Source organism: Castanea sativa, chromosome 8, assembly GCF_040712315.1.
Source record: "Castanea sativa cultivar Marrone di Chiusa Pesio chromosome 8, ASM4071231v1".
NCBI classification, from domain to species: Eukaryota; Viridiplantae; Streptophyta; class Magnoliopsida; order Fagales; family Fagaceae; genus Castanea; species Castanea sativa.
The window spans coordinates 30,055,833-30,199,436 of NC_134020.1; the positions used below are offsets into that span (position 1 = coordinate 30,055,833).

Genomic DNA, 143,604 nt, shown 5'->3' on the forward strand with positions numbered 1-143,604 from the left:
ACAATCCTCTGGCCTAGCAGCACCTTTGTATTATCATTTTGAACAGAAAAGCCAAGGAAGTCCTAGCACACTGTCGGCCATTCGTTCTGCATGCTCCTTGTTATAGCCTCGCCATCAACAAGAACCTCAGCATCCTGCTGTGATGGTGACCTCACCATGTGGTGTGGAAGGTGTGAGTTTCGGGCCGCCATTGCTCCACTAAGGCCATTATCAGCCCACTATGGCTACGGTAGGTAAGGGACCCCAGATCTTGCACAAAATAGAACCATGGATTAATATAAGACATAATGTGTGTGTACATTCTATGAATTAAATGGGGTACCATAAGAAGGATACAATTCAAAACATAACAAATGGTTTTAGTGTTGTGTTTTACCTGCCCATTCCAAATAGCTTTTAACCGATGTTTGAGCTGCAGAGGCAACACCGAATCATCAATGGGTCCAGGGTGCGTAACCTCAATTTGTCCAACATTTGCAGCAGCCATACTACACAAGAATGATAAGCGGCTAGTTTGAGAAATGAACACACAATATGCTTATGGAACTAGGTATGAGTTAGAGCAACAAAAGCTGGTTTGTACAATGAGAATTCAATCAAAGATGAAAGAATGAAGAAAAAAAGCCAATAGGCTTCAGGTTTTGTGATAGAAAAAGCTCTAATAGAGTAGTAGACATCTGCTGTAAAATATAAAAAATAAAGAATTGGTTTTCTCATTCACAAGTGCGATCTTTTGCATTGTTTGTTGGGTTCTAGAGCAACAAGAACCTTGCTTGCTAGGAATCCGTGACATCCAAAAGTTACATTAAGAAAAAAAAAAATATATATATATATATATATATATATATATATATATATATTCACTTTACGCTTTGCTAAATTGATTCAAGCATGACCAAATTCATATAACTCAAAAGCATCATGATTGCTAAGACCATAATCTTCTTCATGCAAGTCCTCGCGAATGAAATTGTCATTCTTCACCGACCATTACGATATTATACTAACATGAAAGTCCCCAAAAACAAATCAGAATATAGAGTCTTGACAAACTAATACTCAATGAAGCATTTAAATCCTCTCATTATCAAATTCTAACCACATTAAAATGAAAACTCAAAAATTAAAAAGGTAGAATATAAAGCCACAACAAATTTGCACAAACTTAAACTCTAAGAAGCAATTCAACAAGCACCTTCTGTGCCGAAGAAAGGCAAAGCAAGAATTCTATGTTTTCTTATAATCTACACCAAAAAACACTACTAAATCTAAATGTTATAAATTTTAGATTTTGATGCATAATAATAACAAAAGATATCATAGCAACCAACAAGAAATGGATATAAGTAAATGGGCAATGCAAGTTCATGACCCGCTTCTCAAAATAAAACTTCTTTTTGTTTCTTGACAATTATCTAGGCAAACAAACCGAAAGCTAAGATTAAAGTTTAAAATTACCTGAAAGTTTCTATCGGTGGAACAAAATATTTATGTGAACTCAAACGTTATTCTATGATCGAACAAAAATAACACAGAACAAAGAGCTTTTTAGACTTAGAATTGCTTACTTTACCCAAATATTAATATAGAAGGCTGATATAGCTTATTTACTGGCATGTACCAAATTTAACCAAGTACAAATATACCTTGTAGGCAAACATCCCTCGCTGAATCCACAAACATGAAAAAGTATAAAATACAATGAGACCCAACTTTTAACATGCAAATGCACCAAATGCACCAAAAAGTCCAAAATACAAGCCTTAAGTTCCACAAATAGGTAGGATTAACATCTCTTTTTCTTTTAAGAGATAACACACTGGCAGCAATATCATTCTCAACACAATTAATAGAATTATCAATAGAACTCAAAAAATAAAGACCATCTTGAAAAATGCCGGAAGTTACAAATTTATTATTAAACTTAACAGCAAGTTTGGAAGTAAAAAGAAAAGAATATCCTGAATAACCAAGTTTTCAAACTTGATAGGCCAAAAATGTATTGACCCCTTGTGATGAATTAACCAATTAATTAGCCAAGTGAATTAATTAGGTTCAATTTCATGCAATGAGCATGGCAACACAAATAAATCACGAAATAACTAAATGCAGCAGAAATTAAATTTGACATGGTGATTTGTTTACGAATGGAGAAAACCTCCAAGGCAAAAACCCTACCGGGTGATTTTAAGGTTACCGCTCCCGAGAATCCACTATTATCAAAACAAGTGGTTACAAGTAAAGAAATCTCAGTACCTTATACCAACCTACAGTTGAACCCTTACCCCAATATCTAATTGGACTTGTTTTGTAGTGACAATCTCTCCTTGTATTGCATGGCTCCCAATACGTGACTAACTAAAAGATGCGCGGATCCTAGTACATGACTTGATCACCAACTTGAGAAGGAGGTTGGCTGCAAAGTTCTTTTGTTCTTCAACACATGAAGATCACGAAGTTGTTTGGTCACAAAACCCTACGATGTACAAACACAGCAATTTCTTAACTAGGGCAAACTAGGTTTCTAATCACACTTGATGAATTTTGCTCTTATGCAATTGTGTTCTTGGCTGTGCAACCTGATACGACCCTTAAAATAATCTTTATATATATTTAGGGTTGTGAGAAAAAAAGGCCCAAACACATAATCACGGATTTGATGAAAATCAGAATTGAAAATCTAAATTTCATAAACCTCGACAGATACTCTAGCTGTCAAGCCTTAGGCTGAAACAACTCTATTAAACCTCGATTGATGCTAGCTGTCGAGCTTTAATGAACAGCACTTCTTCACTTGTTTCTTGGACAAACTTGCATGGCTTTAACAATTGAACTTGAAACCTTGTTTCTTGAAGCATTAAACACATCCTAGGTCTACCTAATTACAAGTAAAGTGCGTTTTGTCAAAAGATTAGCCAATACATAAAATGTTGACATATGTTTCTAACATCCAATCACATATTTCCTAACAAAACTAAAACTAAATTTCTTTGCACTTCTGGCACATATAAGCAATCTTCTAAGACAAGAGTTCTACTAAAAGATAATTCTAAATAAAAAGTTCCAATGGAAGTGGCTGCAACAGTTGCACCAATCCCCATCTATAGGATCACCTCCCCTTCATTAAGCCTTCGGGACTCCTTGAACCCCTGCAACATATTGCAAATGTGTGAGATTGTACCAAAATCCACACACCAAGAATCAAATGGACCATCCAATAAATTTGTTTCAATAACGAGCAAATTAGGCATACCTTCTACAGGTTTGTCATTCTTTAGAGAAGCCAAATAATGGCGACAGTTTTTCTTTCAATGACCAGGCTTACCGCAATGGAAATAATTTCCTTTTGCTTTCTTTTTCTCAGTGTCCTTATTCACTTTGTCACCTTGAGCCTTATTGAATGACTGAGACCCTTTTCTCTTAAAGTTCTTACCCTTAGGCTTCAACTTAAGAGATGAATCAGATTTTTCAGCCAACATTATAGTAGGCTTTTCTTTCTTGTTGAGGTCCTCAGCTGCTTTCAACATATTGAGCAACTTTGACAATGTCACTACCATCTTATTCATGTTATAGTTCATGATAAATTGATTAAAAGAATCAAGTAAAGATGCTAGGATCGCATCAACTTGGGTCTCACTATCAATTTCTGCACCAAGCATATCTAGTTTATTGATGAAAGAAATTATCTTTAGGAAATGTTCCTGAACTAGAGTTCCTTCCACCATTTTGGTGGACATGAGATTTTTCATAGCAGTTTGCCGTGCACTTCTGCTTTGTTCTCCAAACATCTCTTTGAGGTGCAGCATCATATCTTGTGCTGTAACTAGGCCTTGGCATTGTTTTTGCAACACATTGGTCATAGAGGCCAATATGTAGCATTTAGCCATTTCATCAACCTCATGCCACTTATTAAATGTATCTCTTTGCTCCTCACTGGCATAAACTAAAGTAAGTTATGTTGCCTCAGTTTTAAGGACATGAGCTATTTTATCAGCAGTGAGGACAACTAAGTTCCTTTTCCAATCTACATAGTTTGGTCCAAACAATCGATTTTCATCTAGAATCTTAGCTAAGGGATTAAAATTGGTCATAATGAATCTGCAAAATAATATTTTCACATACATATATCCATCAGATTCAGGTTTTGAAATTATTAATGGTACCTCCCACAAGAACAAAATATCATAGATTCCCAGAACAGAATATAACAATTATATTCATAAATAGTTCAAAGTGGGCATCGGGAACCCTTACCTTGCATGCTCCAATAATTTCTTTTGAAATATACCTTGCACACCATATAAAGGCAAATAGATACTAGTCATCACAATTTCATCTCATGTTTCTAATTTTATTTAATTTATCTATGACTCATGATTTACTTTTGGCCTCCAAATCAAACATGTTTTACACTATTTTAGTGGTCATGTTTATTTGGTTAAGTGCAAACCCATTATCTGAGTGTGATATGTGTACTAGTATGATTATGTTGCTATTTTAGCCACACTCCCACCAGTCATACACACACCTATCTTCCCAAGAAGTAAATAAGAAGAACTACTAAACCAAAATCAAGTCTATCCTTTTGGCTTCAACAAAATTTTAATTTAATAGTACCTTTATTCTGTAAAATAATCCTAGTTAGCACTTTTTATATATATATATATATATTACTATTGGGACTATTTAAATATTATTCTTTATGTATCTTATACAACTCCCACTAATTGAGATTCAACACCTCAATTCGGCAATACTCAAGATTTTATCAACATAAAAAGGGAGTCAATGAACTAAAAACATATCAACATGGGTTACACAAATAATCACATATACATGAAACCATACTAGACAATCTATAAAGCAATATTAGCACTATGGCGCACAACTCAAGAGTAGATACAAGAGACATGCGACTTCAGCAACATATTTATCAAATATAATCAAGAACACCAAAGACGAATTGGAACCAAACAATTAACAATCAACATATCACATATATCAATCACGGCATAGATTTTTGTTGTTCTCCACTTCTCCGAATAAATAAAAACAATTGACATATCACATATATCAATCATGACATATAGCAAATAAATCTCAGCACACATACTGATATGAATAACAATTCAAAATCCATGATAAAGTATGGTTTGCTCTGATACCACTATTAGTTTTGCGGAAACAATATAAAACAAAATTTATATTTTCATTTAAAGATCGTTGTACCACACAACCATAGATTCTAAATATAACAAAATAGCGTATCTCTCTTAGCAACCCAAATGTGTTGCCTCCCAAGGTATTCAAGTCTCTCTCTGTTTCTTTTCTTTTTTTTGGTTTTCAGAAGACTGCATTATCACTCAGTAGTTCTGATGGCCAACAACTGATGTAATATTATAAAATCTTATTTTTATTTAAGACTTCTAAAAACCCAAGAGAGAGATTGGACGTGGGATCCTTAGGGATCCTAATCTTCAGCTGTAGGATTAATCAATAACTTTTTGAATGTTATTGACTTATCTTGAAACTCTTTCAAAATTATTCCTTAATTTTCTCAACCATATCAAGAAAATATTTGAACTTCTACAGATTGCAATAATGTCCATCAACACATTGCAATTGATTCCTGAAGATTAGAGAATTATAAATGAGGTCCCATTACTTACAATTTTATATCTATGTCCTTCCACCACACTATATTCCCACAAGCCATTAGGACTAGATTAATTTCACTGTCATGTCCCTAGCTTATGTAACCCTTAATTTCTTAATTTCTATTGGACTCCAAAATATCTTTGAAAAAACTCTTTAAATATATATATATATACACACACACACAATATTATATATATATATATATATGAAAAACATTTTTGAAAAATGTCACCGACCGGTTTTGTTTTGAGTCCAACTTCAATAGAAAAATCAACTGAATATACTATCTTCTTTAGAGACTGGTGGATTCATTGTTGAGCATTTATATATTTTACTCAATACACACATAATCCAACGTGTCTGTATATAGCCTTTAAAAATTGGCATTACCAGTCGACATTGTCAAAGTTATGTGCATAGTAAATAAATATACACAAACCTCTCATGTTTGAGAAAAATAGAAAATTCGTGATAGAACAACCTTTTAATTAATAGTGATCACTCCATAAGGTGTTCTTGATCGGATCCAATTCAGTCCATGTACCTATTACATTACACTCACTTGTCTACTTAAAGTCACTACCTCAATGATGGAATAAATCATCCTATCATATAGTAGGACAACAAGTGTAAGCTTCAGTGGTAATATTCAATTAATATTCACAGCTTAGAACAATTTAATAATCTATGAAAAATCATTACTCCCTGTCTTTGGTTTCTTAACCATTAAGATGATTTTTCTGAAGAGGTGACATCACATACCACATTTAAACAATGAAATATACCTATAAAAATTATGAATGTGAAAATAAAATTTTATTATCAAATAAAAAATGCATAGTATTGTTTTTGAGGGCACATAATTCTAACAATAGTCTAGGCCTGTTTGTTGTGATTTTGCTTCTTTGGTACTTTCTAGCACTGTTGAGAATCGTGTAGAAGCTACTTTTGTACTTGTGGCCACATTGTGGATCTATCAATTTAAGCTTGAAGACTCAATTGGGCCAAATTGGGAAGTCATGGTGTCTGTTTTTTTTTTTTCGCTTTATATTCAGCTAGTGGATGTATGGCCCATGAAAATCTTATATTGCATTAATATGTTTTAAGATTGGATCCTATCTCGTAAGTAGAATTGGATAATTCATCCCAAAAAAAGAAAAATTGAATGGGCTTATGGTGACAAATAATTTGTCTGTGATCTGATCTAGACATTAGCGGGGTTGATTGGTTTTCGAGAAAAATGGGATGATTTGTGATGAGAAGTGAAAATAAGAGAAAATAGGAGGGTGTGTATGTTTGGTTGGAGCCTTGGAGTGGGTGATTTTAGGGGGGAGAATTGTTTTCTCCCCAAGCCCACATTTTGTGAAGAAAATGGGGATGAAATTTGGCTTAAGATCAGAAATGGCACATCTACCCTCTCTCCCCTTTACATTAGTTTACCTTTTTTTTTTTTTCAAGCTTAAATGTTCAATTTTTTTTCTTTATAAACTTTTTTTTTATGTAATAAGGAATAAGAGAATATTTATACAAACATCATTTTCTATTCTCTTATTTTTCTTCTTAAACAAATAAAAAAGTTTTCCACTCTCCCAATTATTCACCCACAAACAAACGCATATGAGGAAAACTTTAAATGTTATCTATCCCCCAGTTTTCCATCCCCCAAACAAAGCCTTGATGATAAGGCATTCTCCCCTTCAATGACTTGGTTTCCTCTCACTTGGGTGTTTAGATTTATCTTTCTTTTCTTTTCTTTTCATTTTCCTTTCTTCATTTTTAATGCTCTGCCTAAGAAATGAGCGTTCTCAATGTCATGATGCTTTGTAGCATTTATTAGTTTTGTTTCCAATCGTTGAGTCAATCTATATCTATATATATCTAAAAGCTGAAGCATAGCATTTATTGTTGCTACGCTCTGGTTGAGCCACCTAAGCAGCCACGTCACTATCCTTTTTTGTTTCTAATTTTCCCTAAATATTTTTTAAAACATTTTCTTCTTTAATAAGGTGACTTAAAAATTTCATTATTTAAAAATTAAAATATCTTTTAACCATTATTTTTATTAAAAATGTCTTCTTCTTTTTTTCAATTTTCCTATAAGTGTTTTTAACATTTATTTTTTTAATGTTTATACTTCTCCAACCTTTCTCCCTCCCTTACCTTTTTCATATTTCCACTACTTCTCCAACATTTCTTCCCCCCTTACCTTTTCATCTCCCCACTACCCTCTACATTAATATCATTCTTCCTTTTCCTTTTCATCTTCCTTTGTTTTTGTCTCTTTTTATTCACATCCTCTTACTATAAATTCGTCACTATCTCTTCCATTCTATGCATAGTTTTCCCTCACAAAACAAAGGTTTTCTCTCTCTCTCTCTCTCTCAATTTGTTTTCATTTTTTTATTGCATTTATACTTAGGTTGATGAATTTTTGTGTAAATTAGAATTCTATTTTGGGTTGATGCAATTTAGTTTTGTGTTTTAAGTTGATATCTTTTCTATTCTCTTTTATTAAAAAATATTATCCTACCGCATTATACATATAGTATATAATAATATAATGTTATTATATTGCATAGAGTGACTTGGATATTTTGATATTTATTGTTATATTTTTATTTTTACTCTTTCTTTTTCCTTATTTTATTTTATTCAATATTTAAATTCAGTCACATCCTTCACACTTATGCAACACAAATAAAGAAAATAGCTAGACACACACTTGCCTTCCTCTACCATACATTAAGAGAATCAAAATATTTGTGTGATAAAGGGTCATATAATTTATAATTTAGATAGCACTCTTTGAATGTGTCTAGGCCTATAGATTGAGCAATTTGTAGTCTTTTAAGGCTATTGAGAATGGACTTTTTGAATCAAGACTAAAAATATATGGACTACTATATATCATTTAGATAAAAATCTTTATCATAGATATATTAATTTTTTTTGCCACAAATTTAAATCACGCAAACTTAATAATTTTATATTATGTGTTAGCATCGTTTCTACTTCTTCTTCTTCTTCTTGTCAAAAATATTATGTATCATCTTGAAAGCATTCCAATAATATTGATCTTATGTGAAAATTTACATAAAATATTGAGAAAAATTGTTTTGTATTACAGTCCACTAAAAATGTTTTTTAAGAATTTAAACCTTTCTATTTTTCATATCACTGACGTATTCTATAGTTACTACATGTTATAACTTAACTTTTAATATTCCTAAGTTGTTTTGGCAAAAAGAAAAAAAATTAAAAAAAGGTTGTCACAGAACAGGAGTTCATGTAAGGCCACCAAACTTGATAATTTGCAAATAATGGAACCATTTGCAACAATATTTGCATAGTTATATAGTTCCAGGTAAAGCAATCAAACAAACTTTTAGTCTTCAGAAAACACATATCTACCAGTGGTTAAACGTTCATCTTAAGTAGTTTTAACTTTTCATATAATTTTACTTCTACATTTACTATTTTAATTTAGATTTTTATAAAAAAAAACTTTCATTTAGATATTTATAAGTAAACAATGAAATAATAATTCATAAAAAAAAAATCATCTATACATATTTATCTCGTGTGGTCTACTATAATTTAGATGATTATAACTTAAAAATGAAGTCTATAATAAGGTAATTAAAATAATCATATTTCTACAATTCAAAAGGTTCCCATTTATTTTTTCAAAAAAAGGCCTTCTACATTTCCTTGGAATTTTTAAATTTTTTTTTTAACTTTGACATACCACTAACCTAACTACTTCATACGTTAAAAAAATTTAATGTTTATTATTACTTCCGTTAAGATATTATGGATGTCTTAATTGATTGAGACCAAACTAGATAAATGTCTTTCATATTTTCTTGAAAATTTAGAAGAAAAAAAAAAAACATTTGATATACCACTAAAGTAACTATATCTATAACTATTTAAGTCATTCATGATATCTATTTCTTATTGATATTGATAACTATAAAAACTACAACTAGCGAGGGAACATACAAAGTAATCAAGAAAGAATGATGGAGGAAAAAATAAAATGAAATCAATTGTCAATAGTAACCATTATTTGGAAAATAAAAAAGTGGCCAAGAGGAGTAAGAAATAAAATAAAAATGACTATATAGAGGACATTGAAAACTTTATAGTGCAATAAAATCAACCATTATTTTATTTTATTTTATTTTGAGAAAAAAAAAAACACACACACACACACAAGGGAGAGAGAAAGGAGTTCTAACACAAAGGCACACCACAACTCCACTCAAAAGCCATGGTATAAAATCAACCAGTACATTCACTTAATTAAATCAATAACCAACAATTAAATATAATAATACAAATTTTAATTGGAAAATTTTATAATCTCATTTTTTGACATTGTATTTAAACTTATACACACACACACATATATACCATGACTTAAGAAAATCTAATGAACAATTCTATCTCTTATTTAATGTCTATGTTATACAAATCATCAACCAATAAATATATGATAATGGTAAGAAACATTATAAACAAGATTATAAAACATATGATAAAAAATATGATAAAACTTTTTTTTTTCTAAGTTCTTTACAAAGTTTAGGGACTAAAATAATATTTTACCTAAATTTTATCGCGCGCAATGCGCGGGTTTGCGACTAGTTATATTTTAAAGTTCGGTGGTTGATACAGTATTCTAGGCAATCTCTTTACTGTTTTGCTGAAATCAGTTGCTGGAGCAATTTGAAAAGCCCATTTCTAGGAGCCTAGCCGCAAGATTGGATCAAATAAAATTGGGCCTAAGAGTTTGTTTCTCTTTTCACGTTGTAATGTAATAGTTTGGGCCGCCCAGTTAGTTGCTATGGGATAACTTTCTTTGGCAAAAGTTTCAGGTTCAACTTCCCAACAAGACTTTTGATCCAAGAGCAATGCTATATTCCTTCTCGACACATGGTAGTAGTACCAGTAGCACAAGTCAAAAGACCCCACACCTTGTAGTGATTTATTAACAATGATATTTAGATGTCAGGATACTATAAATTTTAGTATATAATAAACTTTAAAACTTGTAACTTATGTGTAAATAATTAAATAATAATAATTTAAATAATAAACATTCATTATTAGGTTTTTAAAATTATCAATTATATTCATTATCATAACAATTTATAAAAATTATATTGTAAAATTTTTAGTATCTTACTATTTTTTTTATTTCTTATGTCCTGTTTGGATGTTTAAAAAAAGAAAGGGAGTAGAGTAGAGGGAATGGGAGTAATTCAATTACCTTGTTTGGGAGTTTTTTAAGGAAGGAGGGGGAGGGGTTTGGAGGGGTTTGAAGGGGTTTCAACTACCTCCAACTCCCTCATTTTTAATTCCCCCAAATTGGAGAGATTTGGAGGGAGAGTAGAGCACATAAAATTATTGATAAAGTAAATTACCTAATTTACCCTTATTATATTTATAAAATTACAATGTTAAAAACAAGGGGAATGGCTAATTACTCCATTCCCCCTTACTAATTATAAAAACATCCAAACAAGGTGGAGGGTAATCATTTTCCTCTACTCTCCTCCCCACTACTCCCCTCCCCTCTACTCCCCTCTACTCTCCTCCTCTCTAAACTCCCAAACAGGCCATTAATGACTGAACTTTGTCCTAATAGTACAATATTTTTATTGTGCAAAGGTCCTATTTTCTCACATATAAATTTTAAAAAAAAAAAAAGAAAAAAAAAAGAGTCTTATCTTCTCTATGGCTCTAATTATTCTAGTAACAAATGATTTCTGTTTACACCTCAAATTATTTATCTTTGTAGTATATAACAGTAATAAAATTATTCATTCAGCTTCAAGTTGTTGATCTCTCCAAGTTTTCTATGTTTATTAAGATTTGAAAAATGGAATTAATTAAAAACAAACATGGGACAACAAATTCATCAGCCATAGAAAGTCATTGGCGATAAACTTAATGATGTTTGTAAGGGTAGGTTTTGGATCCTAAGCCCAAAAAGCAACAGGATTAGGGCCAAGAAAGCCCAACACAATGAATTTGGAGAGAGTGGGCTTATAGGCTGGGTTTCAATGGAAGGACCAACGTGCACAGTGGATTAAGGATAGTAGGAAAGTAAAAAAAATTAAGTTGTATACGAAGTAAGTCACTCCTCAGCAAAAATCCAAGAAGAGTAGTTCTTCAATATATTTCTTCAGACTCAATCATAATTTCTGGTCTGGGTTGCTGCAGTGTTTTCTCTGCAGATTTTTCGATCCCCCCTTCCTAGAGGGTCTCTTACATTATATAGCTCCCTTTAGATGATCTTAGCCCTCCATTTATTGATCGTCCAGCCCACTACTTGAGTGTTTGTCCCATCAGACACCTTCCTAAACCCCTTGTGAGTTACGGCAGCTAAGACAGCATTGTTCAGGGGTCTTCTCCACATAAATACAGTCAAGAGGTTTGGTGGAATGCATTAAATGTGGTGGCAGCCACCATTCATTCAGTCATGTCAGGGCTAACCCCTTCCCCAAAACTCTTTCTCTACAATATGACCTCCTCTGGTAACGTGCCATTGACGTGGCCTTACCGCCCAAGGGTGTGACCTCCTTAGCACAAAAATGGCCCCCTCGGCCATAGGCATAACACGTGGTGCAATTACCCTGTTTTAAATTCATGTATCCCACAATAGCCCCTCAAAACTCCAGTCTTCTTTCCTCTCATTCGAGGAGAAAAGTGGGGTTTTGACCCTGGATAATTAATTCCACACGTTTCTTTGACTTCCACATGTAAGAATGTCACTTCGCATGCCCCACAACCGTTCTGGCGCTTCGGAGTCCGCAACATCTCCTTAAATGCTCCAAGCGGTGCTTTGTTCCCCATGTTCTAGGTGAGATGGAGATCCTATAACTAGCGTTTCTCCTTGAATTTTGGGCGGGATAAATCTTGCCTAGTTCTGCCTCCTATATAAGGCGTTTGGGGGATTCATTTCTCTCATTTTCCCAATCTTCGAACTTTCAAGACTTCCTAAAATTTTCAAACTTTCGAGAAGCTTCTAGAGTGACCATTGTCCTTATTTTCATAAGTTTCTCATTCTTAGGCTATTTTCTCCTCAATCGGTCTCCTCGGCCTTGTACTTTTCACTTCTTCTTCACAAATATTTCCTTCACTTATCTTTAGTTTACTCTGATGGGTACATTTGCTCACTTAGTAGATTCTCCTCGGCCTTCTAGAGTGACCATTGTCCTTATTTTCATAAGTTTCTCATTCTTAGGCTATTTTCTCCTCAGCCAGTCTCATCGGCCTTCTACTTTTCACTTCTTCTTCACAAATATTTCCTTCACTTATCTTTAGTTTACTCTGATGGGTACATTTGCTCACTTAGTAGATTCTCCCGCTGGTATGGAAGGGTTTAGGGCTTTGTACCACATTCCCCAGGGCATTTCCTTGCTGTACTACCCTCCGGGTGGGTGGCTTACCCATAGAAGGGAAGGGGAGGTCGTCATTCCCATGATTGCCTTCATAGAAGGGGGGATGAGGCTACCCTTAGGGAAGGTGACTAAGGACAACTTGATAGCCCATAGGATCTGCCCTCACTAATGTGCGCCCAACCTATTTAGAGTCTTGGGTAGTGTATATGCTCTCAACAAGCAAATGGGGTTAAACCTCACCTGGCACAACATTCTTTAGATGTACGAGTACCATCAGCTCACAAACTCGGGTATTACCTCAAGTCTAGGTCATCTGTTGTGAGACTCTTCTCATGTCTCCCCAAATCCAACAACGGCATGAAAGATGACTTTCTGATTGTCTCGGGTGAATGGCATTACGATCTTCACTGCCCAGTCTGGGAGGGAGAGCAAGGTGGGGTACCCTAGGTTTAGGTCTTTTAACATAGGCACTAGTTCTGTAGTTTTGGTGCTTTCTCGTTTCTTTTAGTATTTTGTTTCTTTCTAATGGAGGGCTTCATTATCCTGACCGTGGCTTTTCTTCTTGGCTATTTTTGCAGATAAAAGATACGTAGCTCCCAACCTTAACTTCGTCAACGTCACGGACCTCAACAAGGTGTTGAGAGCCGAAGTGTTTGTGAGCGAAGACAGACAACTGAGAGTTGTCGACCTCATCCTCGACTTCAAACCCTTGTCGAACAATTTTCAAGACGTGGGCCACGCGATTAGAGCAGGCAACCCTCAGCTAGCTCGGATAGACGTCTCGGTGCCCGAATTTTTAGCTCGAGAAGATATTGTGCCGTTTGAGTTGCTCTCCCTGCAAAGCAGCAGTTTTGAGAGAAGAGACAGCTTCCTCGCAGTTGTCACTCGAGACAGAGATAGACCAATTTCATCTCAAGGAAGAGATAGAGGAGCAAGAACAACCTGTGATCCAAGTCTCAAACTCGGAGAACGAGCTTGACAGGTCTTCCAGCGTTTGTACCCTCAGGTTCGTATTTGCTTAGGTGGACGAAAATTCAGAGGTTTTTTAGAAAAAGAAAGGGCGCTGAGCAGGAAGAAAGGCTTGCGTGAGCTCTTTGCGGACAGGGCTGAGGGGTCGATGCCCAAGGACCCCTCGGGGTCTCAGCCTCCCCTTGCTCTCTCCCCTCTCCTCCTCCTCCTCCTATAATTAACTTGTTTGCTATCGCCAACCTGAAAAGGAAGAGGAAGGAGAAAGAATTGGCCAATAAGGGAGAGTTGGTCCCTCAAAAGGAGCCCAAGAAGCAGAAGACAACCAAGGGCAAGGGGAAGGCCTCCTCGGTCAAAAGCAAAGATGACCATATTGCGGCCGAGGTGCGCCCTTAGAACCTAGTGTGGAAGCCTCGGCTGGAGCTGGAGGGGGCAGCCATACCGTAGAGCTCCTCCATCAGGGAGTTCCAAAAAAGGCATGTCCACTATCTCGCCAAGGCCTTGGAGTAGCCCCTTCTGCTGCCTAAGGATACGGTTGCCTTGAGGAAAGTGAGGCAACCAGACCTCTTTTTATCCCTAAAGAGGGACCTGGCCTTGGTGAGTTTCTAGACATGCCTTACTGACACCAAGTTAGGTCGCCTTCTTCTTATATTAATAACATACTCGTCTGTTATTTTTGTGCAGGCCATCCAGGATTTCTTCATGACCAAGGAGTGGGTGAACGACGCCCGAAACGAGGCCAAAGCTGAGGCTAACCTTAGCACCAAGACCAATAAGGCCTTAGGCGCTATTGAGCAAAAGGTCAAGGACCTTACCGCGAAATTAATGGTGGAGGAAAGGGAGAGGAGGAGCGCAAAGGCTGGCCTCAAGAATGCTCAAGAGCAAGCTAAGGATCAACGTAAAAAGCTCCATTGCGCCGAGATTGAGCTAGCCACGGCTAGGCAGCAGGCCGCGGACCTGAAGGCAAAATTGGAGAAGGCCAAGGAGGTTGGCCGCGTGGCTAAGGAAGCTGCGGAGGCTTCGGAGCAGGCATCCTATAACCTTCGGGTGCAGGAGACCGAGGTCCGTCTAGCGGAAGAGTTGGCTGAGGTCTATAGGGATTACTACCAGGAGGTGTGGACAGAAGCACTCAACCTGGTAAGAGTCCCTGCTGCTTCGAAGTGGAGGAAAGCTAAGAATGTCTACTACCTTCCAGACATTCATGAAGTCCCAGTTGCACTCCCTCCTCCCGCTACCCTTGCACCAACCTTCTCTGAGCAGCCCCTATCACCCAAGCCTCTCTTCCTCCTCTCGAGGTCTCCAAAGGGCCTGGCCAAGCTGGAGACCAAGGCTAGGGGGTTGAGGTGGCTAAAAGTAAGGAGGTTTGGCAAGGTGGTTCTCGGCTAAAGGATAAGGGCAAGGGAAAAGAGGTCAAGCCCCTCCCAGAGGCCAAAGGTCCAGAGGCTGCTCTCAAGCTCAAGGATGCTGCTCCTAAGGCCAAAGATGCTGCTCTCAAGGCAAAGGAAACTAATCCCAAATCCAAGGAGGCTGATCCTAAGGCCACTGACCCACTTGTCTCCCAGCCGGGCAGCAAAGAAGACCCTCCTCCAGCCAAGGCGTAGTTTAGGATCTTTTTCTTTTACTCTTTTTCCCTTTCTTTTATTTTATTTTTTTTACATGTAATTTTCCTTGGTTATGGCAGTTTTTCGTGTTTAAGATGTATCTCCTTTCTTAATCAATGAAAAGACATGGACTTTTGTTCTATAGCAAGTGAACGTTTCTCTAGATTCCTCCCGGTCCGGCCCTGAACCTACCATGGCTAAACATTGATCTCACTAAAGCTCAAGCCCTCCCCACAAACGGTGCCAATCGTAAGGGCGGGTTTTGGATCCTAAGCCCAAAAAGTAACAGGACTAGGGCCTAGAAAGCCCAACACAATGAATTTGTAGAGAGTGGGCTTATAGGCTGGGTTTCAATGGAAGGACCAACACGCACAGTGGATTAATAATAGTATGAAAGTAAAGAAAATTAAGCTGTATACGAAGTAAGTCACTCCTCGGCAAAAATCCGAAGAGAGTAGTTCTTCAATATATTTCTTCAAACTCGGTCATAATTTTTGTTCAGGGTTACTACAGTGTTTTCTCTATGGATTTTCCGATCCCCTCTCCCCAGAGGGTCCCTTACATTATATAGCTCCCTTTAGATGATCTTGACCCTCCATTTGTTGATCATCCAGCCCACTACTTGAGTGTTTGTCCCATCAGACACCTTCCCAAACCCCTTGTAAGTTGTGGCAGCCAAGACAGCAATGTTCAAGGGTTTTCTCCACATAAATGCAACAAGGAGGTTTGGTGGGATGCATTAAATGTGACAGCAGTCACCATCCCTTTAGTCATGTTAGGGCTAACCCCTTCCCCGAAGCTCTTTCTCTACAGTATGACCTTCTCTGGTAACATGCCATTGACATGGTCTTACCGCCCGAGGGTGTGACCTCCTCGGCACGATAATGGCCCCCTCAGCCGTGGGCATTACACATGGTGCAATTACCCTTTTTTTTAATTCCTGTATCCTACAATGTTAGTTTTCTTCAATTCACGCTAGCTACTTCCTTTTTTCTTTTGTTTTTCTCAAAATGGTTTCATTCACAAGTTATAAGACTAGGTAAATTCTCCATTTATCTATTTCCAACCTTACGCATTAATCTTAGCAACAACAAAAATCCCTAGTATTTAAAATTTAAAACCCTAGTTTTTTTGGTTGAGGGGAAGGGGGGGGGGGGGAACCCTAGTGTTTCTTTTCCTCACCAAAAAGATGTCACATGTACAAAAATCATACCCCAGTCATCTAAAAATTAAGCTAGTCATCACCAAATTTTCCAAACCAAGTACAGAAATTACTATATGGCTTCCTATGCTTCATAATTCGCAACTCTTGGAGCCACAAGAGATGCTTCTTTTTTTTTTTTTTTTGTTAGTAAATGTTTTTGAGGAATGTAATAATTAGCGCAAAAGTCATCGGCCATAATAAATATTAATTGCTCAATTGTAATATTTTTTTTTAGTAATGATACAGATACAAACTATTTTACAATATTTTTCCAAAATGTTGATGTGACCAATCTCTTATTAGTTTTCATCTAGACTCACTATTAATATCATTTTTTTATTTACCAATAATCACTCACTACATTAGCAATTTGTAAATTTTTTTGTAAAATAGTTTGTATCTCTAGCATTATTCATTTTTTTTCATTGATATTTTTTTGTTGTAAACGTGTAATTGAAATAATGATATTTTTATATTCTAAAAGAAGATACTTTTATCTAGATATACTATTAATATATTGTTTTAAGTTTCTTGATAAACAATTGGTACAAGGTAAACAACTAACAATTCCTTCTCCTCCCCCCCAAAAAAAAAAAAATTCCTTCTCAAAAAAAGGTAACAACTAACAAATGACGCGTTAATTTTTATTTTTATTTTTTACCAATAGCTCGTTGAATTATTTGCTCTTGGTGATTCATGAACCCAAATCTCCATGTACAGACACACACAAGATCTTGTTTTGTCCGCTTTGCTTTCCTCTTTTTTTTTTCTTGCATATTTAGCAAAAATAGTTATCAACATAATATTTTCACAATAATTTTCTAATTAAATTTAAGTGATAAATTACTAATGGTAGATGTTATTCGCAAATTCATATGAAAACTATTAATAACTTGATACCTATACTTCATTATGAAATTATTGTATCTGTAGCACATTGCAGTTTTGCACATAGAAAAATATAATAAAAATTGAAAAAAAAAAAAGAAAAAAGAAGAGGATTTGTTAGCATTGATCAATATGCGAGACAGATGGGAAAATGTCGTTGACCAATTCCAAAAGCTAAAAAGGTTGAATAGATATTTCTTTTCATTTTTATTATGAACTCATTGTTTCGTAAGTTCAAAGTTCAAACGATTATCCAAATGTCTAATTTTTTATCAACAATTTTTTTTTAAAAGGATTAACTAAATCTCTTTAGAAAGGATTCTCTTAAAAGGATTTTTAAAAGGATTCTCTTTAAAAACGGTGCCCCTTCTTTTCATTTGAATAGTTACCGAAAAACTGTTTTCTATTTAAGAATTAAATAATAATAATTTTTGAAAGCTTTTTTGAAAATAAAAAATAAAACAAATTTGTAAAACTCAAAAATGTTATAAAAAGTTAAAATCCATTTTAAGAAAAATATTAAGAATATGTTATAAAAAAAATGCTTAAAAAAAACTGAGTATATACCAGATTTTTTTTTTTTTTTTTGATGAGACCAGATTTTCTTTTATTCAGCACAAATAAATAAATAAAAAGAAGTGGCTAGAAAGTAAAAACTGGACTTATTATAGTTCTTGGTTACTTCATAACTCAAAAATAAATTGTATCAAAATAACTCAAAAATAAATAAAATCACTTAAAAAAAAAAATAAAAAAAAACGCGGCACAATTGTTTTTCAACTTGGAAATTGATGTTACATTTGATCCAAACTGACCGACCCATGTGATTGCGACTAGACTATACTTGCAAATTTCAAACCCCTTTATTGCCACAATCATTCTCATCACCAAGTGCGTAATATGTTATTTTATTTTTACTTTTTTTTGGGGAGGTAGTGGAAACTGGAAAGTGTGAATTGAACAGTAGATTTTGTAAGAGTTTGACAAGTTTCAACGTTATAATAAGAAAAGTAAGAGAAACAGAGAGAAAGATTGAGAGAATTTCTGAGACAGAACAAGTGAGCACCAATAACTTTAATCAATAATAGAATTACTGTAACTAAAACCACAATATCCTCCACACTATGCAGCGATGAGAATGTAGCCCTCCAAAACCATACCAAGGATTTAAATGCATAACTTGTCTTATAAATAATCAACAATAATATAATAGAACAAAGCGTAATTAAATATCCACGAATAAATTTCAAACCATCAAAGTCTTTCCTATGAACTCCATAAAAACAAAAAGTATAACAATAAAGTCACCAAATACAATCTCAAAGAGTTCCACAAATGCCAAACTCACTATCCTAAGAAAAAAATATCAAAACGGTCCATCAACTAACATAGTTCCAAAAGAAGTCTTCAATCTATGGCTCTAATGATCTACCACCAAAATATATTCTATTGCTCTAATCTGAAAGGGTGGATAAAGGGGGGTGAGCTAGAAGCCCAATAAGAGACTACATAACATGATGATGTCTTTCAAAACAAACATTAGTATCATTGACAAAATATAGTCTTTACAAAACATTTACAAATAGTTTTAACAGTAATACAATATATTCTATAAAACTGTCAAGAATAAAACATTTAACTATAACGTTGTAATCATTAAATAAAATAATAACCACTTTAATTAGCAAAAATACACTAAATAGGTAGAAACAATTGTATTATAGTAATAACCACATTTTCCACTTATAAAGGTCAATAACAATAAAACAGTAGTTTGATATGGAAAACATTAAACATTAGTCAAACAAAGACATAAGCTGCTAAACACTCGGTGGTGATTTTCATAGGGAACAATAACACTAACCTCAAAGAGGCAACACTGGCTCCAAAGAGCAAACGATAACACTGCACCACACCACAAAAACACTACATCGGCCGAAGACCAACACTTAACCCTATGTTGGCAAAGGTTGCAAACTATCTAGCTGACCGTTTGAAAATATTCTTACTTTATTACAATATTATCAATACCAATCACATATCATATAACAAATACATTCTCAAAAATATAGTTTTGAGTCATTCTTAACTTATACAGTTTCAAAGCAATATACAAGAAATAATAAAATTCGAGTATGTGTATAAAACATTGTCAATGGTATAAGTTTTTGGAAACTTCACTTTTGCAATTATATATATATATATATATACCAAAAATATATAAATATACACGTCTTGAGAGACGTCATGTTCTGAAGTCCACTTACCTCTAGTTGCTAAACCAAGCTTCACTTCAATTGTCCAAAACGATGTCAACTAGAACCCAAATAAGGATTAAGTAACTCAATAAGGGCAGGCTTTTGAATAACCAAAAAGTCTTCTAATAAAACAATTCCTTAGCCATTATGAATATTTGACAATATAAAATTTAACATATCTTTCTAATATACATCATACCTATTTTAGATTTCATATAATTGCAATTTATTCCCCAAAACTAAAATTTGTTATACCTATATATAAGTACTCGTAGACCATCTGAACACCACCCTAGGACATCAACAAGTGCTTAAACTATATAGGATGTGATGCTACGCCACGTGCATATATGAGGATCTTGTTTCAAAATCAAATAGAATAATGCATGTCTAAAATACACTTCCTTGATAACTTCTATCAATTGTTATTATAATTCTAATATTTCTAATCAGCCTAGAGACGAAGGTTCCTTAATCAATATGTGTCCAACGATATAAATAAAGCTTGCATAGATAGATGTTTACCTCAAAACAACATGTTGGAGCATTTTAATATTAAATAATTAAAATGAATAAATGTGATAAAAATAAATGTAAAGATGTGGGAGTGAATGTGGAAGATGAGGAGTTAGTAAAAATGTTTAATCCCATATTGAAAAGGAGAGAGACTATTTTGTTCTTTTTAATTGTGGTGATTAATGGGCTAACATGAATTGTCTCAAATATTGGGCCAGATACGTGCACAAAGGGGAGGTGAAGGGTGGAGGTGTCAAATTTGGAAATGAATCAGCACCTTGGATCCTCCTACTTGACAGCCCATTCAGAGTAATTACTATATCCGTTGGTGAGTAAATGACCCGAATTAATATTCCATTTTTATTATGGAAAATAATGAGCCATTAACCCACTTAATGGACTATCCGTTTGGGCCTTTTCATTATTCAGAAAACTCCTTATCTCACCATTAATTGTGTAACTCCAGCCTATCAGAATAATATCCAGCAATTAATCTTGTAACACCTACTATATCAGAATAATGGACCTAATTAATCAGATTAATTTGGGTAGTAATTTCGTGAGGCCCATTGAGCCTATAAATAGACCCATTCAGACACAATCCCTATGACTGTAATATACACACAAAAAAAAATAGAGAGATTCTTGGCAAGGAAGGGTGTTATTTCTGGTGGAGCTTTGGGCTTGAACACTTTATGCAGAGGTTGTTCTAGCCATACGACACTTGTTGGGCTGTTGTATCCTGGGGGAGACAAGTCAAAGACGGTTTGCACCGGTTACAAAGTTTAGCCAACCAAGGGCTTGAATCTCCTTAAAGAGAGCGAGTGCCGCGCCTCAGTCCAAATAGTGTTATGTAATCTCTTTCTTTAAATTAATAAAAAAATCCAGAAGTATTATTCATTTTCTCTTCGTGTTATCTCCATTATTATTGTGTTTGCACCAACACAACAAATTTGCTGGCTGCCCCTAGTAGTGCCACGGTCTTCTATCCTTTCAATTTTGAGAAACCCTAATTCTCTACTCTTAATCTTTTATACGCTAACCACTGATTTTTTTTTCTTAGTTTCTCTCTCTGCCTTACATGCAAGAAGCCCTAACTTACTTTTCAGCTTTACATGTTAAAACTGTTTCCACTAGGGCCGAAATTAAAACCCACTTAAAACTCATATTAAGGTTGTTTCGATTGGCTAGGACTCTGAAGAATTCCAATAACACTTAAACTCCTATTCCAAATAGGTTTTAACCTCTTATCCTTTTCCTTAAACAATAAGGAGACTAAAAGTTAAATATAAATAATCCACAAAAAAAAAACCATTCACGTTGCCCCCCCTTTTTTTTTTGTAGAATATCAGCAATATCACTTCCAAAATAAATTAAATAATTCATCAACTCCACTCTAGCAACAATTAAATTAAATTTAAGTGAGACGGGTGTTACAGAGAACTCCACAGTATGCGTTGAGACTTGAGACCAAAGCTATGTAACTGACCGAAATAGACTTTGGCAAGAGTGGTTGAGTGGAAGCACAGTTTTATGTAGAGATAGTTTTACGTGTTTTTTAATGTTTAGTTGTATTAGATAAAAATGAATTAAATGAAAATTAAAAGAGGGTCAAGTTAGAACTTAAGACATGGACCAAAATGACACCGAGCAACTTGGTTAACAGATTTTAGTTCTTTGAAGTGCAAATAAAAATTGTCATGTGATTTTTTAAATTGTTTTGTTCCTTAAAATTGTCTTGAAAATTATGAAGTCTGTTAAATGTGAAATTGTTATGATTTGTGAAACTAATAAGATTCTATATGTGGATTAGTGTTTAGAATAAATGAGTTCATGTGAAAATATACTGTTGTGATTTTTTTTTTCCTTTTTTGAGAAAATTGTGGTGATCTATTTAACTAGCAATCATTCTAAAATGGCTTGGTTCGTTGTTCCCATTCAGATGGGTTGACTCATTTTACATAAACTTGTCTAATGCCTGTAATTAAATTAAATTTTTATTTAATATTAGTTTGAATTTTGAATTTAATTAAAATAAGTTTAAAAATTTTAATGTTATTGAGTATTGGTAAATTCTTCATTAAATCACTAAACTCCCTAACCCTCTTGCCAAAGATTTTTTTTTTTAAATGTGTATTTTCTAAATTTGGATATAACTTTGGTTGAAAACTTGAAATAAGAACGGTTGGATTATATGATGTTATCATGTTAATGTTTCAATGGATGTTATTGTGATATAGAATTTGTATGAAATTTATTTATTTATAATTATTGTTAGAGATATATTAGCTCATTAATATAGGTCCAAACCTAATTCTACTTTGTGTATAAACCAGGTCTCCTACTTGTACTAAAAGTCTATCAATCTAGGGTTAAGTCTATTATATATAACCATGTTATGGTTCATTGTAACACAAGTTTTATACTACACTCTTATATAATAAAGATGTAACATTCAAGGGTTTCCTCTGTGGACATAGAGGCTGAATCACGTAACCTTAGTGTTCTTGTGTTTCTATTTTATGCATCTCTCTTCCGCATTTATTCAAGCGTATTCAATATGGAATATTTCATAACTAATATTTAACATGGTACCAGAGCCACCTTTCTATGGCCATGGTTTTCTGTCTTTACAATATGTTTAAAAGCAATTTTTGGCTTCCTACAGTTGCCGTCAAAACTTTTCGATATAGTCAAGCCATTGTTAGAAGTCACATCAATACAGCAAGACCATTGTTTTCTTCAAACTACCGTCACAAAGCCAAACTTCATTAAAGGGATTTTCTCAACTTTATCAAATCTCAAGGTTTCATTAATCTTCCATCTTGAGTTTGAGAGGGGTGTTAGAGATATATTAGCTCATTAGTATAGGCCCAAGCCTAATTCTACTTTATGTGCAAGCCAAGTCACTTACTCATATTAGAAGTCTGTTAGTCTAGGAGTTTAGTCTATTATCTATACTTATGTTATGGTTTATTGTAACATAAGTTTTGTACTGCACTCTTATATAATTAAGATGTAACTCTTAAAGGTTTCCTCCGTGAACGTAGGTCGTAAAGTTAAACCACATAACTCTAGTGTTCTTGTGTTCCTATTTTATTATTTTCTCTTCCGCATCTATTCAAGCATATTCAACATAGAATATATCATAGCTAATATTTAACAATTATTATCATAATTTATATGTTGATAAAATATAAATTTGTTAATTATTTTGGGTCATATTTTTAAAACTAGTTGAAATGGATCATATTTTCATTTGTGTCACACCCAACCAACACAATATATATGTGTGTGTGTGTGGATGTGAACACAAAACATTTACCAAACAAAAATAGACATTACACATGCACGTTTAATAAATTGATCGCTTAGGATTGACCCAATAAATTAATATCCATACTGTGGGGTCATGGATTTTGGAATTTGGCCGAGAGCATGTGGATTTGGCCGAGAGCATGTGGTTTTGGTCGAGAAACATGGGTGGTCCGAGTCCGAGGAGTACTATCTCCTCGGATAAAGCCAAACGTAAATCTGGTATAGATCCTAATGATCAAGGATGACCTTCCAGGAAGTTCTAATGATAGCAATGAGCATTATGAACGTACAAGAGGGATAAGGACTCAAAAATATCTAAGGAAAAACTGCTATCACTGCATTAATGAGGAAGTAACCTCTGAATAGTATTATGGCAGCCTTACAGCCACCCCAGAAGACTTTTAGAGGGGGCTGATGGGACAACCATCAACTGTCCACATGTGGTCCACGTGTAGGGTAAGGATGAAGGGAGAGATGTAATGTAAATAAGGGTAGAGATCTCAGAGAATGGGGGATAAAAAAAGAAAGGAAAAGAGAAAGCACTAGAGGAATCTCAACAACTCCTATAACCATGGTCATCCAATATATGCTAGAACAAAGCTCCTCGAACTATGCCGAGAACCAACTTTCTCGTCAAACCGGGTTCAATTCTTGTTGGCTCATCATTCAAAACTATATTAACTGTTATCCAAGCACTAAAGCCTAGCTCTTTGACCCACTCTCTACAAGTTTATTGTACTGGGTTCACTGAGCCAAGATCCCTTACATTTTGGGCTTGGTCTGAAAATTGTGTCCCCACACATACCTCAACACAGTATGAACAAGACCTACCAACTTATTATCCTTTTATTTATAGTCAATTTGGAGGATAAATATGTGATTGAAAAGTTTTTTCCACTAAATAAATAGGGAGTTTTCTCAACGATTTTTGAACTTGAACTCACTTCACAAAAGGAATAAGATGTGCTAATTGACCTAATTAAGGCTATTATCATTAGGGGAAAAAAGTCATAAGAAACATAACTCAAGGGAAGTTTTTTATTTTATACTTTATAAATGATAAATTTATTCATCACAACGACATATACAAGATTAAAAATAACAAACACCAAAAACAACCCAATCGAAACAAGAACTACAAGTCTACGACCTTTTTATTTTTATTTTTAAATTTAATAAGTAGATCGTGAAGGAAAAAAAGAAAGAGATAAAGTACGAACCACATCGATTCAACCAATTGCCCCAATTGAAATAAACCAATTGACAAAACAACATCAACACAACAAACATTGACAAAAACACCATTAGCACAACAAAAATAAATAATTAAGGCTAAAAACAAGAAAACTGAAATTCTTTAAAGACAGTAAAGAGACTTGTATCAAAAATAGATTTTTTTATTTTTTGTTTTTTACATAAGATAAAATTCTACTCTAACCTAATCTAAGTGTATATGTGTATGAAGCTCCCTCCTGGAGACTTGAACCCCGGCCTTTGCCCCCACACTCCACAAGCACTTATACGGTGGTCAAGAATAGAATTTTGAACTGTCTTCTTTTTTTTTCTTTTTCTTTTTTTCTCTCTTTTAGTAACTCTGTTATTTATTATATGTGTATAAATTATCTACCTTCTAAACTTGATTAAGTCCATATAATATTCTGCTAACTCTTGAGCAACCAATAATAATCAAGAAAGGGCATCTTGATCTAGTGAAGTCGGCCATATCTATATATTATACAATTATAGGGAATAAAAAAAAAATGATATATTTTTATACATCCCGAAAGCCTCTCTTTATTTATTTATTTATTTATTTTTGGTTCAGAGAAAGTCAGTCAAACTCACTCCTTTGAGAGAGTCGGAAGTGCTACCAAGTACCAAGGCAAAAGACATTTACGTATATTATTGACCAAAAGAGTAAGTGGCAACAGCCAACAACATTTCTTAATTTCATTATTCTTCAGTACTCACAGGTTTTTTTAATCATAGTTCAAAGATAATTAGCTAAGTAGTAACAACTAACAATCACGAGTTAACGTTCGACGTTGTTGAACTAGAGATCCCAGTCAATTAGCTAATCATGTGCACAATATGGGAACGCAAGCTGTAGCCCAGGACTAGGAGACAACGTATTAATTTTATTTTATTTCTAGTCTTAGTTTATACTTATATTTTATGTACGATGATTGAGATATATGTTTATTCTCGAAAACGATTAAGTTTACTAATGGCCTGTTTGGGAGTTTAGAGAGGGAGGAGAGTAGAGGGGAGTAGAGGGGAGGGGAGTAGTGGGGAGGAGAGTAGAGGAGAATGATTACCCTCCACCTTGTTTGGATGTTTTTATAATTAGTAAGGGGGAAGGGAGTAATTAGTCCTTCCCCTTGTTTTTAACATTGTAATTTTATAAATATAATAAGGGTAAATTAGGTAATTTACTTTATAAATAATTTTATGTGCTCTACTCTCCCTCCAAATCTCTCCAATTTGGGGGAATTAAAAATGAGGGGATGGAGGTAGTTGAAACCCCTCCAAACCCCTCCAAATCCCTCCCCCTCCTTCCTTAAAAAACTCCCAAACAAGGTAATTGAATTACTCCCCTTCCCTCTACTCTACTCTCCCTCCTTTTTTAAACATCCAAACATGCCATAAAGGTGCTATTCAGCACTCCAAAATGTCTCTCTCTCTCTCTCTCTCTCTCTCTCGTTTTCCTTTTTCATGACATTTAGAACGAAGCCTATGAAATATAGATTTTAACTGTAACAAAAGGGTGAGTCAAAGAACAAATAAAATTGAGGGTGGAAGGGACAAAAAAAAAGGAAAACAAAAAACAAAGGATGCTTGAAAGGCAGCAACAGGTTAAAATTAATAAATGGCCGAATATTTGGATCACCCAACTTTTCATTCTAATAAGTCATAACTTAGAAATATGTTCCGCGTTTTATTAATTTAGACAGATATAATTTATGATAATATCCTCTCAAAACCAAAATAAAAATGAATTTGTACGGGAAAATGGTAGAGGTATGACAAATCAGAAACCTTTTCTGATTTTCAATTTCCATGAACTGTTAAGAGCTAATAATTATGAACAATGCTCTATTTAGCAAAAAACTTTATGAACGATGCTCAAACTCTAAGGCTAGTGACCCATACAACTAGCTGCATTTAAATATTGGATCAAGAAGGAAAAGAGAGATTTTTTTTTTTAAACTCAATAGTTAGGGGTAAAGGATTTGAACCTTTGAGCCTTGATGTCTCCAATGAGAACACCATAAAGTGTAAACCAGTTAACTTATAAGATACTCATCAAAAAGATATTTTCATGTATTCACTTATTTGGCAATAATATATAATATAGGTGTGTTCATAGGTTGGACTAGTTCAGTTTTGGACTCAACCCAAAATTGACCCACTCACATCTGGTGGTGGGCGAAGAGACTTGCCTTCAATTACCTAAACCAATGGGTCGAGTCAGTTTCAAGTGGACATTGGTTGGTTAAATTGGCGGTGAGGATCACCAAAATTTGCTAGAACTCGCATGAATTTGGGTAAAATTTAGCCAATTTTAGTTTAATTTGGCTAGATCCAATAAAATCTCACCCTATCTTGTTGAATCTAGTGGAAATCTCACTAGATCTAGCAAGATTTCACCGTATCTAGCGAGACTTAGTCAGAGTTTGCTTAGATAATCGGTCAGGTCAGTTTGTTCGAATTTAGGAGGAGAGAAATCAAAACTCAACCCGCTAGAATTAGGTTGTAGAGGCTCTAATCTGTCACCAACCACCACTTTGTCGAATTTGTTCGGTTTTTAGCACGAGTTCAGGTTGGTCCTTCGGGTGGGCCTAAGGCTATCCACAGGTCTGGTTTATGCCTTACCCAAAACCAACCCAGCAACTTCAAGTGGCAGGGTAGCTAACTTGTCGCCGAGCACCGAAAACCATGAGTCAAGTTTGTTTCGGTTCGGGTGGATGACAATCAGTTTTGGTTGAAATCGACAGAGCAACATTGCTCTCAACAGCAATGGAGATTTGGCCAAATCTCGACGTCTCTGGTCAAGATCTGGCTAAATCTCAACGGATCTGGTTGAGATTTGGCCAGATTTGGTCAAGATCTTGTTAGATCTACGTTTGAGAGAGAGGGGGAGGGCGATGAACGGCAAGATTTCGAAGGGGAGGTCAGTTGAGTCGATTAAAATTGATTTTTCATGCGAAGACCCGCCAACTGACCTACGAGTTTCGATTCCTGGAAGTGGAGATTCGTCGGCGGTGTCGAGTTGGATGGTTTTCAGTTAGGCCCAGACAGTTTGAGCGAGAAGTTGATTGGCAAGTGTGACTTGGACACACTTAGGTAGGTCGAGTGCTTGGTTGTCTTGGACACCTCTATTATAATATATGAGACGTACAAATTGCAAAATTGATGTATTGTAAAAGAGATTTTTTAAACCAATACTCTTAGGGCATCCATTAACATTTTCCTATAACTATAACAATATAATGCATGAAATAATTATTGGGCAAGAATTCGATCCAATGCTTCTTATATTAAATTTGTTGAGATGTGAACACATGGTAAATGTTTGACACATATCCGTACTTCAATGTAAATGGACCTAAGCCGATACAATAATTAATAAAGAGAATGGAATGGTAATTTTTAGACACGAATAGAAGGGTATTTGAGGAGAAGTGAGGAGTATTGGAAAAGAAAATAAGGGGGTGTTTGGGAGAGGAATTTAAGTTATATTGTTGGGTGTTTTTAATATACATGTGAGTAAAAAATAAATATGAAAAAATGTGTAACATTATTTAAAATGTATTAAAACTAATTTACCAAACACTGCCTAAGAAGTGCCAACTGAGGTGTTAGTGTTCGTTCATAGAGAATGATTCCTCAACTTGATTCTAGTAGTAGGGACATTATTGCGTTATAAAACTAATAATCAACCCCAAGAAATTGACAAGCTCCGCAATGACCACATGATCATGTCCAATCATATGTAATGGCAAAGTAGATATTATTAAACAAAGGATGGGATCATTAAGAAATCAGATAATAGATATACCTCTTTCTTTTCTTTCTTTTTATATTTTTGCTGAATGTCATATCAGATATACCTCGTAATCATGATGTTTGGGCTTAAACCCCTTTTTATTCACTCAATGCTACAAACATGGCCTTCCTTTTCCTAGTCCTTTAGGCTTTTCTCCCCATTCTTTCTTTTTCCTTTTGAGCTCAAAAGTAGCCACTTTTTTTTTTTTTTTTTTTTTTTTTGAGAATCAAAAGTAGCCACTTTGAATGTTGATGATGATCAAAGCTTTTACCTCAGGCGCGCGCGGCTTCAAAAAAAGCAGACTATCTTTTTCTTTTTGTATAGTCTTGGGATAAAAGTTAAAACGGAAGAGGATGACATGTCACGTATCAAGGGGATACAATGACCTTTCGTGAATATTTTTAAGATATCCAGTACTGATTCAGTGATTCTTTGTTAAAGCCTAAAAAGGATCCAAAATATTGTCTCATAATTATGTCTAACAGTAGTTTACAACTCATAATCTCTCATATATTGCTAACCATAATAAAATTCTAATTTATTATAATGATTAAAGAGTAATTGGTTTAAAAAAAATATTAATTAATCTTACAAAAAGTTGGTAAGGACCTGATTTGATATCTAAGCCTAAAGAGAAAATGATTTAGGTTTAAAGATCCCAATACAATAAATTTGTAAAGAGTAAGTTGGAAAACTAGGCTCTAATGAATAAGATAACAATTGTAGTGAGCCTAGACGAAAAGAAAACAAGAATAAAAATGTTTTGCTCAAAGTAAATCGTCATCGGCACAGTCTGAGAAGACTAGATCTTATATATTTATCTTTTGAATTTGGTTACAAATCCAGTTCCTGGTACTACAATGTTTCTCTCTCTCTTTTTAGATACCCCCTCTGTAAGGGGATTCCCTCTTCATTATATATCCCTTCTTTTCATTAGGGATGGCCATGGGTAGGGTATGGGTATACCCGATCCATACCCGACCCGAAAAACTTACCCATGGATACCCGAATATCAATATCCATTAATATCCATACCCGAATTTTACCCGAATTATTATCCATGGATATCCATACCCTACCCGAAACCCGAAACCCATTTATTTATTTTTTTTTAATAATAATATCCATACCCAAAACTTACCCGAATCTTACCCGAATCATTTTAACTTAAAAACTAACCAATAGCTTTATCTTAAAAAAGAAAAAACTAATCAATAAAAAATTGATACATCCAACAAATTGATTTCAAATCACAAACATATAATAGTAACTCCATATACTAGATATTTATTGAACCCATGACGGGTGTGCCTATTAAGTTACAGAAATCATTTCCAAATTCAATATGTAAAGACATCCATCATCAATGATAAAATAACTGGGAGAACCTAAAGGTATGAACTATACACATACCCACCACCATGTACCATATAATACTCTTTATCACCATCAATAGATATAATAATCTGGATTTTCCTTGAATTTTGCAACTAATATTGTGTTGGGAATACGGTGCTAGTTACTTTTTCTAGCAATGTTTTTTCGGGCTATCCTCTTAAGTCCGAACGATGAATATATTCATACAAGTTTATATTGACCAAGTAATGGTGGCAAGATGAAAATTAATAACTTAAACTGCCCTATCTTCCTCTAGATTTTAATCGATGCGGATACGGATACAAATAAGCAAGGACCGAATTCTTATTTGAGCTACACCTTCTTTATATTCATACGGAAATCACATTCTTCCAAAAATGCATTTGGCAAGAGATCAAAGGTGAACAGAACATCATTAATTAAAGACACAAAATTCAATAAATAAGCCAAATAGACAATGATCAACTACGCAAAGCTTCTAATCCTCAGGTCCTACATTATCACTTCTCAAAACTCAAAAGCTTGAATTGATTCAGTTTTCTTCTACATTTTCCCAGCAAACAAACAGAACCTAAGAAAAACAACAACAACAACAACAACAACATTTACGAACTAATAAAAATGCATCCTAAAAAAAATACAATCATAATACTAACAAACAAACAAAAAAAACTAGCAAAACACAAAATTAGATCTCATGAAAAAGAGAAAAAACACAAAAAACAAAAACAGAGAAGCAGATCGTTGGCTCAGAAACATGGCCGAGTCAGAACAGAGAGAGAGAGAGAGTGACAATCCCAACAAAACCCATTTCGAGAAATTAATTGGGCTTGTCTGAAATTATGATTTTGGAATCAGAAATGAAGATTTTGGTCGCCGATTTCAGCTCCACTCGCAGAGTCGCAGATCGCAGAGTCGCAGATCGTTGGCTCAGAAACATGGCCGAGTCAGAATAGAGAGAGAGAGAGAGTGACGGTGAGGAGAGAAACTGTGAGAAGTTGGGTCTGAGTGTGAGTGATTCAGTGAAACTGTGAAAGAGAGAGGTCTAGGGTTTTTTTTTTTTTTTTTAAATATGGGTCGGGTATGGATATTATCCATACCCTACCCGAATAATTCGGGTAATATCCATACCATACCCGGTTAAGCTTTACCCATCAATGACCGGGTATTACCCGGAACATTTGGATTGGGTAGGATTGGATATCCATTACCCAATGGGTATGGCCATCCCTACTTTTCATCATCTTCACCATCCACGTATAAGTCAAGCTGTTGACTTTGATCATTGTCCTATCAGCACCTTCTTGAAGTCTTTGGGAGTAGCTGTAAGGCTGCTTATCACTACTCAGGTATCACCTTCACATTAATGCCGTTAGAGGGTTAGCTACAGGACATTCAATGCGGTGGTAGCAGCTTTCCCTTAGATATTTTTTAGCTTCCCTCTGTCCTATGTTTCTCTAATATTTATCCTTATCAGTAGGACATTTCGAAGTGTTGCCCTTAAGGGCAGATCAATCCCTCTGATCTCTGACCTCTGTCTTGCTTAGCCGAAGATGCACTCTTCCTCAAACTATCTCCCCAAGCCTTTCCACCAAAAGTTTGTCCATGGCGCTCTAATTCGTACTTCTTCCCTGTTATCTCCTAGTCCTCAGATAAGGCCTACTACTCAATATACACTTATGGACCCTTTATCCCTACAAAGTTTATAAAAGAATCTCCATCAATACTCTCTATTTATATGTAATTGATTATCATCAATGCTTTATTTTAGTTAGCCCAATTTTTTTTCAAAATAATTTAACGAACAAATTTTTTTTAAAAACACATATTTAATTAACAAACTATCTCCATATTCTCTATTTCATTTAAATATCTATCTTTTATGTGTTCTGTATTTTTCTCATCCACTTATTATCTCTTTCCATCCCCATTTCTTTGCAAAAAAAAAAAATGATAGAATAACAATTTGAAGAACTATGTTTTTTCTTCAAATTTGTTAAGTAGTGTATAAAGTTTCCAAAATGGCTACCCTTAATTAATAGAGGATTTTTTTTTTTGAGAAAATTAATTTAAAGAGGTTGTTAGTGATTATACTGTGAAAAAATGTTTAGTAAAAAATTTATAAAGAATGGCTAAAAGAGGAAATGCATATATCTAGTTTAAATTTGGTTCAAAATGGCTTAAAATGTTGGGTTAAAGAAGGCCCGCTTTTGTCAAATGTATCATCAGTACACTAGAACAATATGATATACCCCATGTATAAATGCACTAGACGGAAATTTAACCCATTTAAGAGAGCGATTAGATCACAGGCATTGTTTATGGGGATTCATTATAAGTGCTTGTGGGATGTGAAGGACAAAGATTGGAGTTCAAGTCTCCCAAAAGAAATTTCATATATATATATGGTCTGTTTGGATTGAAGGAGAGGGATAGAGAGTAGAGTAGAGTACATTTAGTACAAAATTAGTTTATTTTTAGTCAATTCTACTCTACTCCTCTAGGCTAGAGTATTTAGAATTTATATCTTGTATAAAAAATAAAAAATAAAAAATTATGAGCAGTTAGCAATTATCACAAAAATCACGTCAGCCTTACGCCAATTATCAGTGAATCATAGAATGTAGCAGCAAATACTAGCTCAAAATGGGTAAATAGGAGAAGAAGATCGAATGAAAATGAGAGAAAACAGTACAAACAAGGTATTGATTACAATAGAAAATGATGCAAATTAATGACAATCACAAAATTCACAATTGAATTTCAACCTCATTGTATGTACTAATAATCTCAGCTCTCTAAGCTCTCAACCCCATCAAGCCTTCCACACCAGTCCACATATATAGTAGGCCCACCACTCGATCAAACTTTATTGGTGATCTCTAACAAGTCTTTCACAATATTAATATTGGGTGCAGCTGACGAAAATGCTGTAGACACAAATTTTTTATTGTCTTTAATGCTTAAGGTTGACAATCATGATATTTATTTTTTTATATTTTATAATTGCTGTTATCATAATTTATAATTAGAGTTTGTTTGGTTAACTTATTTTTTATCAATTTATTTTAATATTTAGCTTTTTTTGTTACTTTCATTTGTCTCATTTTACTTTTTGATACTATTTATGGGTTCCATTGTACTATTTCAACTAACATTTATCTTTATCTATGGTACTTTTAGTTAAAAAAATTCAGTTACAGCAAAATAAGCGGATCTCAAATAAACCCTTAGTGTGACATCGCTTTTATGTAGATTTATAATTGAGACCACTCTTGTACACTAAGCCTCCGTTTGGATACCGATTATAAATGAAAATTATTTTACTATTTAACTTATTTTTGCTATTATTTATGGATCCCACTGTACTTTTTGGTATTATTCATAGGTCTCACTGTACTATTTCAACTAACTTTTACCTTTATCTACAGTACTTTCAGCAATAAATTGTTAGTTTTAATAAAATAAACGGTATCCAAATAAATTCTAAAACAAATACACGACTTCAACAAGTATAAAATTTGTGTCTTCAAAAAAAACAAGTATGAAATTTGTTGTATAAAAAATTTGCTGACACTAGATTTTTTGTTTCACAATTTAACATGTACATGTAAATTTTTTTTTTTTTTGCTAAACAATGCGTACATGTAAGTTACTATAGAAAGTTGAAAACCATCTCATTTTTTTCAAACACACTCATCATTGTTTTACTTTTATTATATATCAATTATATATTATATTATATCAATAATTATAAAAAAATTACATAAAAAATAATTTAAAAAAAATTATATGATGAATTATTATATACCAATCATAATTCATAATATATTTATATCAATACTAATGAAAAAAAAAGTATATGACGAATTTATTATCGTACTCTCGAAACAAACTTTTTTGTGTTACCGACGAGTACGACTCACCTGTGTATCCAATCTAATCAGGTTATGTGATCTGTTGAGAAAAAGATCCTAAAATATTGTGTCCCTAAGATATTAAAAAAAGAGTTTGACAAAAGTGGGGCAAGCCCTCCACGCCTCATGATGTGACCACCTCATTATCGCTCTTCCTTTTTGGCCGTCTGATGAAAACGATTGGTTCTCTCTCTCTGTGTCTCTGTACTCTGTTTTGACTGTAAGCACTATGCACCGCACAAAACAACAAATAAGCTACAGCCAGAAACTCTCACAGACACACACGGAGACACTCTATTCACACACTCTCTCTCTCTCTCACTCTCTTTCACTCTGAGAAGCTCTGGGTTTGCATTTTTTTTTGCTAATATTCCTGTACGTGACTACAACAGCTTTGGAGTTTGGAAAGAAAAAAACATTGGGATTACGAGCCAAATTACTTCTTTCTACTTGCTCTCTGCAAACACTTTTTAGCTCTCGTCTCTCTGATCTCTGTTACTTTCCTAACTATCACTGAGACCAATAATGCACCGACACTCATTACTTTTTCCTCGACCTGCTGGAGCTTCCATTAATGGCGGTTTCTTGCTTCTGCATTTCCAATATTGACGCTGGTATGCCCTATTTATGTTCTTAGCCTCACTGGCAAAATTCCCAGAAATATTTTTGTTTCCTTTCATGGAAATTTTTGCTTCCCATGATTTCTGTATTATGCTTAGTCCCTGTGATTTTCATTATTTGTCTGTTTTTTTTTTTTTTTTTTTTGAGTTCTAAACTCTAAAGTTTGCATCTTTAACTTGAATTAGTGAGTGAGAGAGAGAGAGAGAGAGAGAGAGGGGAGTAAAGTCTTATTCTTTGACATTTAAACCATGCGTGCACTGTTTGGTTCTCGGGAAAGATGAGAGGAAAAGAAAAGAAAAGAAGATGGTTCTTTTGAAGCATGATCCTACCTTTTTATTTTATTTTATTTGGGAGGGCCAAACAAGGCCTAAATGTTTAAGAATTTGAAAAAGAGATTGCGCTCTGGATTTTTGAATAGCTAGCTGGAGGATCCTTGTCTGTTCCGTTAGTTATGGGAAGAGGCTAAGCCTAAGCTACTACGATGATGACAGGTCATTTTGCCTTATCTTACGATTTTGAAAATGGGGCTTTCATGGACCACCTCTTTCTTCTTTTTTTGGCTTTAGGTGTTTGATTCTCTGGCTGCTTCTATGTCTATATACTATATACATTTATATATATATTGTCAATTGTCTTCTTTGTATCTCAGTTAATTTTCAATCCGTGCAAGTTTAATTTTTTTCATCATTGAGTGGAATTGTTTGGTTCTCAGAATGGATCAGCTCTGTGGATGACAACTCACCGCGGTCTTATGCTTTTGAAAATTCAAACAAAGGGAAAATATTAATGCCAATTAGAAAAATTGTGACCACAAGAATTGCTCAATGATCTTTCCTTTTGTATTGGAAAGTGATGAAAGGGTGGAGTGGGGAAGGGACTGACAATTCTCATTCATTTTCTTCCCCATGAAAGCAAAAAAGGTGCATTTCACTTTTTTCATGTTTTATACTTGTGTTTACAACAACAACAAAAACCAATCCTTAGTGCCAATAATTTGGAGTCAACTATGGATCGTCAACCGACTAGTCAAGGTCAGCCACATGTATTCATTTCCGCCATTCTATTCTATCTCTAGTCATACTCTCCGTCGCTTTTTAAATGGACATGTCATTTTTTACTACTACTTTGAAGGTTTAATGCGAGTGAAGGGTTAGTAAAATGAATGAGGAACGGTGTTTTGTGATGCAAAGAACATGGAACAAATCATTATTAGTATGTTTTTTCCCACAGGAGATTATCTTGTGATCTGTATCTTACATTTTTGTCATCTCTAATGGTTGGTTAAACTCCAGTGGACAATGGAAAACTAACTGATCATAACTCCAAATCAAACTACTGGATATGATTTCAATTATCACTATATGTAGACGTTTTATCAGTAAATTGAGTAATTTCAAAAATAAAAAATAAAATGTCCGGCCTCTTTGGTTTGACATGCCAAACAAATTGTGTAAAAGAACACTACTTGGGAGTTTTCTGCTATCTACTTGCATCCATGATAAGAAATTTTCTTTTGTGAGCTTTCCTCTTTCAGTCCTAAGTTCTATTACTTATTTTGTTAGAATAATGTGATTATGAGATGATGAAGAATCTAAAAGCTTATATTGAATGTTCAAATTGGATGATTTATGAGTTCTATTAGATATAAATTAACTGATAATGATGAATGATTTGTTGGCCACTTATACTTGGAAATAGGTCACTTTACTTTATACGCTATGTATTCTGCTCAGTCATGGTGATAGAAGAATTCTTAATCATATGTTTTTTAAACTGTTCTTATTGTAAGAATTTCCTGAATCAGCGAGCTTCATAGAGACCTTCTAATGTCATAATAAATACTGTAAAATGTCATTGTAAATACTGTTAACATCAAAATGTGGTTTGGTAGTCATGATCTCTTTGGTACCTGAGATTAGACATGGTTGGTGGACTTTAATTTTGCTAAGAATTTCTCCTTGTTTAAGGGGTTGCTATCGCTTCATTACTTTTGGTTGCTTGTCTTGTTGGTATATCAACAAAAGGACCGTTCCATATGTATGTATATATTTGCTATCATATTGGAAGACTCTTCTAATTGTACTTGTGGATCAATATAAAGTGGGTAGCCCTTCATATTGGCAATCCTTTCTTCAAACTTTTGTTTTAGATGCATGTAAAGCTGTGGATGTCAATTTCTTTCTTTTGTTGTAGTATCTTTTTATCCCAATTTCCCCTTCTTTTTCTTGGAGGACTGTGTTATAGTAATATTATAATAGTATACAATTCTTCCTTTTATTTTCAGAGCGATCTGTGTCTATGCGAACTTGGTTTGAAATTGAAAGCTGAAAAAGAATTGGGACATTCCTTGCAAGTTTCTGCAGAGACAAGACACTGATAATTGCAACCACTACAGGAATACCCAGAGCACATAGGTCCATGGAATATCATTCAGAGTTTAAAAGCAATTTGAGGGATCAACAACCTTTAGGAACTTCTGGGAAGCCCTTACTGCCCCAAGCAAGCCAAAGTATAAAGTTGCAAGACAGGTTAAAACCTGAAAAGCCTAGACTGTCATATGCTGATCTTCACAATGAAATTACTGGGAATGAAAAGGATATCCCTCCTAAATCTTGTCATGATCTCCAAAAACAATGGACTGATAATAAGGCAATCAAAGAAGATGAACTTGTCAAATACATGTCAAATTTACCAAGTTATCTAGAAAGAGGAGAGAACCGACAGGAGAAAGTTTTAAATGTTGGGGTCCTTGACTGGGGGCGCCTTGAAAAATGGCGTTACAGTCATAAACAGGTACCAGATGAGAGTAGCCAGAATTCGCCATCTAGTAGTATTACATCATCATCATTTTGGACAGATGGATCATCTGCTCCTTCTAGCAGAGGTCAGAGTCGCTCTCCTGCTCGTCCAAGGGCACATCGTCCTTCACTGCAATCTCATCTAATGTCATCTTCCATAGAAGGCCATTCTCAAGAAGTCAAATTATTTGGAGGAAGTATTGGAAAGTTTCAAGATCTTAAACCTTCCCAGAGTAGCATCTTGCTTGGGCAGGAAAAAGTCATCAGAACAGATCAGCCTTTCTGTAGTACGGTAATCAAGAAGGAAGAGTGCAGGAGAAAAGATCCAGACCGAAAGATTGATCAAGAAAGTACAGTTATCCCAAATGCCCCAATTTGCACAAAGGAAAAGACAAAGATTCAAGATGGTGAAATTAAGAAGAGAGTAGAGAAGCTGCGAGAACCAAATCCAAATAATTTTGACCAAGATGTATTTGGAAAGCACAAAACTGTTGTTCTCCTTTTGCCAAGAGATCTCCCCCAAAAACATCATTCTGCAGTGTCCCAGTTTTCTGAATTGACAACATCGTTAGGTCGTAGATCAATGGAAGCAAGTCAAAAGAGCTTTTCACAGAGTTCTAAGGAGAATTACCATGCAGAGGTTCATTCTGATATCCCACACTCATGCCCACTGCCTTGTGAAGTTGACAGTGAACACTCTCTGCTAAGGCAGCCTGGCACCTTAGATAAAAGGAGTGTCAACGTATCATCTGTTACATCTCACCCAGTACCACGTTCAGCTAAAGTAGGAACCAGTCCATCCAAATCCAGAAATTTAGGAGAGAAAAGATCAACCTTAATGCCCACCAATACAACAAATGAAGCTTTGAAGGTGTTGGATGTGAAAGTGAGCAACGTAGCAGATGAAAAAGTGCGAAGCTCTTCACCTTTTCGCCGACTTAACATTAGTTTGGGTAAGATGAGCAAAAGTTCCAGCTCCAAAGAGGGTTTGGATACACATCGGCTAAACTCAACATGTACTGTTGCTAAATCTGGCACAGAGAAAGCTGTGGCCTCTGCTTTCTTGGATACTTCAAACACCGATAATCTCAATACAGCCAGAGCCAGGTCCAGCCCTCTGAGAAGGTTACTTGACCCATTACTGAAGCCAAAAGCAGCCAACTGCCATCACTTTGTGGAGCCAGTTGAGAGGGAATCAATAACAACGGTTAGGGCAAGCAAAAATTCCAACGGACAATTAGATTCTTCGGGGAAATTAAATCTAGATACACCAGTCCAAGCTCTTTTGCAAGTTGCGATTAAAAATGGTCAGCCTCTGTTCAAATTTGCTGTTGACAATGACAGCAATATTCTTGCAGCCACAATGAAGAAGTTAAATAATACAGGAAAGGGTGAGTACAGCACAGTTTATACATTCTTTACCATTCAAGTTAAGAAGAAGAATGGAAGTTGGATAAATCAAGGAGGCAAAAGCAAAGGCAAAGGTCAGGATTACATTTCTAATGTTGTTGCGCAAATGAAGGTTTCTGATTCTCAGTTTCCCAATATGATTAGACAGCATTGTATGGATCAGTTCAGCATGAGAGAATTTGTTTTGTTTTCCGTGGACCTGAGGCAGGCAGATCAGCAAACCTTTGACTTTCAGCCAAATGATGAACTTGCAGCTGTTGTTATCAAATTTCCAAAAAGTATCAATAGAGGTGCCACTGGGGACGGGTGCCAGGGCAATCACTACAATGATTTGTTAGAGGTTGGTTCAAAAGAGCAGTTACCTGGAGTGGAATGTTATTCCAACACTGGGGAAAATGTTCAGAAGCTGCCTTTTGTCAGTATGAAGAATCTTGTCAATGCAACGGTCATACTTCCAAGTGCTGTGCATAGTATACCAAGTAAGGGAGGACCTTCATCATTGATTGAACGGTGGAAATCGGGTGGGTTATGTGACTGTGGGGGTTGGGATTTGGGTTGCAAACTCCGGATCCTTGCCAACCAGAATCAAATCAGTAACAAATTGGGTTCATCCAAAGCTTGTTCGGTAACAGATAAATTTGAGCTTTTCTGTCAGGTACTAGTCTTTTGCTTGGACAATGCAAATGTCCACTGTATTATACTAGTAACTTCCAATAAATGATGCATTTTTATTTTATTTGTTATTACTTGTTTACAGGAAGGAGTTCAAGTCAATCAGCCTTTCCTCAGTTTGTCTCAATACAAGGATGGGATCTATTCAGTTGAGTTCAGTTCTCCACTCTCAATTTTACAAGCATTCTCTATTTGTATAGCAGTTTTAGACAGTAAGAAAGCATGTGAGCTTTCAGAATCAAGTGACTTTTGAAGAAAAAAAAACATCAGAGGAAACCACATCAATGCAAAAGGATGGAATAAGGGCTCCCTATCGAAATTGAAGAAGTTCCTGCTAGATATGTCTCTTACCCACCTCATTTTCTAGTTGGGAAGGTCGAGATTCACATGCAGAATCATCTTGTAGTTACACACTTATGGTTTAGGTAAATAATTTATGTTGTTTTGGTCGGCATCCCTTAAAACCTCTAAGGGGTTTGTTTACTAATGTGGATCAAGGTATGTCATTGTTATGTGCAGCCAAGGAAGACTCGTTGAACTTACTATGCCCTCTATTGTAGCAGGGAAAAGTTACAAAATATGTTACTTTGACTACAAGTAATGGCAAATGTACTAGTGTAAGAGAAGCAATCTTTATCAATTTTCAGTGTTCATATAATGAGTGAATGGTATTTTACTTATCCAGTTACACTTGAACCTTTATAAACTTATGATTTGATTATTGCATTTAAATCTCTTTTAAGAGTAACTATTTCAAAGAAATTATATATTTACGAGATACAGAATAATAAGGCCATTAAACTCCTTTTTTGGATTGTGGGATACTAGGATCTAATTAGTTCAGCCAGTAAAGTCTGTTGTTGTCAAATAAGAATATTAGATTTAAATCCTGTTAATACCAAATAGAAACCAATTGGTATGTCATGTGGGTACTGCATTTCGTGGCTGTACAGTTAAGCAAATGTGGTTGGTGGCTTCTAGTTAAAAGCATTACTATCGTAGTGTGAAAGCCATAACAACTGTAACTAAGGTGTCATATTTATTTGGTGTAAGGTTTGTTGTATTGGTAGCTGTAGGATTCGAACTGCTGGCCACATGAATGGAATCTGTTCAGCTTTTCTTTTCACTTTCTTTTGTTGAAAGGTTTATGTCGAAATGAGTGACACAATAAAACAAGTTCGAAGCCAAAAAAATAAAATAAAAGTGGGCTAGTCTCTTTTAAATTGGGCCAAACTTGATTTCGCTTTTGTGATTTGTCCTTGCGCATGAACCAATTGGACATTTCTAAAACCTTTTAAACAATGATGGAAGTCAATTCTGTGTGCAATTCAGTGGGTCACTCAAGGCAGCAATCCCCATCTCAACTTCTTCTTTTTTGCCTTTTTGGTAAGTAGGTCCATCTTAACTTTGTTTCCACTTTCACTAATAAACTCCTAAGGACCACGGGCCCATACTGAAGCCCACTCTAGCCAATAGGCCATTTGACCTAAAAAAAAAAAAAAAACCACAACAACGACCCAAATATTAATAAAACAAGGAATTCTAACTGTAACTATGAATTGTTATTAGTACTAATTTGACTCTATCAATAAAATTATTTTTTTATCCACTAAGACGATGAATTGTTATTACCACGTAAGATTGGTAGTAAAAGTGTTATTGACATAACATCTCTCTTATAAAGGGTAAGACTTAGATGCTGTTCCTCAAAGATTTTTCCATGTAAATTTTTTCTTATAAGATGAAAGTGTATTTTTTAATTAAATAATCACATGGCTAAATCTTAAAAAGAGAACCCAAGGAATAGCTCCTAAGGTATTGTACACAAATTTTTTTCCTCTAATAAAATTCCACTCCAAAAATATAAGCTTTGTAGGGGTGGGGTGATAAGGGTTGGGGTTCAAGTTTTTTAGAGGAAATTTCACATACATATACACTTAAATTAGATTAAACTAGAGTAATATGAGAGCCAAAAAAAAAAAAATGCTCTGTCCATAACATTTTTACAACAAATCCAATGTGTCCTATTGTTATAAATTTTATATATAAATTCACCACTAATATTCCTTTTTATCCCACCAATAACATCTGCAGTATAGTTTATCATATCTTAAAAATAAATAGCTAGATAGACTTAGAAGTGAAGACATTTTTCACTTTTGTTCATTAAAAAAAGAAGAGAGAGAGAGAGAGAGAGAGAGAGAGACCCATGATTTAAACAGATCATCGGTCCACAAGTGATACACGTGATACCTACAACGCACGAGCTGTTTGCATTTTGCCAACCGACTTTTCTTCGTTGGTCATCATCGTCAAATAAATAATAATTTTGGCGTTTCTTATAAATTCGTTTCGGTATTTCGCAAACTCCAAACTTAGTTTCCAACTGCCTCCCCTCATTTGCCTCCATATTTTGACACATATACAAGAAGAGAATGCCAGAGAGAGAGAGAGAGAGAGAGAGAGAGCGTTTTAAGTTTTAATTAATAATAATTGGAATTAGTTGAAAATCCGTTGGTGGATGTGGATTAGATACGAGACTCTATCCTTAATCCCGCTTTTAAATATTTTATTCATTACAACTGATTTGTCTGTTTCTTTAATTATTATTATTATTATTATTAATATATAAAAAAAAAAACTTTTTTTCTGAGGTTAGACGGTTCAAATTCGAATTTGAAGCAATTTACGTTTTAACTTCAAATCCAGAATAGCATAGCATAGCATGGTGCTTTTTATTTTTAATTTTGAATGATGATTGAACCTTCGGATTCCTCCATATCAATTTACGTTTAACCTCCGATTCCAAAATGCCTCTTTACAATGCTCGCGAGGCTCCTAAGGTCTCTCTCTCTCTCTCTGCCATTTTTTTGTTTTTTTGTTTTTTGTTGTTGTTGTGTTTTTTGTATATTTATTATTGGTTTGAATGTGAAGCTTTGGAGGAAAATATGCACAGAGGCGTCAGCAGAGGTTTCGCTCCTTTCAGAAAATTGGAAGCTTCTACTCGCTGGACTCGTTTTTCAGGTTCTCTCTCTCTCTCTCTCTCTATATTATTCTTTGTTCTTTTTGATTTTTTGATTTTTTATTTTTGTAAATTGCAGAATTAGTGTTGATAATTTGTTGTATAATAGAATGTTTTTGTGATTTAGTAAATATTAGTTAAAAAGAGGTTGAATGACATGAATACATAGGCAACATGTTGGTTTTAATTGTTGGTTCTGCAAATTAGTAGCTGAAAATGAATTGCCTGTTTGGAGTTCTAACAAATATCGAATCAACGCCAAGGTTTATTCGCGGAAAACATTGTATTTAATATGTAGTAGGAATGTCTGTTGATTGATGATAATGTTTTTTTTTTGGTTTTGGTTGATGATTTTGTAAATAAAGCAAAATGCTTAGATTAAAAAAAGAGGTTGCGAATATGGTATTAGCACACTGAGTTCTTGATTTTTCTACCTTAGTAGCTATGCATGCAACTCACCCTAGGGTATTGACATAGTTGTACTTAAGTTTCTCAAATTTGGTACCTTAGTGAAAGACGATTGATGGATTTCATGAAGCCTTTTTAGTCTCTCGCGGCTTGAATGGTGTTGAAGTCTTACACAATTATACACTGCTCAAAGAGTTTAGCTACTGGTGGTGATGAGAGACATCGCTGACATTACTGTCCTTTCGCTATATTCTTGCATCTTATCAAAATTTTGTTTATATAGGATGATTGAGGTTGCTTCCACAATTTCATCGGATGATTGGCAATGTTCTTTTTTGTGGATCACAAATTTAGTCTTTCAAACACTTTACCTCAAATGGAGAGCTATGATTTTTTTCCTTAATATTATTGTTCACCTCCGATGGAGTTTTAGTATCCTTTTTAATTTTTTAATTTCATTTTTCTTACCTGACTAACTAACTATTGGAGCAACCAAAACCATCCTTCTTGATGGATGTTTTTCCATATTACATAACAAAGTGCTTTGTTCTCTCTCTCTCTCTCTGAGTCTCAATCTCGTTCATGTCTTTTTTGCATTATTGGGCTTTTCTTGTTTTGAACTTTCTCTGTAGTATCTTCTTACATGTCAAAATTGGAATTATTCAGATGCTGATGGAATAGTTTTGTTTCCATTTACAGTATGTCCATGGATTGGCTGCTCATGGTGTCCATTATTTACATCGGCCAGGACCAATACTTCAGGATGCTGGGTTCTTTCTTATTCCAGTGGGTACCACTTTTTGGATTGCAATTTGGTTCCATAATCTTTGATGTAAGATTGCAGTAGCATTTATTTCCTTTGTTTTTGTGTATCTTAGGAAATTGGTCAGAGCAAAGCATATATGAGTGAGTCTATATTTAACTTCATCTTCTTTTCCTTTATCTTGGTAAGTTCCACTCATCCCCCCTGTTACAATCAATTTTTTTAGAAATCTAACATTGATTTATTTGGGTTTGGCTATTATATTTGTTACTAGGTTAAGTGTCAAAATTCTCAGAGATTTTTGTTTATAATTTGTGTGACTAGCATTCCCTGTAGTCTGTAGAATCAGCTACATCTAATTTAGAAATTCATTCAGCTTCTCTCTCTCTCTCCCCCCCCCCCTTTTCTCTCCGCTTCCCTATTTTCGAATGTGGTACAATTTTTTTTGTTTTTTTGTTATGGTGATGATAGATAAAATGACTAAAAATAAATGCATATGAAAATACATTTTTGGTAATACAATCTCCTCCCCCCCCCCCCCCCCACCCTCACCCCCCCTCTCTCTAAACTTGCTGACTCATACCTTGTATATTGTATACATGCATAATGTTCTGCTATACATAGTCTCTTTGGTTTTATGTTATTAGTACATGTTGTGTCATAATCATCTATTAAAGCTATGACTGAGTGAGTCACATTCAAGGTGTTCTTTTATATCTTATTGTCTTGACTGGTTTATTCCCATTTTTATCAAGTTCAACTAGCTTAATTAGCAGTGTGCTAATAAAATTCTCTCTGGTTTTATTTTTATTTTATTTTTGTCCTCTCTAATATGCTACTGATTCTCTTGCAGTGGACTTTTCATCCTTTCTTCTTTCAGAGCAAAAGAATCTATACGGTTCTGATTTGGTGCAGGGTTCTTGCTTATTTAGTTGTAAGTACAGATTATTGTTATTATTTATTGTGTTCTGCTGAAAATAAGCTCTTTAGATGTTTTAACTGCACATGCTTCATGAGATCATCATGATTGATATCTCCTTTAGGAAGAACAATGAAGGTTGTGCTTGGTTTTGCTTCAAATGAGTTGTTTTGTTGTTTATAACTGATAAGAAAATTATTTTAAAGTTCTTGTTATTGGAGAGATCTTTTGGGTTAGGAACTGACTCTTTGTTCTGGTAAAACATTCAGCAGCAGCTTTTCAGTGTGTGCTTAGTATGTATTGTTTAAATGTTTGTTAGGATTTCAACCTCTAGAAATATCAAATTGTTTAATGTGCCTAAAATTTGAGTCAATTTTTTAACTCCTGAAGAGCACTTTCATAAATCAAAAATAATTCCACAACCTCATAAGCATAGTCTTAAAAAGCAAAAGCATGTGATGTGGCATTTTATTTTCCATTAAACAAGTCCTCAAGGCATAAGGTGTAAACCTTTTAAGATCTTATTTTTTATATTAACAATTATAAATTATTTTCCAAAAGATCAAATAAATTATTTAAAATAAATATTAAGGTGTAAATATTTTTCTTTGTTTCCCTTACACGCCTTTGTTTTGGTGGAAAACGGTTTTGGAAATGACCAGTTTTTTAGAAAACATTTTATGGAAACTGACTTGGTTTCTTTTTTTTAATTGCAATCCTAAAAATGTGTTGGAAAATATTTTCTGGTGTTTGGTCAGTAATATGTGTTGTAATTCCAATAGTTGTATGAATTAAAACTTTTATTTATAAAATGAATATAATGTAGAAGTACAAAATCAACCTAAAATTATTTTTATTCACAATAAATTAATAAAACCCTTAAATTCATCCTAAAAGTCAGTAATATTTGAGACAACATCCAGCCAACATGAGCGATTATTACTCCTTATTCATCATCAGTGTCTTTCTCAATATGGAGAAATTGCAGCTTTAAAGAGAATTAATGTGCTGCAGCTGTGGTTTTGTTAACATATTTCAATTCAATAAAAGAAAATTAAAAATGGGTTACCTTTAGAAAATCAATTCAGTGTTTGCGATTAAAGTGCCTAAGAAGAGAGGGGGGGGGGGGATCCCAAATAAATGCATCACTAACTACTATTCGCCCATCCCTCCTCCCTTTCTTCAGGCATCTACTATATTGTCTTTCACCTTTCTCCAACCATGTCCAACCCGCTGTAAGACCTTAAAACTGAAATCATAGAGAGAGTGGGTGAGCTTTGGGCATCTCCCAGATCTGTAAATGGTCTGCTACACTGCCTCCACCACATTCCTCTCCTCCAGCCTCAGGGATTTCTTTACCACGTTGGCCATTCACATGGCCTCCATTTTGAAGCCCTTCTATCAACCTAACCATGCCCAACCTTCAAAAATTTCTGCAGACCTATCAAATCCTGATTCCCTCAACAACTTTAATGATTCATACACCCCATTTGCGGCTCCTTCATGAAAGTCATGCCATGCATAGAGAACGCTTTTCGATGAGTAAGAAAAACAATCACAATAACTAGGATAGATTCAAACAATCAATAAATTGCGAACTCCCAAAACCAAATCAGTCTTATAAAAAAAAAAACAAAACAATGAAATATAAATTACCTTTATATCAGAGATGGTGACAGACTTACTGTAGTGTAGGGGGGAGAGGTCACCAACGATATCAGAGGGCGTCAAAATGAAGTGTAACATAAGGGGATAAATATTTTTTTTCTTACCGTTGCAGTAGGCATGCACCATTGGATATTATGTAGTGTATATTTGGAAAGTTTGCACCATTGGATTGATTTATGAGATGTCTTCTACAGACTTGGTGCATATGCATTTAAGTGGAGTTCAGTTCTATCACTTCAATTGATCAAGTGATTTCATTAGATGACACTAGTTATCAGGCTTGTCGCTTTTAATTGAATATTTTTCTACTTGTCTAGGAATACCAGGCAAGACACTCTTCTGTGAAAATTTTACAAAGAGTGCAATGGCTTATGTGTGAGCCCCCAGGCTATCAAAAGAAAAATGCCCTTTTCAGTATTGATATTGCTTTTCTTTTCTTCTCTCCTAGAGCAAGAGGAATTTATCTAGTCATGAAATTATTATAATTTTTCTTAACATTGCTTTAGTTCTTCTGTGTTATTGGCCCATGCATTAAACCACTTGTACCCTGTTCCCCCCCCCCCCCCCACCACGCGCGCACACCTTTTATTCAACCTATTGAAGGTTGAAAAAATGGAAGAAATAGTACCCATGTTATCTTGGTATATTTTAATGAAATTCCTTTAGGCATTTGTTGTATTTCTTTAGGGTTGTCAAATTCTCCGGATCATCACATTCTATGCAACTCAGCTTCCTGGTCCAAACTATCACTGTCGTGAGGTAACTCTAAACAATTCCACATAATTTGTTGTCAGTTTGATGATATAATCTCATGATGCTTATTGCTGCTTTGTCATAAGAAAATATATCTTTTAATATTATTAACATGTTATTAAAGTAAGTTTTTACAATCAGGTACAACTGTCTCTTTCAGGGCTCAAAATATGCCAGACTTCCTCCTCCAGAAAGTGCACTTGAAGTGATTTTAATCAACTGTAAGACTTCAATTAGTCTGCTATTTTCATTCTATAATGCTTCCATAATTACATACAAAATGATGCTAATTGATCTATATTAATGTGCAGTTCCTACTGGAGTGCTATATGGCTGTGGTGATTTGATTTTTTCATCACACATGATTTTTACCTTAGTATTTGTCCTGACATATCAAAAATTTGGCACAAGGAGGTAAATAATTACTATCAATTGCATACTAAGCTTCTTCTGCCTTAAAAAAAAAATCCCTGTTTTACTAACCCTAAATTTTTTGATACTCTTGTGGTTTCATCTTGCAGGTGCATTAAGCAGTTAGCTTGGTTATTTGCCATTATTCAGAGCCTCCTAATTATAGCATCTCGCAAGCATTACACAGTTGACATTGTCGTCGCATGGTAACAGAAGGATTCTGTTCTGCTATTGAATTTATTATTATTTGTTTTACTAGTAGTGAAATTCTATTATTACACAGGTATACGGTAAATTTGCTAGTGTTCTTTGTTGACAAGAAATTCCCAGGTTAGCTTTAACAATGATATTTTTCTACTTATTTCTGCCCTAGGTTATGGTTGAATGTGATTTTCTGAAAATGTCCAATGTCTCTTAATGAAAAGTGGGTCGTGTTATTTTAAATTTTCAGTACAACACTGAAGGAAGATAAGGCTGTCTCTGATTTAGGTGATGGTGATGAGGTTGCTGTGGCAATTATCTGAGCTCATCTACGTTTCCATTAGTAGCATTAAGACCTATTGTTAATAGACAATATGTTTCACTAGTTTAAAACTGGACAGAATTTCAGAGACAATTATTGTTATCACTTGCTGTAGCATAATCTCTCTATGTGGTGATTTAGTTTTCTCCATTGCAGAGTTGCCAGATCGATCCAGTGCCTCTACATCTCCACCACTACTACCTTTGAGCACCAAAGATAAGGATAGCAAGAACAAAGAAGAGCACAACAAAATCCTTAATGGGAATTCTGTGGACGTGACATATTGAGTAAAGAAAAATCATATTGAGTACAAAAAAATCTGTGAATATTTCAAATCATCATACCTAATATATGCAAGGGTTGCTGGATGCTTATTCTCCTGTTTGAAATTGTAAAGGCTTTCTTTTAAGACAGAATGCAAATAAAAAGCAAGATTTAAGATAGGAACATAATGGTATGCAGTGCATATATGATAGCATGAGCTGAAGATAGCTATGCTGTCATTATTATATTTTTTAATCAATCCGACCAAAACTTTTGTAGACCTTGATAAAACATGATTCCTATTAGTATTATTCGTAAATGGAAAAGATTTATATTAGTTTGTAAAATGCAAATGTTGGATTCTTCCGTTTGTGTTTCTGTTGTGTCACTGTTTGTTAATGTCACTGTGTTCTTGGTGAACTGTACTTCCCTACTTAAACAGTTCATGTGTCAATTCGTTATTTGAAATGTTAAAGTTGTAATGTAACCATGTGTGATAATTGAATAATGAGTGGAAGTATGAAATAATGAAAAAGAGAGCATACAAAGGTGTGTTACAATGTAGGGTTTATATGCTAGAGAATACTTGACTAACCTTTTAGGCTAACCATAGACTAACATAAGGTTAATATGCTTGTTCTACAAGTACATGGGCCTACAATTGTTTGGGCTACTTGGGTCATAATATTATAAAAGGAGATAGAGAGAGCAAGGAGAAAAGCGGTGGTATACTTTTTGGCTTAAATATGTGAACTGGGTTGTCTTTATTAAAGTTCTGCTAAGAAATTTACTGTTAAGTTCATTGCCTAAAGTTTGGTCCTTGAAATTGATAAGCTGATGGGGGCAAATCATGCAGAAGAGAGAGACCATGGTTACTTCAATGGTGTCACATAGCAATAATTGTCTCATTTATAGAACATATGCATATTTTCTTTTAAAGTATGTGAGACTCTTGAAATAGAAGATACATATATATCTAAATGTGTGAGATAACTTGTGTCACATGGGAAGTCGGCATGGCTTGAAAATTTTACACAGAGACTAGAAGAGAAGGCATGTGATGCTTTTTTTTCTTGTCAATTAGAGCTGGCATGAGCCAATGATGCAATTCCATGATAATGATGCTTGTCTGATGTCCCACCACAGCAACTTACTAAGTATATTCCCTTTTCATAAGAAGTTGAAGCATGCATGAAAATGGAGACAGCATTTGTTACATCACATGCCTTTCTTAGTTTCTCCCCTTCAAAGGGACTGTTCCATTTTCCTTTTAGTACTACTACTAACATCACATCTTCTCTTGCTCAGTCCTAACAGTGTCAATTGTATGAAAAAAACGAACGCGATCATTGAACAAGCACGCACTTCCTTTCTGACCTGTTTTGTGCAACCTAAAAGTATGGCTATGCTGCACCTAGCTTTGAATATTTTGTGTGTATGACTGTACCTTGCTGTCAGAGTAGGCAGCAGTTCTGAGCCTCTGAATAACCAACAAAAAAATAAAGTAGCCACAGCAGGAATCATCCCAATCTTTTATTCCCTCCACCAATTAAACATCAATAATGGATACAAGTTATAATAAATGCTGTGTTCCTAAACTTATTAATCTTGATTAAGGATATTCTCAAATTTTTCTATCAAAAAGATAATTATCGTTTTTATTATTATGAATGACTTGAACTCACATGGTAATAAATGTTATTCATGCCAAATCAACAATACAATAAATAAAGTTTTTAATTACTTTTTTGTTTTTTTAATCTTAAAAATTGAAGAAAATTATTTTTATATATATAAGCATCATGTGGGAGATATGGAGTTTTGCACATTCTTTTAGACTCTTTCATGTACGCTTTCACCTCATCAAAGTTTGCATTTATGTCAAATTGTTAGTTTATTGAATGTGTCAATAGAGTAAATAACTAAATACACATTAATTATTTATAGGTGTGCACTAATTATATTTATATATGTGTGTGTGTGTTTTATATATTCATTTCTCTTGAATCAATCATTCTATTTATCTATAAATATAATGTGATTTTTTTTTAGAATCAATATAATATAAAAGTTGAATATTAAAACTGGTAGATGTATGCTATGATGACACTAATTCATTATATATGAAAAGTTCATATATTTAATTGGTATAATATGGCCAGACAATGGGAAAATTATTAGGTACTCCTGGAGTACCATAAATGTGTACTCCTTCCTCTCACATAAATGATGGGTCACACCATGAATTTAATTATTGGGACCCACCATTCATGTGAGAGGAGAGAGTACGTATTTATGGTACTCTGAGAGTATATAATAATTTCCCCAGACAATGACATGTGTCATAAAATTATTTTTGAACATATCAATGTGGCTGTCATAATACTAAACACATGACATATAATTTAATATTTTGAATTAAGTAAATGTATTTATTTACTATGCTATTTATGTTCATGTTTTTTTTTGAAAAGGGATCATTCATTCATAAAATCATAATAACATAACATCATGTTTTAATTCTTATTTATGGCCATTAATTATTAATTTGTCATTTGCGGAATAATTTTCCTAACTATTGCACTTCCAACTATCAATTATTAATGTATTATTACAATTAATTTCTTCTAAATGTAAATCAATTTCTTCAATAATTTTTTTTTTCATAATTAATTTCTTCAATAATTTAATGTAAAGAAACCAAATTCTTTGTTTTCCAAAGATTGTAGCAACTCAAATCCAAATTACCTTATAAATCCAATTTTACAAGTTTTTTGATCCGTTTTTTTTCCGTACCCTTAACTTTAAACTTGGACTTTTCTTTTTCTAAATTTCTTATTCGTATCAATGCGTATCAAACTTGAAAGCAAATGCAATAGGCCAGGCTCATTTCAATTTAGTTTGCAATGCAATTTCTACCTTTGACTTTTGTGTGTGTATATATATTTTATTATTTATTTAAGGAATTTTTGACTTTTTTATAGTTAGTTTAAATATTCTTTCTCAAAAAAAAAATTTAAATATTAAAGCCACATGATGATCTTCTCATAACATGTTTTAAGTTTTGTTTCTAGATAGATTATGATACCTTTAAATAAGATTGACACCAACCCTATCATTGTAAAAGAAAGTTCACTTAAAGAGTACTATCATTGTGACAGTAATTGTTAAATTTTTGTTTATCTCTACTATTTATTTATTTTTTTGTGACAGTAATTGTTAAATTTTTGTTTATCTTTATAAGTTTTTGGTATAAGCGAGAATTAAACACCAGATCTCTTATATAACCATCAAAGACTTTACCAGCTGGGCTAACTGAAACCTACATTTATCTTTATCTTTAAGTATCAATATATCTCACAATTCTTTATTTCTTCTTCTTATATTTATTTTTTTGCTTTCCATTTTTTAGAATAATTTTTTTAAAAAAATAAGCATTTTTTTTTATACAAGATAGAATTTCTACTCTAACCTAATCTAAGTGTATATGTGTGTGAAGCTCCCTCCTAGAGACTTGAATGGTTGAACCTTGGCCCTTCCCCCCCCCTTCCCCGCGCACTCCAGAAGTATTTATACTTGTAGAGTGACTACCGCATCAAGACGTAATTTTATTTCCATTGTTATTTTTCTTTCAAATCAAAACTTCATGTATTAGATTGATAACAAATATATGATTAATTTGGAAATATTTTATTAAAATAAAAAAATGATAAAGAAATTAAAAAGGAATTGAATATCTTTGACGTAAAAAGAAACAATTGTTTGCTTTGCTTCATTATAATTTTTTTAATAGACACTACAATTTTTTTTAGTTATTACAAAAAAGTTATTAAAAAAACCATGCAACGCACGGACAATAGCTAGTCTATATATATATATATATATATATAGACAAAATTGAGAGAAAATCCAATAAATTCTAAATTGGATTCCAATTGTTGTCTAATTTCACGTCACGTGTCCTATTTAAGTTTTTTTAATTTTTGTTCTAGGTGAGTGAATGAGATGCAAAAGACGAAGAGTCTAATATAAATAAATCATTAAAAAAAAGCCCAATAAAAAAAGTAAATTCATGTGTATTTCCAAAAGAAATTAAAATAAAAAAATAAAAGAGGGAGAGAGAGAGAGACTACAATTTGAATCATATATGTGTGTAATTATAACCTTTTTTTTTTTAATTGTAGTTATGCACACACATGTGTGTATATATATATAAAAGTAGAGACCTCATTTGGGAATACATGAGATTCTACCATGTAACACTCTTGTGTGGACACTTTTTGGATTGGCACTTATGCTTGGCACTTATGCTACCCTCCTCAGAATCCCACATCGAATAAATACTTCCCCACTTTCTGCCTTATAAGCGTGAGCTGAAGGAAGTAGTGGGGAAGTATTTCTTCGATGTGGGATTTTGAGGAGGGTAGCATAAGTGCCAAGCATAAGTGCCAATCCAAAAAGTGTCCACACAATAAAAGGAAACTTCTTTTTGTGTGGCTTTGTACTCCCAGGGAAACTATTTTTTGTACTCCCTAGGGAACTTGTCCCACATCGAGAAAATCTCCTCCCACTTTCTCACTTATAAGCCTGAGCCGAAGAGAGGAGTGTACCATCAGTTATTAATAACTGATGGTACACTACTTCCTTCAGCTCACGCTTATAAGGCAAAAAGTGGAGAAGTATTCTTCGATGTGGGATTCTGAGGAGGGTAGCATAAGTGTCAAGCATAAGTGCCAATCCAAAAAGTGTCCACACAACTCTAATTTTACATTTTTTTTTTTTTTACCTCTTTTCATTTTTTTTACCGTTACCCAAAAGTTCACGTAAAATTATTTTTACTGTTAAATCATTAATCTCATTAATTGCCTTAGTTTACACCACACATTTCTCTCTTCTTTATGTTTTTTAACATACCTACCGTTTTATTATTAAAAACAAAATAAAAATTAAAGACTAATAGTAATAACTAACCAAAATAAAAGAAGATTCTCAACAAAAAAAAAAAAACCAAAATAAAAGAAATGTATTGTTTTACTATTACCAGAATAAAAGGCCTGAGATCGACAAAGATCGACAAAGTATTTGTAAGAGAAAGAAAGATGAATTTGAGGGGTTGCCATCTCCATTATATTGGCCTCTAACCACCATTAAGCTACCGAAACCCTTACGAGTATTTTTATTTTCTTTTTTCTTTTTATATTAGGGGCTTAAATGTGATTTAGGTTTGAGTAATTTGGGTAGATAGTTTTTGTTTTGAGTATAAAAGTAGAGTGAATATTTGATGCGCAATGTAAAACCATATTCTACCATGGTTTTAAATCATTTATAAGACACAAGCATACACACTTGTTCTATATAAGAGAGCAAATAACTCATGTGAGAGATTACGCAGTTCTGCCATGTGGCGCTTTGTTAGAGTAATTTTTCATTTAACTTTTCACCTTACCTTCTTTACAATTTTTTGGACTATAATAAAATTCTATTAGTATGATATTACTAATATCATACTATTAGTATGATATTACTAATATCATACTATTAGTATGATATTACTAACTCCACAGTTCAAACACTTTCCCCCTAGACCCCCAAGCACTTTATGCATGGGAATGTGCCAATTCAGTTACAAGGCCTTTGATACCACTAGCATATTTCAATAAAATAAATGTGAAATTATAGATTTTCTATGGTATTTTCATAAGCCAACTAAACATTAACATGATATTACAAAAATTTTATACTAACTTTATAGCATTGAAGAAACAAAAATTAAGATTAAACAAACAATCAACTTATTACTTACACCACATAATAACTAATTTATAATTTATATGACATTTACTCTATAGTCTAAATTCTTCATCCCCTTAATTTTGTATTACATAATTAATTTAACAAAAACATCTTCATATTATCACAACACTAGTTTATGTTATTACTTTAAAATATTTTGAAGGTTTTATCATATCTTCTCACATAGCAGCTCACAACATTATTTGTGCATCACACAAGTTCATTGCTAGTTTATAATAGTTAGAGTGTCATATTTATAAATTTATATGAGTTGGTATTTATCTATTATTATTTTTATATATATGATGAGTGTTATACTATTAACAAAAATTATATATATATATATAATCTCTCATATGTGGCATGTATATGAATCTCTCTTCTTCTTCTTTCTTTTTTATTATTATTTTTTGTTTGGAGCAAGTGTGTATGAATTTCATATCCATGTAATGTAAGAAATAACCCTCTTCTCTTTCTATGCCAGTGCTATCCTATCTTGGCTCCTTTACCTACTGATTTAAGGAACTGAAAATCCATAATTGGCCTTTCAATAGAAAAAGGGAAGGGGTGTTTTTCAATCATTACATATATATGTTGCATAAAATATTTTCTCGTTTTTTATATAAGATTTTGTCTTTAAAAAAATGTTGCACGTGTGCAAGGGTACTTGATCTTTGGATCGGTGGTCTCCTATTAAGGGGACGATATCTTACATCTTATACACAATTGGAGCTGTATGTGTCCTTCCTTTGATATTCAAAGAGACTTCACAGGTTCACATATGTGGATGTCACAACTCACAAGACTCACAACTCACACGTATAACATGAGCATTTGTACATGTACAAATTTCAACTTTTGCACATGAACTTATCTTAATTTAATTTAGCAATCAAAAAAGAAAGAAGAGAAAGGTGGGTGTTCCACCTAAAGGAGTCTCTTTTCGCAATTTAAGGGGTCATGTTTAGTGTCAATAATGATAGTGATATAATATGAACCTACCTCTCAACGTGAACCAAAGAAAAGTGCAAGAAATAGGTATTGCCAGGACATCTTTTGCTAAATGTGTATCCTAGTGGTCCTTTGAAGTTTGAACCAGCTTGGTGTTGTTGTTTTTAAATTAAGATAAATGGGCATGCCACCTTAATGTGATAAAAAAGGGGCTGACCTTTTTTACACTACTACATTTCCCAAATACAGGACCTAAAGCCTGCTGGGCTATTGCCAATTGGAGAGCTGCCAAAAAAAAAAAGATATCCTTTTTGAACAGGAGTGTTATCATTGTATTTGCTGAAATCCTGGCAAATAGACAATATTAAATTATTATGGGCTGTACACAGCTACTCTTTCTTGCCCACATGAGCTTTCCTTTCTGCAATTAAATTATAGTATGTGTTTTTTTTGGGTGGAAGAGCAAGCTATGCGTGTTTTTGGCTCTAAATTAAAAAATAATTTATTTTATTATTTAATTTATATTACTGCTATTTATTAATTTTATTGTACTTTTTGTTACTATTATGGATCTTATTGTACTATTTCAGCTAACTTTTACTTTTATCTATAATACTTTCAGTAAAAAGTTTTCAAATTCAGCAAAATAAGCGAATCCCAAACAATTTCTATATGTGGGTTTTTTTTTTTTTGGCTAGATAAAAAAATGGATTTTTACTGTGGGCTCATCAATCACAATTCTTAGATCATGTAATAGTAAGGATAATGTTACATGTACCATTAAGGCCTTAATTAGAGTCATTAGACTATCCTAGTGAGCACAACACATTTGTTGGAGTAACACTCCTCGAATCATTAAAATCCTACCCAATATTATATGAAGCAATACAAGAGCTTTCAATCACATAAAGTTGTGTGGAGGTGTTGTCTATTCACTATAAATTGGCATAGAGGCTCATGTTAGGTCATTCACAGTCAATGGTGGCTAGTGAGGACGAAGAGTCGGTCAACACTAAACAATATCTTCAGCTTAGGTTGATTGCTCCCTCATCATTTAGGCATGCTTAGTGAACACTTTCATTGTTTTATCAACTTTTTATTTTGGCACTTATCTTAGTTTATGGAGTATGTAATTGTATAAGCTTTTTATGAGGTATGTAAGTATGTAGTAGTGCATAGAAAAGAATACATATGATCGATCTTAATTAATGATTCATAGCTGACACTCAAATTTTAAAATTGTAGTTTTGTTTGTTAGTTTCTATTGTTGTATATAAGCTTTTTGTTGAAAGGTTGTCTAAAGTTGATAAAAATAATTGTATCCTTAATTAAGAAAAATACTTTTTTTAGAATGATTTTTTTATAAGAAATATAAATAGGCCAATAAACTAAAAAAGTCAAAAAGGGAAAAATTCCAAACTTATGAGAGCGGTGAAAGTCTTTGTTAAAAATAGGCTGCTATATCCAAATTTGTTAGCTATAGGCTGCTAGCAGTACTGAGTAACGTTAGACAGGCACCTCCTAAAATACAAGTCAACTTGCATGAGCTTAGTTCACTCTTCATTTACTTTTTTTTTTCTTTTTTTTTTCTTTTTCTAGCTGAATTAAGAAATCAGCCGTGTTAACGGATACTTTTAACCGCCACATATCTTTAGTGCGATGGTCACTCTATAAGTATAAGTGCTTGTGGAGTGTAGGGGCAAGAGTTGGGGTTTAAGTCTCTAAGAAGGAGCTTCACACACATATACACTTAAATTAGGTTAGAGTAGAATTCTATATTGTATCCCAAAAAAAAAAAAAAACGGATACTTTTAAACATTTTAATAGGTAATATAGAAAAGTTTTGATTCAATTTTTATAAAAAATATTAAAATTTTCAAAAAAATCAGTTGTTTTATTCTTTTCCAATAAAAAACTTTAAAAAATAGTTCTTAAGAAATTGTCAATTTTTTTTTCTTTTCCCATAAAAAATTTTAAAAAATATTCTTGAACCAATTCATTAAAAAATTTCTTGCCAATTTAACTCAATTTGCAGATGAAGCATGTGATTTTTTTTTTTTCAGTTACTTTTCACTCACGTGAAATCAAACTCTCCTTGGTGTGAACAGCATGAATTGGTTGGTAACTGTATCATGTGCCTTCATTCTAATGTGAATTCATAGGTAGTTCATAAATTATTTGACCCGTTGCCCGGAGCAAAATAACCTTGATCTAATAAACTTACAATATGGAAGCGGAAGAGACTCCATCCTTTGAGATTTGAACTAATCAAAACATTTCAGCGTATTAATTATTATAGTAAACCAAGCTGAGCTTCAAAGTTTGCGTAATTGGGTCGTTAATTAATTATTAAAGTCATGAAAGAGAAGGAAAAGTAGTCATTTTCCAATACAACTAATGACTCTACGGACCTAGTAAAAATTTGATTATATTATCTTTTTTAAAACTTAGCAGAGGGAGGACCAAAGTTTGTCAATCGGCAGGTCCCACTTTTATGATTATGAGTACCTTAATTTTAAAAAGCTCATCTTTTGGGGGTAATTTGCCTTTTACACCCACTGATATGAACCGCGTTAAATGGATGATACTTAAATTTGAATTTAAATTTAGATTTTAAATCAATGAATTTAAAATGCCTTAATATATAGATTTTAAAATTCCTTATTTCGATGTATAAAGAAAGATTTGAAATTTATTGAGGTATAAAAAAAGATTTCTAAAATTTAATGGTAAATCCTTATTATTTTTAATTATTAAATAAGATATTTGGATTTTAATTACCTATATTCAAATCTATATGCTCAAATCATGCTTTTTAGTCGATCCAATGTAACTAATCTCTTGAACTTGAAAAGAAAAAAAAATTGGATTTAATTTTATACTTATTTTTTTATCATTCATATTACCCATTAATTACATGGAAAATTTAGGCAATGATAAAAATTTGGTTTGAAAACAAATCTAACTGAAAATATCTCACTAGCTCTAAAACCTAGGAAGCCTTATTGAGAAAATTTTTATCATTGAGCTTGAATTCAAATATTTCAAATACAAATTATCCAGCATGTTATCTTGGGTCATAACACACACACACACACACTTTTTAAAGGTAAAGATTTGTAAAAGAAATTAGGATGCTTCAATGAAATATTTTGTAGTTTTTGTTAGTTCAATTGGTAAAATTTATTATCATTGATAAAGAGTATCGGATCAAATCATGCCTACACTAAAAATAAAATATATTGGTGTTTTGACCATATGATTCATAACAATTACCCCATAGTGGATGTCATAGACTCAAATATTATTTATCTTATACATACAACATCAAAAAAAATCTTCTAAAAAAAGACACATTTTAATTTTAAGGCTCATTTGATTGAGGTGATTATATGAATAATGGAAAATGGAGGAGTGAAAAGTAGGGAGAAAATGATGTTTATGGTTGTTTGGTTAAGGGGAAAAGGGGGGAGAATTTGGTGGGGCCTAGAGTTTTCTCCTTGCCAACCAAAACACAATGTTCCCAAATTAGGGAGTAAATTGGCAAAAAATATTTGGACAAAAATGCTCATATCACAAGGTTCTCAATTGGCTCGATTGCTTATTTATTTATTGTATATTTTTTCTTCTTCTTCTTCTTCTTCTTCTTCTTCTTTTTTCATTTTTCAATAGGGACATATAAGTCAATTTATATAAATTATATTTTCCATCTTCTTGCTTTTTACCTCAACAAAATAAAAAAGTTTTTCATTTTTTCACTTTTTCATCTCCCAACCAAACACCAGAAGAGAAAATTTTCATCCCTCTATTTTTCTATCCCATCTCCATTTTTTATCTCCCCACTTTCTATCCCCAACCAAACGAACACTAAATTCTTGCTATCGTGAAATTATGGTATTTTCATAAATTAAAAAAAAATCTAAATCACAAGAAGAAAAATAACACATGAAAAATATAAGTCCAAGGTACCATGAAAGCAATGAACTGTACCTTTTGTTCATATCAACATCTTGAAAAGCAGAAATTATTACTCCTACCTTTTATCCTACCATCAGGCTCACCAATTGTAAGTTGTAATATTTAAAAATGACATCCTTTTCCTATCACCCTGACCACAAATTATTTCACATGTAATTATCAAACCTACAACCCTATATCCATACCATATATGCCTAAAGAGGCCCTAAACCCAAAAAAGAAAAACAAAATGTAATTGGTTGATTCATTCCTTAGGATATGATGATAAAGACTAGCGACATAATTGAACCATTCAAGTAAATGCAACTTTACCTAAACTCAAGTCCAAGATGTTGTTATATACATGTACGTCCCATTGAGATTATCTATTTTTGACATTGACCCTTTTTATGAAAACGAAAAGTAATTCGCCGATCTATATCATTGAATCGAAAAACAAAAAACAAGAAAAACAAAAAACAAAAACACTTTCACACCTCGCTGGCCATTGGAAACTAAAAAAAACCCCAAACAGTAACAAAATGTATTTCCAAAAGAAACATAAAACAGAGAACTGAAAAAAGAAAAAGAAAAAAGAACGTTAGAGAAAATCAAAATCCTTTTTCAAATTCAATAACGAAAATGGGAAAAGAACAACGTAACTGTCCCCCCATACGGTCTCCACTTGCAAACGGCACCAACCTCCACGATATGATGACGTGTCTATACGCGAATGGCCAGTGCAGGCCACGCGCCGGGAGAGGAGTGGAGTTTCTGGCAACAGAAAAAACAGAAGGAATAAGAACTGTGCAGAGGAAAAAAGCAGAAACAGAAACATAGGAATGATTGATTTGGTTTTTAGGCGGTGTGAAAATTTTAACATTAAAAAAATAAAAACAAAAACAACCAAAAAAAGCTTTTATATAAAAATATACTATGTTTTTTTATTTATAAAATATTATGTTTATTTATTTATTTCTTCTCTCAATTCCTCTATAGCTTATATTTATCTCTCTATTTTCTTACTTTCCTAGCTTATCCTCCTCCTCCTCCTTCTTCTTCTTCTTCTTCTTGTTCTCTCTCTCTCTCTCTCTCTCTCTCTCTATATTTGAAAGTGATTGAAAGAGAAGCTTAGTGAAAGTTTAATCTATTAAGCTGATAGTAATAGCAATGGGAGCTCGTTGCTCCAAGATATCGTTGTGTTTTTGGGCATCAGATATGAAGTCAAATCTCAAAGAGTTTTCCGACATTGGTAAGATTTATTTGTTTTTACTTTTAATCATTGAGAAAAAAAAAATTGAAACCTTTTATGTGTTTTGGGGTTTCGATGATGATGGTGATATATGGTTGCAGAGAATGGAGCGAGGGGAGAAGATTTGTTGTTGGGGAGTTTCAGAGAGTTTAGCTTAGATCAACTTCGTGAAGCAACTTGGGGTTTCTCTTCAGAGAACATAGTATCAGAGCACGGAGAGAAAGCTCCAAATGTTGTTTACAAAGGGAAGCTTGAAGATGATATTCGGGTCGCTGTTAAGCGCTTCAACAAGTCTGCTTGGCCCGATTCTCGCCAATTCCTAGTAAATTTTTCAAACTTTCTCTCTCTCTTTCTTTCTATTTATAGCCATATGCATGAATAAGTTGTGATTGGATTTTGGTTGTAGGAGGAAGCGAGAGCAGTGGGCCAGCTAAGAAGCGAGAGATTAGCGAATTTGATAGGGTGTTGTTGCGAAGGGGAGGAGAGATTGCTAGTTGCTGAGTTCATGCCTAATGACACTCTTTCTAAACATCTTTTCCATTGTGAGTTTTCTTTTCTTCCCTTTCTTCTTGTTTAATAGATCATGTTTGTATTTGGAATTTTTGTGTTTAGTTTTTTGAGCTGATTATTGCTATGCTACATTATTATGCATATAGATGTTTTGTGCGAACTGGGTTTTAAGAAGGGTGACAAAGATAGATGCAAATGTGGGATTTTTGAGTTTAGTGGTAAATTTTGGTTTGTTTATGTGTTGGAAAATTGAATGGTTTTTTGCCAATCGATTTAATTTTTGTCGAATTAGTTGAGTGGATTATGTGAATTTCTGGGCTACCCTGACTATAGCCGGTCCCAAAATTTTGGGGCTAAAGCTTTGATTTTCTGGGATACTGAATAATCAAAAGTTTAAATTAAAGGGTTTTTTTTTTTTTTTTTTTTTTTTGTGGGACTTACCCTGGGTATTTTGAGCAGCCAAACCGAGCGGGAAGAAAATATGTGATTAGTATGTGTCTTTACTTCAATTAGTTGAAAAATTACTTCCCTCTAATTTGTATTTGCTTAAAATATTGTTTAGGGGAGGCTCAGCCTATGAAATGGGCAATGAGGCTGAGAGTGGCTATGTATTTGGCGCAAGCTTTGGATTATTGTAGCAGTAAAGGCAGGGCATTATATCATGACCTTAATGCTTACAGAGTTTTGTTTGATCAGGTACATTCCTCAGTGTTGTTGCCTTCTCTTCTAAAGATATTGCTTATTTTCTGTGCTTAAAATGAGTCTATAATCAACAGGATGGAAATCCAAGGCTCTCCTGCTTCGGCCTTATGAAGAATAGCCGAGATGGCAAGAGCTATAGTACGAACTTGGCTTTCACTCCTCCAGAATACTTGAGAACAGGTAACAACCATGTCTGATGGAAACAGTATCTAATTTTAAGGCTTGCAGTATACACAGCTGTATGTAGGATGTGATGCAAAAGCAGAAAATGAAAACTGTACCAATTAAGGTGTTCCAGAAAGGAAACCCTATTACTGCGAACATCAATAGAAGTAAAAAGAATGGGAATGTTATTCCATTATAGAATACTGGCCTTTTCAGCCACGTAACTGTTAAGCTGTTACTCGTTATCTCTCTTGAATATGATTTTACTTCTGCTTTTATTTTTGATGATAGCAAAAAAGATATTCTGCTTCGAGCTCTATCTATATGAATTTGAACACATCATGCCTCTGTATGCTTCTTTGACTGAGCTACTCAGATGTATCTATTTTCAGGAAGAGTGACACCAGAAAGTGTAGTTTACAGCTTTGGCACCCTATTGCTCGATCTGCTCAGTGGCAAACACATCCCTCCCAGCCATGTAAACATTTTCTTATATACTCAGTTGTATCTATCTTTGTTCCTAGCTTAAATAGTTCTTGACCTTCTAAGAAAAGGGATAAGATCCCCTCCCATTGATTCCTCCCATTTTTAGCCAGATGTGAGACATGTGGCATTTACCATCCTTGTGAGTGTGATATCATAGTAGGAATTGTGGAGTTCAATACTTTTCCTTTTATTTACAGGCACTTGACTTGATACGTGGCAAAAATTTTCTGATGCTGATGGATTCTTGTTTGGAGGGTCATTTCTCAAATGATGATGGAACTGAATTAGTGCGATTGGCCTCACGTTGTTTACAGTTTGAACCCCGCGAGAGGCCAAATGCTAAGTCTCTTGTGTCTTCTCTTGCCCTTCTTCAGAAAGAAACACAGGTATGCTCGACTTCTTTAAACATAAATGGATCTCAGTCAGTCAATATTATAGTCTGGAAAATATTTGCTTCTTTGAGTATATATTTTGGCATTTGCGCATTATGAAGGACTTATTATTTTATGCTGAAACTGTACCGATAATGAAAGTTTAGTTAGCTGAATTCTGCTTTACAGTGCTGGCATTTGAATTGAATACCTTGAGGATATTATATCATCTCATTTGGTGGTATTCTGTAGGTCCCATCACATGTTTTGATGGGAATACAGCATGTGACTGCATCCCCAAAGGAAGCGGTGCCATTAACGCCTCTGGGTGAAGCTTGCTCAAGAAGGGATCTTACTGCAATACACGAAATGTTAGAAACTGTTGGATACAAGGATGACGAGGGGGTGGCAAATGAGGTTAGTGGTCTCTAATCCAAAATTATGCAAAATTTGCTACTTCAATCTAATGTCAGAGGAAGAAAAAAATACTTTTAGTCTCTTGCCTGTTGCTTTTTATTATGTGATATTAATTTGCACAATGATCAGTACAAGTACACTTTTCTATGCTGAAATATCATCAAAGGTTTTGCCTTTACAGTCCATCTTTCCAATATTTCTGTGACATGACTTTGTGTCCCTTTCAAACATGATTAGTAATTCTCTAAATTTTATTGCTTTAATAAAAAACTGAGGAAAAAGGTTGGCCTTTCAACTTTCAGGGATGTTTCTTAATAAAATGCTCAAGATCTCCCAAATCTGCTTTTGATCATGATGTGTTAGTCTCCTCTCTTATTGGCATGTCCTGTGGCATTTGCATAATTTTCTTCTGGAGCTAAAAAGGGCTATTATTGCTCTTTAAATAGTTGGGGGTACCAAAATACCCAACGTGTTTTCATGTCATATGATGTTTCATGCCATATGATGTTTTCCACTGTACAACCATGTATATTCATCATACCTAGGTCTTTTTGGTTAAGCAAGCCTTTTTATAACAGCATTTGAGAGATCTGAGGGAAAATTGCCTGACAATGATACTGATAATTTCAATATACAAACCAGTAATTTAATACCATATACTTCAATTGCTTGCACTATTATTTGTTATTCTCAAACTTACACTAGTGTTTGTTAATCTCGAACTTGAATTTGGTCCCTCTTATACACGTCATATTGCTCAATACCATCATACCATGGGATTTTCCTTGCCTTGCAGCTTTCCTTCCAAATGTGGACAAATCAAATACAGGAAACACTGAATTCTAAGAAGCGTGGAGATACTGCTTTTCGATCTAAGGACTTTGCTAATGCCCTTGATTATTACACACAAGTAAGTCATTTCTTTAGGCCTGCAGAATTCTCGACTAGAAAATTGTTATGCAAACTGAATGTCTAGGAATGCTGACACATCATTGCAGTTCTATGGCAATGTAATATTATCAAGACATTAATAGCATGTACTTCCACATCTCAATTAATAAAATACTAGACCACAATACACATCCTCATTCTTTGTAGCCGGAATGCAGTTGTTATGTTCCATTTGATGGGTAATGATTTTAGAAAAGTAAATAGTGATTTTGGCAAAGCTACATCACCTTTTCCCTCAAAATGGAAATTGGAGAGATATGCCTTGGGTACAACTTATTTTTCAGTTTTTTTTTTTTTTTTGAAAATGAGATTGTTTGAAAGGCTGTACTCAAAAAAAAAAAAAGGTGAAGTTTTTTACTGTACTTTGAAAAGGTGCATTTGAAACTGCGTTACCAAACATTGTTGCTAAAAAAAGTAGAAATGTAGAGTACTGTTGAATTTGCTCCTTTATTTATCCTAACGTGGAATCTCCTTTGCTTGAATCTATAGTTCATCGATGGTGGGACCATGATATCACCAACTGTGTTTGCCAGACGCTGCTTGTGTTACTTGATGAGTGAAAAGCCACAAGAAGCTCTTGGAGATGCAATGCAAGCCCAGGTAATAGCTCCTGAATGGTCTACTGCCTTCTATCTTCAAGCAGCTGCCCTCTTCAGCCTTGGGATGGACAATGATGCACAGGAAAGTCTTAAAGATGGAACATCCTTGGAAACACAAAGACACAGAAACTGAAAGTGTATAGGTTTTTTTACCCCTTTCTTCTTGCATTAGGGACAAAAGAAAAGAAAAAAATAGCAAACGAAAATACCCCTTGTATCTATATTTATCCATCTCTTCCTTTCCTCGGCTTATTAGTTTCTACAGCACCTGAGGATTAATGTCCAATTTACGTTTGATCTATGTTTTTAATTATCTCAGTCTTTAGTTGCTTCTGTAATTAATTTTTTTTTCACATTTCTTAGCTGTCTTGTGGCTTCTGCTATATTCAGATTGTGATGGTAAGAATGAAAGTTGAGTTTGCATTATGGAAAAAAATTTGGCTTTTCGAGGGTTGAATTTCTTGCCTTTTAAATTCTTTTTTTCTTTTGCTGCATATCTTGCCTTTTAAATTCTGATGATCAAGAAATGAGCTTTGAAATTGTTAATAGGTGCGTTAGGCTGCATCACCTTGTTCTTGGCCCATTAATTAACGTCCTATATCTACGAGAAACACGAGAAGCACGCTACACGTATAATTTTTGGCCTTAGATTTGCACTCAAGTGAAGCTCTCGTTTCCTTCTCTGTGGGGGAGGAGGCAGTGCACTTAAACTGTGTTCCCCAAGTTACCTTGCGATATTGAAAAGAAAATTAAAAAAGAAAAAAGAAGTCGGATAAACAGATCCCATTAATCTTCCAATCCAATCTAAACATACTCAATTGCTTAATTGATGTTATTGTATCTGACATGTCTTATATAGGATGCAATTTGATTCCCTAACTTGCAATTTGAGTCATTCAATTGTAGGCTTCAAGATTCACGCATGTAGGAATTTCACATTCATTTTCAGTCTGGATTTTCATAATGAGATAGCTAGAATGAACCACAAACTTCAGATGCGCAGAAGTGGAAGGGCACTGACGTACGTATAAATCTTTTTTAAGCTCTGTGGGGGAAGGAAGTGGGCCCTTAATGTGCATTAACATCTCCATTCCTTTCATGCATTTGAAGACTTCCAATAAACAAGCAGCAGCAAAAACAATTCAACATGTTATAGAATCATCACAAAATACTGATGATTTTTCCAAGAATAATATTTCATGTATGAAGAGCTAACAATTTTATGGCTTAAATCTAGGAGCAGCATAAATTCAAATTCCTGCTTATACTTTAAAAAAAAAAAAAACAAAATGGAACCACCTCATAAAGTTTGGTACAAACAAAAATCATTCCAGTATCAACCTTTGGCAGCCAGCCAGGCAAACACGTAACTAATGTAGAGCAAATTTCAGAATAGCCTTAATTTCACATTGGGGGCCGACCTGAACCTAGCAGCTGGCCGACTAGATTAGTCACCTGGCAAAAACACAAAACAGCTTGCTTTTATTTCCATTACATGATGGTAATCGCACGCAAATCATAATGCATAGGTGATGAAATACCAATTACATACACTAAATTACCACAAAACAGAATAGAACCAGCAAGCAACCCACACTATTCAAATACTGATGTCACAGAAAATCACATGACTAAAGGTTAGGCCTTTCTAAAGCAACACCAAGGCTGCAAGACTTATACAGATATTTCTAAGCTAATGGCATGGTGCACAGAATTATCAGTATAACATACGCATTGATAAACTTAATAAAATAATGTGAAGGAAGCATGGAAGAAATGGAGGATATAAAATTAAAATTATGCCAGAAACATGATGGAGAGAATCCAATCAAACATCAAGACAACAACATTCATAGACAGGCCAAGGGGAAAAATGAAACTTCTGGTGTGGAGGGGTTGAAGGTAAGAAGAAACTGAAATAGTCTTTTTTGTAACAAAATCCAGTTCAAAAGAATATGACGATAGATGAGAGTCAGTCCACATTTAAAACATCTGCATTGCTCCTTATACAGGATATCTATGAGTAGCTTGAAAATATTTACAAACTTATCAAGCAAATTATAACATGGATATGACTTTAATCCACCCCCTCAAAAAAAAGTACATCAATCATAAGTTTATACTGTGGGAAGTACTGTATAAACCATATGTGAATATGATTGTCAACTTACATGCCAATATTTTGATACGCAGCGATCAATGCAACTATTTTCACCCATATTTAGTTCAGACTCCTTGTACCTGAAATAATAAATGATAATATGATCAATTTGATACATTTTCTTTACACAAGGATGTCAAATGAGTACTTTCTGCAATTAATTAATGTAGAGAAAAAATTACTGAACTTTGTAAAAAAAGTTAACTGGATTCTTCAAAGGTGAATTCAAAATCAACTTAGAAAAGTGCATGCAAATTGCAGGAAAGAAATAAACACAAAGTTTTGTACCTTTTCTCAACGCACTTATTAAAACATGTGTGTGTAAGCCTGATTCAAAAAGAGAAAAAGGAAGCAGGTTAACCTCAATAAATATTTATCATGAATGGAAAATCATAAACAGTGCAATTTTATTCAAAATATATATCACTAAGAGACATCCTCAACCATAGCAGTCCAATTCCCAATCTTGATCTAGCAAGTGAAAGCATTGATAAATGTGCTTACTATAGGATAGTTTCTCTTTTGGTATTAATTATGCACTCATCCTTTTTAGGTGAGACCACACCTTAAAATGACATTGATCTAAATTCACAAAGTAATACTTCCATTTGTTCAAAAGAAGAGCCATATCTTTCTCAGAATTTAGTAACTTCAACTCAATTAACAATCACTAACGAATTAACCCATTAACAGAGATAGTTAATGAGAGATAATTGAGCATCATCTTTCTAAGAAGAAGGCGTGAAACATAATCAACTTGAATTCAAGAAAGCTATTCAAAATCTCAGCCTCAATCCCCTAAATAGGAGGGGAGGGGGGTAGATGCTTTGCACCTGACTATGATTGGATAGCCCTCTTGATAACTTGTTGAAGATTTGTAACTAGCAGCCAGTTTCCCAATGTGCGGAGCCCCAAAGAAAAAGTCTTAGTACTTATCTAAGAAGAAGGGTTTCAATTTCTTATACAACCCAAAGTAACCCCCAAATAGAGTGAAAACTTGACAAAAGCCATACAATCAAGTAGACAATAAAGGAATACCTTTATCACAACTAAACCTAATACAAGCGTTCCTAGATTGAATCTAATCACCAGTTAGTCTCTTGTAGAAAGACTGTAAAAGTATATATCAAGTTTGAAATTTATAAAGTTGCTTTTTTCTTTTATTTTACCAATCCTACAGGAATAAGTATTAGATGATTCCTGTGTGAAGTTTAAGAGGGACTTCAACGAGGACTAATTAACAGAAATTTTGACCAAAACTTTCAATCATCCAAATTACAACACCTCAAATCGATGGCTAAGTTCAAATGAAGTGACCAGGAAAAAGTCATTTTTTTCATAGGAAGTTTTCAAACACTTCCACGTTTAATAGTTTTCATCTCACTGGTAGAGAGGACCTTAGCACAAAATGCACCCTTGGAATCCATATCATGTACGGTACAACCTATCTACAATTAATAAACAAATGAAAGAAAAGAACACTCTTCACATGCTCATTGAAAATGGAAAATAGGAGAAGAGAATGTAAAAAGCAAAATCTGCAACCCATTATAGGATACATATAGACATTAGCATATACTAAAATGCATTAACCATAGATAGTTTCTTAAAAAAAAAAAACCCTCTTCTGAAATACAAATACTATCAGGATACATACAAGTTAGAAATTTCACCCATCCATCCAAACAAATAAAAGAACCAAATTAGAAAACCTACTTGTTGAACAACTCCACCCTGTACTCCATTTCCTTTTCCGCCATCCCAAAGATCTGCATAGTGTACCAAAACCAAATTTAAAATCCAACACCTTTTTCAACGATAGCTAATAACTAGCATTACCCATCATTTTAAATTGCCAAAAATCAATACCCCAAACACAAAAATAGATTAGAGAGTTCGAATAATCAAGCCCGAGGGATTGCTGAGACCAAATTGGCACACCCATTAAAGGTTTAAAATAAAAAATTCACATAAATCTTTGAAGCATTCAGTTCAAGTCAAAACTGTGATAAGCTCAGAAACACCAAAAAAATCTAACATTTGAAGATTTGGGAAACAGAAAGTAGCTAAAACAAAAGGTACCCACCTGTTCTTTCTCAATAGCTGTTGGAGCATTAGCGTTATTGTTGGCAGCAGCCATTTAGACCCTGAAATAACCAAACAAAAGTCAATCAAGCTTCGTTAACTTCCAACGAAATTCAAGCTTCAATTAATTAATAGAAGTAGTAAAAATCTTACTCTGTGTCTCTGTTAGATGGAAAATTAGGTTGCTTTATAGTTAATAGAGAGATTCGATGCGAGCAAGAGCGGAAAAATTGAAAACCCTAGATTTGATTTATATATATGTATCTGTGCTTTGTGAGTGTGATGGAGTATACAAAAGTTTAGGGTTTTAGAAGCAATTATACAGTGTGAACGTTGATGAAGAAAATACCCAATCAGCGTAAGCCACGTAACCATAAGAGTACATCTAACAGCAATACAGATTCAAGTCTAGGGATAACTTTGTAATTTAACTTATAGTAGTTCACCGTATAAAACATACTTTGGGTATGAGCGATATATACTTAACGAACCGACTGGCTTACTTTCTCTCTCTCTCCCACCTCGTACTTTTGTCTTCGACAATTTCACAGGCAAGCTCTCTCTCTCTCTCTCTAAGATTTTATTTTTGTGTTTTTTGAGTGGGTATTTAGTTATGTAAGGATTAGTTGCAGTCAGTTTTTGTTTATGTAAATTCATAGGATTTGTTACTATTTGTGATAATCTCTGTGTCTGTGTGTGTGTTTGTTTTTGACGGTGTCGTTTTGGGTTTGCAGTGGTGTTGTAGAGAGTTATAGACGAAGATGGAACACGGGTCATATGCAGACAATAGTAATGCAACGTTTTCTTTGACAGATGAAGATCATACGCTTGCAAATGCAGTCAGATTCTCCTTAAATCAAGAGTCAGTGCCTGCTTTCTTATTTCTCTCTCCATATTTTATTTTCATCTGTATGTTTCAATTTTTTATAAAAATACTTCTGCTTTAGTTACATTTATACTGTCAATTACATCACCGGGTATGTGTAAAGATGACTATTGAGTGTTGAGCTTTATTTCTTATATGATGCTGCTCATGAATCAATACATATTTTATGAATATTGTGGTTATAGTTAGCTCAATTGGTAAAGTATTTTGTCATCGAATAAAAGACTTGGATTCGGCATGATAGTGAAGAACTACAATCATCATGTAGTTGATGTCATAGATTCTAAATATATATACTTTTAGTCCCTAAAATTCGCTGTAAAATCGATTTTAGCCCCTTAAATATGTGACGGTTCAATTTGCTCCCTCAAAACTGGGGTGCCACAGCGTCCCGTTAGTCACATAAACAGCAAAGATAGATTGAGGGACCAAATTGTTCACTAATTGAAATTTTAGGGACCAATGTGTTTATCACCAGCTCTAGAGCATGCCTCATGTTCCAATCCATTATTGATGCTCATCAATCTCCACCACTTCTTCTGATACTGAGGAAACACAAGGTAGTTTTCACAGTCCATTATACGGAGATTCTGAGTCTATTTTTCAAGAAGAAGATTTTCCAAGAACTTTAATGGATCAATTTGGAAAAGTGTTAAAAATCTCAAATGAAAAGTAATTCTGAAGAAATGCCTATTCTAGTAACTAGCACCAAAAATTTGGAAGAACAACTTCAAGAGTTGCAAAGGAAACTCATTGAGAAAGAAGCCGAAATAGTGGCCTTGGCAGCACAATGTATAGGGAACATTATACCCTATATATTCTTCTGGCAGGTGGGGTCATGCTTCTGTGGTTTACTCCTTAGGGGTGGGTTCAAAGGGCATTGCCTTGGTGAGGTTCCATGTCATCAAAAATTAATATTAGTGTTATGAATATTAAATTATTAGTATAGGTTCTAGTTCTAGATAGTGCTGCACAAATGGGAGGCCTTTTTGTGTTAAGTAATCTGAATGTGTCAAATGGATTAACATATTAAGCTCTTCTAAATAGAGCTAAGCATCTATTCCTGCTGATTAGGATGAGATGTTATGGAGCTAAAGCCTTGAAATAGCTTCTGGTCTTATGTACTTATATCTCTCCATTATGTGTCAGTACTTGGCTTCTTTTTGTGGATGTATTTGTTTACTGATGATTTATCTGAGAGATCGATATGTCATCTTGCAGTCCAAGGGTTTCATTCTGCGGGTATAGCATTCCTCATCCTTCAGATAATCGAGTTAATATCAGAGTACAAACCACAGGTAAGAGATACACACTCCATCTCTAGCAACATATTTATCTTAATGATTGTTTTCTAGCTAAGATGCTTCTTAAAATTTCAGCAGTGAGCCTATCCCTAATGTATGATTTAGTGTTTGAGATGATGATACATGTATGCATCCTGCTACTGATTTCTTTTATTGTTACAACAATGTATTTCATTTGAGGTATTATAGTTATATATACATATCATGTGTAGTTCAATCTGTAAATTGAAAAGAGCTAAGAGCCTTGTGGCTTACCAGCATTGTTTGGTCTCCTTTATGAGGGGAACCAAGGTTCAAATCCCCCCTCACCATTTATTGTAACAATTGAATTAAAAATAATTAATAATAAAAAATGTGTGAATTGAAAAGAAATTGCTCTGCAGCACATATGCTATTCTCTCATAATAGTTATGACCTTGGCCCAAGTATGTAATTTTGATTGCTTGAGTGTGCTCTAAAGATTTATAATACTATTATGGTAAATGCCTTCTAAAATCATAATAGGCAATATATCTACATAAATTTCTCCAACCCCAAGTGCTTGGGATTAAAGCTTTGAAAGTGTCTACACCTTTTCCCTCTATGAAAAGGTTGTCACTCATCAAAAGAAAAATATTTAGTAAAAAGTTTTCTTGCAATTACACTATGAAGAACATGCTGAGAGTAAATATTTGATGTTACTTGTATAAAGCTCTTTGCCATAGATTCTTGTCTAAAATTTAGTATTAAGGTGGCTATGCATTTAGGAGACTTATACTGGCTATGCACATTGTGTGAATTTGGTGGTTTTTGGTTCTTGCCTGGAATTTTATAGGTGCTCCAGCACGTGAGGTATTGAAAGATGCATGCCAGGATCTGATGATGATGTGCCAGCATGTGAGAAGCACTCTTGACGTGGCTGTTGCTGATTTCAAATTGAGAACCCCCCAAAAGGAGGATGAGGATACAGATATGAAATAGAATTGGTCCTTTTGACTTTCAGTCTCTCCTTAATGTATTTCCAATTATCACTGTAGTTTTAAGAGACAAGCTTGAAATTAAGCTTACATATTTTACTCCAATTGACGAGTTCATTTATTAATTTTCTGAGATGTTTACTTTATTTTGTTCACTGTTTGTGAAATGATGCATGGCAGCCTTCGAAACTTTGGGATTAACGGGCTGTCTTGCTAGGAATGTGGTGAGAATGAAGTGGATGGGATTTAGAGAATAGGAATGGAAGCTCAGGAGAGATTATGAGATGAGATTGCTGAGAATTTGAGCAAGAAATAAGAGAACAAAGAGCTGCTGAGGAGTCACGGGAAGGGAGTGAATAGTTGAGAGTGAGACTATTAGCAAGTTAGCTAGAAAGGGAGGGAGAGTGATGCAGGACAACCTAGGCTTCCCACCTAAATCAATCCACAGTTAAACCTTAGGCTTCACCACCTAAGGGTTGTTTGGAATCACCACCAAATGCAAACACAATTTGCACAATAATCTTTGATTAATAATAATAATTTGAATAATAAATAATCTTTTTATCTATAATAATAATAATAGTTTGAATACAAAATAAATCCTTTTATAGAGATAAAGATAAACATCCATGAAACAAATCCTAATCAAATTCAAAATACTAATCCTGACTAATCCAAACGCTAAAGATAAACCCAAATAAAGATAAAGATAATTAGTAATTGCAACTATAATTAAAGATAATCAAATGTGGTGTGGGTGTGGTATCTGCACGAGAGCTTCTGAAAATATCAGCAAGAGGTAATCAGAAGCCATTACCACAAAAATCCAATTACTTACAGAAATCCTTAAGCACCTTATTATTCCAAGTTACTTTGCTATTAGTACGTTGGAATCTCTTATGCTGACTACTGGTTGCTTCTTGATTATTTTATATGGTTGGCCGCTGCATCGTTATAATTTGGCCAATCTGCTTTAGATAATTCAAGTAAACCCAAGTTGTTTATTTTCAAATCTTTTGTTTATGTTGAACAGAGAACCTATCCCCAACACAGCATCCTTTGGGTTGGGGTAAATTTTATAGCTGGAAGGAGATGATTCTGGAAACATGTTAACTCTTGTAGCATTTTAATAGTAAGGTACTAAGAGCATCACCAACGGATTGGACATATCTCAAATGTAGGCTTCTTTTACAATTGAGGCCCAAAATGTACCCTCCATTAGATGTTGTAAACAACCACTATTGCAAAAAAAAAAAACAATTGTGTTATTCTAAACTTAGAATCGCACTGTAACTCAATGGTAAAAATATATATTTATTTTATGTATTTTCTCTCTCTACGGTCTCTCATTTCTCTCTCATTCTGACTCTCACTTCATCTCTCTCTCGCCATGTTCAAAGCTTGCACCGGTGTTGGGGCTTGAGGTAGAAGACTTTGGAATCGTCGGTGGCAACAGAGGGGATGAGTCTGGTGTCAAGGAGCTTGAGGATTTCGTCGCAGATGTCGGAAAGGTCTAGGTTGTGATTTGGTTTCTGGTATGGATTTTTTGTTGTGATCTGGTTTCGTCGCAGTCCTTGGATTTTTTGTTGACGACGGTGGGTCGTGGGTTTTGACAACGGTGGAGATCGGCATGGTGGAGATCGGTGGGTGGTGAGATTGGTGGAGCTGTGGTGGCTGTGGCATTATGATCGACATGGGTGTTAATGGTTTTTTTTTCTAGGTTTGCTGGTATATGTGATCAGCATTGTGGTGGTTTTTTTTTTTTTTTTTCAGTTTCACCGATCTGGGTTGATATGGATGATGGAGGAGTTGTGTGGAGAAGTTGAGTTGATATGGATGATGGAGGAGTCTGGAAGATACAAGCGTAGAGGATAAAATTGGAAAAAAAAAATGAAAAAATATATTTTACTGTAAAGATATATTATTTTAATGAGTAAAATAAAAAAATAAAATAAAATATTAAGTGTATTAAAAAATAATATTGTATAATTGATAAAATTAGAATAACCCATGCAAACGCGATAAGGTTTGAGGCAAACGGCTTGCATTCCTCCCGGTAACTTGGCAATAAATCCAGGGAAATTTATTATGCTCTATGACTTGTTTTCTACTCAGACAGATTTTAAAAAAAATAAAAATAAAATAAGAATTAAAGTGTCAGGGCAATAAATTTGGGCATAGCCTAGCCTTGATTTGTAGCTCTTTTATTATTGGGGCTACAGGGGACAGTGACTCAGTGAGACATTACATGCTGACCGTAGCCTGTCATATAATAGACAAGGTCATTTAGGGTGAGCAATAATACTAGTAACACAATATTTATCATAACTTACTAAGATGGTACATTGTTATTGGAACATCCCTTTCACATGTACTACAAGTTTACAACAGGTCAGATCACATCAAGAATTGTGGGAAAATTTTGTGTCCCCAGGATATTATTTGAGATCACTGTCGGTCCTTGCTGGCATTTTTCCTTCGCCGCTTGACCATGATAGCGCAGTCTACACCAAGAATTTAACAGATAAAACTGAATGCACAATGTAGTTGCTGAATATCCTGTGCACATTCTCAACATTATGAAAGAGACTAAAATATAGACATCAAAATTGCTGCTTAATTCAGAAATTGCAAGACATGTAATTGAATGGCTCAAAGAAGCTTTTATTATACATCATAACATACATTTCAATACTAATTCTAAAGAATAGTACATGTAGTCATCGGTAGATGTAAGTTATCCATACAAGCACAAGGAGAATGAGGACTGCAGCTTCACCTCAGATCATGATAGGTTACTAACTTTTTCTTTTTTTCTTTTTAATTGCTTCTTCTTTAATCTCATGGACTCATGATAGAATTTTAAAGTGAAAAAGCCACGAAATGACAAAGCCAAGGACCAAGCAGGCCAGTAGGAAATTCATTATGCGGCGGCCATGCCAGATGGTTCGACTCTCAACAAGTATCACAGGTGCTGATGATGCTAAGGGGGCAATGGCAGTAGCATTGATTGCCTCATTTCTCTGCTCACCAGCAACATTGAGTGCAATGGTGCCACAGATCTCACAAGTTCTGCCAAAAGTAATTAAATTAATTAGAAATAATGAAAAATATTATTGGTAAATGAATTAAAACTGAGTAACTCACAACTCATTGAAATAAGGCATGAAGCAAAAAAATAAAAATAAGGTAGTAAGCAAGTTTCAAATCCAAATCAAAAGGAACGGATGCTCTGAATTTACTGTTCTATTCTGTTCATTCATCAATTCAACTTACCAAAGCATGGATAAGTTTGTTGTGATCAAATGACAGAAATTTTCAATGTGAACAAGAACAGCAAAAAAATTATTGCAGCTAAAATTTATTTATTCTATATTTATAGATATACACACACACACACCAGGGTTTAAAAAGATAAACAACACAGTCAATGGTGCTCTTGCACTGTATATTTGGCTAAATTGTGATCTACATATTACATTATTACTGAAGAGTTACACTACTTTTTCTTTTACAACGAACAACGTTTTAGGAAAAAGTTTCTTTATTCAAGCATGCAACTCTGTTCTTCATTGTCAATTGGTAATTCTTGTAAAGTCAAGTTAAAGGGCAACATATTCATAAAATGGGTGTAGCGAAAAATTATAAGGAAAGATAAGGTACAAAATGAAGAAATTTGTTTAAAGATTAGGATAGCTCCTATATATAAAAAGAAAAGGAAGAGTTGCTTGAGATTGGTTGGCTATGTGCAAAAGACAACAACCAATGTACCAGTGAAAAAATGATTTGATTTAAGTTGAGGGAATGAAAAGAGAGAGGAAAACCTAAAATAACATTGGTAGAAATAGTTAAAAAGGATATGTTGTATAGGATAACATAGCAAGAATACATATGGTGTAGGATTAAGCCAACCCCAAAGGTTTAGGATTAAGCTTTGTTGTTGAAGTAGTGTATCCTCAACTCAAGCGATATCATAAAACAATATCAGCTCTTACTTACACTTGACCATGCTTTGGTCATTAGATTTGCAGTAACAATGTAACTTATAAAAACTATGAACACTCTCAAGTTCCCCTGTTTTCCTATTAGCAAAAGTTGTAGACATGACCAAGACTTGTTGAACTTGCATATTGAACAAAATGGGCAACATAGGCTGGGAAACATTTAGTATTTGATTAATGTTTAACATGTAGTGTCTACACACCCCTGAAGTTGGTATAACTACCATGGTTATGAACATAAGAGGTTCTTATCTTAGTACTGGTTAGCTGAAAGAAGCAACAGAAAAATGAAAAGAAAAGGTGGCTGAGAAGACTTTTAAACAGAGTATCCTACAAACACCCTAGATTCAGACAAAGGGTTGCATGAGTTAAACAGGAAAAGTCCCTCAAAATTCTCTCCCAACTTGCTACTAAGGGTCCGTTTGGATAGAACTTATTGCTGAAAACTGAAAACTGAAAACTGAAAACACTGTAGCAAAATAATTTTAAAATGTGTGAATAGTACCGCGGGACCCATTTTTAATGAAAAAGTTGCTTAAAAGTAAAATTTGTGGGTCCGTGAACAGTGCACGAATGCACTGTTCACAGAAAATTGGGTCAACACTTGCGGCTGGAGGAAAAAAAAAAAAAAAAAAAAACACAAAACACAAAACGCGGACGCAGAAACGCCTATCCAAACTCCACCTAAATAGGTAAAAAGATAAAGACAATCATGAACGTCACGTGAAAGGAACTCAAGCTACTAGCTAGGTAGCTAGGATAATAGGGTTAAAAGAAAGAGGCAGGCACAAGCAAGATGTGTTGGGGACCCTTATAAGGTAAGCAAGAAATTCTGACAAGTGTAGCTGTATATATATTATTTAACAATTTTTAAAAACTTAAAAACCTTTTACTATAGTTGCGATCTTAAGTTAAGAGATCAAATAGGAGCTGACTGCTTGTGGTAAGAAGATAAATCACTTGGGAGGAAATGGAACTCTTTATCATTGTAGTGAATTCATGAATAGAGAAGTAGGATAAAAATCAATGCTTTCCCTCTTTCAATTAAATTGTTCATGCTAAATTCAAGATTTAATCTTCTAATTTGGCTTTTACTCTCTGAAGATACAAGATTTGCATTTACTTTCAATAACCTAAATATTCCAATTAGGCTCGGTTGGAAATTTTGTCCTCTTGACACCAACAATGATGAACAAATAAGATTATATTATTCCTTTCTTTCCTTTTTCTTCCCTTTCTCAGAAATCAACAGAGAGATAACAGAAGAAAAATACGCAAGCATCAATAGTTATATTCACAAGTTCATAGCATACAGTGCGCATAATGAACAAAAGAATTAATCCCATGATTCCATCTTTAATAATTCCAGTAACAAAAAACTAAAATTAACCAACAAGTGGATATTCAGAATTTATCACACACACACACACACTAAATTTAAAAAAACTCACACTTTACAAACACTTACATATAGAAAGTAGAAACACACAAAGCCATAAATATTGATGAGCTAAATATCATAGAAAAAGTAGAGACTTATACTCACGTATTTCCCTTAATCTTGAACCATGTCTCAGCACATTGCTTGTGAGCAGCACCCAGATCACCTTTACAAAGACATCCCAACTCAATTGGCAACCCAGCTTCTCTATTACCCTCCAAAACCAAATGGCAAATCCTACAATCTCTTTCCACTTTGCCCAAACGCACTTTCACCTCCACAACCCCACTTTCCAAGTCCACCTCTGACATACAAATTGACCCAGCAGAAGAGTCCCTCTGAGAGTCTGAGACTCCTTCAATCTCCAACGGCGAGTGCCATGACTGGTCGTCGGAGTCGCCGGAGAGTGACACGTCACTGCTCCCAGTAGCAGAATGTCGATAAAGGCAGGCACTTTCACAGCCTGTGACAACATGGGAACCCTCTAAAGCTGCCATCTTGAAAAACCCAGAAAGAGAAATGTCATGGAATTGTGAGACAACGCGTGGTAAGCCTTAAAAGGTAGACTTTTTTCTTTTCTTTTCTTTTCTTCTAAATGGGTTTAAGGCATTTTTGTTGAACTGAGAAGTAAGAGAGAGAAAATGAAGGTGGTGCTTGGTTGGGTTTGGTTGGGTTTGGTTTGGTTTGGTTAGAGCTAGGAGATGGGGTGTCTGTTTGCTTGCTTTTATGAAAGATCAGAGTCTTCTATCTGGTTGCCCTCTTTACTGCCTATGTATAAGAGTGTCAGTTTTTTAGAGCAGTGCTGGTGAAAAGGAAACGCTGGAAAACTACAGTTTATTGGTGCAGACTGCAAAGGAGAACAATAAGGGGAAGACTGTGGGGCAGAATGAGATTGAGGGTGTTCCTAAGGATGACATTACAGTAGTACAATTTTTTCTTTTCTTTCCTCCTCTCTTTCTTCTGATTTTTGTTGGCAGTGTGTTGTGGGGACTGTAAGACAATGAGATTGTGCATGAGTTTGACAGACAGAGACTGTTCTTCCTTTCTCTCTCTTTTTATGTTCATCTATTTTTAGTTTTTACCCTTCACTTTTCTTAGGTTTTTTTTTTCCCCTTAGTATATTAAAGATCATGTTCATGTTAATGGGTAATAAACTATAAAAACTATATTAAGGATAATAAGTAATAAACTATATTAAAAAAAATTGATACTATTTTAAAATAAATATAAAAACTATCAAAATAAGTAATTGCTTCTCATAAAATATTTATAAAAAAATTTCTATTTCATTGCCTTTAACATCTATTAACATCTCTCTTATTTTAGAGTAATCCTATCCTACAAGAAACACCAATTTTGAGATTTGAATATCACTTTTACTTGAAGCATGACACGTTATTTTATATCAAGTCATGTAAGCAATTATAACAAAAATTATTTCTCTTTGTTAGCAAAATATATATATATATATATATATATATTATTTCTCTTTATTCTCTATTGTACTAGGTAATTGGTATTTTTTTTTTAAATCAGTTTTTTTTTACTATTTAATATATTTTTGCTATTATTTATGGGTCTTATTACACTTTTTGGTATTATTTATAAGTTTTATTGTATTATTTTAGTTACTTTTTAGCTTTATTTATAATACTTTCAACAAACAAAATTTCATGTTTCAGCTAAATAAGTTGAATCCAAACAAACATTTAATAAAGGATGAGCAAAGAAAATGTTCAAAAAGGTCAATATTGTTGAAAATAAATATACTTAACTTATTTTTCTTTTTGTTCAGTGGCTTAAAAGTGGTCATTTTATTGTATAAATAAAAGGAAATAGTTGATTTTCGCATCAAAACCATAGTTATTGAATGGACTTTTTTTTTTTATAAGATAGAATTCTACTCTAGCCTAATCTAAGTGTATATGTGTGTGAACTTTCTTTCTGGAGACTTGAACTCCAGCCCTTACCCCCACACCTCACAAGCACTTATACTTGTGGAGTGACCATTACATCAAGAGTATGTGGTAGTTAGAATGGACACTTATGATTACATTACCGTCATAAAATGGCCACTTATGATTAAATTGAAGCTTTAGAGGGATTTTATTTAACACAGACGCATTAGAGGGATTTTATTTAATGCATACTGAAAAAGAAAGAGTGGTTTTATTTACTTATTTAAAAATATATAATCCAATCCACCCTTATCATCACCATTATCATGCCAGTGGCTGGTGTTCTAGCAAGGTTCTCAACCGCATAGAAAATATACAACTAATTTTCAGTTGTCTAACAATTGATCAACATTTATGCGCAAAGTCTAACAATTGATCATTGAACATGGTCTGTACATGGTTACCTATAAATAAATAAATAAAGACTAAAAAGGAAACTGGTACTTCTGTCTACGTAGTTGGTAGCCAAGAAATTTGGTGAATTATTTAACTCATGATCTCATGTATAAGATGAGATTTATAATAAACTCCATTTATCATATGAAACAGGGAGTAGCATATAAGGAAAAATTAGGTTATAATTTTGAAAATAAAATTGTTTCTTAAAATAACAAAAAAAAAACAAAAGTTTTGATAACATATAATTATAATACGTATGTAGTCACATTACTGAATTTAAAATACATCTAAAAAAAAGTTGTATTTTACCTTCAATTATTCTCCACAATGAAAATGTCTCAGGAAAGAAAAAAAACACAAATTATTGTAATTTAAACAACGATTCATTAACCTAATCAAACCTAATATATGTTTAACAAACAACCTAACCAAATCAATAAAAAACGCTGACTACAATTGCACCGGAGACGGAGCAGGATTTGATTGATGAGAGGGTGGCATGGCACGTGGAGGACTGGACTTATTTGGCTCAGACTTCTTTGGCTCGGAAGTATGTGGCTCAGACTTTTTTGGCTCGAAAGTCTTTGGCTCTGAAGTCTTTGGCTCGGATGGCTTGGACTTCTCAGGCTCAGAAGTCTTTGGCTCGGACTTCTTTGGCTCGCATACATCCGACAAATATATACCTGTGAAGATAAAATGACTTATAAGATGCATTTTTTTTCAACAATTGAATACAAATTTTCTCATTATAGACATGTATAATTATCAATTGTTGATTGTGAAGATAAAATGCCTTATAAGATGCTTTTTTTTCAACAATTGAATACAAATTTTCTCATTATAGACATCTATAATTATCAATTGTTAAAAACATATATATTCAATAGTTGTATTTCTTTACTATTTTTTTAATAATTTTTATGTATTAATAGGTAGTGAGGGAGTAAGAATTAGGTTCGAACAGCAAAATTAAATTAATTTGAACATGAAATGGTTCTCACGCTGCAAATCACTTTCCTAAATAATTAAAACTGTCATACTTCTTTCTCTAAATTTCCTAAATTCTCTGTGGAAACCTTAACATGAGTTTTGATTAATGTTATACTAAGTTTTGATTTAATATTTTTTTTCCTTCTTTACTCTCTCTCTTCTTTTTTTATTCCCTTCTATCATAATAATAATAATAATAATAATAATAATTTAAAAAGGAAAACACCCAAAGAAGAAAATAAAAAGGGAAGTGAGTGCAAAGTAACAAGTAGAACAAAAGAAGATGATTTCAAAATTTTGGTTTGAATGTTTTTGGTCTTTACCCCCCACCCCCCCAAAAAAAAAAAAAAAAAATTCAACAATACAATAATGTCATCTCTAATGTAAACCCAAATAGTCTCACTTAAGCAACAAAAATAAAATACCCAAAAAAAAATTTCTGTTTAGCAAAACTACAGAATTTCCTAAATCATAAAAACCTAAAATACCCATATTATTAGTCATTCTGTCGTATTGAAAACAAATGAAGCTGTTGAAGCCTTACAAACTAACATGTATTCCTTTTTTTTCAAGCAAAAACAAAAAAGTATTCCTTTTTTTATATAGCAATAAAGATTCCAATCTTCCAACTTCAAAAAAAATTTAACAAATGAAAGAAAAGGAAAACAACAATACAGAGGAAGAAGCTAATAACTGCTTCTACGGTTGGACTTGTAGGTCCAAGCCTATTTGGGGCCAAATAATTGTCCTATCACCGTAATTAGTCTTTTTCTATATTGTTTATAATAGGAACCTCGGGTGCACTTTCTTTGGTGCATATGAGAACTACCCCTTTGCCCACCTGTAGATTTATAGCGATTATGATCAATGCAGTCCTATCATCATATTAAATCTTGTCTTTCTCTATATCCTACCATGAAAACAAATTAAAACAAACAAATAAACGAAATTTACTAAAATAGAGAAGGATAGAATTCACCTTCGGTTAAAGCCGAATTGGTGTAGAGATCAACAATGTTGAAACATGTGTTGTAACAATCAGTAGAGCAAAGTTTGGCAGTGAAGTCAGACAGGTAGATGAAATCTGATGAGATACCAATAGTGAATCTATCGACTCCACATGCACTAACGCACTCCTCAATCTCAATATATCCATGAAGCTTCTTGTCTTCAACAACCGTATCAGATGTTATACATCGATATTCCATGATACCATCTTTGAAGTTATTCTCCAACCAGCATCGATTTCCCCAAGCGGAAACAGAAAATGTGCAAAAATCCATAGGCAAGTCTTCACATGTTAAGCCACCTACATATATATATATAGTGCATCAAATGAGGGAAAAGAAAAGAACGTATTGGTAGTAGAACTAATAGTTATAATTTTGTTGAAAGAAAATAAAGATATGAGCGGTTTATACCAAGAGCTCCTTGAAGTAAAAATGAGAAAGCAAGGTAGAAGATCAATGCCATTGCTAAGAGCTTTGAACTCATAGAATTGCACGTTGAAATGAATGAATAAAGTAAAGATGTCTAGCCTAACACGGTACCGTGAGGAGGATAATTATAGTTGATTTTGTTTTTTCAAACTCAGGAGATAATTAGTTAAATATCTAGTTATTATCAATATAAATTTCAAAAGCAATTATGAATTATCACTAGAAATTTAGAATTATCACAAGCAAAACTCTTTATTAGAATTCTTCTAATCTTATCTATATCTAGAGTATTTTAAATCAAATGAATTAAATTTGCACAAATAATCAATATATAATTTAAATTGAAAAAAATAGGTTAAATTTTTAAAAGCTTTCTATAATTTTTTTTAATTGCAGCAATGTTCAAAACTCCTTATGAGAATTTTTTTTAATTAAATAGCAACCTTTTTTTTTTGCTGTTTTAATAATGTGGAAATTAAAAGTTTATCTTAAGCCGAGCTAGCCCAAAATAGTTTGAGGCATAAGTCAAAAACTTTAAAGAGACCTTTTTACATCTAAATAATAAATATCACTTGAGACTTAAGAGCATAATTAGTAATATACGGTATGTGTATAGTACAATAAATATACAGACGGTTATAATTCGACATTTTTCAAGAAACGTACGTTATAAAAATTCAGTAGAAAAATACAAAAATGGAAAAAGAATGGTATGTATATAATACGAGTATAATATGATCATATTTTAAAATTTCGGAATAAAAAGACAGAAACATTAGCAATACTTTTTTGGAGATAAATACAATAATTTAACATTTTACAGTCATATAGAAAACTTTGAACAAATATAATTTGAAATAATCTTCTTAATAAAGAATATTATTTCAATAATCATGAACAAATCAACAATAACACAAATTTTTGTACAGAAAATAATAATTGAATTATGTATCAAATAATATTCTACTTATTCATAGATACAAAATAAATAATCTTACTTAAATAAAAATAATATAGTAAAATTGTTCATGTAAGGTCACAATTCGCATCCGAACTCCACCGTATGAAGGGTGCAGGCCCAAAAAGCCTTATACAATGAAATTTGTAGAGAGTGGGTCAAAGAACTAGGCTTTAGTACGTGGATAACAATTAAAATGGGTTTTCATGACAATCAAATAGAAATGAACCAGGTTTGTACAAGTGCATTTGTCCTCAGCACAATCCGAGGAGCTTTGTTCTAGTGGATGAGAATGGTTACGGGAGTTGTTGAGATTGCTACAGTGCTTTCTCTGTTTCCTCCCCCCCTTCTCTAGGGCCTCTACCATTGTTTATACTACATCTCTTTCTTCATCTTTACCCTACATGTGGATCGTTGATGGTTTATGTTGATACTTGTCCCATCAACCCCATCTAGAAGTCTTCTAGGGTGGTTGTGAGGCTGCAATAATACTGTTCAGAGGTCACCTCCTCATTAATGCGGCCAGAGAGTGAGCTGCAGAGTATTTAATGCAGTGGTAGCAGCTTTCCCCTAGATATCTTTAGAGTTCCCATCTTTCTTGTATATTTATGGCGCACATCCCTATCACTAGAGCTTCTTGGAAGGTTACTTTGATCATTAGGATCTATACCTGATCTGTGTTTAGCTTATCCGAGGAGATACTCCTCCTCGAACTCGGACTACTCACACTCTCGGCCAAAGCCCCAAAACACAAATTCATTGATCTGGGCCCCTGACCCCACAATTATTATTATTATTATTATTATTATTATTATTATTATTATTATCCCCAAAAAAATAGTTTTTTAATTTATTTAAAAAAATTAATCATAAAAATTCATTTAATATAAATAATTGATGCACAACTTTAGATATTTTATTAATATATGCATTGACGTTATTGGCTAATTCAAAAAACCAAATAAATAAAATCTCAAAAAATGCAATTCATGATAGAATCTCTTGCTTTCCCACATAAGGTTGTGGATGCTCAAGAAAAATTTCCAGGAGTTTCACACATTGGGTGCTTTGGCAAACTCATGTGGAAGAATACGAGATTCTGTCATGTAGTGCATTCTTTGAGATTTTATTACATTTGCAATACAATTTTTGCTTTTTCTTTATGTGTCTTAATTTATATATATTTTAAATTATCTTGATTGTGGTAGCTCTAGATACTTTTATTTTTGTAATTTATGGATTTTTTTTCATGTATGCAAGAAATTCTATCATCATTAACTAGAATCTATTGGGTGTGGAACTCATCTACAAAATAACTACAAATATGAAATTAGGAAACTTAAAAAAAAAAAAAAAGAGATTTATTATTGTAAGTGATGATTAGTTTTTTTTTTTTTTTTTATGATCTGCAAATCTTTATTAAGGGAGAGACTACACAACATTCAGTGAACATGCCTTCGCCCTTAGCCCTTAGAACTTGGTATTGCAGTACGTTGAAGAAAAATGTAGATGAAAAAAAAAAAGTAGTGTTTCTCTTTATACACTGTTGGAACATTTTAATATTAAATAATTAAAATGAATAAATTTTATAACATAAATGTAAAGATGTGGAAGTGAATGTGGAAGATGAGGAGTTAGTGAAAATGTTTAATCCCACATTGAAAAGGAGAGAGACTATTTTGTTCTTTTTAATTGTGGTGATTAATGGGCTAACATGAATTGTCTCAAATATTGGGCCAAATACATGCGCAAGGGGGAGGTGAAGGGTGGAGGTGTCAAATTTGGAAATGAATCAGCACCTTGGATCCTCCTACTTGACAGTCCATTCAGAGTAATTACCATATCCGTTGGTGAGTAAATGGCCCGAATTAATATTCTATTTTTATTATGGAAAATAATGAGCCATTAACCCACTTAATGGACTATCCGTTTGGGCCTTTTCATTATTCAGAAAACTCCTTATCTCACCATTAAATTGTGTAACTATAGCCCATCAGAATAATATCCAACAATTAATCTTGTAACACCCACTATATCATAATAATGGACCTAATTAATCAGATTAATTTGGGTAGTAATTTCATGAGGCCCATTGAGCCTATAAATAGACCCATTCAGACACAATCCAAGTGATTGCAATATACACTAAAAAAAAATAGAGAGATTCTTGGCAAGGAAGGGTGTTCTTTCTGGTGGAGTTTTGGGCTTGAACACTTTGTGCAGAGGTTGTTCTAGCCATACGACACTTGTTGGGCTGTTGTATCCTGGGAGAGACAAGTCAGAGACGTGCAGCCAACCAAGGGCTTGAATCTCCTTAAAGAGAGCGAGTGCCGCGCCTCAGTCCAAATAGTGTTGTGTAATCTCTTTCTTTAAACTAATAAAAATTCAGAAGTATTATTCAGTTTCTCTTCGTGTTATTTCCATTATCATTGTGTTTGCACCAACAATTTTAAGAAGATTCAAATACATGGAGCCTACACAAGAGAAACCAAATGAGCCTGTTAGAGATCTCAACAAGCCCTTTCGCTTTAAGGGAGCCCACTTCAAGAGGTGAAAAGGAAAGGTCCTCTTCTACTTGAGCCTTCTCAAAGTTGCCTACATCCTCACTGAGAAGAATCCGTCAAAGGTTCCTACCGATGAGATGAGTGACGAAGAATATATTCTCCATCAAGAAAAAATAGATAAGTATACAAAAGATGAATATAATTGTCGCTCTTATCTATTGAATTGTTTTGCCGATCATTTCTATGATTGTTATGATACAACTTACAAGTCTGCTAAAAAAATTTGGAAAGCTTTACAAAGCAAGTATGATACCGAGGAGGCAGGTGCAAAGAAGTATGCTGCTAGTAAATTTTTCCGTTACCAAATGGTGGATGAAAAATCGGTGGTGGATCAAGCACAAGATTTCCAAATGATTGTAGCAGAATTGAGATCCGAAGGCATAAAGATTGGAGACAATTTGGTGGTAGCCGGCATAATTGACAAACTACCACAATCTTGGAGGGAGTTCCAAAAGACTTTGCGGCACAAACAAAATGAGACATCCTTGGAGACCTTGATCACACGCATCCGTGTGGAGGAGGAGGCTAGAGAACAAGATGCACTCATGACACAAGAGAGCAATAGTAATTCCACCACAAAGGTAAACCTTATTTCATCCAATAATAATATGTCCAAAAATCATTTTCCTAGAAATGGTCAATTGAAGCCAAAAAAGAAAGCCTTTAAAAACAATAATAGATCACCTCAAGGAAGGGGAAACCCAAATAAAAATTACAATAAGAACCAAGGACCCCCTTCACAAGATCAATTTAATAGATCCTGTTTTGTCTGTGGCAAGAGTGGGCATATTGCTCGATTTTGCGAATTTCGGAAACGTGAATCTGTCCCACAGGCTAACGTAACCGAAGAGCCTTTAGTGGCTATGATTACAGACATCAATATGGTGCAATATGTTGAAGGGTGGTGGGTAGATTCTGGTGCTAATAGGCACGTCTACTATGACAAAAATTGGTTCAAATTGTACACTCCTTTTGAAGAAGAAAAAACTGTTATGCTTGGTGACTCTAGCAAAACCAAGGTTCTTGGGAGTGGTGAGGTTGAATTGAAATTCACTTCTGGACGTGTGCTAATATTGAAAGATGTACTTTACACTCCGTCCATGAGGAAGAATTTGATGTCAAGTTTTTTGCTTAACAAGGCTGGCTTCAAGCAAACTATGAAATCTGATAATTATATAATCACTAAAAAGGGATTATTTGTGGACAAGGGTTATGCTTGTGATGGAATGTTTAAATTGAATATTGAGAATAATAAAGCATCTACCAATTCAGTTTATATGCTTTCTTCTATTAATTTTTAGCATGCTCGTTTATGTCATATAAATAGTAGATATGTGGGAATCATGAGTAGTTTAGGATTAATTCCAAGACTGTCAAAAGATTTTGAAAAATGTGAAACTTGTAGTCAAGCTAAGATTACAAAAATGCCTCATAAAAGTGTTGCAAGAAATACCGAATTGCTTGAGTTAATTCACTCCGATTTATGTGAATTTGAGGGAATTTTAACTCGTGCAGGAAATAGATATATTATCACTTTTATTGATGATTTCTCAAAATATACAACTATTTATTTGTTGAAAAATAAAAGTGATGCTTTTGAAAAATTTCAAGATTTTTTAAAAGAAGTTGAAAATCAATTCGGTAGAAAAATAAAAAGAATAAGAAGTGATAGAGGCCGTGAATATGAATCAAGTGCATACAACTCATTTGTTCAGTCTTTGGGAATTATCCATGAAACTACTGCACCATATTCACCTGCTTCTAATGGTGTGGCTGAAAGAAAAAATAGAACTTTAATTGAGTTAACAAATGTCATGTTAATTGAATCTGGTGCACCTTTACATTTTTGGGGTGAAGCTATTTTAACTGCATGTCATGTTTTAAATAGGGTGCCACATAAAAAGTCACACACCACACCTTTTGAGATGTGGAAAGGGCATAAGCCAAATTTGGGATATTTGAGAGTATGGGGTTGTCTTGCTTATGTAAGGCTTACTGACCCTAAAATACCTAAATTAGGTATAAGAGCTACTACTTGTGCTTTTCTTGGTTATGCATTTAATAGTGCAGCCTATAGATTTTTTGATCTTGAAAACAAAATAATTTTTGAATCTGGTAATGCAATTTTTCATGAAGAAAAATTTCCTTTTAAATTGAAAAATAGTGGGGGTAAAGAAAATACTTTGTCACAACCTAGTTCTTCTACTTCACATTTACAAAATCAAGAAAATTTTGAAATGGAACCTAGAAGGAGTAAAAGAGCTAGAGTTGAAAAGGATTTTGGTACTGATTATTATGTTTTTAACATTGAGGAAAATCCCCAAAATTTAAATGAGGCCATAACATCACCTGATGCAATATTTTGGAAAGAGGCTGTAAATGATGAGATGGAATCTCTAATTTCTAATAAAACTTGGAAATTAGTAGATCGTCCACCGGGTTGTAAGACTATAGGTTGTAAATGGGTCCTTAGAAAAAAGTTGAAACCGGATGGATCAATAGATAAGTTTAAAGCTAGACTTATTGCAAAAGGCTTTAAACAAAAAGCTAATCTTGATTTCTTTGATACATTTTCTCCGGTAACAAGAATTACATCTATTAGATTGTTAATTGCTATTGCTGCAATTTTTGATTTGAAAATTCATCAAATGGATGTAAAAACTGCTTTTCTAAATGGGGACCTAGAGGAAGAGATTTATATGGATCAACCCGAAGGCTTTGTAGAGCCTGGACAAGAAAGCAAGGTATGTAAGCTAACTAAATCCTTATATGGCTTAAAACAAGCACCTAAGCAGTGGCATGAAAAGTTTGATTCTTGCATGATTGAGAATGGTTATAAATCAAATGAATGTGATAAATGTATTTATTCTAAATCATGGAATAATTTACATGTTATTATTAGACTCTATGTGGATGATATGTTGATTTTTGGCTCAAATTTGCATGTTATAAATGAGACAAAAAATATGCTTAAAAGCCATTTCGATATGAAAGATCTTGGTGAGGCTAATTTTATTTTGGGCATGAAAATTACAAAAGCATGTGATGGAATATATCTTGATCAATCACATTATGTTAATAAAATATTGAGAAAATATAATTTTCATGATCACAAAAGTGTAGCTACTCCTTTTGATTCTAGTGTTCATTTATTTCCTGTAAATAATGATGATGAGATTTTTAATCAAAATGATTATGCTAGCATCATTGGTAGTTTGCGTTATGCTACTGATTGTACTAGACCTGACATTGCATATGCAGTAGGAGCGCTAAGCAGATTTACTAGCAAGCCTAGTAAAGATCATTAGCTAGCTATTGAGCGAGTCATGAGATATTTAATTGGTACCAAAAGTTATGGCTTGTTTTATAAAAAATACCCTGCTGTGATTGAAGGTTTTAGTGATGCCGATTGGAATACTTTGTCAGGTGATTCTCTCTCTACCACTAGTTATATTTTTACCTTAGGTAGTGGTGCTATTTGTTGGAAATCTAAAAAGCAAACAATAATTGCTAATTCAACAATAAAAGCTGAATTGATAGCATTAGCTTCAGCTAGTGAAGCGGCAAATTGGCTTAGAGATTTGTTATATAAAATTCCACTTTGGGAAAAGCCAATTCCACCTATATTAATTCATTGTGATAGCACTGCTGCAATTGGTAGAGTTAGAAACCATTATTACAATAGTAAATCCAGACCTATAAGAAGAAAGCACAGTACCGTGCGATCTTATTTGAGTAGTGGCATCATAACTGTAGATTATATTAAATCTAATGATAATCTTGCAAATCCATTTACCAAGGCCTTGGCAAAAGATAGAGTCTGGAATACATCGAGGGGGATGGGACTAAAGTCCATAGAATCATGAGCCATGTATGAGGATACCCAACCCAAAGACCAGAGATCCTGAGAATTGGGTTCAATGGGAAAAAAGAATCATATGATGGTCGTAAGAAATGCACAATTTTTTTTAATTATTTATTTTGTATATAATTTTTTAATTGTTCATCCCTATGATGTAAGTGCATTTATCCTGTAATGTGGAGAGGTTGAGTAAGAAACTCTTAATGAAATTTGTAGCTCGTATGAGTGGGGTGTCAGAATTACAGGAGCACCCTTGACAAAATTTCACCTATGTGAGTGTGGGGGTGGGGCCGCTCCCTATGAGATTTGGACTCAATCTCAAATACACTCATGAAACCGAGATCAGCACATAGCCGTAAAGTGCTAGCTATAAAAGCTCATGTCAACACCTGGGTTGTTATGTGTAAGCAGTGACGCTTAATTTCCCTAAAGCAGTCCTAGTTCAAGTCGGAGACCACTACGACTCTGGAGTTAAGATTGCTGTTTTACTAAGTGAAGGTTCAATGCAAAGCACACCTTCATGATGCATAGTGACCCATCTTTGCATGATAATCTCTCTTTAACTAAAAATTTAATATTAAAATGAGTGGGGGATTGTTGGAACATTTTAATATTAAATAATTAAAATGAATAAATTTTATAACATAAATGTAAAGATGTGGGAGTGAATGTGGAAGATGAGGAGTTAGTGAAAATGTTTAATCCCACATTGAAAAGGAGAGAGACTATTTTGTTCTTTTTAATTGTGGTGATTAATGGGCTAACATGAATTGTCTCAAATATTGGGCCAGATACGTGTGCAAGTGACTGCAATATACACTAAAAAAAAATAGAGAGATTCTTGGCAAGGAAGGGTGTTCTTTCTGGTGGAGCTTTAGGCTTGAACACTTTGTGCAGAGGTTGTTCTAGCCATACGATACTTGTTGGGCTGTTGTATCCTGGGAGAGACAAGTCAAAGACGATCTGCACCGGTTACAAAGTTTAGCCAACCAAGGGCTTGAATCTCCTTAAAGAGAGCGAGTGCCGCGCCTCAGTCCAAATAGTGTTGTGTAATCTCTTTCTTTAAACTAATAAAAATTCAGAAGTATTATTCAGTTTCTCTTCGTGTTATTTCCATTATCATTGTGTTTGCACCAACATACACTTTTTTCAACTTAATTTTTCACTTCTAGGACTATACTTGGAGTAGCCACACTTAATATGTTGAAGTAAGTATAATGGAAGAATAGCATGTCAGGTTTTTAAAGTAAATTTCATGAGTTATTATCATTAACTCATAAAAATTAAGAATTATAAAAAATACTACCATTCTAATAAGATTTTTACGAAAAATTCTTTGCTTCCTTTAGTGAAAAAAGAAATTTGATATGTTTGTACCACAACCCAAACGATTCGATCATGAGGAACATAAAACCAAGTTTTTTGGTACCACGACCAAATGATTTTCAATATAAAGTAGAATATAATTTATAGTGTTTATCTCTCTCAAAAAAAAATGATAGTGTTTATTGTAAAATGCAGGTAGATTTAGTTACAAAAACTGATAAATTGGATTCAGACGAGGAGAAACTAGGTCAAGAAGAATACCACACATATGAAGATGTGGAATACGAAAGTTTTGAAGATCGATGAGAATTTTGCTTTTGCATTTTGACCCTCACTGCATCCAGACAAATATGGTAATCTATGTGGGAGTTAATGGAGTTAAAAAAACTATTTTGTTTTGGAATAATAATAATAGATTTAGAATATGATATTCTTCCTCATGTTTAGTTGCTTTGAAAATAATTGTGGATTGACAAAAAAGCTATAGAAAACAAATATTTCTAAATTCACTAAAATTAATCTTAACCATTTAGATTTTCTAGCCTCTTAGTGTGACAGGTAATATATATGAACCAACATTGTAATATTAATTTATGTAATTAAGAATATTACTAATTGGATAAATACATTTATTTTGTTATATTAATTATTTTAAATGGTGCATTAATTATTTAAATATAATGAAAATTTGATATTATTTTTTAAAATTTATATGAGGAAAAAATTAATTTAAAATATGATATTATTGCTCAAGTTAGTTGCTTTTGAAAAAGTTGAAAGAAAGTTGAACAAAAAATAATAATAAATAATGACACGATAAAAAATTGATTGAAAAATATTTGCATTTTTATTTTATTAAAACAATATTTGCATTCTTAAATAGGTGTGAAACATGCCTATATATCAATCACTATATCATTCACTATATATAAATCAAATCATACTCTTATTGTCTTTCAATTTTTCCTATAAAATAAAATACTAAAGTTTGCAAAAAAAATTTGGAAAAAAATTATTAAAATATTAGAGGAGACTAGTAGTGAATGAGGAAACGCTTTTTTGTTTAGAAGGATCACGCGGGAACTCGACTTGTTAAATAAAAAAAAATAAAAAAAAGTTTCGAATAAATCAATGAAGTTTAACCAAAAGGAAAAAGCCAAATTCAACAACTACTGTGAACCTTACTATCTGAGAGAGATTTTGACCTTGTATCTTAGCATATTATTAGCATTTGTTGTTGAGTGTTGGAAGAAGCTAAGATGCTGATTGGTTAAAAGGAAGAAAAAAAAAATGACGCATTTTTGTTTCATTTTCAGTAGGATCCACCACAAAAAAACTGGATTGACTTGATCATTTGTACTCAATTTTCATTTTCAATAAGGTAAGTTTAAATACAAAAAATAAATACACCTTTGGCCGTTTTCATTTTCACTGAAAATGAATGCAATATCATTTTTGTAAAAATACTCAAAATTTGTGTTGAATTTTTAATTGAAAGTGAAAAGTGAAAGAAGGTAGACAAGAAAATTTGTGCCAAACATAAAATGAGTACAAGATTTGAGAAAAAGAAAATGAGTATCGCAAATGAAAAGTGAAAATGAATCACACCCACAAACCAAATAGAGATATCTCAAGCAAGCACCATCATGTTCCTTAACTGAGATATATCTACCATATTAAATTCAGAGATGGTCATCATTCAACATTAGCACCCTCCATTAAGTAGAGACTGATTCCTCCCTTTAAAATCAAAAGGGTTATTTGTGTATGTTCTTTACAATCTTAAACCACTTCAATTAGGCTTATATGACCAAACATCAAATGGCAGCGGCGCTAGTCCAATAGAGGGTTTTATATCTTATTCAATAAAACTGCATAGCACTTTAACATAGATATACAATATATGTTCATTTCAAAACAGATTTGCTACTTATGAAGAGAAGTGCTACATCCACAACAATTTCACAACAAAAATTAGGTGGCAATTTGTCACTAGTTTTCGTCTGGACACAAAAACATAAATCACTTTTTTATCTACTAATAAAAATTTGCTACTTGTGTCCCTACCATTTCTCATTTATGAAACATAGACATCAACACAAGGCACAAGGCACAAGCAATTTTGTATGCTAACAAGGCACATCTTCGGAGGAAAGGACAGAAATGAAAGAAATTCCCAGCATAGAGCCTCCTATCACTCTTTAACAATGACTAGCCCAACAGGCCAACATTCTCTGAATCACCCATGCAAAAACATAATTTTTTGAAAGTCCCTTGCACAAACAAAATGCCCAACCAGATTTAGTGGATCAACATGTTAGAAGAGACGACTAAGCAATACTCTAGAAACAAGAAAAATTTTAGAAAACTCAATCCATCTAGCTCAAGCTTTTCACTTATAACAAACATTTTTCTGTTTGCATTGCCAAAGGTCTGGCTTTCCATGCACAGGGATGTTACAAAAAGCATCAAACATATCTAGAAATAACTGATTAGGAAACAAACGACATCCAAAGATAACTCTGCTGATGGAGAAGAACTTGAAATCACTGGCATCAACCAAACAAGGATATCAGAGTGTGAGTGGTTAGGCAAACAACACGTATTACTAATTGATATGCATCAAGACTCTGGAGCCTCCGTTGTTGGGACAGTTTCTGGAGATTTAGTCAACTTGGGTGCACTTTCTGTAGATTTCGTTAAGTTTGGAATGTACCTCCAACAACGCTTGTGAACTCCACTTATTTTCTTTGGTGCATCTGCCGCTGCCATGCCTGCATTAAATTATTGAATCAACTAAACCTTTGACCTTGGAATAAACAAAGCTATACAAGTACCAATTAACATGAAATAAATGCAGAAAGGTGACATTTGGCCAACCATCATGTAAGAACATCAGTCTTGCTACTGGAAGAAAACATCACAAGCCAGATCAAATTATCATGACCTTTTGCATTGATAAATCAAATTATCCTGACCTTATTGATGCCAATGATTTAGGTCGCCTCTTTTTCCTGAACAAATTAGTATACATCTTTAATATCATTTAAAACTCGATTTTATAGTGCATATATCACTGAATTAAAGTCCTTTTTTCCCCTTTATTGGACCATTAACATGAGACAAACTAAGCTAAGAATTGTTTACTGGCCTTGCAGGCTACCATATTTCGAATGCACTCATGGTAAACAATTCTATCAGACATCAGAATATTCCCTAAGTGTACATACAAAGCATTGAGGCCACCATAACTTATGATGAATCAACTATCAACTAAAAGAATTCATAAGAATGATGAAATATATATGTTTTCACATTGTGATTACTAACAACAGTAATGCTAGTATCACAACAAAACTCATAACTTGCCCACATTAGCGAGTTGTGAGTGGTAGAGTTGGAGACCCATATGGACCCACCACTCACAACTCGTCACATGGGCAGGTTGTGGCACAAGTTATGGGTTTCCAAAAAGATTGTGAAAAAGCCAAATAAATTGATATTTATTAATCAGAAAAGTTAAAATAAAACATTAGACATCACATTTGCAGTGGCAAGCCCAGATTATCACCTCATCAACCAATGACTAGTAAGTATTTAAACAACTGTTGACAATATTTATAGGGAACACAAGTTTGTATCAAAATGTTTCATATGCAGGGCACTCTTGGAACACTATCAAACAACAAGAAAAATAAAATCAAAATGAAGAGAGGGTGGGACCTACAAACATCACAAATACTATTACACTTCATCACTTATATGTAAACTTCTTTCTTTGTAACATTTAAATGGTGGAAGGGGGATTCCAACCCTAGGATTGTCTCCGTTGATAACATTAGGAAATGACATTTTACCAAAATTTCAACAGTGCAGCTTACCGTTTGAACACTAAAATGCAGCTGGTACACAGAAACAACTGGTAAAAGATTACGATCTTCTTGAATCACAAATTTTCAGAATTTAACAGATTAGTAAGCACAACTGCAACTTAGAACTCAATTGAGAATTTCTTACAGAATCCTTTGCCATTTTCTCTGCAACCCAATTTCTCAGGGCAGAGACTTATGTGTATATCAAGGTCCGCAACATCAAAAGATTTAAACAGCCACAGAAAGTCCTACTAAACCCAATAGAAATAACTTAATACAAGACAAACAGTTCCCTCACATAAGTGACATTCCTTTTATATTCTTTACAGGGTGCAACAACAGCAAAAGTAGCATCCAGGACAATAACACTAAGCAATGAAACCACTAAATTCCCTTATTCAACAGGGGGAAAAAAAATCTCTAGCTAGTTAAAGTAACAAAAACAGCCGCAAGTGCAGTGACACCAAATCTAATACCAATATCAAAAACCAAATGTGGAAAATTTAAGAGCAGAATAACCAAACACTCACCTTCCTTATGAACAATTCCCCATGCCTTGCCATGCTTACCATCCTGCAACAACCACATAAACCCTAAACCCTTAAACCCATGAGGTGCCAAAAAAAAAAGATTAAAATTTGACTTAAACCCTCTGTTTGGCAGTCGAGAAATTGTAGAAAAAGAATATAAATTTTTTTTTTTTAACACAATATATATCTCTTGCTCTAAGACCAGTCTTTTCAGTCTAATACAACTATTCAATTTCGATGAACTGAGTTTCGCATTGTTACAAACAACAAATCAGAGACTTTCCATTTCATTTCTCACAATTATTTTTCTCAAAAGCCAAACAAAACAGAAATGGAAAACGCAGAGAGAGAGAGAGAGAGAGAGAGAGAGAGAGAGACCTTGTAGAGATTGATCTTGGTGATCTGGTAAGAGACGCCAGTCCAGTGAGTCTTGGCCATGTGGTATCCGAGTCCCCAGTTGGGCAAAAACTGAGCCACCTCGAACAGGTTCTTCTTCTTTTTTCGTTTGGGTTTTTTGGAGGCCGGGGAAGAAGATGAAGCAGTAGTGGTAGGGTTATTCGCTGAAGCAGTACTGAAGCTTCTGAGGAAGTTGAAAGAGAGCTTGAAGAGGCTTTGGCTTCGATCGCTCGCAGCTCTGTTTGCAAGAGCGGTCGCCATTTTTGGGTTTCGCTTTGCTTTCTCTCTTTCTCAGTATCTGATGAGCTAGAGCGACTGCGAAGCGAAAAGAGTTTGAGCTTTTTCTTTATTTTGAAATAACCTCGTCAGTTTAAGATATTTATAAATTGGCCCACCTAACTTGTGTTTTTTCACTCTTTTGAGGTTCTTCTTTATTTTGAAATAACCTCGTCAGTTTAATATATTTATAAATTGGCCCCCTAACTTGTGTTTTTACACTCTTTGGTAAACAAGCCCAAGGGGTTTTTTTTTTTTTTTGGTAAACCATGATAAATGCATAAAACTAGAAATTAACTATTCTGTTACAAAACATATTTGCCTTATCATAGGCTATAATCATTTTTTGCCTTATCATAGGCTAAAATACTATCCATCACAAGCGGTGTGTTTAAAAAGACAACAAAAAACGACAGAGAAGTCGCTCCCATTTTTGCCAATGCATCAACACATTGGTTGGCTTCTCGGAATGCATGTACAATTTGCTTATTAGATTTCCCTCAGTAGGTTCCTGTAATCAGTCAACCCCATTTCCTTTGCCAGCACCAAGCCATTTCCTTGCAGCTGTTAGCGTGTCCAAGTAGCCTTGCAAATCCTGTCAGCCCAAGGGGCTTTTTTTACAGTCAACTGAAAGAAAAAAAAAAAAAAAAAAAAAAACTCTTTTTTCTTTTAATGATAGTGAATTTTTTGAGTTAAATCAAGCAGTTTTCAAGCAAGACGAGTTTTATCAAACAATTTTCTTTTTCAAGAAAAAAAAAAGTGTTTTTTATAGGAAAATAAAAAATAAATAAATATTTCTCTTTTTTTCCTCTTATATTAAAAATTTTCTTTGGGCATTTTGAAGAGCACTTTCAGATTCGATTGCTCTCTCGTGTGGTTAAAAATTAGAAGAGCCCACAAGAAACCAATGTACAAGAAAAAACGAATGTAATTTTTCCCAATTTTTCAACATTTGCAAGTATGCCATCACACACTCTTCAGCACTGAAATCATAACAATGAAATCAAGCATGGAGTGCAAATGCCAGAACTGATGATACACAACGTCACAACCCCCTTTGATAATTTGAATCTCATTCTTCCCCCTGAATGTAAAATGATTTTTTTTTTTTTTTTTTGGCGGTGGGAGTTTCACATCCTACAAACTAGGGAACGAGGATGAAAGTATGAAACATATTCACAACACCAAATTACACAATTCATACTCTCTCACGAGCTGGAGGGTACTAGTTATAGTGATAATTGAGCACAATAGATCTTAGACGCAAGAACACAGAATTTAATAATAGCAAATTTTACTACTAGAAGTCTAATTAAAACAGTTATGCTACAAAACCAGATGATATAGCAGAATATAGTTTAATTTGTCTTTCCTTCTTCAGTCAAATACTACATAACCAGCAACTGGAAGTTGAGGTTACTTTGCTACTATATAGTATATTAGATAGCAAGTTCCCCAATAACACATCATCAGACGATAATCCAGATCATTCTTGTTCATACTCTTCCTCCTCATCTTCATACTCTCCTTCCTCATCAGCTGTTGCATCTTGATACTGCTGATACTCTGCAACTAGATCATTCATGTTGCTCTCTGCCTCGGTAAACTCCATCTCATCCATGCCTTCCCCAGTATACCAATGCAAGAAAGCCTTCCTCCTAAACATGGCTGTGAATTGCTCGCTCACCCTTCGGAACATCTCCTGGATTGATGTTGAATTCCCAATGAAGGTTGAGGCCATCTTGAGACCAGTTGGTGGAATATCACAGACTGTTGATTTCACATTGTTTGGAATCCACTCAACAAAGTAGGAAGAGTTCTTGTTCTGCACATTCAGCATTTGTTCATCAACTTCTTTAGTGCTCATCTTACCACGGAACATAGCCGATGCTGTCAGATAACGGCCATGTCGTGGGTCAGCTGCACACATCATGTTCTTTGAATCCCACATTTGTTGAGTGAGCTCAGGAACCGTCAGCGAGCGGTACTGTTGAGAGCCTCGTGATGTTAGAGGGGCAAATCCCACCATGAAAAAGTGAAGACGAGGAAATGGAATGAGATTCACAGCAAGTTTCCGAAGATCAGAGTTGAGCTGGCCTGGGAACCTAAGGCAGCAGGTGACTCCAGACATGGTTGCAGATATTAGATGATTCAAATCACCAACTGTTAGAACAAAAATAAAAGGGAATCAGTTTCAATAGAAAAACATTGATGAAAAAGTAAAATAATTCAAAGTCTCTAGAAGCGAAGGCATTTTGGTATCTAATTAAAAAAATAATAATAAATCTTTAAAGTGTAACTTGGTCTTCTTGGTATTTAAAGTTATAAACTTTTCCCCCCCAAATCATTCAAACAGATTTGGCAGGGGAACATTTAAAATCGCCTAAGAGATAGATAACCATTAACTTTGAAATGGAAAGGGAAAAGTGACAGCCAAGATTAGATATGTCCATCACTTTCCCCCTCCATTTTAAATCAAAGTAAGCATCATTTTCATCACTAAAGACTAATCCTGAAATTACTCCAACTACTCAACTCACATGGAATTCTTATGACAACAAACCATATTCATGGTCTAGGACCTACAGTCCTTCCCATTCAAAATCAAATATATTTTGCAGCAAAAATAGCACATTCTTAAAAAGCATTAAAGCATCACAGATATACTAACAAAACATTTGTAAATCAATAGAAGAGAAAAAGGAAAGTGAGAAACATACAACTGGGAGTAGTGAGTTTGAGTGTTCGGAAGCAAATGTCATAAAGGGCCTCATTGTCAAGAACCATGCACTCATCAGCATTTTCCACAAGTTGATGAACAGACAAAGTGGCGTTGTAAGGCTCCACAACCGTATCCGACACCTTAGGAGACGGGAACACCGAAAACGTCATCATCATCCGATCTGGGTACTCCTCCCTAATCTTCGAAATCAAAAGCGTCCCCATTCCAGATCCAGTTCCACCACCCAATGAGTGACACACCTGAAACCCTAAAACCCCAAAATTCAAAAACAAAAACACACATTAGTACAAAAAACATTCCTCAAAAAACTACAAAACTGTTGAAAAATAATAACCCCCATTTGAAACCGACCCACTTCACACTTCAAATCAAACAGTACAAACATAAAATTACATGACAATTTTATTTATACCTTGTAGGCAGTCGCAATTTTCGGCCTCTTTTCGAACAACATCGAGAACCGAATCGATCAACTCGGCACCTTCAGTGTAATGGCCCTTAGCCCAGTTGTTTCCGGCACCGGACTGGCCGAAAACGAAGTTGTCCGGCCTGAAAATCTGGCCATAAGGACCGGACCTCAAGCTGTCCATGGTACCGGGCTCCAAGTCCATCAGAACAGCACGAGGCACAAATCGCCCACAACTCGCTTCGTTGTAGTACACGTTAACCCTCTCGAGTTGAAGTTCCGAGTCACCGCAGTAGCGACCGGTGGAATCGATGCCGTGCTCGGCGCAAACCACTTCCCAGAACTTGGCACCGATTTGGTTCCCACATTGACCTCCTTGGATGTGAAGGATTTCTCTCATTTTTTGGAAGAGCAGAGAGTGAATTCGAAAATTAGGGTTTGAAAAGTTTTGAACTTTTGGTGAGAGAGAGAGAGAGAGAGAGAGAGAGAGAGAAGGAAAATGCGGGGTAGAGATTGGAGATAATGGGAAAGAAAGGTTTATATATAAAGAGGGAAAGTGACAGATATAAGTATAACGGCTCTTTTTTTTAATAATTTTAACAAACGGGTGTGAGAGAATCGACGGTTAGATGGCTGACACGTCACCGATTTAACGGATTAAAAAAAATACTAGGAAGTTGTAACCCTAACGGTTAATTTCGAAATTGTAGAGATTTTGAAATTCAAAATTGCAGATACAGCTGGACACCACTAACTGCTGATGTAAAAAGTAAATTGCAACGGCGACGTATTAGGAGGATATACGGGGCTTCAGATTTTAAGGAAGAAGTACATAGATATTCGAGCGTACAAGTGGACCACGAAAGAGGCCCACCTGATATTTACGATCCGGTAAATTATAAAACGGTAATAAACAAATTTGAACCTTTTTTTTTTTTTTTTGAGAAACAACAAATTTGAACTTTGACGTATAAACAAATTTTTTTTTTTTTTTTATCAAGTATAAACAAATTATAAAACGGTAATAAACAGAGTGACAGCATTGCCATCGTTACTCTATTTTCACTGGAAAACACATACGAGCATTCCCATAAAAAATATCCCCATCAAAACTTTCAAAAATTTTAAGGGATGTTTGATACGTACACTTAAAAACTAAAAATTGTTGTTTAAAAACATGTGTAGAAATACATGTGAGTAAAAAAATGTATGAAAAAACGTGTAATATTGTTTAAAAACTAAAAATTGTTGTTTAAGATGGTGTACCAAACACCTCCTTAGCAATCAATATCTCAAAAAATCACTTTATCAATTTTAACAACTCATTTCACAATACATCCAACATTAAAAGTTCTATTTTTACCTTTATCTCATTAAAATAATATAAATAACTTATTAAAATAAAATAAAATAAACTTCCAAAAATAAAAATAAAAATAAAAATAAAGGGAAGAAGAAAGAGAAAACATTAAAATAGTATTATTTTTTTTAGCCAAAAATTCAAAACTGACCCTCTAACTTTCAGTTTTTTTCATTTCAGTCCTCTAACTTTCAGTTTTGTCATTTCAGTCCTCTAACTTTTAATTGTTTTCAATTCGATACTCTGTTAGACCTCAGTTATCTACTGCCGTTAAGTGAGGCAAAATGACGTTGTTTTGACTCTTTGTTTTAATTTTTGTAAAAAAAAAAGAAAAGAAAAGAAAACTGTTATTAAAATAATAAAAAAAATCAAATTTTCTCATTTTCTCTCTCGTTGGACTCTCTCTCTCGTTTTCTCATTCTTTATCTCTCTCTCTCTCTCACATGCCATGGTGCAAGGCCTCACCGCCACCGCCGGCCTCCACCCACAACCTCCTTGCCACCACCAGCCTCCACCTCTCCATCTCTCTCTCTCTTCGTCACTCATTCCACCAAAATATAAAACCCAAAGTCTCATACCCCCTCTCCACCAAAATCTAAAAGCAAAGAAAATAATCTCACACCCTCTCTTCCATAATCTTAAACCCAAACTTCATACCCAAAATCTCATGATCATCTCCTTCACAATCTAGGTAGTACTGACCACAGCCCTAAACTGTGAATTTTGGGGGAAGAAGGGTGAATTCGTCTGGGTTGGTAGCAGCAAGGAGAGAGAGAGAGAGAAAACAAACAAGGAAGAATGGGCATGGCACAAGAGGCGACAGGTTTGGGCGTTTTCTCAACCTCGATGAGGCACATGCGGCAGTTTCTGGCGATGGAAAGGCGACTGTGGTAGCAAAATCGAGGGATATCGACGCCGGCGATTTCGTAGACTTGAAGGATCGTCATGCCCTTTAGGACTTTCATGAAGTACCCATCGACGAACACTTCGATCGCGTCTTCCGGGTTGGGGAAATGGACTCGGGCTCCGGCCACAGGAGACCATGGCGACGAAGGAAGGGGATTTGGAGTCAGGTCGGGTTAGATTTGGATTTAGAGAGTTGATTCAGAGGGTCTTTCTAAACGTTTTTTTTTAGAGGCCGGCCTGGAGGTTGTGGGTGGAGGCCGGTAGCAACAGTGAGGCCTTACACCACGGCACTGAGAGAGAGAGAGAGAGAGAGAGAGAGAGAGAGTCCGACGAGAGAGCAAATGAGAAAAAAATGAATGTTTTTTTTAATAATAGTTTTCTTTTTCTTTTTTTAATTACAAATTTTTTTTTTTAAAAATCCAAAACAATGTCGTCTTGGCTCACTTAACGGCAGTAGGTAACTAAGGTCTAACAGAGTACCGAATTGACAACAATTGAAAGTTAGAGGACTGAAATGAAAAACTGAAAATTAGAGGGCTAAAAGTTAGTAGGTCAATTTTGGATTTTTACATATAATCTACAATGAGCTTTCATCTTTGAAAGCTCACTGTAGCTAAGTTGATTTTTTTTTTAAGAATGCAAACTTTGTTGTAGCTTGCTTTTTAGTGTTTTAGATGCTAAAATAACATTATAACATTTATACAACCTTTGATACAAATGCTCGAAATAGGTAATGCTCAAATTCTAAAACCAAGAAGAAGAAGAAGAAGATAGTGTGCTCGAGAGAAAGAGGAAAAAAAAAAGGGGGGCGGGGAGAAATTACAGTAAACCTACTTACAATTTAACCCATTTTTACTTTGTCTACCTGTGGTTTAAAACTTAACACTTTGTCCACCTGTGTTTAGCTCCGTTTGGTCTATGTTACCCACGTTTGGCTTTTCCGTTAAAAAACAATTTTTACTACCAAAACATAACATAACAAGAATAAAAAAGTTAGGGTTTGAATTTTTTGAAAGAGCTTGGGTTACTGTTTGGAAAATCTCCTTACCATAGTAGAAAATGGCATAATGGCCCAAATTGATATCTCTATTGTAACCAAGTTAAGTTTTCTGAGTTACGAGATTGCTCCACAAAACAAAATAAAAATAAGTATCTTTTCTTTTTCCTTTTATTTTTAAGTCCCTGTATTCCTTAAGAACAAATTTGATCTTAGTGGTTTTCTCCCTGACCAAAATCACCAAATCCCTACCACCAAAAGAAAACCCAATCCAAGTGAGGATGATTGATTTGGATTTTATTTTCTAGGTTTATGTTCAAGATATGTGTGAAGTGAAAGAGTGGTGGGTTGTGGTGGTTGTAGGTTCTAATGGTGGTTGCGGTGGCTATGGGTGGACGAGAGAGGGGACAACAGAGAAAGGAAAGGAGATGATTGATTTGGGTTTGAATTTCTAGGTTTATATTCATAATATGTGTGAACAAACCCATATCAAAAAACATTATCTTCATTACAAAATTGAAGGAACTCAAACTTAAAACTCTAAAAGTCGAAATTAAAGGAACTCAAACTTAAAACTCTAAAAGTCGACACGAGACAAGAGACAAGAGAGAGATGACACAATTTTGATGAATTGATACCATGGGCCTTGGGTATGGCTGGGAGGATCTTGACTTTGTGTAATTAGAGATCAAAGATAAGTTCCTCTATGGCCTTGGAGCTATGAGCAATGGAGCTTCGGATTGGTCTCCTCAGTGCCATAGACAGAGAAGAGAAGAGAGAATAAAATTAGAGATTTGAGTTTGAGAGAGAGAGAGAGAGAGAGAGAGAATAGGATGGGAGCTTGAGAGACAATGAGAGTTTTAGAAAATTGAGAGGATGAAGCATGAAGCATATGAAAATTGAGAATAGGATGGGAGCTTGAGAGACAATGAGAGGATGAAGCATATGAAAATTGATACTCAGCTCTATCTATTTAGTTTCTTTACAAATTCCCTATTCGATCTTGTTTCTATCTATATTTTTCTTATTTTTATGTTTTTGGAAGAGAGAGATGTAAAATATAAGCATAAAGACTTAAGAGAGTATTTGGGAGAGTAATTTGAATTATGTTGTTTTAGTGTTTTTGATATACGTATAGGTGAAGAAGTGTGTAATATTATTTAAAATGTGAAAAAAGTTGCTAAAACTAATCTACCAAACAGGCTATTATTTACCCATAATTTTAACAAAAAAAAAAAGGTAACAGAGACCAAACAGAGCTAAACATGAGTGGGCAAAGTGTTAAGTTTTAAACTATACTCCTACCAAACACTTTTTTTTTTTGGCCTCCCAATTTTCAATGTTTAAACACTAAAAACTATTGTTTAGAAAATTTAAACTTTCTAAAAATCCAACTGTATTATACATTTTTAAAAATCCAACTGTATCATACATTTGTCATTGAAATTTAATATTTTGCTTGAAGAGTTTAGTGTAATATCTTTGTTGTTTTGACAAATATATTAGTCTTTATATATATATATATATATATATATATATATATATATATAAAAGGTTAAAAATGCATTATTAATAGAAAAAGGGATTACAGAGTTACATCACAAACAACAGCTTGCATAAATTGACCAGGTAAAGAAGCCAACCGACGACATTCATGCACAATATGCTTTTACCCCTATTAATTTAAACGTGACCCAAAGTCTATCATTTTCTTAATCACATCCTTCTATTTTTGCTAAGATTAACCCTATTATTTGATTTTTTTTAATTGTTTTTAAAATTGGATGAAAGTTCTTTTAGGGCATTCCAAAAAGAAGTGCACTAGTATTGAGGATTAAGTACATGCTAAATTAATTCTCCCTCACAATCCACACTCAAACTTTCCGCGTTATATTTAGCCAAATAAATAAATAATCCATGTCATAGCTCGCAACAACAAATCCATAGAATAAAAGCAATTTAAACATTAGGATTTTCTTGGAAAAATAGATACACGGTTCCTTAATTTTTCCCAATCAAGAGGTGTTGAGTAAAATTGCAAAATCTATAATTAGTGTAAGCCAATACGATACACCACCACAACATAGGCAACTAGGCATATCCGCATATGCATAAGAAGTTTCCCACCAAAGCCAAGCTTTATACATAAGCATTCGCACTTACGTAGTGTGGAGGTTACAAGTCACATCTTCGCAATGCATACAAGGGAGTACTGACATTAGCCAACGCAGGACCTCGTCCCTAGCACTCACTGATAGCCATACACCTTCAAAATAAGTTAGCACTAAATAACAAACTAAACATTCTACATAGGGGTGAGAGGCATTTTTTTAATATAACCAATCAAAAATAATTTATTAAAAAAAATATCTTGTTTTAAATAGAATACCTTCCACACTTAGGGAAACGACAATTGTAAGTCTTTCTTTTTATGTTGTCCAAAGATTTTACGTTTGTGAGCGTTCTCTAGCTGCCTCTAGATTGTATTTTTAGTTTTCCTATATCTATTTTCTCATGTTGCAATTTTTATTTCTATTTTTCACTTAAAATAAGTGATTGGAAAGGGATTCAAACCTAGATTCTCTCCATAGGGGCACTAGTGACTAGACAGTGCCACAAGATACTACAGAATGACAACTCTCTTTTGATGCTCCTTGGAGGACATTGTAAGAGAACAAGAATTTTATTTGAACCCTAGATGTTTAGAAGCACCAAAATGTGCTAGTTGAGCTACGAAATTCTTGGCTTGGCCGCCATTATAAGAGGATAAGAATTATGAGTGGAGCCTTATGAAGCTGCCCAAATTTAAAATTGAAATACAGTATTTCAGAGGCTGATATTGCTGTAAAACTATTAAAATTACTCGAACAATTAATAGCAACATCACATCCTAATTGACAAGCTTCTTGCCAAATTAGATTGTGAATGGCACCCTCACCAAACTGGTGCAATGACTCACTTCTATTATTATTATTTAATTTAGAATCCTTATCATAAAATATCAATTAAATCTGTCACCAAAAGCCATAATATGAAATTTATTAAAATACCAATTTAGTCATCCAACTAGAAGGCAAATTTCAATTCGGTCCCTTGACTATTATTTGAGTCCACTTTGTCCCTCAAATTTCAAATTCAGGTCAATTTCATCCTTAAGTCCCCTCTCCCTTAAAATTCTTAAAAGGATTATCTAAACTGATAAGACATCGACCCTTCATAACCACTTTTATCAACATTATTGTCAGATAATCTCGTAAAATACTTAAAAGAGAGAAGAGAAGAAACTTAAAAGATAAGATTAACTTGGTTTTGAATGTTGAGGAATGAAATTGACACAATTAATTGTCAAGGCCCACAAATCGAACTTTGTCTAATAGTTGAAAAACCAAATTAGTAATTTTACCTATAAAATTTTATGCAATCTAATTTCTTAGGCTAAATTTTAGTTGAATTGCACTTTTATACTCATGTTACCAACTTATGCTTTTGGCCAGTAACAACAGGTTTAGAGGCCAGCAAATCCAACCTCTAATACTTGGCTAAAACGCATCTGATGTATTTTCCAACCATAATAGAGCTACTTTAGAGGCATTCACTTGTACTTTCATTGCTTTCTTTTAATAGTTTTTGGAGGTAATGAATGCCAAAAGCAAGAAGAGCACGAAAGACAAATTACCTCCTGATATCCTCCCAGTCGAAAATTTGAAAAGATCATTGGATCTTAACAACTTTCAATTCCTTAGTAGTGAACGACAAGCAATCCATAATTAATAAGCTTCTTCTCAGTAATAAGAAATCAAAAGAGTGGAGCATTAACTTGTTTGAGAAAGAAATTTCACTATTCTTATCAAAAGGGATTTCATTCAACCCTAAAGCAAAAATTGACCATAATTCTAGTATTTCCTAACCAGCCTAAGCATTTAGGGTCATCATATAGATTTAAGCTATTAAGGCAAAACATCCAATATAATAGGTAATCAATTAACAACATTCTGGCCAAGCAAGAAAAACTACCAAGTATTTCTAACATCTAAACAACAGCAAAACCTTGATTAAAAAAAAAAAACTGAGCACTCTGAATTCCAAAAGAGTCAATTACCAAGATAATTTAACACAAAAAATATAGAGAAAACATCAAATTCAATACATTAAAATGAAGCCCTTTCAAATCCACCATCAAACCAATTGAGAGCCAGTACAGTCCAATCCAGTTAATTGTTCCTACTATCTAGATGTTATCTACAATGTTGTTTTTACCATCAAGGCATTCTCTATCTAGAATAACTATCCACAGGTGACTAGTCACTAAGAACTATGACATCTATGTGGTAGATAGTGCATGTGCTAAAGCTCATATTGATACCTTAACCTAGGCCTTCTCCCCTAGACATTTCTAGTAATGTCATGACAATTATAGAAATAATTTGTGCACAGCCACTTGTGCAAGACAAGTATAGGTTGACCTTTTGTTGTTTATTAACACCTTAGCCATTGATTTTGAAGAGGCCATGGAAAATTATACTATTTGATAATATAAAATAAAAAAAAATTAAAAAAAAACCATGATTAGTGCTCCGTTATCATAAATAATAAATATGAGACAAAAGAAAGAAGTATTTAGTTCCTAGTCAATTTCAAATCTAAGACCACCTGTATGTATACAACTAGCAGTATCACACAAAATGTTCAGGCAATCTTAAAAGGCAGACAAAAAAAGCAAGAAGACAGAAAAGTTAATATTTAAGACAGAATTTCTTACCAAAAAAAAAGCCTTCAAAACCACAAACCTGGTAAAAACACGACCAAGCAGGGTTTGAATTCCATAATTGCATCCAACTTCGAAAAGGCCACTCCGTAACTTCAATAAAACCCCAAATTTCATGTGATAAAAAAAATATGACGAAAAAGTTTAGGAAGCATGAAAATTCTCAAAGGATCATAATTGTAATCAACCAATACAAATTAATTGATGGTGATACTATTGCGAATCAACGTACCCAATGGTTTTCAAAACGAGAACAAGTTTTAAGAGGGATCATGGAGTTGGATTTTCAAATATAAATTACAATAATCAGAATGTGAGATTCGACACGACTAAGGTTTGACATGGCATATCAAGGACAAGTAGGAAACCTAAAGGAAGAGGAACAAATGTGGCTACAGAATTATCTGAGGATAAATATGAATGGTAATGATCATACTAAATATGCTTTCAACACCCAATGCCGGAGATTTGAAATATCAAGATCAAAACACAAGCAAATCACATATACGAAGAAAGAAGACATAAAAAATGAAAAAGTTAAAAAAAAGAAACCTACAACAAAAACTAATTAAAGTACCAGATAACAATGGCAAGGATAGGTATTAATATTATGGCCTTCACAAGTTTTCCTTGAGCTGATGATGTTATGTAAGGTCAGTTTAGTTTGTTAAAAGTTTACATTGCAGTTGCTCTAATAGACTTCAAATGGATCGCCTTTGATTGTGTGCTCTTGTTGCTTCCAATGGAGGCAAAGGCCATTTTACTAGTGTCCTAATTATGTAATTTATTACAGGTTATTAAAGAAAAATTATTTGCTACCCTTTTCTTAATGTTAGGACCAAACAGTAGGATTTCAGAATTCAGTGGACTACCAAGGCCATTGGCCTTTTGATGTTACCAACCCAAAAAAGAGAAGTAGAGGATGAAAGGCCTATACTATTTCTTTGATTTTCATTTTTTTATAAATGAGTTTTGGCATAAAAGAAGAGGGAAGGGGAGATTCAGACTAGTAGCGTCCACTTCACTGGCTTTTTTATAAGTGAGATTTTAGTTTTTTATAAGAAAATTTTGGCCCCAAAAGCAGAAGGGGAGTTTTGAACTAGTTATGTCCGCAGCTATGATTTGAAGCTTACACCCCCACCCCTTCAAGAGGAGAAGTATCACTGGACCCAAAAGGCCTATCCTATTTCTTTAATTTTTATACATATTTTGTTATGATAATTTGGTTTCAGCTCTACAGGAGAGTGAAAGAGAGATTCAAACTAGTGATGTCTGCTTCAAGAGACCTAGTTCACAGCCAATTGTGCTACCCCTTGGAGTTTTTAGTTTTACTACATCTTGAATCTTTGATTCTAATTCTTGACTGACAACTTAATTGCTATATAGGATTGTATCTAAAATTACAATACTTCTTTCCTGTGCACTACGTACTAGATAGAAGTGATATGAAAAATATGGTTGGCACTTCATAAATACAAGCTATTTCACAAGCAGACATAACCTATAAATCAATAAACATACAAGTGACAAAAGGTTCCACCTCAAGTAGGACATCAATCTCAACCTTAAAAGTAGAGAAAGCAATGGGTCAAATTCAACGGCTATGTCAAAGGCCTAAAAGTAGCCTCACAGATATATATTACAATGAAAATCCAATTCTGTTAACAAGAATACATTAATTGAAATTTGGCAGAAATCAATCTTCTGCAGACAACATTTTTTTTTATAAGTCAATCTTCTGCAAACAAACATTTTTTTTTTTATAAATCAATCTTCTGCAAACAAACATATTGCATAAAACACTAACACTGCACCGACTAATCATCTTTGACAGACAGATTGGCAGTTCAAATAGTCACAAAAAGGGGACAAGTGTATCCCAATACTGTAAGTTCTCTCTTCTTCTTTTCTATGAAAAACTGTAAGTTTTCCATCCAAATATAAAGCAAAAAATTGCTGCTTCTTTTTTCACCCTATTGAGCACTTCATCTAACAAAAAATCAGCCTACTTGGCAAAAAAAAATGGTGAGTCAAAAACCTTCCTGCCTTCAAGTATATGCTAATCAAATTTTTTATCACGAATTATTTCAGAAGATGCTGAGTATTTCAACTTTAACCAACAGTCCAAAATTATCTTAAGTTAACCTTATACCCTCAGTTCCAAAAGGCATTCAAACTAAATCATAATTCATCAGCCAAAAGAAAGTTGTATTCTTGTATACAAGGGTAATATACAAGTCAGCCCTCAAAATCCTGTAATAAACCTTGATGTGGGAAATCCTATTTATCACACAAGAACAAAGTACGAAGCTCAAAAAATAAATGTGTTGTCCTAAAGGAGTATATAATGCCCCCATGGAATGCTTCCATATTTCCTCTCAAGTATCCTACTGGTTAAAATTCAATCACACAACAAGTGAAATATAGAACTATTTAACAAAGAGTATCACTGTATCAGTGTGTCAACAATTAAAAATCCCACAAGTCACCAATTAAAAATCAATACTAAGAAGCAAACATTTGCCACTAAGAAAAATCTGCAGATCTAACACATTCTTACCACATCCATATAAGGTCACCGAGTAAACCTTTCCACTGAACTTTAAGCCATTTTGTCGTCTGCTTCGCCGTAAAAAGACAGGTCGAATTGAAAATCTATTGTAAAAAAGAAATTTCACCAAAAATACAAAAATTAACTTCAAACATAGACCTTGAAGGCTTAACTGAATTCTGATAGTATTATGCATTAGGTCTCATATAAGAATAAAGATAATTAGCAATGAGACTAAAATCGTACTAATGAAACTAAACTATTGAAGAGCGCTGTTTCACTCGACCTAAAGTTAAATCAGATTTGTTCACCAAGCCACCAGCTAAAGAAAATAGGAAGTTATAATAGAATGACAAATAAAGATGCAATCCCTAAATAAAGACATTTACTGCCTCAGGTGTTAAAATCTTGATGTGTAAAACATCCATTGTATGAAGAATAATTTTCATTTCATAGCCAGTTTCAAACCTCTTTATCATTATTATCATCTTTCTTTCTTTTATTGTTAGATAAGTCTACAGCAGTTCAAACCTTCATATAGCTTGTAATCTTAATGATTAAGACAACCGCCACTTAACAGAAACAGCAATACTGTTTTTTTTTATGGTTTTATATATTGCCTAAAACCATGTTTATTACATAAAAATTTTCTGTGAGTAACCCACCATATGTGTTGCTAGCCCCATAAACAAGTAAACACACTGAAGCTCTACCTAGAATAATCAAGCAATAGGTATGATCACCAAACTGTCCTCCACTTTGGCTTCTTCCCCTAGGTCTTTCTCTATTTTCTATTATTACATATTCCAGACTATAATGTCAGTCAATCATTCATATCTGCTTATATAAGATTCAGCTAAGTTATAATGCTAGTAACAAGACAGGGAATACGATCATTAGGCTCCCTAAGTTCAAATATTTTCAGAGAGTGCATGCATCTCCTAGCAAAAATCATATTTCCACCGCAATGAAAATGCAAGTGTTGCTGATAACTAATCCCAATAATGTGTTGCAATTTGTTCAATCCTCGCTACTGAATTACTAAGAATCAAAAATAAATTTAATAAAATTTTGATATATATACAGGTGGTTCTGCTTTTGAATGAAATAAAAAAAGGAGCTGGACAAGGCAGCAATTAGATGCCACAGCTAGATATCAAGTATTGGTATCTAGCAATAATAACAAGTTAAAACGTAGTATAAATTGCATAGTTATTAGCATTTGAGTATTATGATCATGATACCGACAATGTCAATGGGTAAACCATGTCTTGTAAGTTGTATAGTTGGAACCTTTAAACGATAAAAAAGAACCTCAGAACTAGATAATGACTATAAAGCCATTATAGCCAAACAATTTTGAAAGAAAGAAAAAGGAGGGAAAGTCTGTAACAAACTTCAGGATTCTTTCCTCCACTCAATAATTCTTCTCTCCCCTTTTTCCAAGTGGTAAAAATGTATAAAAAGCCAATACAATCTAATTCATAGTTCCAGTACTAACTGCATCAAGAGAGTTTTGCTAAGCTAATAATCTCATGAGATTCCACCTTTCCACCCTCAAACATAGAATTTGAAGATTTAGAAGGTATTCTACAAAACACATGTGAGAGAAGAAGAGAGTTGGTTGGCCAATGACAAGATTACATGGTTAAACAATTTCAAAAGGAAAAAGATGGAAAGCCAACATAATAATAGCAATGTGTTTATTCTGAATGTCATAAAGAGACAGTAAGAGGAACAAAATGATGGAAATTATTCCAACAAAAGATGTATATCTTCTTCAAAAAGTAAGAGTTCTGCACATATGGATTCCCATCTTCAAAATAGAAGATGGTCCTTATCACTCAGATAGAAGTTGAAGAGTCTATAAACCTGAAAGTTTTGACACCAGAAGCAAATCACCAGCAAAACCAAGCAACCATATCAGACAAGTTTAATTCTAGTGATGAAACCCTGTAAAAGCACCAAGATAAATTCAGGTACAGGATCGGGGGGGTTGAAAGAATACATTAAAAAATGCTACAAACAAAAATTCCTTCTCAAGCATTGCAGGTAACATCACATGCACAACGGAATGACAGCAACTAGATAATGCTAGTTTTGACAAAACAAAACTATCCCAGAGCTAAAATAAAGATTTCAGAGTCAAAAACCAACAAACTTAACTGCCACTGCACTTCAGTTCCAAACCATCTCCATAAACAGGGAAGCAACCTGAAATGACAAAACTAACATAAACCTTCCTAAAAGTAGAAAAGAGGCATGAAGGGTCAATAGCCTATATCACTAAATGCAACAAGACCAAAGAAAATTGAACCCAAAGTCGGCATTGATCATATTTCTACACACCATAAACACTTAATGATTATTCCCACGGCCCTCAAAACTGGTATTCCTTGACTTGCTGGCATCTTCAAATGAGGAGTTGTCACCAGATGTTCTAAAAAAATAAAGTAGAAACAAAAGATGATAGAGAATTAGACTTTTATAGCTTAATTAATAAAAGTTTCAAATAACTAAGCACATAAGCATTTATAAAAATGACCAGGATGACTTACTGTTTCTGTTTCTTTGCATTTTGCTTGATGCTCCGTACCATATCCATAGCCATCTTCTGGTGCTCCCTTGTTTGTGAGTGCAGTTCCAAGCCTTCAACTGTTTCACAATCAACTTTACAGATTCGGCACCATCCCATGCTAGCTGCCTTCCTCTTCCTCAAGTTACCAAAAGACTCCATTTCTCCCTGAAGATATCAATAGGCACAAAACATCAAAAATTGAAAGTCTCCTCAACAAATAACCTACGTACACGAACCTATAAAATGCACCCACATCACAGGAGAAACTTCATATATGTTAGGACAAACTTAAAGCTTGAGTAAGCCTTACATGGTCAACTAAATAGGCTCAAGAAAATGTGAGAACAGTGGCTGCAGAAAACTTTTACTTAACTGTATCAATTCCAGCATCATTCGGAAATCCCTGAAGAGGAAAACTGCTCCTAAATCCAGACTCACCAAATCGTGGATGACCTGGCCTGTTGCCTGCACCAAATGGTTCGAAGTTCCCCAGCCCAGCCAGTTCTCCCATCCGTGGATGACCAGGATAATCACCAAAACCAATTGGCTCTCCCAACCGCAAATGACTGGGCATGTTCTGGGGACCCATATGTTCGCCTCTCCGTAAATGGCCATCTAAACCAATCAATTCACCACTCCTTAAATGCTCACTCATTCGCAACTTACCGGGACCCTCAAACTCACCTCTGCGCAAATGACTGGGCAAAATAGGAAACCTGCTTTCATGGAAGGACTTGCCAATTGGATCACCAAATCGACGTGACTCACTGCCATCAAAATCATCTGGGCCTAACTGGCCAGGAAGGCCTCCAAAACCATGTGAAGAGATGCCAGGGTACTCTCTAACTGGACTTCTAGGAGCAAGACCATCCATGTGACGCCGACCATAACCAGTAACTGGTCCAAGAAAATCTGGATGAATATTAGAAGAATCAGGTAAACCAACCGGTCTCTCTCCTCTATCAAAGGGAGGCAAGAATCTTGAACGGGCACCACCTGCCCCAGGATCCAATTTCAAACCAGTATCATAATTTAGCCCATGGGGTCCCATATCATGGGGCCTTGATGAATAACTCCCAAACTTTGGTAAAGGCTCGGCATCCAAACGAGAAGGCCTAGGGAATTGCTTAAGATCATCTTCAAACTCTCCTTTATCAGTTACATGTCGGCCTGCCGGAAAAGAATTGGAACGCTCATCTGGGAAAGGCTTAAACCTATCATCCCGCAACCCGTGTGAGAATGAGGACTCAAGGCCAGGGGGACCATTATTTCTCATCACACCGGAAGGCTGACCAACTGGACCCAGTCCCAAAGACCCAGGAAGATGTGGATCAGGTCGTCTACCATCCATGTAGCCAGGTCTATGATTTATAAACAATTCAGTTTCCATCGGATTAGTAGGCCGCTGCTGGCCCATCAAACCTTCAGGGCCATGCGGTGGTGCTCTAGCCATTCCACCATGTGAATCAATTGCACCAGGAGGTAGTATACCAAATGGTGGTCCTCCAACAGATTCACCTTGAGACATTCTGGAAGCTGCAGCATGGGAAGGGAGTGCATGCCCTTGACTATGAGGGCCTTGAGGAGCAACAGATTGTGATTCAAAGTTTTGATGGGGAAAACCATGATAACCTGTTCCCCTCCCAAAGGATGGTGCAGAGCCAGGACCTGAGATGCCACCAGGAGGAATTTCAAGACCTTGAGACTGCTTAAACACAGGTGGCTGGAAATGCTCAGGTGCATGCCCAGGTCCCTGAGGCCTAAATTGAGTGGGAGGGTGCCCTGCTGTGTGTGGGTAATGTGGAAGTGCATGAGGGGCCGTTTGTAATAATGGAGCACCAGGCCTTTGTTGAAGAGTAGAAGGCCCAAAATGCCTTCCCTGATCAGCAATTGGACCTGGGTGAGAAGGCTGCATGAAGCCCCCAGGTTGCACCTGACCAGGTGGAGGAAAACCTCTGTATTCATCAACTCCAGGACCATGAGCAACAGATCCTTTTGGGATAACATTCTGAGCAGGACTATGGGAGACAGGAGCTGAAATCGTAGACAAAGTTTGTGAGCCTTCATCAGGCTGCTGAATTCCACCGGTATCCTCCTGCAACTTCCCACTGAGTTTTTCAACATGTTCAGATTCTTGCAATGGGGGTTTTTTCAGTAGCTGATCATCCTGACTTTCTCTGTCTTCTGTAGCAGAATTTTCTACATCTTTCTTGATCTCAGTTACAAATTCACCAGATTTACTACTCTTTAAATGCTCCGAAGTACTTTCTGTAACCTCTTCCTTCATCCGCATAACAAGTTCTCCATTTTCATAAGCACGTGATCCAGGTTCAGCATCACCATTATCCTTGGACTCAGTTTCAGATTTCACAGTTTTACCATCACCAGCATCAGCACCAAGACCAGCACCCAAATCATTTGAGTCCTTTTTAACAGCATTCTCAGAAGATGATTCAGCTTTTTGATCACCCACACTTGTTGGTCTTGAAGTCACCCCAGACTGTTGTTCAGTAGACACTTGTACTTGATTGCTGTTCCTGAGTATATTAGTCTGATTTACTGCTGGTTGGCTTGCACCTGGATGGATTTGCCTAGCCTGAACACCACCAGCATGTTGAGGATATGGGTGTGATTGCACTCCAAGATTTGGCAACACAGGCCTTCCAGCAACATTTTGAGATCCATGTGATAATGGTAAATTCTGCTGCACCTGAGGATAGGCAGTAGTATGTTGTGGATATGAATGGGGCGGGCCCGGGGGGCGTAACTGAGATTGGGTAGGCATCTGCTGCTGTAAAAAAGGACCTTGCAGAACGAAAGGCTGCTGCTGCGCATATTGATGTGCGGGCTGTTGAACTTGCTGCATAACAGGGCGCTGGAGTATTGGGTGTCCAGGTTGTTGAACTGGCTGCTGTTGTGCAGGAGGGATGTTTTGCCCTTGACCTGGTGATGGCAACAAACCCACCTGTTGCTGGTTTGGAAGTGTACCATGAGAATGGGTTGGACGCATAGTAGTATGTTGTTGAGGATATTGACTTGGCATTTGACCAGGATGTTGAGTCTGTGGCTGAAACCCACCTTGAGGGTGCATTTGCATTGGATGTTGTTGTGGAGCTACTGGGTGCACTTGCTGGTGAGGCTGAGGCTGAGGCTGAGGCTGAGGATATGATTGATGGCCGGTCACAGCATGGGCTGATGGAAGCTGCATCTGAGTTGCATTAGGATTTAGGTGGAGATGAACAGGTGCTTGTAGCTGAGCTTGTGAATGAGGTTGAGCTTGAGAGGTAGGATGCTGATGGGCCTGTTGCTGGATTTGGAGCTGTGGATGTTGCATTTGATGATGAGGCTGCTGATATTGAGGCATCGGGACATGTTGCTGTGGATGAGGTTGGGTCAGATGGGGCTGAGGCTGAGGATGTGGGTGGCTCGGGGCTGGTTGAGTCTGCGATTGAATTTGAGAATGTGGCTGTACCGCGGTTAGTGGTTGCTGTTGCAGGTTAACTTGTGCCTGGTTCTGAGGTTGAGCAACTGCTGGAGCTTGAACATGTAATTGAGACTGTCCATGAGGCTGAGATTGCAGTTGGGGCTGAGGCTGGATATGGGGCTGAGGTTGCATGTAAGCCTGAGGTTGATGCTGGACAGTCACATGTGGTGTATGAGCTTGCAATTGCTGTTGCTGGTATTGTGGAACTGTTGGCTGTTGATAGGGGTAGTACTGCTGATATTGCTGTTGATAGGGATCATATCCAGGATACTGCTGGTAGTATTGTTGATACTGTTGTTGTTGCTGATACCACTGTTCTGAAGTTGCCACAGCAGACTGAGCTAAAGCTTGTGCTTGAGAATTTGGGTTTGCTTGCTGATTAGGATCCTGTCCAGGTATAGTGGCTGCTGTTGTTTGAGATGTCTGGGCCTGAGGAGTTGTTCCTGCCTGAGTGGCAGTCTGAGTCTGATCAGCAGTAGCAGTTCCGCCAGTGGCTGATGTGTCCTGAGCACCCTCCGCTTGAGGCTGCACACCCTGTCATCAGACAACAATAATGAGAATCAATCTACCAAAACAATGCAGCAGAATATATTTTCATTTGTGAAAAGAGAAATGAGAGAATTTTTTGGCACTCACAGGACAATTTTGTGCATGTTCCTGTACTTGACGATGAACAATCTGGATCCCACACCTATTGCATACAACAGGAGAATTGCCAAATGCACATCCAGTACAATGAGATGTGCATTCAGATAAAGGCCCTTGCCATGTGCATCCACTCCTGTGATAGAGACAATGAACTGCTATTTTGCCAATGGTTTCAGCAAGCGCTTTATTTGATTCAATAAGCGGCTGCAATGAGCAGTCATCATAAAAAACTATAGGTAGAAAAGACAAATAATAGGAGTATAATAAAGACCATGATAGTGTGAGAAAGAACCTTGGAATCAGCTTCAGTTACCAAGTAGCCATCATAGGGGCAAGCCCGAGTAGTACCCACTACGTATGTCAAACAGGGCTTGCAGTATAAATGAGTGCATTGTGACTGTAATGCTTCATTTGGATAAACAAGTAGACGACAGACGGGGCAGAAGTATTCTCCAGCTAAAGTTTGAATGTTCAATATGCACTCATTATCAAATCCCATGCTGACCTATAAGCCGAGCTTCAACTACCACAGCGCATCAATGCTTTCACCTGTATACAGGTTTTACACAAAAGAAATGAACTAGTGCCCGCTACATACTTCCAACAGTCTAAATTACGCAATATATCATTGTTGAGTCAAATTCCAATTTTCGGAATTCAACGATTATCCTAAATAAAAACAGAACCATAATGTCTTAGTCCACGGTATGCTTATGTTATTAAAAACCAAGAGTGTGTTCCACATACAAACATCACACAAAACTTCATAAACACCGGAAAAAAGGAATCGAATATTTACGCCCAAGTATCAAGTCAACACAAAACATTATCAGACAGACATTGAAGAAAAGAGCAACAAAAACCAATCACAAAAACATCTTTTTAACTGTACAATGCGAATAAATAGACAGCAAAAACCGAAAACGCACGAAATAAATCATGGATAACACATAGAAGAGAAAACCCTAATCATCTATTTGGTTGCCAAAAAGGTCCAGTAACTGTAAGTCCCAAAGTTTCCTGTCAATCTCTTCTTTTCTTTTCTTTTCTTTTCTTTTCTTTTCCCTTGATTTCTCAGCAACCAAAGGATATCAAGAAATAGATACAATGCTAGACTGCAAATATAAATCTCATACCTGAAATAATCTGAAACAGCGAAAAAATTCGATTCAATACCCTAAACCCTAACCCTGCTATACCTGTAGATGAAAAAGAAAAAAAAAATTAGGGTTTTAAAGATCGAATTAATTTGTATATATTAAGAACATGTAAGTGATAAAGATGTATGACCGATGAATAGGATATCTAAGATTGCTAAGGTTCGTAGAGATTGATTGTTGGGAGGTATTGTGTTTTTTAAGGACAACTGAGAGAGAGAGACAGACACACACACAACACGCAGAGACAAGAGAAAGTGTTGAGATTGTGGCAAAGGGCTGGGCGATGCAATATAGAGTGATGAACTGATGATGCCAACTAAACTGTGCTTATATTCATTTCTTGCTAACGTGAGATAACGGCGTTACAAGACAACTGAGTACTAACTACGGACGTTATTTTTAGATTTTCTTTTTCTTTTTCTTTTTCCATATTTTTCAATTGGATTTTTTTTTTTTTTAAATAAATTTACCTACTAAACGTTTTTAGTTCATGAACATTCGTATAAATACTATTGATTATTATGAAAAAGATTGGGGTTGAGGAGTGGGTAATCATGCAAAGATTTGCATTTAACATAATAGTAGGTATCCTATGCCAACTACGCACAGAGTTGTTTTCTCATGCAAAATACTTTCAAACACAATGTTAGTAAGTATGTCAGTTGATGATAATTTTAACCATTGATTGGGAATTAGGGGGAGGCCTCGTTGACCTAGGTTTTTTTTTTTACCTCATGTGGTTGTAATTATTAAGGGCATTCCCTTTATGTATTTTGAGATTATGGCATTTTAATTTGGCATAGTACCAAAACGAGACAATACTCATTTAATAATGTGATCCTAGTTTCATGAGGATTCTCATGGTCGATTGTCTAATATGGATGAAAATCGACAATTTTGGAAAATATTTTGGGATGTGAAGATTGCCAAACAAGTTTATGTATTCATGTGAAATATGTGGCAAGACATTCTTCCAACAAAATGTAAATTGTTTTAACAAAAATATCTTATCAAGATTTTCTTATAAATTCAACAAGAGATAGTTGTTGACTATTACCATGTATGTTGAGCTTGCACTTATGCCTCAAAGAATTGGCATGCTAGTTTTCTACAATAAGTTGTTATTTTTCTCCAAAAAATGGGGAAAAAGTGGTTGCTATGTGTTTAGGAGTGGAGCTTACATATGCTACACGTATAATACAAATGAAACAGAGGAGACATTATGCACAATTGCTTGGGGAAGTGTATAGAAGTGGAAGGTAATTGTATGTGAATAGACTTAATTTGAGGTAGTCAGTATTCACTATTTATAGATAAATATTAAGATATAAAAGGAAATAAGCTAAATAAGGAGTTAGTTTATTCTTCAAGATATATCAAATAATGGCTACAAGCACTATTTATTTATAAAACTTAAGCTCTCTTTCTATAGGCCACACATGGCTCAACCCTGTTGGATAAGTGATTAAGCACGTACTCTCACCAATTAATCCGTGTGGTCAATGTGTCATGTGGTTCTAGAGTTCTAGCCAATTCTATCAAAATCTCAACATGGGTAACTAACTACTAATTGAAGAGATGAAATTGCAATAATTATTAGGATATTAAGATAGAACAGCAAATTAAGATTCGTAATAGTTGTGGGTTGTCATAATGCCATACTAGGTATGGAAATATTATCTTGTGCATTGCTTTGCCCAAAAGGCAATGGGCTATGCTTTAGAATTTATTGAGGGATAATTACAGTAAACTCATCTGTAGTATGGCTCGTTTTTACTTTGCCTATCCATGGTTTAAACTTTTACACTTTGCTCAATTGAACTTCAATCTGTTACCCATTTGTTACCCACCTCCATTAAAATCAAGGGTAAAAATGTATTTTCTCTTCCTTTTTATATCTCTCTCCTCCAAAAACAAAAAATAATGTAAAAAGTTCAAACAAAGAAGATCAAAGAGGGGATTTTGCAAAGAAATAAGTCGTGTCAAAACAATATCAGATTGACAGGCCAACTCTTCTTTTTTATATATCTCTCTCAAACTCGCAGCGTCTCTCTCTCACTCACTCCATCATCTCTCTCTCTCTCTCTCTAAAACTCAGATTTACCCATTTGTTCCACTGAACCGAAAGTTAATTTGGGTTGTTGATCTAAGTAGATTAGTTGATCTAAGTAGATTAGTTGATCTCTCTCTCTCTCACATCTCCTCTCTTCGATGGTGGAGTTGACGAGGCCGATTAGCCACCACAGCAAAAACCTAGATCGACCACTATCTTTGCTTCATGGGTTTTTCTTTTCTGTTTTTGCTTTTGGGTTATGGGTTTGATAATGATCTAATTATGGTGGGGTTATGGGTTGTGACTTGTGGATTGTGGGCAAGGTGGTGGTGGTGCTAAGTTATGGGTTCTGATAGTGGTGGTGGTGGAGTGGATGGACAAGAGAGAAAGAGAGGATGAAGGTGATCAAACTGCAACGCTTCGTGGGTTTCATTTTATTTTATTTTTTTTCTTTTTGGTTGTGGGTTTTACTTGATTTTGGCTTGCTAGTGGTGGTTGACCTCCATGGCCGCTGTTAGCACCACTACAAGCCACCGCCACAACAGCCAAGCCGCCGTACAAGCCACCATCAAACTTTAGGTCGTAGCACTCGACCACCACCATCGGCAGGATGAACAATGGTGCTGTTTGTCTCTCCCTTTCTTTTTTATTTTCCCTTTCCATTTTTGTAGTTCCCCCTTGTTTGATTTATTTTGCCTGTGATTGAAATTCTCTCTTTGGTTTGTTTCTATTTTTTGTTTAATCTATGATTGGATTCTAAAACTTTTTTTTATATTACGATTTGGGTTTGAAAAATGAGAGGGATTTTTTGTATGGATTCAGAGGATTTAATTGGTTTTGGATGTGTGTAATTGAAAATTTTGAACTATATTTACAAATGTTGTGTTCTTGTGTTCGTGAGGAAAAGATTCAATGGTTCGTGTTTTTGATCCGTGTTATGTTCTGATTTTTAATAAAATGGTGTTTTTCTGACGTCTGGGTAACGAATTGAAGTTCAGGTGGGCAAAGTGTAAAGTTTTAAACCACAGGTAGGCAAAGTGAAAGCGGGTCATACCACAGGTGGGTTTACTATAATTATCCCATTTATTAATATGCATTACTATATAAACCCTCCTTCTAATCTTGACGCACATCAATTACGTTTGTTGGATGGTGAATTTTGGTGGTGCTTCATTTAATGGAAATTAATCTAGTGGTTTTAGACTATTGGTATAATTTTTGTGGTTGAGTTATTGCTATTTTAAGTGAAAAAAAAAATCCATATGAGTGGAGAAAGTATCTCCTATAACAGTTTTTCCAAGCCATTCACCCACACAACAACCTAATTAGCAAATAAGAAATGAGAAATTTGTGCGCCAAATTATGAAAATTTTGTATTAAATTGAATCACGCGGCATTCATTCATTGGGTTATTGCATAAGTGACTTTGTATATATTTTCTAGTATGGATGGTGACAAAGACTTGGTGAAGGAAATGACAACTAAAAGACTAGTAACTTTTGATATTAAACATGACATTTTTATTAAACTAGCTTGTAACCCCATGCATATGCATAGATACACTTAAAGATATACAATAAGATGTGTAATATAATTTATATATATATATATATATATAATTTAAATACTATTCGATGGTGAGCTGAGAATTGAACCAACTCTAGACTCGTCCAAAATAGTTGTCCAAGTCTAGTAGATAAAAATGAACGTCCTTAATAGGATGGTCGTCTAGGGGCATAAGGGTTGTCCATGAGTCAGGTGCCTTGACGACCCCCGACACTTGGAAAATTCTGTGGAGGTTTATCCACAAGATCCAGCAAATTGAACCACATGTCATTATTTCAAGGCATAAATTAACTTCCAACGACAGTTATAGAAAAAGATAAAATATTCTAACTTTTATAGCGGTTATGAAAGTTAACCTTGAACCCTTTGACCTCCTCAAGTATAGGGGAAGTTACAATACAGGTAACCGCTTCAAGAACACACTATATAAACACTCATCCACATCAAACGAAGGTAAGTTTTTGATAACTCTTGAAAAGTTGGAACTCTAGAATTTGAGAAAGAAACTAACTTTGGCATCAGAGGGTTCTAGGCTGGTCCACCCCGGTCACCTTTAATCGTGTGTTCTTTTTTCAGGCCTTTCAATCAATTGTTAGCCCTTTGAAGCTCGAAGCATCCAGTCTATTGATTTTCCTTGCATCATCAGTTGGCGCCGTCTGTGGGGAGTTCGATTGATTGTGTTTTGCAATTTAACTTTCCTCGATAAAAGGCTGTATGGTTTGGACAAGATCAAGGGCCATTAGCCTAGGCCACCAGGAGAGTAGGGATGCTTCTAGTAATCCCCACTGTGATCATCAGTCAGCACCTGTCATGCAACCGTCTTCCATCCAACACATACAGTCCACGACAGCCGCCATGACAGAATTAACCCGTCAAAACCAAGAGTTAACCAGGGAGATTAATCTAAGGAGGCAAGCCCAAAGTCAAGAAGGGTAAAGAAGAATTGCTGAACCTAAGAACCAATCAAAGGGTACCGCTTCAAGAAAGGTGCCGCACTTGGAGAAGGAGATGGACCAAATGAGGAAGGCCATGGACGAGATGAGGGAAAACATGAGAAGGGCAAATCCCGTAGATTATTTAGTTCATCGAACGGACTCCTCTTTCACGGCTTCCATCAATAGTCACTGATGGGGTATTGATTTTGCCTATCTCTAAGTCGTCCGTAAAGGTCGTCCGTAGCCCGTCTGGAATTATAAACACCCTTTGGTACCTACCTGCAGCTACCTCGTCCAAGCAAGAAGAGCTCTGGACGAGGTAGGCACCACCAGAAAACAGGCACTCGTCCAGAGCGCAGATAACCTCGTCCTGAAGGATTGTCTGTCAGACGAGGCAGCCTCTGCGCAAGTGCCAAAACATACTCAACTAAGGAATTCTAGGACGAGAGTATCATACTTAGGAAAATCTCCGAATATAGTGTGGTAATTCCTTATCCCACGTATAACTGTCAGGTATCCGTTGTGGAACAGAAGCATAACTTCTAAACGGTTATGCAAGTTACGTTTGATTTCTACCTCTCCTTGAATCCAGGAGAAGTTCCAATTTTGATAACCGCCTATAAGAACACTATATAAAGGCTGTTTCAGACAAGGCCAAGGTATGTTCATTTTACTCCAAAAAAGTTGGAACTCAGATAACATAGAGAGAAAAACTAACTTTGTCATCGGAGGGTTTTTGGCCGGCAGCCCCGGTCGCCTTTGATTCGCTTTTCTTTCTTTTTTCAGGCCACAGAGAGAACCAGTAGTCCTTTCAAGTCCGAAGCATCCAGCCTACTGATCTTCTTTGCATCATCAGTTGGCGCCGTCTGTGGGAACAAACGCAAAGGCAGAGCATACAAATACTACTGTCCTTTTTGGTTCAATCGTGTTTTGTTGTAAAAAGTTATTCTATCCTAGACAAAAGGCTGAATGGTTCGAACAAGATCAAGGGCTACCAGCCCAGGCCACCAGGAGAGTAGGGATGCATCCAGCAATCCCCTTCGCGATCGCAGATCAGCACCTGTAATGCAACCGCCTTCTATTCAGCACATACAATCCATGGCTGCTGCCATGGCAGAACTGACACGTCCGAACCAGGAGTTGAATAGGGAGATCAACCTCAGGAGGCAGCGTCAAGAAGGGCACATGGAGGGAAGGGCCCCAAGTCAGGAAGGAGAAGGGGAAAATATAGAGTCCGAGAATCAGACAAGGGGTACCACTTCAAGAAGGATGCCGCACTTAGAGAGAGAAATGGACCAGATGAGGAAAGCCATGGATGAGATGAGGGAGAATATGAGGAGGGCAAACCCAGTAGACGATATGATCCACCGAACGGACTCCCCTTTCACAGCTTCCATCAACAGTCACCCCCTACCCTCGAAATTCAAAATGCCTTCTGTAGACTCGTACGATGGAAATCGCGACCCTTGCGATCACATCGCAACTTTCAAGACGACCATGCACCTGCAGAGGGTCCCAGACGAGATCATGTGCAGAGCTTTTCCCACCACACTCAAGGGACCAGAGCGAGTGTGGTTCAGTAAGATTCTTCCAAACTTAGTGGGATCATTTGAAGAACTGAGTAAGCTGTTTGTCAACAACTTCATTGGAGGACAGCGTCACAAACGTTCCTCCTCTAGCCTCGTTGACCTATAGCAGTAAGGGGACAATGAGAGTTTGCGATCCTTTATCACCCGGTTTAACAGAGAAGCCTTAACGGTGGACGAGATGGATGACAAGCTATTGCTGGCCGCTTTCCACAATGGGGTCAATTCTGACTTGTTCATTCATAAGCTCTACGAGCAGGAACCACAGACCATGGCCGAGCTTGTCCATTCGGCCCAGAATTTTATGAACGTTGAGAACGCTATCATAGCCAAGAAGAGAAAAAGGGCAGAACGTTCAGAAACAGGTCACCATCGTTATTCGGATCAAGGACCTCGTCCAAAGAAAGCTCGGGTAGACGAGAAGAAAGATAAGGATGGTAAGAAGGCCAGTTCCTCCGCGAGGAATCAGCAATACACGCCCCTGATTATGCCACTAGAGCAGGTTCTTATGCAGATCAAGGATGATCCGTCCTTGAAGTGGCCGGACAAAATGAAGGGAGACCCCAACAAGCGCAGACTAGCAAGTACCGTCGTTTTCACAGGGACCACGGGCATGATACGGATGAAGCTTGACTTGAAGTAGCAGATAGAAAATCTCATTAGACAAGGAAAATTGAGGAACTTCCTTGGACGAGACCAGAGAGATGAGAAAATGAAGGCCAAGGTGGAAGAATCATCACGCCCCCCACTAGGAGAGATAAGGGTAATTGTAGGAGGAAATTCGACGGCGCAGTCGTCCAAGTCAAGGAAGACATACCTGAAGGTGGTGCAGAACATCCAACTGTCTAGACGACCTCCTAGGACGAGGGAGGTAGACCAACAGGTTGTTACGTTCACGGACGAGGAGGCAGGACGAGTTCACCACCCACACGATGACGCGATAGTCATCACCCTACTCATCTCTGACTACACGACCAGGAGGGTATTGATAGACAATGGCAACTCTGCAGATATTCTCTACTACCCCGCATTCCAACAAATGAGGCTAGGACGAGATCAGCTTCGACCAGTGAACTCGCCGTTGGTAGGATTCAGAGGAATGAAGGTGCAACCTGTGGGCACCATCGCGTTGCCAATGGTCGTCGGAACGTATCCGCAGTAGATAACCAAGGAGGTAAATTTCCTCGTTGTTGATTGTGCATCGTCATATAATGCAATTATTGGAAGGCCAACCTTGAATAGCTGAAAAGCGGTAACCTCTACCTACCACCTGTCCATCAAATTCCCAACCGAGCACAGAGTAGGCCAGGTACAAGGAGACCAGCTGGCCGCTAGAGAATGCTACTTAGCTATGCTGGCCATGGACGAGCACATGCAGGCGATGAGTATAGATGGAAGAAGGGTCGTGGCTGAGCCCACTGAAGCATTAGAGGACGTTCCTTTGGACGATAACCAGCCCGGGAAGTCTACTAGAGTTGGGGCAAGCATGGAAGAGGGGGCAAAGCACGCTTTAATTCGGTTTCTGAAGAAAAACCTCGATGTCTTTGCATGGAGTCATGAGGACATGTCTGGCATTGATCCGAGCGTCATTACCCATAGCTTGAACGTGTGTCCCTATTCAAAACCAGTGCGTCAGAAGAGAAGAGTTTTTGCTCCCGAGCGAGACAATGCCATTAAGGAAGAGGTGCAGAAGTTGGTCGCCGCGAAGTTCATCCGAGAAGTTTATTACCCAGACTGGTTGGCGAACGTAGTCATGGTCAAGAAAGCCAATGGCAAGTGGCGGATGTGCGTGGACTTCACTGATCTAAACAAAGCTTGCCCCAAGGATAGCTACCCATTGCCGCGCATTGACCAGTTAGTGGACTCGACGGCAGGTCACAGGATACTTAGCTTCATGGACGCTTTCTCAGGGTATAACCAGATTCAGATGAATGAAGCGGATCAGGAGAAGACCTCGTTCATTACGAGCCAAGGGTTGTATTGCTACAAGGTAATGCCTTTCGGTTTGAAGAACGCGGGGGCGACCTACCAAAGGCTGGTTAACCATATGTTCCGTCCTCAAATCGGGCGAAATGTGGAGGTTTATGTGGATGACATGCTGGTAAAGAGCCAGGACGAGGATAAACATCTGGACGACCTTCAAGAGACTTTTGATACGTTGCGACGGTACCACATGAAATTAAATCCAAGCAAGTGTGCTTTCGGGGTTTCATCGGGTAAATTCTTGGGGTTTATGGTGTCGCACAGGGGAATTGAGGCGAATCCGATAAAATCCAAAGCGATAATCGAACATGGAGCCACCGAAAAATATCAAGGATGTCCAGTCTCTTACTGGACGAGTCGCCGCCCTCAACAGGTTTGTATCGAAAGCTACTAACAAATGTTTACCATTTTTTAAAGTCCTTAGGAAGGCTTTTGAATGGACGGACGAGTGTCAAAAGGCCTTCCAAGACTTGAAGACGTATCTAATGACGGCACCACTGTTGAGTCCGTCTGTACCTGGGGAAGAGTTGTACTTGTACTTGGCAGTGTCCCCACACGCAGTAAGCTCAGCGTTAGTTAGAGAAGAGGGGAGAGTCCGGTTTGCCTATTACACAAGCCACGCGATGAGAGGGGCAGAAGGACGATACCCGATGATGGAGAAACTAGCCTTCGCATTAATCACGGCTTCCAGGAAGCTGAGACATTGTTTTCAGGCACACGTCATCAACGTCCTAACAGACCATCCCATAAAAAAGGCGATGAGCAAGTTGGAAGCTGCTGGACGGCTAGTACAGTGGGCCGTTAAGCTTAGCGAGTTTGATGTCAGGTACCTCCCAAGGAGCACGATAAAAGCGCAAGCGTTGGTAGATTTCATTGCAAAATTCACCCCCGCAGACGATCTTAACAAGGACGAAGGAAATGAAATGTGGGTGGTTAATGTAGACGGATCGTCCACACTGTATGCAGGAGGGATTGGAATTGTACTGAAGTCCCCTGAGGGTGACAAGCTGGAGTATGCGGCCCGTCTGCAGTATCCAACTACCAACAACGAGGCTGAGTACGAGGCTCTACTCAAGGGATTGGAATTGGCCAAGTCCTTAGGGGCGGAGTCGTTAACAATCAAAGGAGACTCAACTGGTCATTAACCAAGTAAATGGGATGTGTGATGTCAAGGAAGATCGAATGAAGAAGTACCTCAACAAAGTGAAACGCCTTGCCCGAAAATTTTCAGCCATAAGTTTTATTCAACTTCCCAGGGAGGAGAATGCGAAAGCAGACGCATTGGCGAAAGCCACCTCGGCAGGTGTCATAGACGAGTTCGGCAACATCCAGTACGTGCCGAGCATAGACATCCCTGACATACAGCAGATAGGAGGAGTAGAGAATTGGATGAGTCCGATAATAATTTACCTCAAAGATGGGAGGCTTCCAGAAGACAAGGATGAAGCGAGAAAGTTAAGGGTCAGGTCGGCCAAGTATGTCCTCATAAATGAGGTATTGTACAAGCGAGGCTTTTCCCAACCCTACTTAAGATGCTTGGCTCCTGACGAGTCAAACTATGTTCTAAGGGAAGTTCATGAAGGATCGTGTGGAAATCATTCAGGGGCAAGGTCCCTTGTCCATAAGATCGTCCGTGCCGGCTACTATTGGCCAACGATGCAGGCAGACGCCAAAGCCTATGTCAAGGTATGTGACCAATGCCAGCGTTATAGCAATGTGCCTAGACAGCCGTCAGCACCAGGGTCCCCAATGACGGCCCCATGGCCTCGTTCGGGGACCGGATATCCCGGGTCCTTTCCCCGTAGGAATCCCTGAGATGAAGTTTTTGGTGGTAGGAATAGATTACTTTACCAAGCCGGGTAGAAGCCGAGGCCTCTTGCAGAATCACTCGCAGAACGTGAAAATTTTGTATGGAAGAATATCGTATGCAGTTTCGAGTACCTGTGGTATTAGTATCTGACAACGGACGTCAATTTGACAACGCACCCTTCAGGGACTTTTGCAATCATTTTGGGATCAAGAATCACTATTCTTCACCCTCCCATCCACAGGCAAATGGGCAAGCAGAAGTAGCAAACCGATCCCTGCTGAAAATCATCAAGACTCGGCTTGAGGGGGCAAAAGGGATATAGGCAAACGAGCTACCAGGTGTTCTTTGGGCCTATAGGACGACTGCACGGACTCCGACAGGAGAGACCCCTTTTAAACAAGCCTATGGGAGTGAAGCTGTCATACTAGCGGAGGTCCATATGGCAAGTCACCGAGTGATGGAGTACTAGGAGAAAGACAACGGGGAACAACTTCGCCTTGACCTCGATCTTATTGATGAGGTACAAAAATCTCATGACCAGACAGCATGACACCATGGTAAAACCCAGACGGTTCGGTGTGGGGGACCTTGTCCTTAAAAGGGTCTCCTTGGCAACCAGGAACCCAGCTCATGGAAAATTGGGACCCAATTGGGAAGGACCCTACAGGGTAATTAACTGCAAAAGGCAGGGGTCCTACTACCTGGAAGCCTTGGACGGGCGGAAGTTAGAGCATCCTTGGAATGTGGAACATCTGAGAAGGTACTATCAGTGATGAGCAGGGACGAGGGAAGTCAATGGCAAAATTACAGTTGTGATTTGCGTGTTTGCTTATATTTACTTTTGCTTTTACTACTATTATGGTGTGTTATGAATAAAAGTGCACTAGTTCTTAAACTTTTGCACTACTTACAGACTAGCTTATGAAAGACGATGCTATGTACTTGAGTATCTTAATAAGGCACTAGCTTACAAGCATGTGTCGCGTTTGTGAACAATGTTCATATAATAATATGGTTTGAATTTCTTATATATTTGGAGCATAAATCCAGTTTCCCTGATAATACTCACGGACGAGGCAAAAGCCTTAGACAAGTAAAATCTCTGGACGAAGGCAAACTCGTCTAAGATTTCCTTTAAATGAGGATAAAGCAAAGAAAAAATGCTAAGGCATGCTCGTCCAAGCTTTCCTTAAAAAAAAAATGAGGATAAAGCCAAGGGAAAAATGCTAAGGCATGCTCGTCCAAGCTTTCCATAGCCAAGGCCCACTCGTCTAAAGAAAGAAAGTAGGCATTAACGCATGACATCCCAACGACGAGCATATGGTCGAGACGAGTATGAACTCGCGAAAATACGAGTAATAATCGCCTAAAGGGCAGACAAAAGGATCATTATCGTCCTAAGCGAGTCGTCCATAAGGGAATCGTCTAAACGGTCACCCAACACTAGGGAATATTGCTTAAAAGGCAATGGAATAAAACATAAAAATGCGCAAACTCGTCCATGGAACAATAATAATGATAATCGAAAATAAACATTCATTAGACATTAAAGAGTGGACGACCATCGTCCAAAAAACCCTTAAGAAATAAGCCTTGAAAGGCAATTGTTTATAAACTCATCAAAAGTACTCCAGACGAGATAAGTGTACCCTTATACATTTTTTTTTTTTTAAAAAAAAAAAAGAGAAGAAAACACTTGAACAAAGAGAAAATCTGCAAATAACAAAGGCATCAGGCATCAGGGTCGTCTTGAGCAGGCTTAGTCGAGGCATCGTCTTCAACGTTGACATCTTCAGAGCTGGTCTGAAGAAAAGAACTAGCAGCACCTCCAAGTTGAAGGACGATATGACTGAAATCAACTTCTGGAAACTTTTCTTTCGCCTCCATGCGAGATAAGTGTACCCTTATACATTTTTTTTTTTAAAAAAAAAGAGAAGAAAACACTTGAACAAAGAGAAAATCTGCAAATAACAAAGGCATCAGGCATCAGGGTCATCTTGAGCAGGCTTGGTCGAGGCATCGTCTTCAACGTTGACATCTTCAGAGCTGGTCTGAAGAAAAGAACTAGCAGCACCTCCAAGTTGAAGGACGATAGGACTGAAATCAACTTCTGGAAACTTTTCTTTCGCCTCCATGCGAAAGTCTTCAAATCTAGCCGCATAGTTGGCGTCCAGAAGGTCAGTAAATTGTTTCGAAGCCCTAAATTCCTCCACAGCTTCATCCTTAGCCCTCACAAGGGAGTTGCTTAGCTCGTTGATCTTCTTCTGAAAGTGGTCAAGACGAGAGTCTTTTTCCACTATATCAGCCTTTAGCTCCTCGACGAGATTCAGCAAACCCTTGGCCTCGTCCTTAGCCTCGGCAGCCGTCTTAGCCCAGCCCTTGCAATCATCTTTGACCTCCTTGATCCTCCTCTCCAACAACAGCCTCGTCCTATCCAGCTCAGTAGCCTGCCTGGACGCAGCTATAAACTTGGACATGGCCTGCACAAGCAAATAAGAATTTTTGTATTAAGCAAAGTAAACAAGCATAAAAAAACTAGTGACGAGAACATATTCATATTAGTTACCTTGAAAAGATCGTGGACACCCGAGTGTTCAAAATCTTTCAGGGACATGTTATAGCATGCAGCCACGTCCTCGTCAGACACTGCTTGTTGGAACCTCTCCTAGGCCAAGCCCTCACTCTCAAGAAGGTTAGGCACAACGTCAACTGGAGGCTGGGACGAGGCAGGAACGCCGGTCTTGGACGGTGGAGTGGGAACAGGCTTAGACGACTCCACGTCAAGGATTTGGACGGACGGTGGTTGAGGAGGAGGAACGGGGGCAGCGGGAGAGACGACCCCAGGCTTGGACGACTTCCTGTGCTTGGCTCTCCGGCTGGGGAGGTTTTCAAGATTGATGGCCTTCGATAGGCTCCTCTTATCGCCAACAGCAGGACGAGCCCTAGTCTCGGTGTCTTTCTTACCACTCTCGTCCGCGACCCCCTTGCCTTTGTTTTCCTTCATGGTAGCCATCCCTAAAATAAACAACAATAATAATGAATGTAGGTGAATAAGTCAACAAATGCGTCTAAGAAGACCAAAAAAAAAAAAAAAAAGGAAGGGGGAAATGCAAGATGAGAACTCACGACGACGAACTGTAATCTCGTGGGCTAAGGCTTTTGGAGAAGGCTCTGGGCCAAGTCCCCAAGTCGCAAGACGCTGGAGGGTGACCAAGGAATGGAAGTCCCTCTCTGGGTGAAGACGAGCCTTCTGAACGCGTCCCAGATAAAACTTGTTCAACGACGACCTTCTCACACCTGCAATAAAGACGAGAAGTTTAACATAGAAGGATATGTAATAAAAACGATGTTACGGTAGTGGTAAGCATACCTTCAGGACGAAGGTTCCCTATGTCTCCTGTATAGGGGGAAACGAATCCCTGCTCAACTCAATAGGGCGTCTTGCCCAAAAACCAGAGACGAAGAAGAACTCCGTCTTCCAACTTCTATCTGAAGTAACCAAAGATTTTATAATCCTACAATCTTTTCTCCTGGCTGTAAACTGATAGAAGCCACGAGATTGACTAATTTCAGAGGATTTATAGCAAAAAAGGAATTCGTCCACGGTAAGAGGACAATCCCCTTCAAAAACCTCTCTCCACAAAACTTGCATAGAAACAACTAGTCTCCATGCATTAGAATTTAGCTGACACAAACCTATACCTAACCTAGTAAGCAACTCCCTAGCGAAAGCGTTGAGAGGAAGCCTAAGACCCCCTAGGAGATAGGCTTCATAAACCTCAATGCCAAAATGAGGTTGGCAACACCACTCATCACGGACGGCCAATCTAGGATTTAGCTCGTCTGGAATTTGGTACCAGCTTCGAAGAGACGCTAATTTTCTCTCATCTGTCCTGGCCGGAACCCCTACAGCACAGCTGTAAACAGTCTCAACCTCGTCCCTCTGAGTGGATGAGGGCGCACTAGAGGGGCCAGCCTTAGACCCTAACATCACTCTCGTCCTAAACTCCTCCTGGAAAACTTCTAAGGAAACCCCAGGAACCCCAGAAACATACTCGTCCGTAGTATTGCCACCACTACTACTGCTATCACTACTAGAACCACTATAGCTAGTTGTGTTGCAATACTCGTCTATCTCCCTATTAACACTATTGCTAGACGAAGAAAAAACCTCAGACATTGTGAAAATGTAAGGGAAGCCTAAAGACGAGCGTAGAGAAAATACCTGGCTCTAGACGACGAAAACTAGGGACGCTGGAATACTCCTAGACGAGGCGACGGACGAAAGATGTCAAACAAGGAAATTTGAAAAATGGAGAGGGTATGAGAGGAAATCCACTATTTATAGGCGTTGAAAAGAGAGGCCTGAAACGAAGTATCCAATCAGGGAGAACCACGTGGCAACTTCCTCAAAAACTCAAATCGACATGATGGTTAACCAAGTAAGTGATGACACGTGGCACAATTTGGTGGCCGTTGGAGCCCCACCCTCTACCTTGAAGCACGTGGGATGATATGTTGAAGCGTGTCCAAAAACCGAAGAGCTTTGGACGACCCTTAAACAGGGGGCAACTGATGGGGTATTGATTTTGCCTATCTCCAAGTCGTCTGTAAAGGTCGTTCGTAGCCCGTCTGGAATTGTAAACACCCTTTGGAACCTACCTGCAGCTTCCTCGTCCAAGCAAGAAGAGCTCTGGACGAGGTAGGCACCACCAGAAAACAGGCACTCGTCCAGAGCGCGGATAACCTCGTCCTGAAGGATTGTCTATCAGACGAGGCAGCCTTTGCGCAAGTGCCAAAACATACTCAACTAAGGAATTCTAGGACGAGAGTATCATACTTAGGAAAATCTCTGAATATAGTGCGGTAATTCCTTATCCCACGCATAACTGTCAGGTATCCGTTGTGGAACAGAAGCATAACTTCTAAACGGTTATGCAAGTTACGTTTGATTTCTACCTCTCCTTGAATCCAGGAGAAGTTCCAATTTTGATAACCGCCTATAAGAACACTATATAAAGATTGTTTCAGACAAAGCCAAGGTATGTTCATTTTTTACTCCAGAAAAGTTGGAACTCAGATAACATAGAGAGAAAAACAAACTTTGGCCATTTGAGGGTTTTTGCGGCCTTGCCGCTTTGATTCGCTTTTCTTTCTTTTTTCAGGCCACAGAGAGAACCAGTAGTCCTTTCAAGTCCGAAGCATCCAGCCTACTGATCTTCTTTGTATCATCAGTCACCATTTACCTCCTAAGTTCAAAATGCCTTCCTTGGATATGACGAAACATGTGACCTGTGTGATCATATCGCCACCTTCAAGGGGTTTCAGAAGAGATTATATGCAGGGTTTTCCCTACTACCCTTAAGGGGCCAGCACGAGTATGGTTCAGCAAGATACCTCCAAACACTGTGGACTCGTTCAAAGAATTGAGTAAGTTATTCGTCAACAATTTTATCGGAGGACAATGGCACAAGCGTTCCTTGTCTAGCCTGTTAACCATAGAGCAAGGGGAAAATGAAAGCTTAGTCCTTCATTACCCAGTTCAATAGGGAAGCCCTGACGGTAGACGAGATGGATGAAAAATTGTTATTAGCATCCTTCCATAATGGAGTTAACTCCGATTTATTCATTCATAAGCTTTATGAGCAGGAGTCATAAACCATGGCTGAACTTGTCCATTCAACCCAAAACTTCATGAATGTGGAGGATGCAATCATTGCCAAGAAAAGGAAGAGAGCGAAGAGCATGGAAGCAGACCTCCCACGCTATCCTGAGCAGGGTCCTCGTTCGAAGAAGACTCGGGTAGGGGAGAAGAAGGACAAAGATAACAAAAAGGCAAGTTCTTCAGCAAGGAGTTAACAGTACATGCCCTTGAATATGCCGCTTGAACAAGTGCTTATGCAAATCAAGGATGAACCATCCTTGAAGTGGCTAAAGAAAATGAAAGGAGATCCCAACAAACGTAATAGGAACAAGTATTGTCGCTTCCATATAGACTATAGGCACGACACAGATGAGTGTTTTGATTTGAAGTAGCAGATAGAGAATCTCATTAGACAAGGAAAATTGAGAAATTTTCTTATACGAGATAACAAGGACGAGAAATTGAAGGTGAAGGTAGAAGAGTCGTCACGACCCCACTTGGAAAAATAAGAGTTATTATAGGAGGAACTGCGACAGGACAATCTTCCAAGTCAAGAAAGACTTATCTAAAGGTGGTCCAAAACGTCCAACTGTTTGGACGATCTCCAAGGACGAGAGGAATAGACGAGCAAGCCATTACATTCACGGACGAGGATGCTGAAAGAGTCCACCACCCATATGACGACGTGATCGTCATCACTTTGCTCATTGCTGACTATACGACTAGAAGAGTGTTGGTAGATAATGGGAGTTCAGCGGACATCTTGTATTACCCCATCTTCCAACAAATGAAGCTTGGACGAGATCAGCTTCACCTAGTAAACTCGCCCTTGGTAGGATTTGGAGGGATGAAAGTGCAACCCGTGGGTACCATTATGTTACCTGTGGTGGTAGGAGCACATCCCCAACAGATAACTAAAGAAATAAACTTCCTTATTGTTGATTGTTCGTCGTTGTGCAACATTATCATTGGAAGACCGACTTTAAATAGTTAGAAGGCGGTAACATCTACCTACCATTTGTCTGTTAAGTTCCCAACTGAGTATGGGGTAGGTCAAGTGCAAGGAGACTAATTAGCCGCTAGAGAGTGCTATCTAGCCATGTTGGCTATGGACGAGCACGTACAGACGATGAACATAGATGAGAGAAGGATTACCGCGGAGCCCATGGAAGTGCTGGAAGACATTCCTTTGGACGAGAGCAACCCCGAAAAGTTCACTAGAATTGGGACGAGCATGGAAAAGAAAACGAAGCAAGACCTGGTGCAATTTTTAAAGAAAAGCCTTGATGTATTCACATAGAGTCATGAGGACATGCCAGGTATTGACCCAAATGTCATTACCCATCGTTTGAACGTGTATCCTTCTTCCAAGTCGGTACATCAGAAAAAAAGAATTTTCGCTCTTGAACGAGACAATGCCATTAAGGAGGAAGTCCAAAAGCTAACCACAGCAAAATTCACCCGAGAAGTTTATTACCCGGACTAGTTGGCTAATGTGGTAATGGTCAAGAAGACTAATGTTAAATGGAGGATATGCGTGGACTTCACTGATCTGAACCAGGCTTGCCCCAAGGATAGCTATCCATTGCCACACATTGACCAGCTGGTGGACTCGACTGTAGGCCATAAATTGCTAAGTTTCATGGACACTTTTTCAGGCTACAACCAAATAAGAATGGATGAGATGGATCAAGAGAAGACATCATCACCAGCCAAGGCTTGTTTTGCTACAAGGTGATGCCCTTCAATTTGAAGAACGCGGAGGCAACTTATCAAAGGCAGGTTAACCATATGTTTCGTCCACAAATTGGACGAAATGTAGAAATTTATGTAAATGATATGCTGATAAAAAGCTTGGACGACCTTTAGGAGACCTTTGATACCCTTAGACGGTATAACATGAAGTTGAATTCAAGCAAGTGTGCCTTTAGAGTTTCATTAGGTAAGTTTCTTGGCTTCATGGTTTCACATAGGGGCATTGAAGCGAATCCGATAAAATCCAAGCAATACTGAACATGGAGCCACCAAAGAATATCAAAGAAGTACAATCTCTTACCGGACAAGTTGCCGCCCTTAACAGGTTCATTTTAAAGGCTATTGACAAGTGTTTACCATTCTTTAAAATTCTAAAGAATGCATTTAAATGAACAGACGAGTGCCAGAAGACCTTCTAAGACCTCAAGACCTACCTCACTACTCATTTTCTGTTAAGCCCGTCCATATCGGGTGAAGAATTGTATTTGTATTTAGCGGTGTTCCCACACGTAGTGAGCTCGACATTAATTAGAGAAGAAGTGAGAATACAAAAGCCAGTTTACTATACAAGCCGAGCACTAAGAGGAGCGGAAGGACAATATCCAATGATGGAAAAACTAGCATTTGCTTTGGTCATAGCCTCTAGGAAGCTAAGGCATTACTTTTAAGCTCATGTCATCAATGTCTTAATAGATCATCCACTAAAGAAGGCAATGAACAAGCTGGAAGCTACAGGACGACTAATCCAATGAGCCATAGAACTTAATGAGTTTAATGTCAGATACCAACCAAGAAGTGCGATGAAAGCATAAGCGTTGGCAGATTTCATTGCGGAGTTCACCCCCAGCTAGGATATTATTAGATATAAAATGTAAATTATCCATATTTTATTATTATTATTATTTTGAAGCACTTTTTTTTTTTTACGATTCATTTATTCTAGACTTTTTAAGTTTTGTACTTAATAACTCACTTAGATGAATATTTATGATATGGTCCTATATTTGATTTTAAAATTAAGAAATAAAACTCTTTAAGAATAAATAATTCAGGACACATGACGCAAAATTGGAACTTTAATTTGGAATTCTAATTTGAGTTTCTCTCAGTTTCACCTATTATTATTATTATTATTATATGTGTGTGTGTGTGTGTGTGTGTATGTGTGGAGTGTGATCCTTCATCTTTACTTTAAGTGCTTCGATTCTCATAATCTTGCTTATATCCTCTATTGACCACATTTTGAACAATATTCGAAGTAAGGCATAGTCATTCCACCGGATTTTGTCTGTAAATATTATTTACAAACAAAAATATTGTTAGTCATTTTATACAAAAATAAAAATATATATTGTATATGATTTTTTTTTTGTGTGGAGTATAATGTTCATTTATTTCAACTTTCTTATCCTTTGTGTACATTTTTTTAAAGTATCACTTTTTTCCATGCATATCATTTTGAAATACTAACTTACTCTTATCTTGTCAAAGTAAGTTATACAAAGTGAACACTCATTCGATTTTATTACCTAATGATTTTTTGATGTTCAATTTTATTGAGTCATTATTTTAAACCATATATGTGTGTGTGTGTGTATTATTGCAAGTAGTAATATTATTAAGATTTATTATGTAGTTAGCAAAATCGTGTATGTTACGCGTACAGTACACATGTCCGTAAATTTATAAAACTTAGAAAAAAAAAACTACTGACATCTCTCATTCCCTTTTCAATTGTACAAATGTATACGTTTTTTTTTTTTCAAATGAGAAATAATATTTGCATTTGGTTCATAGTGAGTATTGCATATCGTTTAACGGATGAAAAACGACAGATAATAAGCCAAATAGTCACATACAATAAACCTACATGAGGAGTACAACTCTACTCTATTATTTCTTGAAATTAGGAATTGATAGATGTCGGTTGATTTGTGCCTCCCACTTTCCAATGTTTCTACACTTGTACCTCTACTCTTTATCCTTTACTTATAATTATCTATTAATAGTTATCACGAAATTGCCAAGTTGGAGCAGGAGTTTCGAGCCATGAAATCTCAAATAACTTGGCTGGTGGAAGGGGATAGGAATGCCAGTTTTTATCACACCTCAGCATTGGTTCGTAGAAGGAGAAACCATATTTCGTGCATGAAAGATAGTGTTGGTAATTGGATTAAAGGGGGAAGAGAAATAGTTGACTTTATTAGAAAAGGGTACTCAGATCTATTTACATCTAGCCACAGCTATGCCTTCAAGTCTACTTGGAATCCACCATTTTGGAACAATTGTCTAAATGAGGTGGAGGCAGAGAATCTTGTTCGACCAGTATCCAATGAAGATATTACAACTGGTTTGTGCTCTTAAGGCTTTCAAAGCTCCCGGTCCTAATGGACTTCATGCGAGGTTTTTTCATCGCTTTTGGTTATTGGTGGGTGACATTGTGCGAGAGGAAGTGAAGGGTATCTTTGCCTCAAGGAAGATTCTAGAATATCTTAATCAGACTATCATCACTTTTATTCCTAAATGTCAAAACCCCAAAACCGTCAATCATTACTGCCCTATCAGCTTATGTAACACGGTTTATAAGATAGTCACTGAGATCATTGTGGCTAGACTAAGGCCCTTGCTTCCTGAACTAGTTTCTCTGCTTCAAACAGCTTTTGTGCCGAGTCGGAAAGGGGTTGATAATGCCGTTATTGTGCAGGAGATTATCCATTCCATGTCTAGGAATATGGGTAGCGTTGGGAGTATGGCAATCAAAATTGACTTGGAAAAAATTTATGACCGGCTTGAATGGAGTTTCATCAGAGACACTCTCACTATTCTCAAGATTCCTAACCATTTGATCACCTTAACTATGAGTTGTGTATCTTCTTCGTCTATTTCCATATTGTTTAATAGAGGTGCCTTAAAGCCTTTTCTTCCATCCAGGGGTATTAGATAAGGTGATCCCCTCTCCCTTTATCTCTTCATATTGTGTATGAAAGTTTTGAGAGCTTTCATTGCCGATAAGTGTAATTCCAAACTTTGGAATCCCATCAAGGCCTTTCGGAGTGGTCTAGCCTTCTCACATTTATTTTTCGCAGATGATTTAGTACTCTTCACAAGGGTTGACTAGAAGAATTGTGTGGCAGTTAGGGAGGTGTTGGAATCATTTTGTAGTATTTCAGGCCAAAAGGTTAGCCATGAGAAATCCCCAGTCTTCTTCTCTCCCAATGTGTCTTCTGATGTTAGGGCTGAGTTGTGTGACATTTTGGACTTCTGCCCTACTCCTTCATTAGGGAAATACCCAGGGTTTCCTATTAAACACTCGGTTGTACCCCAAGACTTTGAGTTTATTATTGAGAGGGTGCAAAGCAAACTAGTCGGGTGGAAAGCTAACCTGCTCTCCTTTGCTGGTAGGCTTGTTTTAACCCAAGCTGTGACTACCACAATCCCCAACTACGCCATGCAATGCGTAACTCTACCTGCAAAGATTCTAAATAGCATTGATAGACTTAGTCACAACTTTCTTTGGGGTTCGCCAGAGAGCAAGAAAAGGCTTCATTTGGTGAGTTGGAAGAAAATTGCAAAGCCTAAGAAAGATGGGGGCTTGGGTATCCAAGCTGCCAAAGCTAAGAATATTGCCAATCTAGCCAAGTTAAATTGGTGACTTCATAGTGTGCCTTCCTCTCTTTGGGCTAGAGTGCTTCCTCACAAGTATTGCACCTCGAGGAGGTCATCCAATTCTCGTTCATTCAAGTCTTGTTCAGCTACTTGGTCAACTATCTGAAAGGGTGAATCAGTCTTTAAAAAAGGAGCGAAATGGGTTGCTGGCAAGGACAACAAGTTATCTCTCTGGTTCGATAAATGGTTGAACAAAGGACCACTTAGGAGTTTAATTGTAGGACCCCTTAACAGGGGGGAAGAACATATTGCCTTAAAAGATGTGACTGGGCTCTCGGGCTGGACTTGGCCTGGATGCTCTTTCTCCTTCCCTGTCAGATTGATCTAAAAAATTAAGGCTACCTCCATTTCCTTCTATGCATGGAATACAGATTGCCTCACTTGGTCTTCTTCTCCGAGTGGGAATTTCAAATTGAAATAAGCTTATAAACTTGCAAGTATGGAAGAGGAAGGACACTACACAGGTTGCTTTGATAGGGATTGGATTTGGAAGGCCTTCACTATCCCCAAAATCAAGTGTTTTGTGTGGCAGTGCTTACATAAGAGTATTCTGGTTAGTTTTGTTCTTGCAGCAAGGGGAATGGAAGTTTCATCGGTGTGTCAGTTGTGTAGGGAAGGTTCGAAGTCCATTTTGCATGTTCTTAGAGATTGCCATATTGCTCATAACCTTTGGAACTCGTTATCTCCTCCAATGCCTGCTTCCATTTTCTTTGGTTTAAACACTTTTGAATGGCTTAGACAGAATTGCTGCAACTCTAAAACCTCTCCTAATTTGGATATCGGATGGGGTATCATCTTTTCTTTTGGCATATGGACTTTATGGCTGAATAGGAATGGTGTGATGTTTCGACATGAGAATGAGCAGTGAAATCTAAAGTCAGAAGTCCTCGCAAAAGCAACGAAATTTGCTTACATTGGTATCAATGCAAAATAGACCTCCAACCAAAGACAGATTGCAATCAGTTGGCTCTTTCCTCCTCCTACCTGGTTCAAACTTAACTCGAAGGGCTCTTCGCTTGGCAATCTGGGTAAGGCGGGTAGTGGAGGACTAATCCGAAATGATAAGGGAGAGTGGCTTAAAGGTTATGCTAGAAATGTGGGTTTTTCGACTAGCGTGGCTACGGAACTATGGGCATTACGTGATGGACTCAAATTATGCATAGCTCTCAAGCTTCCTGCTATGATCATTGAATTAGACGCCAAGCTTATTGTTGATCTTCTGCAGAAACTAGATGGCCATCAGAATTGTATTAATGCTTTAGTGAGCGATTGTAAGACCGAACTAGGAAATAATCCTAGAGTCCAAATTAAACATTGTTATCGTGAGGCAAACAAGTGCGCTGATGCGCTTGCTAGAAGGGGAGCTTTGCTCTCACAAGACTTTGTAATTTTCTTAAACCCTTCAGCGGAAGTTTCCTTGCTTTTGAGTCATGATTTTGGTGGGGTGGCCTATGACTTTGTGGTTCCTGTTTAGTATTTTGTGAAATTACCCCATTTCTACCAAAAAAAGAAAAAGAAATTGGGAATTGATAGATATCGGTCAGTTTGTGCCTCCCATTTTCCAATGTTTCTACACTTGTACCTTTACTCTTTATCTTTTTCTTATAATTATCTATTAATAGTTATATTGTATATGATTTCCTCTCTTTTGAATTAAATCTTGTATTCCATTGAATATTGAATATACAATATATGCTTCTAAGTTAATACCTGGTTAGAGTTGTGACAAAAATCCAAAACTGTTATATCATGGATAGCCACAACAAACAAGATTTAAAAAAAAAAAATTAAACAACTTTATTTACCTTTTAAAAAAAAAATAGAATCAGATTAAAAAGTTTTCATTAAAAGAAAACTAACAATTACACAATATCATTTTGGATTACAACAAATAGGGGTGGCAATTCGTGTTCGCGTGTCGGGTTCGTGTCGTGTCAAGTCATGAGTATTCGACTACATAGGTCAACACTAACCCGACCTGTTTATTAAACGGGTCAAGATTTCTCAACCCTAACACGACCCATTTATTAAACGGGTCAGTCGTGTCGACCTGTTTATTAGATTTTATCAAAATGAAAAATAAAAATTAATGAAAAAACAAACAAATAAATATTTTTAATATAAAATTTAGAACTAACGAGTAACTGCATCACAAATAATCATTCAAAGTTAAAGCATATCCCAATATCACAAATAATCAATCACAATATGTCAAAGAAAATAAATCATAACAACTAATAAGTTTATATACCTAGAGTTTGAAGGGTATATTGGTAAAATATCATTTAATTAAACGGGTCAGACGGGTCAAACAGGTTCTATGTGTTCAACCCTAACCCAACCCATTTATTAAACGGGTTAGTCGTGTCAACCCGAATATGACACGAACCCGTTAAGTCTCAACCCATAACCTGCTAATTTCGTGTCGTGTCGTGTCGGGTTCGCGGGTCGTGTCAAATTTTGCCACCCCTAACAACAAACACACAAGGAGGAATCTCTTCAAGCCAAACCATCTTTGTTTCAAAATGAATAGCATTGCGGGCCAATGTTTGAGTAACTTGGTTTGCCTCCCTCTTTGTGTGATGGAATTCACAGCTTCTCAAGGCCATTGACAAACTTCACATCATTTATGACGTGTCCAATATGAGAAGTAGTTTCAGTAGTGTCTTGGATAGCTTTAACCACCGAAAGTGAGTCACTCTCAATTATAACACAATTGAAGCTAATCTTAGGCTGTATTTGTTTTAGGTGTAATAGTAAGTTGGAAAATGTTTTACACCATTGATGGTGTTTGGCACCTCAGGAAATTAAAGTCAAATTGAAAATACATTAGTTTGATTGTAAAATACCCCACCCACACCTAAAAAATAGTTTACACAATAATATTACCTTCAAACCATTTCCACTCCTCTGAAAATTCATCTCCTCACTCACTCTCATTACTAATGCCAAGCCTAAGCCGAAGGGCGGAGAAAGCTACTGTCGATGAAGCACAAATCTAGTCCTCAACCCACAGTCCCACAGCTTCGTGCCTGCAAGCCCCTTCGTCTATGAAGGTAGTTTCTCATCTACTCCACATTTGTCCTCTCTCTTTCACTCACTAGACCCATCCCTCTTCCTCCCCCAATTTCGTTCAGCTTCGATTTGACCTCATCTACTCACTCTTAGTCTCATGCTTAAGTCGACAATCATGAAGATGAGGGTGAGCATGATCGCGCCGCCTCAACCCATCCCCCACACACATCGTCGCTACCCTAAATGGCTTTTTATTATTATTGTAAAATAACATTTGTTCTTGGGTTTTGGAGGATCGATGGTTGGGGTGATTCGTGGATTTCAATGGTGGTGGGTTGAGGGTGAGTTTAAGTGTTGATGGTGGCCAATTGGTGGTGGTGGATCGGTGTTTGTGGGTTTCAATGGTGGAGGCTTGTGGGTTTTGGTAAATGGGTTTTGAAATTGATTTTGAGATTAATAGGTTTTGGATTTTTCAAGTTAATTGGTTATGTGGTGGTTGATGGTGGCTATTGGAGGTTGGGTTTGTAGTGGCTGGTAGTGACTATGGTGGTTGGGTTTTCTTAAAATAAGTTTTTACATACAATATTTTCCGACTAATTTTCCAAAAAACAAACAAACAAACAACTAAAAATATTTTCCTTTTCATAAAATATTTTCAATTTTTCAATTGAAAATATTTTACACTCAAAAAACATTTTACATATTGCCAAACACAGCCATAATTGCAAACCTGATAGTATACTGGATAGCCAATGCCTCAATGACCTATGCATTTGGCACACCCTCCACATTCACCGACAAAATAGCCAGCACCTATCATTGACTATCATGCACCACCACTCCTATGCCTGCTTTACTAGTCTCTCTGAAAATAGTTCCATCAACATTAGCTTTGAACTAGCCTTGGGGAGGTGGTTCCCATTTTAATTTTTCCTTTGGTCTAGTAGAATTTATTAATTATTCCTTCCTTCGTAGATTAAAATTCAATTTGGAATTTTACTTATTTAATTAATATAATTGTTTTTCAATAATTTATTTAATTATAATATGAATATATTTAACGTAAATAACTAACAATCATATGAAATTAATTTATATGTGATTATAATATACTATAACAAAAAGTTTATTATATTATGCTATTTGCAAATGAATTCGTATTTTTAATAGTAAAAGTTTAAAAATTAAATGTAACACATATTTTCTGTTCTTTTTATGTTTTTTTTTATGTCGTAATTTTAAAACCTACTTTTCTTGAAAATGTTGAAGCATACGTAGGTAGCGAAATGTCTATGAACAATTGAAATACATTTGGATGTTCATTTATCTGTAACAAATGTGTTAGGTGCCCTACAACATTTGTTTTGCAACAATTATAATACATTATTTATCCCATCATTTTTATAATTCATACGACAATTGTTGATTGAATAATAAAGTAAATAAGCATGATAAAATATTGATAGGATTAGCTGCTCAACAACACAATGTTCCTATCATGTTGTTATTTGGAGTGTACAAGGGTCTTGTATGTGGCCAAGTGTTTGCATATGTATAAAGCTTATGGTTTGATAAGAGTGAAACAAATATCCATGGTTGAAGTGAATGGTCTATTATTGGACTTACTCGAATCTTGAAGAGTTAGACAATCTAATTTCAAGCTGTGCACTCTTGATTGGAATTCTAGGAGCTACTTTTAGGGGGCTTGAGATGTGCCCTAGGGCCATGGAGGGTATTTTGATAATTTTTTGAATGTTTGGGATTATTTGGGTATTATGGTGATTTGGTGAAGTTGAGAGGTATTTGGGTAAATTGGCAAAGTTGTGTAGGTGTAAAGGTAATTTGGAAAAGATTAAGGCAGCGTTTGGATATAGCTGAACGCGTCTAGCGTTCAGCGTTTCTAGCCTTTTTTTTTTTTTTTTCTGCCGCGTTTCAGAAAAGTAGGAGACAAAATGCACAGCGCGCACTATGCGCGTACTATGTGTGCCTTGTTCACATACTTTTTCAACAATTTTTTATTAAAAATGGATCCCGC

General features: G+C 35.7%; 11 protein-coding genes and 1 long non-coding RNA gene across 20 annotated transcripts in view; 4 read left to right on the forward strand and 8 right to left on the reverse strand.

The window, feature by feature from the left end:
- LOC142608283 (uncharacterized) overlaps nt 1-235 on the reverse strand; it is a 6,994-nt gene extending 6,759 nt beyond the window's left edge. The window contains exon 1 of the long non-coding RNA XR_012839455.1: nt 1-235. This exon is cut by the window's left edge and continues 390 nt beyond it. This is a non-coding gene — a long non-coding RNA (uncharacterized LOC142608283).
- Nucleotides 236-3,308: 3,073 nt separating this feature from the next.
- LOC142606173 (uncharacterized) lies at nt 3,309-3,887 on the reverse strand. The gene has a single exon (XM_075777565.1). It carries the CDS (start codon nt 3,885-3,887, stop codon nt 3,309-3,311), a length of 579 nt encoding a protein of 192 aa, XP_075633680.1.
- Nucleotides 3,888-34,513: 30,626 nt separating this feature from the next.
- Nucleotides 34,514-40,337, forward strand: LOC142607749 (uncharacterized). The gene is given in 5 exon segments (XM_075779358.1): nt 34,514-34,782; nt 37,074-39,652; nt 39,755-39,885; nt 39,887-39,976; nt 39,978-40,337. Coding segments are annotated over 4 exon segments (2,787 nt in total). The 5' UTR covers nt 34,514-34,782; nt 37,074-37,207; the 3' UTR covers nt 40,099-40,337.
- A 1,925-nt stretch (nt 40,338-42,262) lies between these two features.
- LOC142606856 (phosphatidylinositol:ceramide inositolphosphotransferase 3) lies at nt 42,263-48,763 on the forward strand. Of its 2 annotated transcripts, XM_075778214.1 has the most exons (11): nt 42,263-42,512; nt 42,604-42,693; nt 43,799-43,885; nt 43,978-44,046; nt 44,716-44,796; nt 47,137-47,208; nt 47,363-47,423; nt 47,514-47,616; nt 47,724-47,819; nt 47,897-47,943; nt 48,293-48,763. In XM_075778214.1, the coding sequence occupies exons 1-11, from the start codon at nt 42,480-42,482 to the stop codon at nt 48,421-48,423; spliced, it is 870 nt and encodes a 289-aa protein (XP_075634329.1). In that variant the 5' UTR covers nt 42,263-42,479; the 3' UTR covers nt 48,424-48,763. The 2 variants fall into 2 exon arrangements, with proteins under 2 accessions (XP_075634329.1, XP_075634330.1); XM_075778215.1 differs by lacking the exon at nt 47,897-47,943 and having other exon boundaries at nt 42,335-42,512; nt 48,293-48,424.
- Nucleotides 48,764-60,113: 11,350 nt separating this feature from the next.
- On the forward strand, nt 60,114-65,011 carry LOC142606605 (serine/threonine-protein kinase BSK5-like). The gene is made up of 10 exons (XM_075777920.1): nt 60,114-60,353; nt 60,455-60,675; nt 60,760-60,895; nt 61,426-61,559; nt 61,640-61,745; nt 62,123-62,208; nt 62,414-62,602; nt 62,840-63,004; nt 63,801-63,914; nt 64,445-65,011. The coding sequence occupies exons 1-10, from the start codon at nt 60,272-60,274 to the stop codon at nt 64,685-64,687; spliced, it is 1,476 nt and encodes a 491-aa protein (XP_075634035.1). The 5' UTR covers nt 60,114-60,271; the 3' UTR covers nt 64,688-65,011.
- Nucleotides 65,012-65,684: 673 nt separating this feature from the next.
- Nucleotides 65,685-69,084, reverse strand: LOC142606607 (mitochondrial import inner membrane translocase subunit TIM10). The gene is made up of 6 exons (XM_075777923.1): nt 68,954-69,084; nt 68,802-68,862; nt 68,432-68,484; nt 67,004-67,042; nt 66,726-66,795; nt 65,685-66,009 (listed from the first exon to the last, which is right to left on the reverse strand). Exons 2-6 carry the CDS (start codon nt 68,853-68,855, stop codon nt 65,959-65,961), a joined length of 267 nt encoding a protein of 88 aa, XP_075634038.1. The 5' UTR covers nt 68,856-68,862; nt 68,954-69,084; the 3' UTR covers nt 65,685-65,958.
- A 158-nt stretch (nt 69,085-69,242) lies between these two features.
- Nucleotides 69,243-72,092, forward strand: LOC142606606 (uncharacterized). The gene is made up of 4 exons (XM_075777921.1): nt 69,243-69,351; nt 69,535-69,662; nt 70,908-70,984; nt 71,805-72,092. Exons 2-4 carry the CDS (start codon nt 69,562-69,564, stop codon nt 71,948-71,950), a joined length of 324 nt encoding a protein of 107 aa, XP_075634036.1. The 5' UTR covers nt 69,243-69,351; nt 69,535-69,561; the 3' UTR covers nt 71,951-72,092.
- A 2,497-nt stretch (nt 72,093-74,589) lies between these two features.
- On the reverse strand, nt 74,590-78,415 carry LOC142607053 (uncharacterized). Its single transcript, XM_075778462.1, has 2 exons — nt 77,494-78,415; nt 74,590-75,018 (listed from the first exon to the last, which is right to left on the reverse strand). Exons 1-2 carry the CDS (start codon nt 77,883-77,885, stop codon nt 74,796-74,798), a joined length of 615 nt encoding a protein of 204 aa, XP_075634577.1. The 5' UTR covers nt 77,886-78,415; the 3' UTR covers nt 74,590-74,795.
- Nucleotides 78,416-80,071: 1,656 nt separating this feature from the next.
- On the reverse strand, nt 80,072-82,261 carry LOC142606709 (uncharacterized). The gene is made up of 3 exons (XM_075778045.1): nt 82,157-82,261; nt 81,715-82,044; nt 80,072-80,428 (listed from the first exon to the last, which is right to left on the reverse strand). Exons 1-3 carry the CDS (start codon nt 82,227-82,229, stop codon nt 80,196-80,198), a joined length of 636 nt encoding a protein of 211 aa, XP_075634160.1. The 5' UTR covers nt 82,230-82,261; the 3' UTR covers nt 80,072-80,195.
- Nucleotides 82,262-93,242: 10,981 nt separating this feature from the next.
- Nucleotides 93,243-96,030, reverse strand: LOC142608435 (uncharacterized). The gene is made up of 3 exons (XM_075780214.1): nt 95,665-96,030; nt 95,287-95,329; nt 93,243-93,658 (listed from the first exon to the last, which is right to left on the reverse strand). Exons 1-3 carry the CDS (start codon nt 95,941-95,943, stop codon nt 93,507-93,509), a joined length of 474 nt encoding a protein of 157 aa, XP_075636329.1. The 5' UTR covers nt 95,944-96,030; the 3' UTR covers nt 93,243-93,506.
- Nucleotides 96,031-97,235: 1,205 nt separating this feature from the next.
- LOC142607338 (tubulin beta-2 chain) lies at nt 97,236-99,617 on the reverse strand. The gene is made up of 3 exons (XM_075778788.1): nt 99,114-99,617; nt 98,679-98,948; nt 97,236-98,121 (listed from the first exon to the last, which is right to left on the reverse strand). The coding sequence occupies exons 1-3, from the start codon at nt 99,505-99,507 to the stop codon at nt 97,445-97,447; spliced, it is 1,341 nt and encodes a 446-aa protein (XP_075634903.1). The 5' UTR covers nt 99,508-99,617; the 3' UTR covers nt 97,236-97,444.
- A 4,680-nt stretch (nt 99,618-104,297) lies between these two features.
- On the reverse strand, nt 104,298-117,861 carry LOC142608433 (uncharacterized). 8 transcript variants are annotated; one of them, XR_012839496.1, is made up of 12 exons: nt 117,687-117,861; nt 117,533-117,595; nt 116,689-116,945; nt 116,385-116,600; nt 112,638-116,282; nt 112,245-112,429; nt 112,036-112,126; nt 111,853-111,900; nt 111,559-111,639; nt 109,696-109,790; nt 107,158-107,228; nt 104,298-104,621 (listed from the first exon to the last, which is right to left on the reverse strand). XR_012839496.1 is itself a non-coding variant. In XM_075780212.1 (8 exons), the coding sequence occupies exons 3-7, from the start codon at nt 116,893-116,895 to the stop codon at nt 112,045-112,047; spliced, it is 4,335 nt and encodes a 1,444-aa protein (XP_075636327.1). In that variant the 5' UTR covers nt 116,896-116,945; nt 117,533-117,595; nt 117,687-117,861; the 3' UTR covers nt 111,704-111,900; nt 112,036-112,044. The 8 variants fall into 8 exon arrangements, 1 of the variants encoding a protein (XP_075636327.1); XR_012839495.1 differs by having other exon boundaries at nt 104,298-104,636; XR_012839494.1 differs by having other exon boundaries at nt 107,130-107,228.
- Nucleotides 117,862-143,604: the final 25,743 nt, after the last annotated feature.

Excerpts from the sequence above, each read along its gene's own strand:
- LOC142606173 (XM_075777565.1), bottom strand. The coding sequence starts at position 3,887 with ATGGCTAAATGCTACATATTGGCCTCTATGACCAATGTGTTGCAAAAA.
- LOC142606856 (XM_075778214.1), top strand. The coding sequence starts at position 42,480 with ATGCCTCTTTACAATGCTCGCGAGGCTCCTAAG. Across the intron at positions 47,617-47,723 it reads CAAAAATTTGGCACAAGGAG|GTGCATTAAGCAGTTAGCTT; the intron begins GTAAATAATTAC and ends TTCATCTTGCAG. Across the intron at positions 47,820-47,896 it reads GTTGACATTGTCGTCGCATG|GTATACGGTAAATTTGCTAG; the intron begins GTAACAGAAGGA and ends ATTATTACACAG.
- LOC142606605 (XM_075777920.1), top strand. The coding sequence starts at position 60,272 with ATGGGAGCTCGTTGCTCCAAGATATCGTTGTGTTTTTGGGCATCAGAT. Across the intron at positions 60,676-60,759 it reads CCGATTCTCGCCAATTCCTA|GAGGAAGCGAGAGCAGTGGG; the intron begins GTAAATTTTTCA and ends TTTTGGTTGTAG. Across the intron at positions 63,005-63,800 it reads ACGAGGGGGTGGCAAATGAG|CTTTCCTTCCAAATGTGGAC; the intron begins GTTAGTGGTCTC and ends CTTGCCTTGCAG.
- LOC142606607 (XM_075777923.1), bottom strand. The coding sequence starts at position 68,855 with ATGGCTGCTGCCAACAATAACGCTAATGCTCCAACAGCTATTGAGAAA. Across the intron at positions 66,796-67,003 it reads AATAAGTGCGTTGAGAAAAG|GTACAAGGAGTCTGAACTAA; the intron begins GTACAAAACTTT and ends TTATTATTTCAG. Across the intron at positions 66,010-66,725 it reads GCGTATCAAAATATTGGCAT|GTGACTAATCTAGTCGGCCA; the intron begins GTAAGTTGACAA and ends TGTTTTTGCCAG.
- LOC142606606 (XM_075777921.1), top strand. The coding sequence starts at position 69,562 with ATGGAACACGGGTCATATGCAGACAATAGTAATGCAACGTTTTCTTTG. Across the intron at positions 69,663-70,907 it reads AGATTCTCCTTAAATCAAGA|TCCAAGGGTTTCATTCTGCG; the intron begins GTCAGTGCCTGC and ends GTCATCTTGCAG. Across the intron at positions 70,985-71,804 it reads TATCAGAGTACAAACCACAG|GTGCTCCAGCACGTGAGGTA; the intron begins GTAAGAGATACA and ends GGAATTTTATAG.
- LOC142607053 (XM_075778462.1), bottom strand. The coding sequence starts at position 77,885 with ATGGCAGCTTTAGAGGGTTCCCATGTTGTCACAGGCTGTGAAAGTGCC. Across the intron at positions 75,019-77,493 it reads TTCAAGATTAAGGGAAATAC|AACTTGTGAGATCTGTGGCA; the intron begins GTGAGTATAAGT and ends TACTTTTGGCAG.
- LOC142606709 (XM_075778045.1), bottom strand. The coding sequence starts at position 82,229 with ATGAGTTCAAAGCTCTTAGCAATGGCATTGATCTTCTACCTTGCTTTC. Across the intron at positions 82,045-82,156 it reads TTTACTTCAAGGAGCTCTTG|GTGGCTTAACATGTGAAGAC; the intron begins GTATAAACCGCT and ends ATATATATGTAG. Across the intron at positions 80,429-81,714 it reads CAATTCGGCTTTAACCGAAG|GTATATATTTGTCGGATGTA; the intron begins GTGAATTCTATC and ends TTATCTTCACAG.
- LOC142608435 (XM_075780214.1), bottom strand. The coding sequence starts at position 95,943 with ATGGCGACCGCTCTTGCAAACAGAGCTGCGAGCGATCGAAGCCAAAGC. Across the intron at positions 95,330-95,664 it reads CCAAGATCAATCTCTACAAG|GATGGTAAGCATGGCAAGGC; the intron begins GTCTCTCTCTCT and ends TGGTTGTTGCAG. Across the intron at positions 93,659-95,286 it reads GGGAATTGTTCATAAGGAAG|GCATGGCAGCGGCAGATGCA; the intron begins GTGAGTGTTTGG and ends AATTTAATGCAG.
- LOC142607338 (XM_075778788.1), bottom strand. The coding sequence starts at position 99,507 with ATGAGAGAAATCCTTCACATCCAAGGAGGTCAATGTGGGAACCAAATC. Across the intron at positions 98,949-99,113 it reads AAATTGCGACTGCCTACAAG|GGTTTCAGGTGTGTCACTCA; the intron begins GTATAAATAAAA and ends TTGGGGTTTTAG. Across the intron at positions 98,122-98,678 it reads CAAACTCACTACTCCCAGTT|TTGGTGATTTGAATCATCTA; the intron begins GTATGTTTCTCA and ends TTGTTCTAACAG.
- LOC142608433 (XM_075780212.1), bottom strand. The coding sequence starts at position 116,895 with ATGGGATTTGATAATGAGTGCATATTGAACATTCAAACTTTAGCTGGA. Across the intron at positions 116,601-116,688 it reads TAACTGAAGCTGATTCCAAG|CCGCTTATTGAATCAAATAA; the intron begins GTTCTTTCTCAC and ends TGCTCATTGCAG. Across the intron at positions 116,283-116,384 it reads AACATGCACAAAATTGTCCT|GGTGTGCAGCCTCAAGCGGA; the intron begins GTGAGTGCCAAA and ends GTCTGATGACAG.